The 144179-nt window shown below is 32.2% G+C and overlaps 5 protein-coding genes and 1 pseudogene across 5 annotated transcripts; 5 read left to right on the forward strand and 1 right to left on the reverse strand.

Annotated features, from left to right (window-relative positions):
* Positions 1-6397: 6397 nt before the first annotated feature.
* On the forward strand, positions 6398-7652 carry LOC134269267 (complement C1q tumor necrosis factor-related protein 3-like). Its single transcript, XM_062751468.1, has 2 exons — positions 6398-6657; positions 7246-7652. Exons 1-2 carry the CDS (start codon positions 6486-6488, stop codon positions 7650-7652), a joined length of 579 nt encoding a protein of 192 aa, XP_062607452.1. The 5' UTR covers positions 6398-6485.
* Positions 7653-15479: 7827 nt separating this feature from the next.
* Positions 15480-17032, forward strand: LOC134269272 (uncharacterized). Its single transcript, XM_062751472.1, has 5 exons — positions 15480-15680; positions 16020-16113; positions 16380-16468; positions 16565-16658; positions 16776-17032. The coding sequence occupies exons 1-5, from the start codon at positions 15480-15482 to the stop codon at positions 17015-17017; spliced, it is 720 nt and encodes a 239-aa protein (XP_062607456.1). The 3' UTR covers positions 17018-17032.
* Positions 17033-41021: 23989 nt separating this feature from the next.
* On the forward strand, positions 41022-76662 carry LOC134269273 (uncharacterized). Its single transcript, XM_062751474.1, has 21 exons — positions 41022-41091; positions 46685-47283; positions 47563-47622; positions 48005-48286; positions 48984-49253; positions 49363-49629; positions 50243-50515; positions 50851-51339; positions 52872-53111; positions 53197-53850; positions 54679-54818; positions 56586-57767; positions 64312-64339; positions 66545-66612; positions 69957-70172; positions 73302-73514; positions 74312-74513; positions 74613-74720; positions 75476-75541; positions 75709-75888; positions 76256-76662. The coding sequence occupies exons 2-21, from the start codon at positions 46698-46700 to the stop codon at positions 76441-76443; spliced, it is 5712 nt and encodes a 1903-aa protein (XP_062607458.1). The 5' UTR covers positions 41022-41091; positions 46685-46697; the 3' UTR covers positions 76444-76662.
* Positions 76663-90022: 13360 nt separating this feature from the next.
* LOC134269268 (IgGFc-binding protein-like) lies at positions 90023-94106 on the forward strand. Its single transcript, XM_062751469.1, has 3 exons — positions 90023-90150; positions 90700-90813; positions 92798-94106. Exons 1-3 carry the CDS (start codon positions 90054-90056, stop codon positions 94060-94062), a joined length of 1476 nt encoding a protein of 491 aa, XP_062607453.1. The 5' UTR covers positions 90023-90053; the 3' UTR covers positions 94063-94106.
* Positions 94107-107122: 13016 nt separating this feature from the next.
* On the forward strand, positions 107123-112927 carry LOC134269274 (uncharacterized; the record flags this gene model as incomplete). The annotated part of the gene is made up of 7 exons (XM_062751475.1): positions 107123-107190; positions 107336-107447; positions 108758-108931; positions 111058-111151; positions 111404-111486; positions 111604-111697; positions 112686-112927. Coding segments are annotated over 7 exons (867 nt in total), but the record flags the coding sequence as incomplete, so codon positions are not given.
* A 5143-nt stretch (positions 112928-118070) lies between these two features.
* LOC134269275 (macrophage-expressed gene 1 protein-like) lies at positions 118071-120354 on the reverse strand (annotated as a pseudogene).
* Between the last annotated feature and the right edge of the window lie 23825 nt (positions 120355-144179).

The following is a 144179-nucleotide window of genomic DNA, read 5'->3' on the forward strand; positions in this document are numbered from 1 at the left end:
CGTCATTCGGCGGTCGTAAACATTTGACCATTTTTAGCTTCTTCTCTGGAACCACTGAACCAATTTCAACCAAATTTGAAATAACCCATCTATGGCTAAAAGAGGAGCACAAAATTGTGAATTTCAGGGTCCCTGTGGCCAGAGGGGTGGGACCAAAACCACTAAAATTAATGCAATCTTTAAAAATCTTCTTTACTTCTAGACATCAAGCAGTGAAACTGTTGGAATGATTGTTATAAGCATTGAGTCCTCTACACTGTACCAAGATAGTAAAATTCTTTGTCCCAGGGTTAGGGGTTCTATATGCTAGGGCTGGGCTAAATAGATTATATAGTGAAAATACATTATTTCTATGAAAATCTTCTTCTCTTCTCCTGGGTAAAATTAATTAAGTAAATAGTTAGATGAGAAAATATTCCTGTTCCACAGTAGTGAATTTCATGGCCTTTGGACAGGGGTTCTGGTGTTAGGGCGGGGCTTAAATGATTATATAGTTAACATGCATAAATTCTTTGAAAAATACATAGTTATGACGAGGAAGGGTGCCTCATCTAAAATCGTGATTCATGGCCCCAGGGTCAGGAGTTCTGGTGTTAGAGTGCAGGGCTCTTTTGATTGTATAGTAAACATGCATCTTTAAAATGGAAATTCTTCTCCTCTGTCCCTGGGTATTAAACAACTAACTACATGTGTAGTTACAATAAGGAAGAGCGCCTCTTTGAAAATTGTGAATTTCATGGCCAAAGGATCAGGTTGTGAATTTCATGGAGCAAGGACCAGGATTTCTGATGTTCCTTAGGGTGGGGCTCTAATCATCAAATGGTGAAATTGCAATAAATCTTTCATAATTAATCTTCTTCTTTACTCCTAGGTATTTAACAAACTGACTACAGACATATAGTTATGATATTGCTATGATCGTTCTTCCAGAATTGTGAATTCCAAGCCCCCCGGAACAAGGTTATCATAGAGGGCTGGGGTTGGGGGTGTCTTTGACTATATACTAAAAAAAAATTATTTCTTTGAAATCCACTCCATGATGTTAATCAAACATTTATGATGAGCAAGAATTGTGAAATGTGTGGACCTGAGGGTCAGGGGTTCTTGTGGGGTGGGGACACTACTGAGTAATACTGAATATTACTTAGAGTGGTTGAAATGCATTTTTTTTTATTCCTTTACTCTGTCTATGGTTATAAAGTTACCAAACTACCGGGGGGGGGGGCTTGGGGCTTAGCCTTTTCCTAGTATAGACATTGAACTTTGCTGCGTAGGTTTAGCCCCCCACTTTCCACAGACACGTTGCAGAATAGGTTTAAAATTAGGAATTCAAAGTGGTGCTGTTTGGAAAAAATTTGGTACTGAATATCGAACCTATCCACCCCCCCCCCCCCCATGTCATGGCCTTTGGTTTAAAACATTACCCAAAGTCAATTGCAAAACTCATTATTTTGGATTTCAATGATTTATTCATGATTCATTCTGTAATATTTTTCATGAGTTAGGTCTTAAATCCTAGCTACTTTCATTGCAGAAAAGTATACTGCTTGAAAAATGTCAGAGATGAAAATTCTAAAATATCGGAAATGAAAACAGTTCCGGAAATAAAATGCAGCCATTGAAACCATGCACCGTGAGTGTCTTGAATCTAATCCACAATATCGTACAAGTTACATTAAAACATTATCTATGGAAAACATCCTTAATTTGGTATCATATGATTTTTGCCCGTTCACACATACAAGAAATTTTGCCCCATTTTAAATTCGCCCAGTCACAGTTCTGTTTAAGAATTTATACTGTGTATTTGAACTCGCCCCATTTTAAATTCACTCATATGTAGTTGTTGCGATAACAACAATTGATGGAACATTTCATATATTTTTTCAGCACTCTCCACAAATATAATCACCAACACATTAATTTAATATTCATTTCCATGATGAACACTGATCCAAAAGTCAAATCTCTTTACAGGAGGCATAGGGCACATTGGTCGTCATGCGCTGGGAATCGTTGCCATGTGTTGATTAAAGACGAAAAAAAAATTAAAACTGACCAACAGTTCATTGTCAGTTTTGCTCAATCACATTTTTCTGACTTAATTTGAATAAGCCTTAATAAGATTACACGAATACATGCCAAAATTACCTTTCTTTGCCTTTTTGCTATGGAAAACCTGCCGTTGCTATGGAGATCAATAATTATGCAATATTCAATAATGTGCTAGGGAGATCGAATTTAATTATACTGTTTCAAAATTTGTATCTCGTTTATCATAAATAACCGTTCATTTGATTTTTCCGTAATTTTTTTACATTGTTTCTCATTTAATGCATCAAGGAGCCCATTTTTGTTGCTAGGCAACAGATTCGATTTTCAAAAGAGCCCATGGATTTGACTTCAAATTCAAAAAGAGAAATACCTCTGCTTTTATGTGAGATACATGCAACAACTGTATTAATCTGGCCATTTTTAAAATTTGGCCTTGAATATTGCCAAAATCACGAAAAATGCTGAATCAGCAAAACTTGTAAAACATGTGTACCTTCCAATGTCTACCACAGAACTGACTTCAGACCTAAATATTTTTTATTACATTATTAAAACACAATAAATGTGTATCTTTATTACACCTATAAGTAAGAATAATTCTCATGGCATTTACCTGTTATTTTAAGCCTCAAAGATAGGTGATTTTTTGTCCTTCAACACTGAAAAATCCGCCGGTTGCTAAGGAAATTTCTTTGGCCGGGTTTCCATGGTTACCATGACTCAAAACATTTTTCATTTTACATACATTTTTCATACTTCAAAATAAATCTATGAGTAGAAAATCATCAAATTCTGAAAACCTTCATGTATCACTTTTTTACAGTTTTGTCTGATTTTTATGTGGACTGGTACTTAAATGTTGGTGGGGATATACTTGAAAGTATTTTGGCAAAGTAACAGTTGAAAATTAGTAGAATAGTATATTATTTTAAGCTTCTTTTTAGTCCCTCCTTATAGAAAAATTAAGGTAAGGTATTTTGTTGTTGTTGTTGCTTTTGTTGATAATTGACTTCCTCCTACATAAGTAAGGGGTCGGGATGGGTATAACACCTAAAAATATGCTCTGTAAAGCTATAAGCTAGTGTAAAATACACATTCTAATGCAAACACTATACATGTAGACATAACCTTATGATTTAGCACACAGTATTCATTACATTTCTTAATTCTTGTTTTATTCCACCCTTTTACTCAGTTCTGATAATATTTTTCATAGAATTTAATTTCATTTTTTGTAACGTCTTCTTTATACTGTATCATGATATGAAAAGTTAATTGAAGACAATTTCTTTTTATGTCCCCGTAATCGAAGATTCGGGGTATATAGTTTTGTCGTGTCCGTCTGTATGTCTAGCTGTCTATCTGGCGGTCTGTTTGTCCGCCAAAACTTTAACCTTGACCATAACTTTTCATTTATTGGAGCTATGATTTTCATATTTAATATGTGTATTCCTTGTGACAAGACCTTATTTTGGGTACCACCAAATTTGACATTTTGACGTTGGAGATGTCCGTACTTATGAAAAAAACTTTAACCTTGGCCTTAACTTTTGAACGATAAGGGCTAGGGTTTTATACTTCAAATATGTAATCCTTGTTACATTAAACATTTCTTAAGAAACCATCAACTTTGACCCTTTGACCTTTGTGTTTGACCTACCTTTCAAAAACTTTCCTTTAGCCATTACTTTTGAACAAGTGGTGCTAGGGCTTTCCTATTTTGCAATTGTATTTCTTGTGAGAAGACCCTACTTTGGGTACCAATATATTTAAATTGCATTTAAGAAAAGTTTGATCTTCGTTATGTTGCCATACAGGGGCATAGCTGTTTCACAAACACATCTTTTTTATATATAAGAGGAGTTGAGGATAAGAGGTGGATACCCCAAAGCATAACAGACGGACGGACGGACATCCCGATCACTATATACCCTCCCGTTTTTCAAGCGGAGGATATAATAATAATACTGCTGCCTTTTTCTGGTACGATGATTTCCACCATCGAAAAGCAATGTTTACATAACCCTTTAGGCTCGATAAATCTTTTACTCCTTTCGATTCTGAATCATCGTATTGACCTTAAAATATAGCTATAATTGTATGATGTTATGAGATCAACATATCATCAATTTATTCCCAGTTAGCTCAGGTGAGCATTTTGGCCAATATGCTTCTTTATCTATTTTTTTTTGCCCCCCCCCCCCCCCGAAAATTTTCAGCTTTAATCCACAGGGAGTCATTTTTCTACGGGGGTCATTTTTCTTCACGAAGGTTCTGCAAATTTTTAGGGTGGTGACACTTTTTCTACGGGCAAAAGGGTCATTTTCGACGTAGAATATTGACCAGGGGTCATTTTTCGCTGTCGAAAAATGACCCCCGGTCATTATTCGATGGGGGTCATTATTCGTCTTTACACCGGCGCACCCCGAAATTCTAATTTAAAAGTTATTTATCATTCAATAAATTTTATTTGTATTTTGTTAAATTCCGCAGAAATTTGAATAGCTTTTACATTATGAGGTTGATAAAAGTTATAACATTAAACTTGCAAAATTTGAACGTTCAAAGTTTCGAAATGGCTGAGAAATCGAGGTTAGATTCTATTAAGACAGGATCAGCATTGTTCGAAAATGGGACGTTTTTGGATAAGGTGGAGCAGAGAACAGTGATCCAATTCTGCGTAGGTACCGAAAAACAGCAACAGAGACCTAAAATTCTGTAAAAAGTCGAAAAAACGTAGCAAAGGAAGCCGTTCTTTAGTATTCATATAAGATATAAGCATATAAGATTTTTGTCGGGAGGAAACAGTTTACAGGATGATGTGTGCGAAGGAAGACCATCATTCCGAGAATGCAGTGCTGTATAAAAATGAATTTCGTGTAGTGACTTTGCCTTATTTCCGTAAATAAAATCGTGTTTTACGCAGACAGAGGTTTGATGAATTGCAGAATCTGAGACAGGAAGTGTTAAATGTTATTTTACGAAACCTAAACAGTTCGTGCACAATCATGATCACTGATTAAAGCGACATTGTAAAATGTATTGAAATAAACGGAGACATGTTGAGAAAAGTTACATGTATTAAGCTTTTGACGTCGGGTAACGTCAAGAATATTCGTTTTAGTGCTCTGGGTATGAGTGTGTATCTTTTTTGTATCTGATAAAGATATAACTATTTGTGCTTTGTTTTTGTTGAAAACTTGCATATTGATAAAATGAAATATGAATTTAATGAAAATAATAGTTTCATATATTTTATCAATGCTTGTCAGTAATTATCAATGTTGTCCACGAACTTTACGAACAACCCTCGTATATATAATTCACATATGATCATATTCCGATTTATGATTTGTTGATAACAGAAATAATGTTAAAGAAAATTGACATGGTTCCCCAGATTTTTTCCAACCCTCTGTTTTTGTCGTTTGCGTGGATGAAAGTTCTTCTGAATCTGGTAACGTTTTTCCTTTTATAATTTTTTCAGTTTCTGCAATGTTTCACATTATTTTTTTTTTTTGCCAAACCACTGAATTACACATTTTCCTTTAAGAAATCCTATCATTTATGTGAAGCGACTTTATATCTATGAAGATCTGTACATCATTTTAAAATCGAAGTTTAATATATTATCTTGATACCTTTTAGTAAGCCCTTCTTATACATGTACATAATACCGCATTTATTTTCTGATGAATTTTCATAAATTATAATTTATGTACATTTCTACATTTACATGATTTTTTTTTCTATGATTCTAAAAGAATACAGCCACTGAGTTGAAAGACGATATTAACAAGAGAGCTAACAGTACTTGAAACGTGACTTATTCTTATTTTTAAATAATAGATTAAGTGACATGTTTACAAATATTGCAACTCCAATTTCATTTCGGTCACACATTGATTTTGAGAAAAACAAAACCAGGAAGTCGTCTCATTTTTCATTTTAATAGCATGGAAGACATCATTAGAAACAAGGCCCGTATTTAAATATGGTCACCTTGTTTTCGAAATTAAAACAACACTAATCTGGAATTAAAGGTATATTTCTTCAGTTTAATAAATTTAAGGAATGAAGCTTATTTCAACTTATATTATACGATATAACATAACTTGGGGCAGTTTACGCTTTATAAACATCGAAGCAGAGAATTTCAGTGCAGACAATGAGACAGTTTTTCCCCCAGAATAAGGCTTCACATTGATTAAATTTTAAAAGTAACGTCAAGCGGAGTAATACGTTTTTTGACGTAACTCATTGTGACGTAGGCAAGTTATGTTATACAAAATAGATAAAATCTTTTATCCAATCAAATGACGTGTTACATGTAAAATTAAATTACTCTTACATAAAGCCACGAAGTCTTTGGAGAGAAATTCCATAATTTTTTCTCTTACATATTAGTTTCCAGGACTAACTTTGAAGAAATGAAGTCGAACATGACCCTGTTCCTTGTTTCACTCTACTGTATGATGGTCATTACCAGAGCTGATTCTCCAAAGCCAAAGACCTTCCGCCAGGACTATGTAACCTATAAAAATATATGCCGGGAAATGGACTGGATACCAAAGTGTGATTGTTATAAGGAAACTAATCGAGGTAAGTCGTTCAAAATAAATCTGTATTAATGCAGAATTCATTTTGCCTTCTGTCTGGATAACACTAAACTTTAATTTCAAATTCAAATTATCCATATCATGAATATATTTTTTGTCATATAAAAACGTAGAATGTCGAATTTTCTATTTATTGCTGTCTGTTTTTGATTCCTGTCGTGGGTCATTGAAAACGTTAGAATATCTAAATTAAAATTCTTTTCTGTTTCAACATTTTTTGATATATAGTGACATGGCTAAAGTTTAAAAATTTTAAGGTCCTGCCTCTTTTGGTTTTAGAAATTGGACAAGAAGGATCGAATCTATGAAAATATTTTAGGGCATTTAAATTTATTATTTCCCCCTTCATTTATGTCTTAGGCAAAACGAAAGTTTAATAACCCTTTTGGATACAAATTTCCAACAAAACACTTATGAATAAACCATTCGATAATTCCATAAAAAGTACCACACTTTTGAATTGCCAGTGGAATTAATACAATTAATCTCTATATAGTAATGACAGAAATGGTTTATTATTTTGCATATACTTATCGAGTTCTATATGCTAAATACAATTTAATAATTTCAGGTTGTCGTGGAAAGATTGTGGCATTTCATGCTATTCTATATAAAACACTTAACAACGTTCGAAAAAATACAGTCATAAAGTTCAGAAACGTTTTGACCAACGAAGGCGGAGGTTACGATGCGACAACAGGTAAATTTACCGCACCGGAGGATGGCGTCTACTCGTTTTCCTGGACATACTGCACAGACAAAGGATCCACTACATATATAGCTGGTATTGTAGATGGCACTACTCGTGCATACATATCCAACTCTAATCAGGCAAGTGGATGGCAAAACACGTCAGGACACCTTGTCATAAAAGTGAAAAAAGGAAATCAATTCTGGGTTCAAACCATCAGCAAAATTTCCAAACTCATTCATGAAAGTTACACTTTCCTGTCTGGGTACAAGTTGTCTGGTTGTTAATTTTTAAAAATATAAATTTTCCAACATATTTATTTTAAATGTATTTTGTTGTTGTACATGTGTACAGTGTGATGGAGTTTTCTTTCATGAAATGTGGAGATAAACAGTATTCAAGCTAACAAGTCAATAAAACAATACAAAATAGGAACGGAGCAAACACGGACGTCAAAGACATCAGGGGCGAGATCAGTTGATTGGAGGAATGGACAGCCCCTGCCGACCAGTCACACCCGCTGTATGCTCATTTTCATGAACGTAAAAACCGTCGTTGATTCATTGTCTAATAATGGACTAACACTTATGACTAACAATAAGTATGAAACACGTCCGTCAACATTTGACTCAATGATGAACTGTATTTGTTAACAAGTTCATTGTATCTACCATAGAATTTACGAAATGATAACTTTCTTCTTTTATCAACTTATTTGTAAATAATTTACTTAGTTTTTAAATTGTAGAGCATGCTCTTGTGAAACTGAGGGATACATATCCCGTTTACAGGTGTAAGTAAAATATCCAAATATGAAACGGATGTGTCAGACACTGTGGTATCTTTTATCTCAAGCTCTCCAGGATATACATGTATCGTATCGATATAAAAATGGAAATAAGCAGTGTTAATTGACAATACGTCGGCAAAATTATCTATTTTCGAGTTAAAGGTAACAGCAAGTGTTTTCTCCTTTTAACGTATAAGATTTTGAACAAATTCTTCTCATATGAATACAATAACAGGTCTGCTAATAACGGGGAACAATTGGTACTCAATGAAATTCCAATACATTTTTGTGAGACCTGATCTCCAAAAACCGCATAGATATTTTCAATCAGAAACTTTTTTCGTTCTGATATCAGCTTCAAAATTACTGGACGTATAAAAATGTTGCAATGATTGCCTATCCACGCTAGGATATCTTATAAAACTTTTTTCTTTCTTAAAATTAAAAGGTACTATTCTTTTACTTAAAAGCACATGATCAGGGCATAACGGGAAAATCCTTCATCAATTCAGCGTGTAAATAATGGACTAACAATTAGTACGAGGGGCATTTGGAAATAAATGAATATTGAATAAAAACTATTAAACATTGTTTTTCAGGAAAACTGATTGAAGAAAATTAAAATTTAATCAATTTTCTACAAAATGAGAATAAATTAATTTTTTTCAAATAACGCGAACCCGAAATCTTGACATATGACGTACACAACGTCTGCGACACTATAATTGAGCGAAACAATTGCAAGTGAAGTTCCTAATCATTTAGACGTTCATGGCAAACTAACAACCAAGCTATATGATAAACGTGATGACTTTAACTTTTCTATCGTCAACTTCCCTTACTTATGCAGCAACATACCTTCATCACCTGCATACGGAGTATATATATCTCAGTTGATTCGATACACTAGAGCTCGCTCTACGTATGAACATTTTCTAAAACGAGGTAAATTATTTACAAGCAAATTGATGAAACAAGAAAATCATCAGTCTCGTTTAAAGTCATCATTTTGCAAGTTCTATGGTCGATACAATGACCTTGTCAGGAAATACAATTTATCATTGAGTCAAATGCTGACTGACGCTTTTCATACGTGTACTTATTGTTAGTCCATTATTCATACACTGAATTGACGACGGATTTTTCCGTTATTTCCTGATAATGACAAGCAGCACACGGCGGGTGTGACCGGTCAGCAGGGGATGCTCACTCCTCCATGGCACCTGATCCCACCTCTGAAGTTTCAGAGGTCCGTATTTGCTCAGCCCCTATTTTGTATTGTTTTATGGACTTCGAGATTGACTACTGTTTGTTATCTCCATATTCTTCTTTTAACCACCGAACATGTATCTCTGCTGGTGGACAGTTTTCCGAGGATACTTGTCGTTCAATACCTATTCATTCATAAGTACACAGAATAATGAAATGTTACTGGCAGGTGCGTCGCCCAGTATAAAAAGGCATAACTCTTTAGAGTCTATAAGGGGCACAGACTCAAGTAGTTCATTTGGTGACCCTCGGATAATCCTCAGGGATATTAATCATATATGTCACATATACAGTCTTCAGATTTCCAGTTTTGGTATAAAACCAATACATCATACACAAAATTGAAAGAATGTAAGGTTCGATTCTATTACAGATTTAGATATATTTGATAATTCCTTTTCCGATCCCGTGTCTTCTGTTTCAAAATGTTCTGTGCGAAACTGTAACACCTGTGACATTTTGATAACTAACCCTTCTTTCAACAGTAATCTTACTGGACAGAGCTTCTATACTAAAACTTGGGAAAATCTGAACTGCAAATCTTCTAATGTTGTCTATGGAAAATAATGTAATCTGTGTGGACTTGTTAATGTTGCTGAAACCAAGAGATCGCTTAACAAAACAATATCAAGTCATCAATTTCAGATAAATCAGTCCACAGTGTAATAATGTAAATGTGATGGGACTTTTTAACCATACACAGAGACGTAAGCGTAGTCATGGGCATCGTTCGTACAATAAAGCCTCTTTTGATTCATTACTAACTTATAAAAATCAACAATTAGGTCTACATCATATTTGCACCAAACTTTACTCTGTTCCTTTAAATCTTTTAAGCAATCTTCTTGAAAAGGCAAAGGAAAGTCCAATTTTTCATTCCTCGTCACCAGAATATAGGCTCGGATCTGTGATTATGGATATTGCAAATCATAGGCTTTTAGAACCGGCACGTTTTACGGAAGAAAATGCAGCTAAAACAATCCGCCTTTTCCTTAATTAAACTTCAATATGCCAATAAAGGAATTGACGCGGTTAATACAAGTACATATGTAATATTCTTAATCACGAAAAGGTCCAGTCTTGCGTTCCACCATATTTTACGTTAAAGACTACACCTTGTATTTCCTACAAATATACATCGACCATCGCTTCCAAACTTTTCGATTACAACAAAAAAAAAAAAACTTTACATGGTTTGGATACCGAGTATTTGAAACATAATTCTCCATCGTGTTCATGTTCTTCTTCGCCCTATAACTATAGTCTTGGTGGACACGTTATTACAGGTGACGCAAATATAGTTAATAATGAGGACGTCAGATCACTTATTTTAAAAGGTCCCAAATATAGGGAACCCCGATCCTTCAACTGGCGTCGGCATTTCATAAATACCGATATTATGGATTCTGTTGAAAATTACGCCAGACGATGGGCCAGGTATGAAAAAGAACACGTTGACACCTTGTCAGAATGGATTAAATGTATTAGATCCATGTTAAAGTCGCGTATTAAAAGATTGAGAGGCAGTATGAAAACCATCTAATCCTTCTGTGTTCAAAAATTCAGAATTGAAAAGAGAATTAGATAGATGACATGATCAGCACGTTCTGGTCCCTATCGACAAAGCAGGTAACAACATTGTCTTCATTTGTAAGGTTCATTATATAAATTGTATTTTAGAAGAACTTGGATTTAATTCTACAAGTGGTAATCCTACTTACATCATTTCTACGGAAGAAATTCTTCAAAATCAAATGTCAGTTTTAAATATTTTTAATATTCCACTGAGCCCAAAGGAATTTGAACTACCCAATATATATATTGGATTCCGAAACTTCATAAAAACCCTTACAAAGATACATGGATGGTTCCAGTAAATGTTCAACCAAGCCTTTTTTGTTTCTTTTCACTAAGATATGGACAGTAAAGAAGAAAAACCTTCAGGAGTACTGTGCAACAATATATTCAAGAAGTGGTGTGAATCATGTGGGTACTTAAAAATTCCAAAGAACTTTTGAACAATTTGAAATCACAAGATTTAACCAAAATGAACAGCTTAAAAACTTACGACATTTCAACTTTATATACAACCATTCCCCTCCATAAATTAAGTCAAGGCTTTTTGATATCATCGACACCTGCTTTTTTAATAAAAATGGAACTCATAAAATCAACTTACCTGGTCATTGGTCATTTGCAAAATTATTTTGTTAAACACAATCTGATTGGACACACAAGTATTCTGAAGTTGACATCAGAGATGCTTGAGTTTCTGATTGACAATATTTATGTGGTTTTTGGAGACCAGGTATTCCAGCAATCTCTTGGAATTCCCATGGGTACCAATTGCGCTCCGTTATTAGCGGACCTATTTTTATATTCATATGAAGCAGAATTTGAGCAAAATCTTATGCGTGAAAAGAAGAAAACACTTGCTGTGGCCTTCAACTCGACATCTAGATATATCGACGACGTATTATCAATTAACAATGGTAATTTCCATTCCTCCGTCGATACGATATATCCTGGTGAGCTTGAGATAAAAGATAACACATAGTCTGACACATCTGTTTCATACTTGGATATTTTACTTGAAAAAGACGTTAATGGCAATCTAACAACCAAGCTATATGATAAACGTGATGACTTTAACTTTTATATCGTCAACTTCCCTTACTTATGCAGCAATATATCTTCATCATCTGCATACGGAGTTTATATATCTCAGTTGATTTGATACGCAAGAACATGCTCTCCGTACGAACAATTTCTAAACGAGGTAAATTATTGACAAACAAGTTGATGAAACAAGAATATCAGCAGTCTCGTTCTAAGTCATCATTCGTAAGCTCTATGGTCGATACAATGACATTGTGAGCAAATATGATTTATCACTGAGTCAAATGTTGACTGACGTTTTTCATACTAAAAGTTAGTACATTATCTATACATTGAATTAACGACGGATTTTTCCGTTATTTCCCGATAATGACAAAGAACACAAGTGTGAACGATCGGCAGGGGATGCTCATTCCTCCTCCTCCTGATCCCACCTCTGATGTTTTGGAGTTCTGTATTTGCCATGCTCCTATTATGTATTGATTTATGGACCTTGATATAGAATACTGTTCGTTATCTCCATATCTTTCAACTTAAGTACTACCAGATAAGCACCATTTTAGGTGTATCATATAATATCATTTAATATGTTTCTTTCCTAAATGGCAAGTTAATTCCTAATACACAAAAAGTCACTTTAAATCTCTGGTACGTATAGGTTCAGGTCCCTTTTGTTAATTGCACGTATGTACAATTTGCCTGTCTTGCATTGTCTTCTGTACCATACACCTATCAGAATTGCTTTCTTCTGTTTTAAGAATAGATATATGTAATTTTGAAAGTTTGGGTTATAAAATGAAAACTTCACTTGAAATGTACAAAGTGCATTCCTTGGATATCAATGAATAGTATGGAGATAACGAACAGTATTCAAATTCAAAGCCCATAAAACAATTCAAAATAGGAGCAGATCGAAGTGCACGGACCTCCAAAAAATCAGAGGTTGGATCAGGTGCAATGGAGGAGTGAGCATCCCCTGCCTAAATAAAATAAAATAAAATTATTCAGAAAATGATTCATGATAACAAAGGGCATGCTTACTTACTTTAGGCCTCTGATTTAATTAAATATATATCTCTAAATTGTTATTTTGTTTAATGTTTGGAGTATAGTCAGAGCTAGCATACATGAGCGTGGGACTCTAAACAAGCTAAACATTGTAATATTTAAAGGTTTTTCTTGTGAACAGAAGGTTAATAACTGATAACATGAATAATACTGCATGTTATTCCATATCTTTTAATCGTAACTAGTATGTAGATATACGGTGTATGTAAGAGTTTGCAGTTTAAATTCAAAAGTGATTTGTTCAGTTCACCTATCAGAACTACAAAAAATTACATTTGATAGTCTTACCTTTAATTTAATCATACAATCCAATATAATTTGAGCTCATGGGAACAAGGAAATGTCAACATTTTTAAAAACTTCTAAAATAGTTATGGAAGTTTTAACTTCAATCTGTCGCCGACAAGTAGACATATGTTGCCGACAAGTACAGATTTATAATACTTGGCTTGTTTTGTTTCCTAATAATGTTCTGAACTTAATCTTCATTTTTTTTTTAATCCAGGAAGAAGTGTTATAAAGGGTTATTAATCTTGCAACATAACCATCTAGACATTCTGATTCTTGCTTAGTATAAAAGAAAAAAAATCGTCACATTTTAATGGAATTTTTCTTCCGATATTAGAAGTCTGATATTGTAAGTACACATATATGGTTATTTTTATTTCAATTAAAACAGCACTATTGCAGCAACCTGAATCAGGAATAGGTAACGGATGCAAAAAATGATATTGCTTAGGGAAACAATTAAGCAAACTTTACAGTTCTTAGGCTGGTATCATTTGGACTATATGGTCTCATCAGAAGAAACCATATACTGCGTATAGTGGAAATTTGAACCGACTAGAAACGAGAGAATAATTTATGTCAAAACACTACATGTGATATTTACGTAGAGATATTGACAGATATTAATTATAACCAAATCTGAATCTGTTCAATGAGACATATGAAAAAAAAACCCAACAGTATTCGAGTTCGAGTAACTGATGTTAAAGTCCATTAAACAATTTAAAAAATGGAGCAGAGTAAACATGGACCTCCAGAACATCAGAGGTGAGATCAGGTGCTATGGATGAGTGAGCATCCCCCTGCCGACCCATCACACCACTTCATGCTCCTTGGCACAGACCATAATGACTTTGGCGTTACCATCGGACTTCAGAGTCCCATCGCATTTTGTAGTTATGCATAAATATTTTGATTAGCTTTTTATGAACCGATATTCTAAAGGGCTGTGGCTATGATTGTTACTATACTATTATCATGATTTGCAATTTGACAGTCTATCTTTATTTATTTAAATAAATGGCGTTCTTGAATGAGGGAAAAAGAATTGCTTTCTTGTCAACTGAAAAGAGGAAATGTACGCGGAAAAAGTGTTTAAAGAGTAAATTTAAATCAACAACTTTTACAAGCTGTGAACAAAAGAATGATACTATTTAAAAACTAATTTATACATAAAAAAGAAATAAGAGTATAGCTACATGTATGATACACTTAAAAAGCTAAATATTTTTTATTTACTTTATAGGAACATTATCAAGCTAGCAACAGATACCATTATTGTATTGTCAAGAAAACTACGATGTTTGTGTTGTGTATTTGTATATTCATCATCTCTTCTTCACGAGGTAGACAGGAAATGTCACTTTTTAATAATTTAATTTACAGAATGTATATTCCAAAACAAAATATTCTTGAAGATATATTTTCAATATAACAATATATATTATGAAATCACAATTTTCAAAATGCTGAAAAAGAGAAAGTTATATAAAATTCAGGATAAGGCACATTTTTAAATATATATATATTTTTTCAAATTTATAGCAATAGCCATCAAACGCCAATGGGCCTCAGAAGTTACAGCATTTTCGTCACAGTACGACGCAACTCGGTAAAGTCGTTTAAGGCTACTACATGTATATTAGATACAAAACTATTCTGTAACAACAATAAATATATCTCTAAGTTTTAAAAGTTTTAAATTATACTACTTTTATTTTTTAATGATCTAATATCTTTTTAAATCTTTTAGATACTCAGCGAAACAGATACTGGGTAAACCCAATGTTTATCCTCGCTATGGTGATATTCCGGGCACATGGGCACAGGCAAATGGACAACTGAACGCAGATCAGTTCATACAGGTACAGTAAATGTTATCTAAGACATATTTAAGACATGTAAGATACTATTATAAGGTAAAAGATGTGAAATAAAAATGCTGATGTTATTTCTTTTATTTTTCGGTAGGGGATTATGTCTTGATTAGATTTGGGAGTTCATATAAGATTCTCTCTCGTATAAAGATACCAAAGTTACGTAGTGCATGTACTTCCTTATCATTAATCATTTTGTTTATATGAGTAATATATTTCTACGTTGTCAGGTCAAGTTTGTTGAGAAGGTGTGGATTACTGAGATAAATATCTATGAAACATTAAATGCTGGGGCCGTCAAAAGAATATTGGCAAAGAACAAAGTTGACCAGTGGATTGAGATTTTTAAGGTTTCACAGGCACATTTAGTCAGGAAGTCTAGAATATTTTCACCCGAACTACAAGTGAGATATTTAAAGATGTATTTCCTTCTATACACATGTTCTCATTGGTTCCACGATTCCTATTCTATTTACTGGTTTTAATGTTTACCCCTTCATTCAACTGATTTTTGTTAAAAACACATTTTGTAGATATTATTGAATTTTTAACTCATTTTGTTTAGATAATTTTTCTAAGGAAGTTAATCATGAATATAAAAAAATACATTTTTAAAAGAAACCTTCTCTCCTTCACATTCCAAACACGCATCATTTCAGAAACAAATGATACGTAGATGATGGGATTAAAAATATATTTATATAACTAAACAACACTTTGAAATGAAATTTTATTCTGTTCAGAAAGTAAATTTTCCTGTAAACGAGCTAAGAATCGAAGTTGATTGTTCCGTGTCCCATTCATGGGTTGAGATTGACGCAGTTGAAATTGTTGGAGGTATTGTTTTAATATAAATATCACATGTCTTAAACATGTTAGAGATAAGAAAGCTGAATTAAATTCCAATAATTAAAATGAAATTAAGTTTACTTAATTATATATAAACTGGAACGCAAAAGAGAGTTTGTGGAAATTAATCATACGAAATTATATAAATATTCTTCAATATTAATGGATTTTGGCTGATAAATGGCTGAAATCATCAGTGTTTATTCTATTTGTATTTTTTTCATGACCAAAATGTATTTCCCCCCTTTACAAAGGTGAAGGGGATTGTCCAGAACAGTTTGAGAAGCTCTGGGATTCCTGTTATCTCATCAAAAAAGATAATGTTTCAGCAGACACAGCATTTGTGAGTTATAAAACACCTTTAAAAGTACAGATTATTAATATTACCTACAAAAACTAAGTACGAAATGATTTATCTGCTTCTCTGCATATATTTAAGGCTAAATGTTTAGACATGGGTGGATATCTGGCCAACTTTGAAACACTTGAAGAGGCTTTGCAAATGAAAGAATTTCTAAAGAAAATGATTACAGGTATTACACAGATTTCTCATTGGCATTTGTAATTATTAATGCCTTTGCCATGATTAAGTCTTATAATTAAATTTTTGATCAACTACATATTGATTTATGTCGGATTGTCATGGACAGGAATTCACTTCTACGTTGGGGGAAGAAACATCAACAGAAGAAAGCCCGGTGGGGATTGGAGATGGATCAAGCACGGACAAATGACTGAGATGAAATATCACGCCTTTGGAGCCGGACAGCCCAATGGATCAGACAGTTCTCCCCAAGACTGCATGTTCTTTTATGCAGGAGAACAATACATGTTCCACAGCGTCAATTGTGATGATGGTACACACCTTGGTGGTTATATCTGTGAAGCATGAAAATTGTTCATTTCTTTAAAATGCAATTAATCTTAAGCACGGTGTTAATGTTATTAATTAAACATATGAAAAAGAAAAAAGAGACCTTTACTGCACATAATGCCCTTCATCATTTCATCTTATAACAATCTACAAAATTCTGAAAGTGCAGTGTGTACTGCTCTTAAGGTTTTAGTGTAGAAAATGATGATGAAGACATCAAGAAATTGCATTTATTTTTTAACTATATCATATAAAGTCAGTATGAAGGATATGGAGATAACGAGCAGTATTCAATACCAAAGTCCATTAAACAATACAAATAGGAGCAGAGCAAACACGGACATCTGAAACATCAGAGGTGGGATCAAGAACCATCGAGTATCTACAGTTTTTTCTGTTTATATAGTATAATTGTTTGCAAATGCTACATATAATAGGGTAGAATTTTGACTGAAATATTTCATACTAAATTGTGGACCAATTATTTTATACTTTAAAATACCTAGATTATCTTCAGGTATAAATGGCCCGGTATAAACATGTACATGTATACAAAAATTAAGGCAGAATTATATAGGGTATGACCGTTGTCCAGCCCAATATTGATTAATTGCAGCGTCTCAATTTAAGGTTCGGAATCCACTTAAAGCTCTCTCCTACCCGTAGAGTTTGATCACAAAAAGTGTCGTAATCTTGAATATATACGCCTGTATGCTTTGACGTCATGTTAAGCCTTTCCATCGCAATTGAAATCATTGACAGCATCAATATACAGAATTATTTCGTAAACTGCAATTGGATATTAAATTATTGCATCAAAGTTCAATTTCCGACTCTGCTTTACTCGCATTGGCCATTATTTTAATGAGCTACGAAATAGTCTCTTCCTATTCAACAATGGCCAGAATGGGATAAGATTGTACTTTTTGACCGTGGTTTGCGACAATGGATTAAACAAAATACTATTTTTTGATTAATATGTAGACGATGCTACCGTTATGGCGAGCGCAGATATTTATTTTGAACAATTTAGATCGGGCTTGTCAAACTGCACGTGGCATTTGGAGCTTCTAGACTCTGACGTCACATGACGTCGTATGTAAGAGGACCGTTCAAAAATTACGCGGATTCTGCTATTATTTACTCTTACATTCTCATATAGTTATGAATTTTTTCAAAGAAATATGTATCTTACAAATTGCAACTAATTTTGGGCAAAATTTCTGTATTAAAAACGAAATTCTCCTAAAATTATCGCTGTGTTGATATCAATGATGGAGAGGTACGCAGCACGAAAAAAAAAAAAAAAAAAAAAAAAAAAAAAACATGAAACACAAACATGCGGAATCCAAAATTTATCTCAAATTTTCTACAATACGCGATATTTTTTGGACAATTTTCTCAAATGTATCTTTATATTGTTCTACTACTATGTATTTAAATTTCTGAAGTTTTGATATTTGAAGTACAAACAGAATTATAGTGATTTTTCTCTGATGCGATTCCTGTGAAATGACGTCTCCTGAATGACGGAGCAACAGACTTCTGTTAAATTATGCGTAACGTTCGAGTTATCGCAAACATAGTTCAAAAATATGCATAATAAAACATGAAGTAGGCTAGAGTTTTCGTGGCATTTGTCTACAAAAAGCAAATTGGAGATTTAGACCGTTAGATCTCGGCAAAAAGATGGAAGAACGGGAAGAAGATTATCGACGAAAACTTTATCTGGACTGTCAAGAACGCGATTGAGAGGGACCAATTTCACACTATCATATCTCATGAATACCTGCCGTTTTTGGTTTTAAAACAAAAAAGAATATGCTTTACTTGTTTTATTCATTTTAAGCTTGACAAGAAATGGTGTGCGGATGTTGAGTAGATAAGGTAATTCCAACTGTAAAGGAACTCTTGGGAAAATGTTGAGAAAATGAAAAATATTTTTTAATAATGCCCGTGACGTCGAAGATTTTGCTGCTCCGTGACTTAATGATATGTCCTGATTAATCACCCAAAATTGATACCAATTTACAACAATTCGATATGAAATTTTAAACACCATATAAGTAAAGATTTTTTTATATATATAATTATGTGTTACATTTTGCCCGATTATGTCGTCAAAAATATTTTTTCTGTGCAACAAGCTTTAAGTCCGCATAATTTTTGAACGGCCCTCGTAAGTTACGTTTCCAAAAAGAAGCCTGAACAGTGCTGAAAGTAAATGAAGAACGTTTCGACTACTATTTATCTTAAATATTTATCCATTAAATCAGGGCATGTTTACTTTTAGTTGAATTTTTGCTGCTATTTTCGCGAGAACGTAGCTTTAACAAGTAATGCATTGTGGGTCCAAATAACTGCATCAAAAAATTCTATCGAATGAATGTGGAGTAGTTCGAATTTTCTTTTTGCAAAGGCGTTGCTTTAAGAGTTCGCAGTGTCGAGAGTCTTTTAGCGACGCTCGCTCGCTCGCTATAAGTCCATGTTTCGGTTAAAATATTTCGCATTAGAAATTGAACGCTTTATTTTCCGTCATTGTGAAATAGTAATGATCTGTATTTAAAAAAATAAACAGGCTAAAGGTATTCAATGTTTAATGATGATGTTTTGATCAATTTTGAATAAATATAAACATGTTAAAATTGCATTGCTATTAATCAATAAAGATGAGATAAAGGCAAATTCATACGATTGATTACATGTAAGATGATGATTTTGCACCCTTAATGGTTTTAAGAATTATCTGCCATCTAAAAAATGAGAAAAGTTTTTATTTCTCATTTTTTTGTGGTAAATGATTCATTAAAGGGGGCCGACTTGGGTTTTATTGTGTGAAACCTACAATAGCGAAACTCTTCATTTTTATACCTTATATAACTTCCATTAGCTACAGTGTACATGTAAAGTTAGGGGGAAATCTCCCGCCCAGGCATTTTTGAGGGACCGTCTCAAAATACAAATACATTTATTATAGGATTATATTGAGAAATGCTAATTTTTAGCGTTTTAAAGCAAGTTATTCAAAAACTACAATAAACTTTTTGTACTAACTTAAATAATTGATGAGTAATACTTTATTATACACTACGTGTAAGAAATACAAAATTCTACCGTCTTATTACAAGAGGGGGCATTTCAAAATTCCAAAAATTAACGAATGCTCCTGTTCTGATTCTTTGATCTTATTTTGTTATTAGAACATTAGGTATTTCCTTTGTTTTCTTGGTGTCGTGTAACATTATGAAACTGTTTAAGACAAAGGAGTCACTAATAATTGGGTCAATCTCAGTTTTCTTTAATTACTCTCTTTTTAAATTTTTGTGTTCTGAATTCAGGAAAATCTTTTTCATTAATGCCTTGTCACTTGTATTGCAAACATGTCTTATACATTGCCCTTAATAAAGCCTTTAAAAACTGATTTTGGGTGATGGTTTTATATGTTGAGGTGCAAAGATTGCACATTTTTATATAGAGCTGCGCCGATTCTGTAGAGGCATTAATATTGGATCAAGGAGATTAATAATGGGGTTGAGATAAAAGGGTCCTGCATTTTGCTCAAGAAGAAGATAACTGATGTGTTTGCCACGACCACCAAGAGCTGTGATATACTGTATGCCATGTCAAAAATTGTGAAGAATGTGAGAAATCAAATCACTACAGTTACTGGACAATACAAATTGGCTTATATGATTCGATCGAAAATCATACTAAATTCGTCTACAATTACATTTGATGAGTTGATACGGCTTTCTACTACAGTTCATGAAGTTAGGACGATGCTAAAATCAGTGTATTTTTGATGTGGGTCTTCAAAACAATTATTCACTACAAATCATAAACCGAAAAATCAGATTTCTGATCATATAACTCGTTTAATCTCTTTGGATATTTGGAACTTTTCTGAAGATTATAATCAATACGATCAGATTTTTTTCGTCAGATTTCCAAGGAAAAAAAAATTTGAAGACGTAAAAATGACTAAACTTCAATATTTGACAGTGAAGAGATTTTTTTGCTGAAAATTGGCTTTAGAGAATTACCATAAATAAATGCTTTGTCAGAAAGAGTATTGTATGGCTTATGCATTGTTCATAGGATTTTATCATCTTTGACAAGCCCGTGTATCTGAACCTTTGCAAATATTGAATGATTATTGCAACGAATCCTTTTCAACACAAAATTGTGCACGTGTTTAAAGTTGGTTCATAACATTCGATGACGATATTTTGGAAACGCTTCAACTACTGCAACCAAATAACAATACTAAAAGATGAAGAAGAGAAACGAAAGAAAAAATTCTGATCAAAGTTTTACAATTTCAAAACTATTAAGAACGCATGTACATGCATTGAAATATTACCAATAATTTCCCACTCTATTTCATTTTCCAGTTCTTAGGAGAACAAATTCTTAGAATTATCCACTTTTGTAAAATTGTGACTTGATATTAAGTCTCTTCCCTAGAAAAAAAAAAATTGTTTGTATCATCTGTCCTTAAATAAGAAAAGTAATTTTTCTTATTAAAATATTACGTCATACATGTTATATTATTTACGCTACACTTCAGAAAATCTTGTCCCACGTTATGAAGTTCTTGCCGGGAAAAAGAAACGCCATATTTTGATGATGTGAACATTTAATGTATGTTGCATAACAGTTCAGTAGGTTGTAAAGAATTAATGGACCTTTGGACTATCTTTGGTAATTAGAAATGTAATTGGTTAGATATTTAGTAAGATAGATTTATAAAAAGGCATATCAATCAAAGTAAAATTAATGTTTTATAAGTACAGTGTATCGAATAAAAATGTCTGAGTCAGTTAGAAAAAAAAACACCTTTAGATTTAGTAATGTCTGTAAAAAGCGTAACGTTGGCGTCATTATCATAGTTAACTATTCTTTAAAGTGAGTTTTACCATGGTTATATATTTAAATCAATTTTAAAATGCTTTGTGTATAACATAATTAATCCAAGAAATTAATTGTTTTTTGTTTTATTACATATTGATCTTTTACATTTTGCGTTGTCTTCAACGCAAATATACCGTTCACGGTAGCCTAGTGGTAGAGCGTTCGCTCCGTGATCGGGAGGCCCGGGTTCGATTCTCGTTCCCGGTGCCGCGTCAAACCTAAGACGTAAAACTAGGTAGCGACTGTTCATTCGCCAAGCGCTCGGCATCAGAAGTGAAAGTCACCGGTCTTTCGGATATGACCTTAAAAATGTAGGTCCCGTGTCACGGTAGGCGCTGCCATTGAAAAAGAACCCCCACTGCTCAATGGCCCTGAGTGCCGAGTATAGGTCTAAATTTGAAGCCCTTTACCGGCATACCGTGACGTCTCCATATGAGTGTGAAAAATCTCAAGAGGGACGTTAAACAATATACAATCAATCAACGCAAAAATAATTAACGCAATATATAACAACGAAAAAGTCATTGATTACATTTTGCGTTGATATCGGCGCGAAATGTACAGAAATAATAAAAAATCTTTTTATTGCTGACAACGGCCATTTTACTGTTGCGCTTATATTTTAACTGTGGCTGATCTATGAGGCTGATTTTTTTTTTAAAACTGGTGATTAGGTATTTAATTGTGGCGGGTCACCACGTTATCTATTTTTTTCGCGTCACATATAAACTATCCAAATTTAAAAGAACTTTTTAAACAATATATTCAAATGCTTTTTATTAAAACTTTCTGAATTACCATGAATTATCCAGAATTCAAAACTGCAAATATTGGATCGCGGAGTAGATAATATTTATTTAGGACTGAAAAACAACAAACTGATTAAACATCATGATGTCTTTAGTCATGTTCTGTGTAAAATGAAACGCAAAAAATAGATAGATAAATAAATAAATAAATAATAAAATAAAATCCTAAACTTTTAGATTAAGAACTGTTACATTGATTCATATTCCAAATTTAATTATGGCTTGATATTTTTCTTCGTTGAATAGAAATCATTTTGAGAAGATAGTTAGTCCATTGAAAGCGACAAAAATGATGATGTTGTTTAATGTGACAGAGCAACAATAATGATGCAGTTTTGTGCTATACAATAAAAAAAAACTAAAACTATAAAAATGTTAAAGGAATACAAATACGTCACAAGTAAGTATGTTCTTGTGTTTGTAAATGGTACAGTCGGTATCTGAGTGAAGAGGACAATTTATGAATTTATTTATTTATCGGGAAAAATCCAAGAAAAAAAAACTAAAAAAAAAAAAAACTTTAAACCGTTGGAACCTCATGGAAAGACATAAGCGCTTCAGAGTTGCTTATCCAACAGCAAAAGTGATAAAAGAAATAAAAACATTGACAAAGGAAATTATACAAGGAGAAAAATTATTAATAAAATAAGTAAGTGCTGCTAAAAAGTTTTTAGCAAGTGATTATTGACCCATACTATGTGAAATGTGTTGGGATAGTACTTTTTTTTTATTCTTGACGCTATGTTTTTGACGTAGCATTGTCGTTAGATCTAAGTATGCTCCGTGGTTAAAATGAACTAAATTGATTTCTATAAAATCGAATGGAATGAAATTTCACACATCAATAACACAAATAATTTTACACATGACACTGTGCTTATTTAAAATTCCTTGAAAAAAGTTTGATTTCGTCGACGAATTTTTCGAAAAACCATCGTCATAAAGTTAAGTGTGTTAACAAAATGTAATAAACAAAAACTTCAACATTTGTCTGAATTTGTATGCATTTCTTTATAAACATATGTTACATAGAGTACAAGATATTGAAAATAAAAATTTTGTCTTTAAAGTCTGTTCTCAGATTATCGTCTTGAAGCCTGGTCCTGGCCAGCGCACTATGAATTTGTATCCTATTGAGAAAAGTTAAGACCCTTTGCAATTCACTCTTGAAAATTAATCAATGTAAATAATGTACCAGAATTTGAGAAGTTAATAGAATAAGAGAATTATTCAAGAAATGTATTCATTAATTCAAAAACTACTTTCATATAGTTTTAATGATCAGGAATAGACTTGTGAACAATAAATAAATAAAAATGATACAAAAATAACTGATTACACAATTTTCTACTTCTTCAAAGATCAAAAGGGTCCAATGTAAGAGATTACATGTACATATTGGGTTATAAAGAAGCAGTAATAGATTGTAAATAGATTGCATAGTGAAAATGATAAATGGGGGACAGATTATAACTTAATCTATAAGTTGTTACTAAATATTAGAATAATTATTTCATTGATTCTGACCATCCTATTCTCATGTGACCGTTAAAATTGGGGTAGGCAGCTTAACAATGCTTCTTTTGCATTACTTTAATTAATAAAAGCACGTTAGATTTTTTACCAATAAGGAAATCATAAACATCTGTTCATGTACTGAGTTTTTTAAATTCATTATACACCAGAAATGACTTTTTTTAGAGTCCTGCTTTTAAAAGTACACGGCTGGTGTGATCGGTCAGCAGAGGATGCTCACTCCTCCATGGTACCGGATCCAACCTCTGATGTTTCAGAGGTCCGTGTTTCTTCTGCTTCTATTTTGTATTGTTTTATGGACTTTGATATTGAATGCTGTTCGTTATCTCCACATCCTTCACTAACAAAAACACCAAAGGATGCCAAAATATTGAGTTTCGATTGCTGCTAGTCTTTTTCCACGACGAACTTTATTTGTCTAGAGATTCATATTTGAAAAAAAAAATTCATTCATTACTTTTAAATGCAAAGGAAAAACCAATACACGTCTTTTTGTGTTTCCGGAACCTATTGAGGTGTTGTATTCAGATTTTAGATGAATATGCAGTAGTTATTTACGGAAGTAACAAGATCTTTAATTCAAATGAGGTACGTTTATACATAATTATATGTTTTACATTTTGGCATGTTAATGTTAAAGACATATTGTAATGGAATCAGAAACAGAGTAAGTTAAAAGGTTTTGAAGGAGTGTAAGAAAATTACGTTTTTCTCCAAATTCAAAGGCTACAGACTGTGAAAATGTCTTGATGTAAAATAAAAGATATTGCTTCTTTTTATTCATATTCGATATGTATTATTAAAACTGTGTTAAGTAAAACACTATATGATTTAGTTTTTGCAGACAATCTTAAGAATAAAATTGCTTTTGTATTGAAATGAAATGCAAAAAAAAAAAAAAGATATTTTCATCCTGATTTGACGCCATACATCTTTTACCAATCCGACCCGTAATATAAGAAATGATGTCAAAGTATGTTCCAGATAAGTGATCTGCTTTTGTGTGTTTATTCTTGTAACTCAGGTACCCTTACATAAATTGTACTTAGGAACTCGAATACAAATATCAATGGAAGTCTTCAGTCTTAAGGTTTATCACTCGGTAGCTCTTTTTGAAAAAGTTCACACAAAACCTCTTACTTTAGAACTATTTATTCTAATTTAATTTTTTTTAACATATTTAAATTTAACAGTAGAAAACTGTTCAATTTTCAATGAAAATCTGCTAAAATATCCACAAAGAAGCAAGATTTATGGGGGTGCATGTATGTTAAATTTACAACCAAATATTCTACTTGACTTTATGATATGACGTCATATTAAGCTAATTAACGTGAATTTTAAAGATAACAATTTCTTAAAATCGATATGTAAAACTGATTTGAGGTCGTTAAAATGAATCAAAATATGCAGAGGCATAATATAAATGGAATCTTGTCGTTTCTGGGTTTATGTATTTATCACAGGGGTTACATTCCAAACCCGTGACGTCATAACTGTTGATCAGTATATTAGCAGAGCGAAAGTGAAAAGTAACGAGAATAGGACTCATTCGTCATATTTATGACGTCAGGTGTCGCTGGTGTACTAGAGGTGGTTACGTAAACGCTTTAATCACCGCGGCGCTTGTAACAATGTAAACAAATGGACGTGTTCTCGAACTTGGACCATGCTAAACGGAGGGGCTGAATCGATCTTTAATCGAGCTGTCACAAGCGGGAGAAAGGTTTATCTGAATCTTGGGTAATTTTTTTTTTTTGTAAATAATATACATTTATGGAAACTTTCTAAGAATTATCTAAGAATTATCGAGTGTAACATGCCTATATGTCGAAGATAGTACAACGACAAAGCATTGAGTTTACAGTTTTGTCAGATGTATTATCATCTTTACCACTTACACAAACACTAGATTCAGATGAAATTAGTATATGATATGAATGCTTATGGCTATATTTTGTTATTTATTCCTTTTTACATGACATTCATCGCACAGTTACGTTATGTAGGTCTACACTGGTTACATACTGTTGCATTTCGTTGTTGTTGTTTAAAAGACCAACGTCCCAAATGATCATCAAGGGTAATTAAGGGCAACGTTATATTCATTGCAAGGCAAACACAAACTAAACATTCATTTTATTTGAACAGATTGCAAAAATAAATCATAATAAACAAAAGTGAATAAACACAAACATCATATTTCAACCCTCACCAGAAGACTCTCCAGATCCTACACAGAGATATATTAAGTGGCCATTCACTGATATTGGATAAAGATAACTGATTTCCAATCAGCCTCATATTGTTTGTTTTTTTTTTAATTAAAAAAAAATTGAGACTGGTACTTTTACTTTGATGTAAGTCGCTCACATTTCACAGTGGTTAGAGTGTCTGCCCTGTCTACAGTCGCCAAAGCTAAGAGCTGAACCTAATGTCAAAGGTTCAAATCCACTGTGTTATGAGGAGAGAGGAGACCGTATAAACCGTGGTCCTGTTTTGCAGTAGGTGTTGGCACAAAAAGATCCATCATTGCTCAATGGCCCACAGTGCCGAGAATAGGTATATTTGCAGTCCGCCATCAGCAAATGATGGTATCTCCATATGAGTAAAAATTATTAAAAGGGACATTAGACAATTTTTGTATGTTGCAACAAACAAACATAGATTTAATATGTGCCCCTATACTTTATAGTGCATATGAATAATTTGAAATTTATTTGTTCTGTCCATATTTTTTTCATAGTCAGTAGCTACATGTATACTTAGAGCATAACACCTTTGTTATAATAAAGGTAAAAATAGTACAAATATTTTAAAGTTATAATTTGCTAGGTCCATTTTATACAGTACCGGTATTTGTGTTTCTATTATGTGACCCTCAACAACTCAGTTTACATTTACAATTTCATTAAGTCGGAAAGATATACTCAGTAATTAAATAAAACCTGCTGCATGTAAAAATAGATAAAAGGAATGTGAAAATAAATAAAAGGAATATATATGTGTAGTAGCTGTTATTGTACAACTAAATACAAAAAAAAAAACATATAATTTTACAGTCCTCTGAAAAAAAAAAGAATTTATTATCAGGACTATGGATAGACCTCACTGACAGACTGACTTTATATTTATTTCTAAATAAAAACCTATACTGAGTAAATTGGGTTATTTTTTAATTATTTAAGAATATATATTTTTTCATTTTATCTTATTTAGGAGATCAGCAGGAAAAATAAGATGTCAAAGCTTACAGGGAGCTTTTTTATGGCTGGATGGTACATGTAATATAAAAATTCTATTTTTCCCCATCCAATTTATGAAATGGCATCCATCCTATTGTCAGTGCTGCCAGGGAAAAAAAAGAACATTTGTGTTTTTTTAAATAATAGAAAGTACTCATAATTATACCTAAGCAATACTTCAATGCTTCCAAATTTAATTCTTAAAAAAATGTATTTCCTTTTATTATCACTAGGTGTATTACAACCTAAGACAAAGTGTTGAGATGTTTGGCAGTCCCATACATTCACAGAGATAATGTTCTGCTGGAAATATGGGGCAACATATTTATTTATTTATTCATTTTTTTTAAAGATCTTATAATTCCCCCTAAATAAAACCAGTTACCTAAACAATTTATCCTTTGTGAATTTAAAATCTGTGAATACAGAATTTTAACTGAAGCCACTTTTATCTGTGTGAAAAAAGCAAATCTTTTTGTTTAACAACTTAGAGACACAGCAGAAACCAACACTGACAAAAAAATTAAGCCCCATTTAAAACCTTACACTGGAAGTCTCATTATAACCCTTTTTATTTTATTTATTATTTATTATTATTGCATGACCATTCATACAGCATATGCCATAAGGAAAAAAACCAGCACTGTGAGCCGTATTCAAATGAGCCTGCATTGACTTTAGCACCTGAAGAACTCTGTAACTTGTCCCTCATCCCTTTGCCAAAATGAATAACTTGAGTAAAATTGGTAAAAGTTCAGGGACTTTAAGTTGCATTTCCTATTTTAAGGTTCATTTTCCCTAATGAGAAAGATAACTCAAAGGAATAAATGTTAATTTTTTTTAACAGTGCCCCAATTAGCCTATAAATTATAATTATTTATTTAATTTATTAAATAGTCTTTTATTTGTAGAATTATCTTTAAATACCTAAAATTCTCTTCTTGTATAAATCTTAATGAACAAGTGACTAGACACATATTTTTTAAAACACTGTCAGGAAATAAAAGCCCATGCTGAAATTAATCTCTGTGTGAATAATCGACATTTGTGAAATAATCTAAATAATAAATTTAGTAAAATAAGTTTACCTGATTTTTCATGTTAACTTTAGATGGTACAAAACTTTTCATTTGCTAAACACAACTATATAAAATACAAGGCCTTTATGCAGTTAAGGGCTGAGAAGACATTAAATGTATGTGTCTTTATTGTGTGATCATGATATCATCAAACCTACTCAATTAGAGAAATTCATAATTATGTTCATGTACACTGGAGACGGCTTCCAAATGAACAAACAGCCCGACCTTCATTTATTTCCTTTATGTATAATTTTAACTAAACCAAAATGTCAACACAGAATATATACTCACCGTCAATAGAAACGCAACACCCAAATTTAAGGGGTGAAAATTATATACGGGATATAACTATGTACCAAAAAAGTTAGGAAATCTTTTACTTTGCCGAATCAGTTATTTAACGGTTGAATGATTTTCATTCCATTACCGGAAGTTGATTTTTTAGCTCCCTGAACAGAAATCAAAAATTAGCATTTTTAATAAAATTATTGACAATATTTTGGGTTTTCAAGGTTTTGTACCTGTTAATTATAAATCTTGTACTAAAAGTCCGGAAAAAATATCCTTCTTTCTTTTCCGGATGTGATGCCTGTATTTCCTCAAAGTAACTGAAAGCACGCATTTTCATTGCTAATGTTGGAAATTTTCAAAATAAAGAAAAAGGGAGAGCTGCAGATGCAAATATACACTACATAACGACTTTTCGGGCTCATGTGTTTCAAAAGCATGAATGACAGTTCCTTGACTGGAAGTCCAAGGGTTACTACACTACGCCAAGTTAGAGAAAATTCGACCTCAGCATCTGAAAAACAGGCATTTAAAAAAGGAAAATAATATTTATTTCGCTCAGATTAAGACATTGATAAACTTAATGCATGGTAGAATTTGGGCTGCTTATGTTGTACATAGCGGACTAGCACGTTTTAATTGAATGGTCGGAAGGGGGGATGTTTTAGAGTTATGTGTTACTTTATAAGGTTTAAAGATAAGATTAAGAATGAATACATCAATTTAAAAAGTTAATTTACAAAACAATGATACTTCATTTAAACTTTAAATGTTATCTTTAGACCTTAGAAAGTAACACATAACTTTTAAAACATCCCCCCTTCCGACCATTCAATTAAAACGTGCTAGTCCGCCATGTACAACATACGCAGCCCGAATTCTACCATGGATTAAGTTTATCAATGTCTTAATCTGAGCGAAATAAATATTCTTGTCCTTTTTTAAATGCCTGTTTTTCAGATGCTGAGGTCGAATTTTCTCTAACTTGGCGTAGTGTAGTAACCCTTGGACTTCCGGTCAAGGAACTGTCATTCATGCTTTTGAAACACATGAGCCCGAAAAGTCGTTATGTAGTGTATATTTGCATCTGAAGCTCTCCCTTTTCTTTATTTTGAAAATTTCCAACATTAGCAGTGAAAATGCGTGCTTTCAGTTACTTTGAGGAAATACAGGCATCACATCCGGAAGGATATTTTTTCCGTACTTTTAGTACAAGACTTATGATTAACAGGTACAAAACCTTGAAAACCCATAATATTGACAATAATTTTATTAAAAATGCTAATTTTTGATTTCTGTTCAGGGCCTAAAAATCAACTTCCGGTAATGGAATGAAAATCATTCAACCGTTAAATAACTGATTTGGCAAAGTAAAAGATGTCCTAACTTTTTTGGTACATAGTTATATCCCGTACATAATTTTCACCCCTAAAATTAGGGTGTTGCGTTTCTATTGACGGTGAGTATATATGCAAAACATGCCTTTGACCCCATCTTACTTAATCTGAACCCTTATACATAATGAACCAGCAAAATAGTAGCTAGCCTTGCTATATATATTTTCATGTAGTTAATTAAAATGAAATTCGGGTAATCCCCCAGATTTTACAGCCTGAATTGTTCATTGTAATGCTTCCATCCAACTGAAACTTTAGACTCAAAATCTATTTAGTCATCATTCGTATTTACTTACTTTTGTCATAGCAAATAACATTTTTAAAGACATGACACAATAGATATATCAAACTGTTATTAATTCTCAATCTGTAATTTTTTCTATTTATTCACTGTTTTAAGGAAAAAGGTAGTATTTTAAATGTCACAAAATATTTTGAATAAACTGATAAATACAACAAACCCAAGGTTACAAAACCATACTCATATTGTAAGAATTATAACTATGTATATTCCCATTTCTAAATCCCCTAAAGATAGGCCAAGGGACCTAAGTATCTAAATATAGGCTACCATGTGTACGGATGCTTATTGACTAATGACCTTGAATAACATGGATCGAATAAAGTTGAAGTTCATAGCTATTTTTACATTAGCTCATTTTGTTTAAATAATATTTAACTAATTACGCTTTTCTTCATTCAGAATCTGCTGATGAAGTTGGTTATTATTACCATATTTGTATACATGTACCGTGTGCCATGTGCCATTGTTTAAAGTATGGACGGGTGGCAAATCGATCTGTTTCAATCCAATGAAATATTTGCCATCGAGCAATATCGATGCTAATAAGATAATCTATGTTAATTCTATGACTTAAACATAACTTCAAAAACTGGAAATTATGATAAAATATTTTATAATACAGAAAAATAAATCGAATACTTTCATCACCCACCTTTCACTTTCATTGATGCATAGAAAAGGGGAGATAACCCGTAAACCTACTGACTGAGTACCGACACTGTATGGATGGATAAATAAATTCCGGCTTATCTCATTTATCAGTTTTTTCACAAGAAGGAGGTGAATGATGACAGATAATAAAAGGATAGAGCTTTGATAACGACGCATATTGTGAGATGAACTCAAATATGTGGTAGTAGTCAAAATAGCGGGCTTCATATTTTAGCTGCTTTTGCGCAGAAGAGGATGTGCTCATATTCATGAATACCACTAAGAATTCATTTATAAATAGAATATACGACACAAATATTTGATTATGCCAACAACTCCATATCCATTGATTGCCCTAAATTTTGAAAACGCTAAATTATGTACATATACAGTATCTTTCCATAGCTTGTACGTTTCTCTGTTAAGGATTTTGCTTATTTTATTCATTGCTGTAAATAAATAAAACAATAAAGATTGTATTAAATATTTATACATGTTTATTCCTTTCGTACTTAAATTTGAGCATGCAGGAACAATGTTCTTGGAAGCCAATGTTCGTGGATTTGACGAGTCTCTCTTGCCCATGGATTTTGTTAACATATTGATTGAATCTACATTATCAATGAGGTATAATCAACAAAATTACATACCCATGAACGATTTTTCTTGTCCATGAACATTGAACCCCACAAATTAACATGGTTAAAAAGATTCCACAGAATTCACAATATATGTACAATCATTTTTAATTCTTTTTCAAAGCAAGCAAAAAGAATTTTTTTTTAATTTTTCTAAAAAAATTAAACATTTGTCAAAAATTCCTAAAACTATGTACTTGTGTTCTGAAATTTGAAAAGTAATAGTTGTACATCTTCTGTTTCTAAGCACATCTCACTTAATTTCACTTATTTCTTCAAAAGGACAGTAGGATTCTAGCAGCACTTTTCATGATACAGAGATGTTTTTCATAACTTTTATTACAAATTGATATTAATTTTCCCCGGGGTAGTGTTGAACTTTTCACTTTTTTATTAAGGCATATTTTCTAACTATAGACGTCACGTGGTGACGTCGTGGTGTAATGCTTCCTTCATTGGAGTCTAAAGAATGCATATGATAGCAAAAGTTTTATCCATGACTTTTCAGATTTATTAGTTTTACATATGGCACGCCAAATTCACAAAAATGAGCTAAACATAGTTTTACAGTCGATAAACTAGGTTTATCGGTTGTAAACTATAGTTTACGGACTGTAAACTATAGTTAACAACGTTAATCTATATTTTACATCCGTAAACCATAGTTAACGCGATAATCTATGCTTCACAACCGTGAACTATACTTAACATTGAAAACAATCATTTGCGATTGCAAGACATAGATTATCTGATAAATACAGTTTCAAGATTTGTAAACTATACTTTACAAACCGTTAACTATAGTTCACGATCTGATAAATATAGTTTCACGATTTGTGAAACTATGATTAACAACTCTTAACTATAGTTTACGATTGTAAACTATAATTTACAAACGTGAATCTATGTTAATCAACAAAATCTATTGTTAACGCTTATTACAGACAGATAAACTTAGATTATCATTCGTAAACTATAGTTAACAACCATTAAATATAGTTTTACAGATGAAAACTATACTTAAACGAATCGTTACTATAGTTTACGGTTTGTAAACTATAGTTTACAGTCGATAAACCTAGTTTATCAAATGTGAAACTAGGTTTATATCATTTTTGTGAATTTGGCGTGCCATAGTTACATATTTAAAAAAAAAGTGTTAATTCGCCGAATTTTGATCCGTGTGCAGCCTTCACAAAGCCGCGGGACTATTTCCTGTGGTGGGAGGATATTTAGCAGAAAATTCTGCAATTCTGTACATTTATTTAATTTTATATCTTGGAACTTAAATCTCAAATACTTTTACTTGGAGGATATTTTCCGTTATGATTTGCTAGGAATATTTAATATAGGTCAGATCATATTTTTAGAACAAATTTTCAACTTCCCTCAACAAACTTTGCCGAGAAATGAAGATGTGTTAAAGAAGTCAAGATAATATGTTCACTCTTTTCTGCAAGAAAATAACATATTTTGACCAATATTTCAAAATCAACATCACTGACCCCAACTTTTACTTTCATTATTTTAAACTACTCGATACTTGTAACATCAGCACTTAATTCATCGAAAGTTTTACACAAGAAAATATTTTAATGCATATTTAGACTTTTAATACCACAAATATGTTTTTTTTTCAGTGCAAAAAAGTCACACAATAATTTTCGGGCAATAATTTGTAAGATTTGTTCAAGGATAAGGATTATTCAAACTATTTTACGTAAAACAAGAATATGTTTAATTTATTGCTATGGTTACATCTGATGAAATATGACAACAATTAAATGTAACTAACCACTGAGTTAAAATTTAAGTGCACAAAGGTCAACTTAATTGTACCGTAGCTCAGTTAGATGCACACTGATCCCCTATTTTCTGTGCCATTTTTAGTCACACTATATGAGTACTTATCCAAGTTATACTTCTAAAAAATCCTTGATTTAACCAATTTAACGAGTTTTATACCTTAAGCTTTTTTATTTGACATATAAACGTCAATAAAATTTTTCTACATCCACTAAGAACACTCTGTACATAATAGCACGTGCATACTTACATAAATTGTAAACAGGTTTAAAATTAATAGATAATCAGACAAGGGAAACTCAAAACGGATCACATGTTATATCAATTAAGCTAAATCAAAATTAACAAAGCTCAGAAATATTTTGAAAATGCATATTTTTTTTTACACTTTCAGTGCGGGTGGTTTTAAAATAAATCAATATCTTTGAATATTGTTCGTAATTTCCAAATATTTCATTATACACATACACTATTCACCTCTTTATTTTTCGTATAATAGACAAATTAAAACAGTGAAATTTATCTTGTATGTTTCTTGAACACAATTTTAAAATAATTGTCCCCTTAACAATATTTCTTTGACACCCATGTTCAATGCCAAGGTAATGCAAAGACAATTTATTTTTTTTTAAATTCTTTTTTTATAAAGAGGAGGTATTACAACTTGTAATTGTAACAATATGAGTAATATATCTGGAAATAAAAGAACCTTTTGATGAACGATTTGATATGGATATTCTTTTTGCTTTGTTTGACAATAAGGCAATGCTTTATTATACTCCACAGTTGCAAAGTGGGATGGTATATAAACTATTTATGCTCACGTATTTTCCTTAGGTACTGTTAGAATGTGAAATCAGCATGAAAACACTTCAAAGTTAAAGTATCCAAAATTGTTTCAAGTTCCGCTGAATCTCTGAATCTCTATTTTCCTCATCCAGTCTTTTCAAAAGTCGTGTAACTGCACGGACTGCTCTTAGTTAAGAAATCATATCTCATCTTTCGTCACGACACCAATGTTAGAATGTGAAACCAGTATAAAAACATTTCTGAATCGTACATTGTTTTAATGGAATCTGAACATGCATGTTGTAAACACATCGTCGTAGTAACGTCTATGACGTGGTAGCACGATGACGTCAAAGGTTGGTAAAAGTCGTTTACATTAAATCGAAGTTAATTAGAAAAGTATGATTGTCTATAATTCACAACAGATACTGATCCAGGATTCCGTAACCTGTCGATGACAGCTTTACAAATTTCCTCCTGTTTCTTTCCCTCTCACGAAATAAGGAGAAATTTACCACAATTAGTTTTAAGTGTCTGCATTCACGGTTCAATTGTAACAATATGAGTAATATATAGTAATATATTTTCATAATATATTTTTATAGTAATATAATAATATCCTGTTTCTTTCCCTCTCACGAAATAAGGAGAAATTTACCACAATTAGTTTTAAGTGTCTGCATTCACGGTTCAATCAACCATTCCTATGCATATTTTCCATATCTGATATTCAAGGTTTCGAATTTTTTCCCAAATATTTCGCTTTTAGATGTCTCACAATTCGCCCCTCTGTCTCCCCGTTAACTCAGCTAGGACATCAATTCATATCCCCCACCCTTTAGTATCCTGAATATTTTCCTATGACTTTATCATTAGTCAATAACTTTATTATTTGTTAAAACTCTTTTTTGATCTCTGATGCCTTCTTCTACATTGTCTTTTACAATGTGTTCATATCATACCTTTCACTTTTTTCTACAAATATATCTGCCTGATTCAAACAAATTTGTCTTTTGTGTATTTCAGGAAAGCTTTCCTTACGTATATCATTCACTTTCGTCAGGTTTTTATCGATATAAAATAGCTTGCCAAGCATTTTTCAACTTATTCTGACTTTCCTGAGAGTGTTCGGGGATTTCTTTAGAGAGCAGGTAGCATTTTTAATTCACTTCTATAGGAAAACCTTAAATGATTTCATATTGTATTTCGTGCATGATCTTCTAGGCATGAACAACTAATATTCAATTAACATGCCTCTAAAATGTCAAAAAGACCACAGACTACATATTCACATTCCATAGTATCCATACATAAATGTTATGTATTTTGACAGACACAATGTTACTATTGTATGTCATTACAGTTGCATTAATCCCTTTGTTTGTGTCCCCTTTAATTTGTTTAGAAACATGTAGCCTTCTATAACTTGGGTAAGATACTTTTTTGGACTTAATAGTAAATGGTGTCATTTAAAAAATTGTAACCAAGTGTACTTGATAAGAAATTGCTTCTCTGATATCTCTGATATCAATTAGAATTACGTTTTTTCTAGCCTTGAGCAATTGATCTATTCGCCATACCAATCTGAAGTCATACTGACTGACAATAATATGTAACGCATCAAATACCTCTTTCCAAGGGGGGTGGGAAGTTTAAATACAAGCTCGATTTCCCTGCGGTCACACATGGCTTTAGCTAAATTATAAGCAATTATCCATTTTCCTTACTTTGCTTTGAACCAACGACCTTGTTCTTTTCTTTTTCCAATTATTCTACATGTATCAATTTTTGTGGCCGACATGTAAGACATTTTTATGTGCCCGGATCGACAGATCCGGGGCGAATATTGTTTTGTCCTGCCTGTCTGTTTGTTTGTTTGTTTGTTTGCACACTTCAACCTTCACCATAACTTTTGAACCATGAAAGATAGAGACTTTATATTTTGTATGCATACTCCACTAATTAAGTTCTTTCAAATGACACCATGCAAGGTCAATGACCTTGTTATATGTACCTTGACAGTGGCCTATATGCTAAAAATATCTTTTTTTCTGCAAGCTTTATCCTGAGCCATAACTTTTAAACCATTAAAGATGCAGACTTCATATTTGGTTTGCATACTCCACTAATACAGTTCTTTCAAATGACACCAAGGTCAATAACCTTGTGACCTTTAATGTGACGTTCATGCTAAAACTAGCTTTTTCGAACTTTGTTGCTGCCGGGCGCATAGTGTTTCACAAACACCTTGTTTACAAGGCATTGAAATGATATGCGTGAATATCTATCTTCAGTATAATACTATCTATAATGGGAGAATAACATTAACATAATCCAATATCCCCACCCCCCCACCCCCCCAAAAAAAATGTTCATTTCACTTTTTAAATTCAGCTTGCATGGACCCTTTTCTTTCTAACTGATTTAATATTTTAATCTTTTGCTTTTATATAATTATATTGTATTAAAACAAAATTTTGTTTGAGATGAAAAAATGAATTATAAAAAAACCCATTGACTATGAAACCTTTGTTTCATTTTCTTTATTATCCTATTTCAAAGTGCAATGACTTAGTGTTGGGGTTGGGGCCTTGGGTTTACTTAGGTAATAAGATTTCGGAATTGGTATACAGCTTATCATATGTAACGAAATTTTTTCTTCTTAGTAACACATTCACTCATCATTCACTACATAACATGCATATGTTTATATCAAAAACTAACAAAAGATCATATATGTCAATATTGTCATAATTGAAAAAAAAAACACATCTGAAACTGCAATTCTGTATTGAATAGCATTTGTACAACTTAACTTACATGCGTAATTTTCCTATGAAAATATCAAATTCCATCGTTTTTTGAAAATGTCCATATCTCATTTTCTTTACAGTAGTGAATAATTTCATATAATAACCTTGAGTTTTCAGCAATATATCTACCAGCAAGAAACCCTTTTTGATTTTCATGTATTACCTTTGACAGGGTCTGTTTCATTCGATTGACTACAACATTAGATAGAAGTTTTTATCCCGTCTTTAACCCTTTATCCCGTTGACATATAAGCTCATATGATATCGTTTTCGTATCACACATTTTTGACGTCACAATGGGATTTTCGTTAGAGCGATGAAGTAAAATGAAGTGGAGTACTACATATAAACGTGTAAAAGATTGATTCTGGTGTATAAAACATGGGATAAAAAGGAATCTCACATGATCTGTAGTTAGACTTTGCCAAGGCGTGGGGCATAAACACACATATGGATGGATATAAATCATATCCAACTACAAATCATTTGAGATTCAAAAAAATTTGTAATATTTATTAATGTAACTGGTCTCCAATTTTTAAAGTGTTCCCTTGACTTGTTGCCTTCTGGGAGAATAGAGACTATCCCAAGCTTTTGAGTGTAAGATAGCTGACCTACTGCATAACTGTAATTAATATGAGTTAAGCATATATGAATTAATATCTATCCAAAAAAATTTAAACATTTTGCTGTAAAAGCTTTAGTCCCAGAGGTTTTATCATTTTAAAATTTTAAGAGCTTGAAATTCTTCCTGTATTGTGATTTCAGCATGAAACATATGGAGATAACGAACAGTATTCAAGATCAAATGTCCTTAAAACAATACAAAACAGGAGCAGAGCAAGCACGGAGATCCAAAACATCAGTGGTTCTTTTGGATATAAAAAATATTCAAAACTGACACATATGATTTTGAACAATTTCTTCCTTAGAAAGGAAACTATGAGTATCTAAAAATCTTTTCATATCAGTATTGAATATATCTTCAAGATTTACGATATAAAGCTCTTAATCTATATCTTTATATAGTTTTTTTCCCTAAAAGTTTCCTTCTTTTTTCAAGATCTCTATTGTGTGTTATATTATTGATTAAGTTGTTTATATTCTTGTTGAAGTAACTTCTTTTTTCACGGGCACAAAAATATTTTGTAGGTTTCTCCCCATCTTCTATCTACTTACAATGACTTCCAAACAAATGCCCCTTTAAATCATATTTTCTAATCGCCTCTAAATCTGTCTCAAGGTCATTAATTATATCTTAATAAATTGACAAATCGTTATTGGCATACATACCAAAGTTGATTTCCAATCTTTAATGAATGTTCTCTCCTTTCTCTATATAGCTTTAAATACAGTTGTATTGCCAGATGACTTAATTCCATAAATAAAACATAATTACAACTTTTATGAATATAATTCAAATAATAAAGTATAGATATGCTAATAGTATTCCGTAAAAGAGGATTAATACAATAATTAAGGTCTTCAATCCCTAATAGGAACAAATTCTATGAAATTGAAATCATAACAGATATGTAGGCATTGAATACTCAGTTTATTTAGACATACTTCCCATTTATTACTATAAGTATGTTTAGTGGGATGTGTCCTAATTCATGACCTTGAATTTTGGTAAGAGTTATCTCCCCTTTTTTTAATTAATTAAAAAAATCAATTAAAATATTTTAGCTGGTAAAAAATTTATTTTCAATTATCATTCTATTTTAAATGTTTCAATGCATCTTTCCACCGCAGGATTTATTGATATTCAAATTATTTGAATTTTTATTTTGAAAAAACGCTTTTTCCCAAAGACTTGAATGCAATCTTTGTTAATTAACTACTGCTTAATTAATGAAATTTTTGAAAATTTCTCGTGGGCAATCCTTTTCCACTATAAAATGCTTTAACATAATATCAGAGTATTGTGTACTTGACGGACATTTAAGGGTAGAGAATTTGGTCCCATTAGGGATTGAAATCCCTAAATGAGTATGAATTGCGCGTATCTCATTCGACACAAAGTGTAACTTTTATTCGTTAGAGGAAAACCATGTCTATAAATAAACAAGTAGTTAATAATATCTTGTTACCAAAACGCTTGCGTAATACAGGATTTTTTCTATCTTTAATAATAGGTGACACACATTTAATACGATATGGGTTATCATTGATCTAACTTCAAGTGGATGTTTTGTTAAATATCGGTAGCCATTTTGAACGACGTTAGTATAGAGAAAGAAGGGATTTGGTATGTAAGAAAAAAAATCTATTTTTAGTCAATGAGTTTAGAGGATAATATCATTCTTTCAGTACTGATAAAATAATTGATAACGTAGGATGTAAAAAATTATATTATTATATTTCATGAATCCATGATAATGATTAAAAAATACAATTGCTCTTGAGACTGCACATTTCTTCCCTTGATTATTAAAGTCAGATTAAATGTAATATGCAGACATAGACATAATAAAAAAATATATATGTTAAGAGGTAACCTATGCCATTTCTTACTTTTTCAAATCGGAAAAAGAGGTTACATTTCTAATCTTGTCTTGTATATTGTTTTACAGCAAATTATGAAATACCGGAAATTTTTTCAATAGATAGCTGAATAGCTCAAGGGTATTTAATTAGGTCTATCATTAGATTTTACAGGTAGGTATGTGTTGATTTCAATGTTGTATGAAGCCACATGTAGGTGCAAAAGTGTTACTCTGTAAAAACCTTTTTTCTTTAATTGCAAATATTTTTTTCCGTAAAACTGTACTCTAGCTCTTCAGTAATGCATTAATCTTCTGCATACCATCCTTTCTAATCGCTTCAAACTCTTGTCACTTCCAGCATTAAAAACCCATAAAAACCTATTTCCATGACGTTATTTCATATCAAAGAGTAAAATTTCTCTCCAGGGCAAAATGATAGTAAACAATAGCACTAGTTCCTTTAGATTAAACTGTTTAAAATTGCTCGATCCAGCATTTAAATACATTTGTATTTCCAAAACTTTGAGTACACTATTTGTCGTACATAAAAATCTCATTATCCATGATAATATGGTTGATTTTATTATCCTGCTAGACTTATTAAGATTTAAAAATAAAACCTCTTTACTCTCACGCTGAAAAATTCTCAAAGTGTAAGATTTTGCTTGTATAAAATTTCCATTAGGTTCCATTTCTTTAAAATACGAAATAATTAAATAAGAATTAAATCAATGTAAAGTACCCGGTCTTACTCGTAAGTTCTTTTGTAAAACAAGTTCTTAATCAATTCAAATATAAGATTTTTTAGGGTGTAGAAATATTTATCACAAATAATTCAATACATGTTATATGTGTTATTGATTTTTTTTATCTATAATATTATTCTAATTGTATGGATGTTTATTTATAATCCATAAAGTCAGAAAACTTGGAGTGGGAAGCTAACTTCCTGACTTTGTTAAACAATACCTTTAGAAAGATTGGAAAAGAGGGCTGTCATTCTCTAATTCTGCAAAAAAATCCAAGTATAAAAAGTGTTGCATTTATTAACAGCAGAACACTTTGGCACATACACGTACATGTGGGTTCATACAACATTTAAATCAACTCAAATTTACCTGTAAAATTTAATCATACATAGTTTTGACCTAGATTCAAACCTAATGTGATACTTGTTAGACCAAATTAATACCCCATTGAGCTATCCGACAAGCTATTGAAAACTTTACCGGTATTTCGCAAGTATTCGCTGTATTTATTTTTAGATGGAAAGAGACAGTCGAGCTTCAAAACGCTTTTAGTAGGAACACGGTTTGAAAACAATGGAGAGGGTGAACAAAATTTATTCAAGTAGATATGATTGAATTGGAAGTTGAGCAATAATTAAAAAATATAGATACCGATAGAGTACAATAAAGGAAATCGAATGATTAAATAGGAACGCTTAAATTTAGGATAAATGGGAAGTGGTTAAACTGAGGTCTTGGAAGTAAAATGAGAATGCAAAAAAACACATGAAAGACCCCGTTAAAGCTACAGTATCTGTTATTTTTAGTGAAATGTGTTTTAACACGTTGTTAATTAAGATATGTGATCGTTTTATTTCGCACATAATGGTTTTTGTTTATAACACTTGCAGCATTAACAACACTAACGGAAGCTGAAAAACTGGAAGAATCATGTAGTCCATGAGCCACTGGGGATGGTCGGTACCATTTTGGGTGAATAAACTTTATAGTGATATTTGGTAAGGTATACCCCTAACTAGTGAGAAAATGTATGATAGCATCAAATCTGTTGTGGCTTCAATGCTGGAGACACATTTATTGCCCTTTATTTACTCAAATTAGGTATTTTGAGCTAAATATATTTGCTACCTGCAAAGTATTTGTCACACAGTTGCCAACCGTGATAGAAAGTTCTACCAGAATTACTCAGACATATGATGAACATATTAAAAGAACATTAACTGAGTTACTAGACTTATTCTAACAAAAATTGCATAATTTTACCACTTTTATCCAACAATTACTTGTACTTCATAAATTTGTATAACGAAAAAGATGAGTACCAACACGCATATACTAGTTTAGTTATTCGTCGGTCGATGACGACGATGACCGCTGTCTCATCTTCGTGAAGGAGGGGGTTGACCTGGACAGTGTGCTCAGAGGTGACTGGTCAGGCCAATCATCGCACAGTTGAAGGACCTTTTCGACTAGAGCCATGCCTCCTTCTTTGTAAATCTCAGCTGGGATGGAGTATTTTGGAGTGTTTTGCCAGTTGACAGCAAATTAATTGCTTTTTTGATCTCATCCAGCCTGGGAACGGTGTCTAGTGACTGGTTGATGGGAACCTGGGCAGTCGGTTGATGGCTTCGTCGTTGATTGTAAAAGGGCGGTTCAGAACGCCATTAAATTGTTCCGCCTACCTGTAGAGTATCTTTTCCTTCTCTGCGACGAGTGTTAGTCAGTCATCACTGAGGAGAGGGGATGAGCCTGATGGACTTGGCCCGAAGACTTCCCCCAGTCCATAGTAAAAGTTCTTCTTGTCATGATATTCTGCGTAACGATGGATCTCGTCAACCTTGGCATTCAGCCAGGAGTCTCGAATATCCCGAAGCTATTGCTGTACTGGGTTTCGAACGTTCATCAGAGCGTCTTTTTGCTGTGGAGGTGGGCTCATCTATAAGAGCCTTGTACAAGTAAGCGCGATGTTTGTTCTCTAGAAGGTGCGTGATCTCAGCATGGTTTTCATCAATCCAGTGTTTTTTGTGGAGGGCCCAAGACACTCGAAGGCTGTATTTTCTCTGTATTACGGAGTGTGCTGCTTCCACGTCGTGGTCATCCAGCAGGGTGGATTTCAGGCATTCTTCCACGGCGTCAGCAAAGTACTGAGGTGGAAGGCAACATGAGCTTGCCAACGTTGAGACGATTTGAAGCCTCAATCCCCTGAGGACGTATCCTGTGTTTGATCCAGAAGATGAGAGTTGAAGTTTAAAGACGATGAGACCATGATCTGTCCAGCACTCCGTGCCGTACAAAGCCTTGGTGAACAAACGAACTTTCTGTCTGTCTATCTTCCTGACAATGACGTAGTCAATGAGATGCTAGTGCTTTGAGCGAGGGTGCATCAATGACGTCTTGTTACAGATGGGAAGGCAGAAAACGGTTAGTGATGAGAAGGCCATGTTCAGCGCAGGTCTGAAGAAGCAAAAGACCGTCACTGTTGTACTTGCCCACTCCGTGTTTCCCAATCACGCTTTTCCTCCGTGGTGATGTAACGTCCAAGTCTCGAATTAAAGTTACCAAGAATAACGAGCTTGTCGGCGTTGGGGACGGTGTTGGTGACATTTTTGAGGTTCTCATAGAACTTGTTTAGCCTCCTCTAGGTTAGTGAGGGTAGAAACATATGCGCTGAAAATAGCGGCGAACTATCCTCGAGTGAGAGGGTTTCATTGTCATCAGGCGGTCGTTCACTCCTTTTGGTACGCCGACTAGCTTGCCAGCAAGCGTCGTCTTTATAGCAAATCCTATGCAAGTTTATCGTTTATCCTTGTCACCTCCTTCCTGGTTTCACTGAGAGCCGCGATGTCAATGCCATATCTCGCGAGTTTGCATGCATTCAGTGCTGTGCATCTCTGGGGTCTGAAAAGCGTTCAAACATTCCATTATCCAAGGTTCAGTAGGATGATCGTTGTTTTCTTCCTGCTCTCTTTGTTATTTCGATCGCATTTGTAGAGTCCCCACCAGCCGCGGTAAACTGGCGAGGGAAAGGTGGAGCAGGCAATGTTTGGGATACCTTTTCTAATCGGTTCTTCTTTGCCATAGTTGGTGCAGTGCGTTCCTAAAGAGAGTTGCTCAGTCGCACAGGTGGCTGCCGACCTCCAACGCTGCTCCGGTCGGTGAAGAGCAATCCTATGGCCTGTGCCGCCTGTGTGAAGGTCCGCGACTAGCGAATTCCAGTGAACCAGCACCTGTCATCTTCGTTCCTAACCTGTCGCCACAGGGCTTTGGGGTGGATGATAGAAGGGATGGAAGATGAACAATGACTTGCGTGATAAGTTTGATTAAAGTGAAGAAGGGTTGCGCGTCGCGAACCTCACTTTCTCGCCCGCAACCATCTAGATCTAGTGGCAAGACAAATATCAGGACGTCTGGAAATGAAGACAAATGCAGTGGATTACCTCGACGTGATATATGTTCCTTGTCTTGCTCCAAGCATCCCACGGTGCTTGCTGTGTCTGTCTTCTCCATTGAACCATGACGGTTTCCTCCGCAGAGTCCGCCGGTGCATTCGTAATAGGTAGGCAATCCCTCTATTAACTGGGGTTTGAGACCCTTCAGAGCTTTGTGTAGAGAGTGCTCTCCTAGAAGATTCCCTGAAGAGGGCACGGGTTCCTTCTACCCGGACTAGTGGAGGGAAGGGGCGTCAGGCCATTGCACACTGCCCACAAAGCACATACATATTGAAACAGATAACCGCGTGCACATATGTTGCTTAATTTTGATGTCAAAAATCTGTAACAAATTGCACGTTGAACTTAGAAGAACATACAAGTGTCCATTATCACCATGGTTTAGCTTGAGATTTAATAAATAAAACATTTTACGTAAAGGCTCTACTTGCGACCTGACAAATTCACATTATCTTTTTAAGTAAAGAACATACACACAGGGTAAATCAAGGGAATTTTTCTTCAATTTTCATTTTAGTATAGGGATAAAAACTAACTATGAAATCATTTTATATATATTTGTTACTGAAATGTTATTTTAAAATGCTAATACGTGATAAAAATTCTTTAAGTAAATGACCGTGCAATATGTTTTTGACGTGTGTAATTTCTTTCAGCTGATAAAAATGTCAAAATCGCATATTTCACTTTTATGATCAAGGGTAGAATTATATTCCTATATAATTTAGACGGCTCATTACAGAGCCAATATTGAATGATAATTGAAAAGGGTAAAGGCTTGGTCTGCATTCAAAAAAATTTCAAGAAAACATCATTCAAAATAAGATAGAAATTGCATATTGAAAAACCAACCTTCTCCTTTCAAAGACACGGCTGAGAGAACGAACAAGTTGGGTTGGTGTATATAAACGGTTGATACACCATTAAAGCCACAAGCAATTGAATGCTATCATACATTTTCTGAAGGTAGAGATGTATGTCCTTCAAAAAATAACTATAAAATTATTCACCCGAGATGGTACCGATACCGAAAAATTCATGGCTTGGCTCATGGACTAATGGTATAAATACGTAATGCCACGTAAAAAGAAACGCAGGGTAGCATAATCGAAAAGCAGAATGTGACCGCATGATCGAAATACGAAAATTTGTCAGATGAGAAATTTAGTTGCTATGCAACCTAATCAGTGATTAGAATTACTTAACCGTAAATGTATGACGTCCTGTAGGGGAAACGCTAAAAATCACAAACACGTGCAATTTGATGACGACGTGTTTCTTAACAAATCGTCTTGCACCATTTAATGCACCTGAGGTAACACATCGTTTTTAAATATTTATAAAGACGATATGAATTTCTCGCAATCTTGGTACAGTTTACGGAAGTTTCAAGGGGTCTTGTTTTCGAACTGTCTAATTAATGAAAAGGAAAGCAACGGGTAACTAAGCAGTTTAATGTAAATTTTCCTCCATAAAACTTGTTACCCATTGTTAGAGAGGGCCTGGAATGCTTTTCAATCAACCATGACGGTGACGTTAACGCGAAACAGAGTCATTTACGACCGTGTTATTCGTCCTGTCATCTCTTAAATCGCCACCTTACTACCACAAAAACCGCAATTTACACAGTAGACTTTTTTTAATCATTACATTCACACGAAAAATAAAAGAAAACAATTCCGCAATTTGGTTTTTGAGCCGTTCAACTTACTGTTGTGTACCTCTCACTGGAGCATGCGCGCGTCTTTTGACTATTTTTTTGGCGTGGTTACCCATGCCCAATATAGCCAAGGTTTAAAAGATAAACACTCTGGCGAATTCCAAGCAAAGGAGAAATAATGCTCTGACAGATGCGCGGAAAAAAAAAACATTGAAGATAATGAGAGTTTTCGATTTACACTTTTGGGGATATCGTCATGTGAGCTTCAAAAAACTCATGAATTATTACACAAAATCAAATGGTATTTTAATTATGTTTTTTTGAAAGATGCTTTTAAAAGTAAGATAGGGATACAGCATAAAAAAATTCATTTTTAGTGAACATTGGTATAAAAGCTACATAAAAACTGGTTTAAATGCATAATTCTGATTCTAAAAGTTTTGAAGGAAATTGATACTTCTTAAGATTTTAGAATTGTGAATATCAGGTAAAGAATTTTACATAATATTTACAATAACGAAAATGACTGAATACATAGAGAGTTACAGGTTTTGCCCTTGACAACAGTTTTTAAAGATAGAATAGATTGATAAAACGAGAAAAAATTTTTATAATAATTTTACTTAAAATTATGTTCATTACACCAATTGAAATTCCATTAGTGAAAAGAAAATGGGGATGAATTTAGATTTATAACAATTTATCAAAAGCTGGGACATCACAGGAGGGTTCATATACCTTAATGCATTATAAATCTGTGGCCTTTGGGTCCACCCTCTATGTACTTTCTCAAAACAATCTATCGACTATAAACTTCTTCGAATGCTTTAGAGCTATGGTAGACAAAAAAGTCCCCTATTAAAGTCATTAAAAAGTAAAACAAATGTTTGATTGCAGTTAGAACATCTTGTGAGTAGTAAAAAAAGATTAACTATTAAATTAGCATATACATGTAAATTTTGAGAGCGCTTTGCACAATCTAAACTACTCTTTAATATATCCTCATATATTACAATATTTTCCCTATTCAAATTATTTTTCTGTTGATCTAAAATCTTTTTTTTAGAGAAATAATTAAGATGAGTTTAGTTTCCGAAGATAAAACAAATGCCGCATTAGCATTTAGCCTTCTTTTGGGGCCCTGTACAGACCAACTTCGAGATGTTTTACGCAGAAAGATTCCAACAAAACGTTTTGCAGCAATTTCAAAAGAGAAAAGACACATTATTCAACCACTTCTTAATGTTGATAACTCTAACCTTATTTTTCCAAAAAATTGTGAATATAAGGGCAATTATGTGGATTTTGACATCTCGTTGCTTTACATTCTTTTACGGAACATCTGTGATCTACCCCCGCCAAGGAAAGGATGGAACAAACCTCCCGATGCTGCCGATAATTCTGTCTCTGCTAGTATTGAGAGAATTCACCTAGCACGCAACAATATTTGCCATCATTCAAATTTCTCATTATCCAGCACCGAGTTAGAAGAATGGTGTTCCAATGTCAGAGTAGCAATTAAAGAATTGGACAGTTTTCTTGATAACAACGACATTTATGTAAAGAAAGTTGATGACATGTGCACTAAAGACCCAAATCTGGAAATGGTACCCATTTATGAACAGCAGTATTCAAAACTTTTGAAAGAAAGAGAATCAATACAAGGTGATGATTATTGTTGCGAAGTATAAATAACGCATTCCAAAATCAAAACAGAAAATCTTTTTTTCTGTTTTAAGCATTTTTCCCTAAGGTATTGACAAAATCAAACAAAAAAACCCCAGAATTTTAGATGATATTTATTAGAAAGATAGTGAAAATTAGCATTTAATTAGCAGAAAAAAGATTTTCTGTTTTGATTTTGGAATGTGTTAAATACTGTACAATTAAGTTTTCAGAAAAAAAAAATCATAATACTTAAATAAAAAAAAATGTTTTTTTTAGGTGCAGAAATTGCAGAAAGTCTAAAAGAAATTAAGGATATGCTTTATGGAAAGCAATCAGGTAAGAAAATTTTAGTTGCACTTTAATTGAAAGAACATCATCTTTTCAAAGAATCAGTCTTCATTTGCTTAAAATTTTACTTCGAAGTGATATAACAAGAATAGAGACATAATTTAAAAAATGAATTATCAAACTTGATTCAAACACTCTGATATAATTGAAATGGTCACTTTTTGTTCTGTAGAATAATTTTTTTAATACAGTAGCTTCTTGCTATGATTTTCTGTTGACATTTATACAAGTATATCGACCATCAAAGATGGGTCATTCTGCATGTACATATAACAATTAATCTCAATTTGTAGGTGTAAGGATTAATCAATACCCATCCATTACAATAAATATTGTAAATTAGTTAACGATAAACGTACTTTATTCATAGCTTCGATGGACTCAAATCCATGTGTTCCAAAAATATCTTTCACTGGCTTGGAGATTGAAGGTGAACACTTAAAAATGAAATACAGAATCTGTCCGTCAAACATAACGTCAATTACGTTCAGAAAAGGTGAAAACGAATTACTGATGTCCGAAAGATACACAAAACAAAAGAATGGAGAAGAATTAACATTTATAATTATGAACATTTCCGAAGAGGATCAAGGACACTATCATTGCTTTTTATCAAATACCTTTGGAAATGCTGAACACAAAATGGAACTTCGTAAGTTTTTTTTTTAAATTTTAATCAAAATTAACTTTAAACATATAGTTACGTAATATAGTGAGGATACATCATCCAGAATTTGATTTTCATAGCCCAGGGATCCGTGGTTTCAAATTTAGGGCGGGGCTAAATTGATATTGTAGTATTGTAGTGAAAAATATTATTGTAGTAAAAATGCTTAAATTCTTTGATTTTTTTTCTTCTCTGCTCCTGTGTTTCAAACCAAGAGGCCCATGGGCCACATCGCTTACCTGAGCATTGTGGTTAGGAAAAGTAGAAATTGGTTTATTATTGAAAAGTTTAAATCCAAAAGTGGTCCCATGACCAATCGTGGCTTTGCTATTCTTGAGAAGATGATTCTTTAAGAATTTCCTAATATATGTCTATGTAAAACTTTGATCGGCCATTGAACAAACTTGAATCTACACTACCTGAGGATGTTTTCCTGTAAGTTTCATCTTTCCTGGCACAGTGGTTCTTGAGAAGAAGATTCTTAAAACATGCCAATTATTTCTCCTTAAATAATAATTTGGTTTGGCCCTTCATTTCAGGTGAGCTAAAAACTAATTACATATGACATTTTTTTTCAAATTCTCACTCTTCTAAAATTCAGACAATGCTTCATTTAATTTTTGCTATTTTTAAACGATTTCAACATTTTTAAAAAGAATAACATGTTGTAAATATATTGCAGGGTCTCCTATGATAAGGGGGTTTGGTGTGTCTGTCAAAGAAACTGCTGTACACATTGAATACTCTATTGAGATTCCAGAGCAGTGTAAAAACATAACGTCAGTACGATGGTTAAAGAAAGATATGCAACTAAGTTGTGGTGGCAGATATTTAGGAGGTGGTTTACATGATCCGTCACTTGTCATTCCAAACGCAGACACAAATGACGCGGGAAAATGGACGCTCATCACTAAGAATATATTTGGAAAAGACGAAAAAATATTTTATCTAGGTAAAAAAACCTAGTTAGATTCTAGTGTAAAATCTTTGAAAATAAAAGTCTTCCTTGTCTAAATATAGGATATTTTCTCACTATCTATTCAATCTTATAATCTTTTTAGAGCCTCCAACAATGAGAGTGAAAGCGAAAGAAGAAGCTGAAAATATTATTTTGATAAGTAGCATCCAGCTGGCAGATACACCGATGATGTCTTCTAATTTATCGTGGAAGAAAGATGAATGTGCAATAGGGAATGAAAGCACAATCTTGTTTAATACGTTTGGAAGTCCAAGCTCCACAATACGTCTTCCTACTGCCAATACCCAAGGCACATACGAATGTATACTTAATCATCCCTTAGGGAGAGTAATTTCTAAAATTAGTCTCGGTATGTATATTCTTAATTATTTACATTTCCATTTTATTTCCCTTATGATTCTTTACAAAAAAATGCAGTCCTTTTTCTCATGAACTTCATTAGGTATGTACCACGAATAAGCATGAATATCTCCATTGTTGCATCATAATACCGCTCTTGACGTCAAAAAATATAGTGCATACTGTTTTGTTTTGAAAATGACAGTTGAACGGAGTAAAGTTATGGCAAGTCATCAGAAAAATAATGTAAATATAAGAAAGGAATTTAATTTTTGAAGATTCATGAGGTATATGAACTACAACGCTTCACACCGGCATATTTATCATGAAGCAATAACGTGTTTCATGAAATATGCCGGCGTGAAGCGTTGTAGTTCATAACTTCATGAATCTTCAAAAATTAAATTCATTTCTGAATTAAAAAAGGAAGGTGGTACATGTAAATAACGATTTTACATTGCTTCTAAAACAAGGTAATATTTTTCAAAGTTCTTTTTAACACAATTTCATTCAAAGGATTAAGCTGAAAAATACATTGTTGCCTTAATTTTTTTTATACCAAGGGGTATTTTCTTCATATGTCATCCTCTTAATAAAATTCTACAATAAATCTATTTTGCCAGAGAAACCTCAAGTAGAAATGAATGACTTTCGAAGAATCAACGAAGACCTGCGTATTGAGTTTTTCATAAACGAATGGGAATCTAGTCAAGAACTTCTATCGGTCATGTGGAGAAAGGATGGCGTTTTATTAGATCTAGAGAGTAACAAGTACCAATCAAGTATTGGTTCAAAATCATCCTTTACAATTAAAAAACTTGAGTCACTAGACAAAGGAAAATACGAGCTTACAGTAACGAGTCCTTTTGGAAACACTACAGAATATCGTGAAATAGGTACATTTATTCATCTAATAGATAATTGTGAGGTATAAAGATTAGATATGTCGGACTATTATTCTATGGATACTAAAATTGTTCCCTATCCTTTCATTTTTCGAAAATTGTTCTATTCCATATTTCAAATTAATTGGAAAACAGGGACATTGATAAGTAAATAGTATTTATTCAATAAACTAAATAGATATTTAAATCAATAAATGCTTGATTATAAAAATAATCAATTACACCATCAGTTATTATAGATGGATTAATGAAAGTGATTTATTTTGACAAATATGTGCCAAGCAGAGACATAGATTATACATATATCATATTTTTAATGTGAGCAGATTCAACGTTTTTGATGCCGGCTGAGGAACAATCACTTCTTTGTTACCTTCTTCTACAAAAAACATTTCAAAGTAAGTACCAAAGGACCCTTGTTCGAAAGCAGACGTATAAATTGGCATGGCAATTCTGTGCCTTTGGAAGTCCGACAGATGAATGTCTAGATTCTCTTGGGACCGCAATAGAGCAACATCAAAGCCAATGGAGTGAATTTTTACTTTGGAAAGACGTTATTTCTCCGACATCTGTAGAGAGTGCATTTCAGGCATTCGGAAAAAGAAAACATTTTGTAAACTTTTTCTTACATAATGCAGATGCAGAGAATGCAAATAGATTTTGTAGATCCTCTTCTTATAAAGTGAAAGTGGATGAGATTTGCTGCTTCTTAGATCCAAGTCAATTCGAGACATTGGTAGATCGAGTTAAGTTTAGCATTCTTGGGAATCCTTCAGTAACCGATACTACAGTGCATGGAATTCTTGAAAGAAAGCGTAAGTCGTATTTGAATGATTTTATGAGAAACAAAGGATCATATGAATTTTAATGCATTTAATTGTCCAAAGTAAATACCAGTGCTCACCAACTTTATATCTCTTATGAAGCTTCTGATTCAAGGATGTGTTTCAATAATCGCCATCAGAAACTGCTTATTGTTCACCCTCTTTTGAAAAGTAGGGTGATTTTTAAACCTCTTCCTTTTCTTTGTCTTTTTTGTTCATTATCAGCTAGCTCCTCTTGTTCTTATTGCCCATTTGAACTGACCTCATGTGAAATCAACATTATAAGATGACAAAATATGATCTAGTATTCCTGTCCCCATCTTTTATGGAAAATGTTCAAAAGTATTATCGACGGAAAAATTCTGAAATTTAAACCCTGGTTCAAAACCGCGATTTTTACAAAAATATTTGAAAACAAATTTTAAATTGTCCAAAAACTCTTTCTACCTTGGAATTTAATGGCATTTTTTGTTTTACAATACCGTTAATCTGGATTTTTTTTTAACTGTAGATATTTTTTTTTAGCAAATTTGCACGTTCATTGATCTAAATATAGAACGGGAAATTCCAATTTGAAACACATATATGCTTTGGAAATACATTCAACCTGCTACCCACTTTTACATGTACTCATTCTCAAAAATATTTTTTATTGAAAATAAATGAACAAATAAAAAAAAATGTTAACAAAAATTTTGCTCACAACTGGTGTCTATTTTTAACCCGGTGAACTTGAACTGGGGTCAAAAGAACTTGTTTCATATGTTGACCTGATATATTTCCTTCACAGATATCATGCAGTCTGACCGATCAATTTCTTTTAAAAATCTACTATAGAAGACCTTAATGGTAAATTATTTACCAAAAAAGACCTTAAAGATAACTTAACTACACATTCTTATGATCAACCTTATGACTTTAATCTCTCTATCCTCAGATGCAAAAATCATACTTGCTTCTACAACTGTAAGCTATTGTCAAACTATTTGATGAAAAAAGGGTATCAAGAGTATCTTTTTATGTCAACATTTTGCACGGTCTATGCGTGTTACAATGACTTTGTCAGGAAGTACAATCTATCATTATGTTAAATGCTAGTGTGTTTATACTTTTCGTTTTTATAAAGTAAGACAAAAAACTTCAATGTTGCATTTTGAAGTAATTTAAATCTTTATTAATTCAACATATCTCTTTTTTGAGGGGGTGGATGGGTCTTTGAGAACACTAAACAGACATTCGGTTAAATGCAACTACATTTATTTTTCAATTCTATCTTGAATCATACGTGACTACATGTTTTACCTTTCAAAAACTAATGAAAGTGACAATTGAGAGGTAGATAGATTGTTTCAAATAACTGAAATAATCATGACTTCTTTCTGAACTAATTTACTCTAGAATACTTTTAAAAATATCCTTTTTTCATATCTTTTTGATTAAATATATTTCAAATGTATGTATTTTGATTTTCTTTTTAGGGGCAAAGTTTTTAAAGTGTCTTTTTATTATTTTATCGTTTTAAGTTGATCTGCCAAGGGGAGTACTTCAGTTAGGATTTGGAGGAGTGCAGCAGTATCTTCGTGATCTTGAACAAAGGGAACATACAATTTTTCATGCACGATGTATGCTGGTTGGATGCGAAGGAGTTGGAAAGACAACATTATTACATCGATTGATGGGTGAGAAAAAACCAGTGACAGAACCTACAAGAGGAATAGATGTTCGTACAAATCTATTTGCTGTCCAGAACAATGACTTACAAGGTAATTTTTAATATGATAATGTTTACTACATGTTTATGAGAGTATATAATGACACTGCATTATAAAAATGGATTTTCGTTATAAGTTCTTGAAGATAAACAGTATCCAGGCTTAGTATCAAAACTAGGCATACAGGAGAAACTAGGGAATCAACAAATGGGGGACAAAAATATTGATGTAAAACCAAAAGTATTAAACAAAGACCAGAAGGAAGAAAAGAAAAACTTGGATAAAGATCAACACTTCACGAAACACATCAAAAGAGATGTAAAGGAGTCTCCTCAAAACGAAAAAGTCATAGAAGATGTAGAAGAAGATAAAGAAGAAAAAGTAGAAGAAGAAGACAAAATTAAGAAAAAAGGATCAGAAAGAATTGCAAAGAAAATGATTATAAATGAAACAAATGAAAGGTTCCCGAGCTGTGAAAGTGATCATGGTATCAAGATTGAAAATAAAGCAATGGAAGAATGTCCCAACAGTAATGAAAGAAATACAACCGACAACACACTAAAGACACTTTCCAGTTGTTTTAATTTAGATGAAGTTTCTGAAGTGATCAGTTTCTTTGATTTTGCAGGACAATTTTCATATTATGCTTGTCATAGTGTATATTTTGGACCATCAGACATGTATATATATGTGCAAGACATACAGAAATCTTTTAAAGAAGTTGTGGAAAAAGATATAAAGAAAGTTCGGAAAACAGGAACTGCATCATTCTCAAAATGGACTTATGGAGGTAATGTTATAGTATTAATAAGCATGTCTTAAACATTGTCTAGAAAAATAAAAATAAAATGATGTCTTGCTGGCAAAATAAAAGTGAATTTCTCTGCATGCACAAGGTTACAGAGAAATTGATCGACGGGACCATTGTCTAGTTTATGGGGCATCAATGATAGTTAGAAACGTGGGATATAAGTTGGAAACGTTGGATAATTTGCATAGCGGATGAAGCCAATAAATAGTGATTTGAAAATAAAACAAATGACGAAAATGCAAAATACTTAATTGATAAGATTGTGGGCACAAGAGTATAAGTCTGCATATCAATAAATTTTCATAAAAAGAAACATTTACAAAACTTAAGCAAATTTTTTTTTTTGGAAAATGAATGTCAACAAACATAATTAAGACAGATAGACAACGAAAAAATTCGTCCTTGACATTAACGAGTGACAAACACTTCTAATCTAAAGTGGAGTACAGACGGCACACCTGACTTGCTCTACTTTGTAAATTTCGGGAAGCTTTGTCCCTTCCATCGCACATAGAAAAAGCTTTTTAAATCATGAAATGCACAAACTAAATTAACAATAAGTTACTACCACGTAACTTCTTAACCCTACTTACTGCCGTTCAAATTTTGATGTTTAAACCTTATAAATATAAAATGAACTGGGACCATCGCGAGCCGAGTCGGCCAGTCTGGTTTGTTATAGCGATGTCTACAAAAATAATGTGAAGTACTCAATTATGTACGCCTATATCTAGATTAATTTTTTTGTAGATTGTATTTGTTAGTTGTTCAAAACAGCAAGAACATGAATTTAAATACTTGTTTCAGATTTCACAGAATATTGGCTGCGCTCAATTTTTACTCATACGATTGGTGTACCTAAGACTGTAGATCGAGAAAAGCAGACAAAAGGAAAGATTGTGCCTTTGATTATTGTGGCAACACACACAGAAAAGAAAAGCAGAGAAGTATACAAATTACTTGTTAAACTAAAGAATTCAGTTGAATAAATTCTAACCACAACCAAACTCAAAAATGCAAATCTGCAGCCCTTTTCACAAAAATCTTAAGTTTTTGCTTAATGTAAAGTAACGAATCTCTTGCAACAAATCTTAACTGCTTTTGATTTTACTTACGATAGCCTAGAATTCGTCCTTAGCAAAAGTCTAAATGTGCTTTATAATAGTAATCTTTAAATAAGTAGATAATAATTAAATCATAACTAAGTTTCATTATTTATCAGCAAAAACAAATGTTATTGACAACAAATAACAAGGGTAATCGATTTTTTTTAAGCAAGAAATTTGAAATTTGACGTCACGTCACAATCACAAGTCTGACATAAAAGTAGGTCAAACAAAAATCTTAAGTAGAACTTAAAGATTTTGTAGTGTATTTCATTTCATTTTTCCAAAATTAGTGTAAAAAAGATTTAAAATAGTATTGGAAGTTACTTTTAAAAGTTTTATTTAACGAGTATTTTGATGTGGTAGCTACATTTTAACAATTACATCGTTAAGATTTTTTTGTGAAAACGTCTTTTATCGTAGGTTTTTCAATTAAGATAAAAATATGCCGTAAGATTTTTTGTGAAAAGGGCTACTGGTCATTATCTAAGAAACATATTAGACTTTTAATTAAAAAAGAGTTTTACTAATTCTATCATTTCATTGCGGATGGTCAATTAACTTTTTAAGGACCCCGTTTTATTATAATGTAAGAATTTTAAAATTCTCATTGTATATTTTTTTATTGAAATTATTTAAGATAATGGTTAACAATTTTGCAAGTATGTTATTATTTAGTTTCAGTCCATTCTGCATTTAAGACATTTAATATATATTAGTTTTGTGAATAAATATTTTACTCCCTGTCCATTGGATCTATACCATTTAATATACACACATACTGAAACAAAATTCATAATTGCCCGCACGGACCAAAATTTTAGTATTTTTCTTCCAAATGGACCTGGAATCTATTTTAAACTTATTTCACAATTCTACCATATTTTTATATTACGTTCTTTCCACTTTTTTTTTTATATAGAACGTGATATTCTAAAAATGGGAATGTACACATTCATAACACTCTCATTTAGAATTTATTTAGTCAACTATAAAAAAATGTTAACATGAGATAATATTCAAAATAATTTTTAAGGAAAAAATGGCATAGGCCTATAACAGTTTATATCTTGAGAAGTTATCAAACTAAAGTATTATGTGATTTTTTTTCTAAAGGAAGGGGGTAAATTCAACATCAATTTATTTTCCAGACAAAAATTCCAAAAGCAAATAAATACATTTGATATCTTTGAGTTTTGATCTATTTATGATGTGTTTTGGTGCACAGCTAACTGAAATATGGGACCATACTTCTATATGCTAAATTTTGGCGGTTATGTTCTACTTTGATATTTGATATCTGGAACAGGATGTATGACAATAAGCATGCGAATGCATAATATTGCTTGCTTTTTAGTTACTATTTAATTGTTGAATCAAATTATAATTATAGAAATTCTAAATTTGACAGAAATGTTTGTAAGACTAGACATACCTTAATAGTTATGATAATGATAAAAAAAGGTTTAAGAGATTTAAAAAAGATAAACGGAAACATATTTTGATGTGCTTTTTAGAATGAATATCAAAACATTGATTGCCGTAGTACATGTAATGATGATGTTTATTAAAATATTTGTTAGAAAAAAAACTTCATCTGAATTTCAGGAAATTGAAGATTATTTTCGAAATTTCCGGGACAGTGTTCCATCGTTTAGCTACTATATTGATTACAGACGGGCTTTTGGGTCAGGATTTACTGAAACTGTCGATGATCTGAAAAAATGCATACTTGAAGTAGCAGCAACCTTGCCAACTTGGGGAAAGAAAATTCCTTGGTCTTGGTTTTTCCTACAAACTATCATTCAGAAGCATATGTCAGAAAAAATAATCTTGGTTTCGGAAATCTTCAAAGAATGCAAGTCAGTGTTTTTAGATTTGGCAGATCTAAAAGTACCTCTTACCTTTCTGCATAATATTGGTCAAGTACTATATTATGCCGAAGATGAACTACAAAAATACGTAGTTGTAGATGTTCAATGGTTTGTTGATGCTTTCAAAAACATTATAACAGACGAGTCGCACGCACGTCTTGATACTCCACAAGATCTTTATCAAGAGTGGAAAAGGTTCAATGACACAGGAATTCTTTTTCATACCCTTATAATCAATATCTGGGAAAGAAAAGAGAAAGGATCTGAATATATAAAAAATAAGGCTCTGATATTGCTTTTCATGAAAAAGTTGAACTTAATATCCACCATTCAGGACACTGGGTCAAAGAGGGATAAAGAAGAAATGTGGTATGTTCCATGCATGAATAAAATGGAATTTCCAGAAAATGAGTTCGAGCATATTCAAAAGTCGTCCTCTCTATGTTTCAAGTTTGAGTATATTCCACTATATCTCTTCCACCAATTAATTGCTGCATGTAGCAACTCCTTGAAGTGGGAAATATACAGAATGAAATCTCTCTGCATATATGAAAACTCCGCCCTTTTCAAAGTATGTGGAAATAAGGTTTTGGTTGGAATGCACCTAAATGATATAATTGCTGTACAAGTATTGGACTCAAAGAATGTGGATGCATTCTTCTTTGTCGAAATAAGGAAACATTTGACAAATACAATTCAATCGTTGATAAAAAATATCTCTATGGAACCTTTTGAAGTAGGATTTAGCTGCAACAAAGAAGTTTTAGGAAGGCAGCAAGGGGGCACATTCCACTTTGTCGGAGAATCAATGTTTATTGGAGATCGTATTCATTGTTCAGAATGTGGGTTTGGACATGAAGTTGATGTTAACGAAATTTCATGGATTTGGAAAATTCCTGATTCATTTGATTTTCAGGTATAATTTTATATTATTTTTGGATATTTTACTTGAAAACACAGCTCCTGACATTCTTGCTGTATTTGCTTAAGGATGGATTCTTGTCAGCATTTTACGTCGTCAATGGGTCTCCATAAATTATGCAAGTCGTAAAATGCTAATTACACATTTAATGGAACTGAAGGGAAAACTATTGTTTAATCTATCAGTTTAAGTATTGATGAATCTTTTTCTTTTTAAATAAATGAATTGTTCGTAATTTTTTCTTTGATTTGCGACAACTGCCATAAAATGCGCAGTTCCGTAGCGAATGTCAACATGTCCAGGTTGCTTCCCGTGGAATACCCCGAGCGGATTGTTTTGTAAAATCTACAAACTATGAACATTATCGGAGCATTTCAGAGACAATTATGAAAAGTTTTAAAATCATACTTGATTATGCTCGAGGCACCCCCGATCAGCCAAAGGGAACTTGAAGGCCACAAACTTTGCGAGAATACATACCCACGTTGCCTCGTCAGATGCCATGTCGTATGCAGTGAGCATGTAAGTGATAGTTATATATACCTGAACATTTTTATAATTCTAAATTGAATTACATGGTTTTCATTAATTTATATGAATTCGTACGAACAATATAGATCTGTTATTGCAGCCCGGAGTACCGGGCTGCTCTACACATATAAGTTTACGTGTCGGTGTATGGAGATTGAGGTGGGAGAAGTTATTCAGAATTAAAGGTTTTATAAACAATAGAAATATTGTCAATCGGAATGTTCTTTCCCTTTATAAATTACGAGATACATAATATATTTACTTCCATAAAGTGAATTTGTAAAAATATTTATTCGTTTTGATTAAATATATAAAGTTGCTTCTCATTTACTATTGAAAAAACGACAGGTCCCTTTTCTTAGAACATCGAATTTTACCAATCGCATAAAAATGTACTATACACAGTTCGAGTTTTATATTCTTAAAGTGAACTACATTTTTGAAAATAGGTGATGCATGAGTCTAGTTTCAATCTATATTTTTTGCAGCCAACATTTACTTGAGAAATTGATAAAGTTTAAAATGGGTATCGTTTTTGTTCGATTTTCATCCGACTATGAGTTTTCTTAATATTCTCGACTATCGTCTCCATCATTTAGACGCATGCCTTTTTTACACATATCTAAGTCGTTTGCAATTGATGATCAAAACTCATTTCTATTGTTTACTTTATTTATTTCCCGGGCGACAATTGATGGTTACATCAATGTTTTCTTGTCAATGTAGTTAGAATAATCTGACTGTGTCTCGGGACAAGCCCTCACCACAGTTACAATACCTCCCATATACTCGCAATATAGCAAATAATTGCAGAATCGCTCCGAAACGATTTTGAAGAATACAAAAAGATTTGCACACGGAGCAAATTCTATCGTTTAACCGGGTCCGTTGGACATTTATCCTTTTAACGATAGAACATTCTATCTATTATCAATGTACTTCGTATATGTTTGTTCCCGCGACTGTTCGTAAAATTTGATGATATAAAATTTATCATTTCCGTGTGTTTGTCAGTTTTATCAGAGACATAAATAACTCATAAATGTTTCTGGTTTTATGAATAATAATTATTCACAAAAATAGCATTTTTTGTATATGATTACAAGTTTTATTACTTACTATCCTTATTTATTAAAGGCCCTTTAATAAATAAGGATAGTAAGTAATAAATTAGGCACAACAATTATCAAAGTTGTTGAAAAAGTAAGGTGTTCCACTGGGGTACAAATCAAAAGGGAAAAAATAAAGATATTATCAATAATATTGAAACAATTGTCTGATAAGAAAACAAAAAGTGAAACATTATTGTCTAGAAAATATTTATTTTATTGTTTTTTTCTTTTCTGTATTTTAGGGTTAAAAATGTTTATTTATTTACTTTATGTATTACACAAGTTTTATAATATGACATTATACACTGTTATACATGTGGTAGCTGATATCTGTTATTGGAAAAACTTCATTCATTTATTTATATATGTAAGTCAATAATTGAAATACAGATCTATTTTAAAAAATAGTTTAAGGGATGTTCATGTTTAATTCTTAGGAGGAAACAACCCTACTTAACCCAGGAGTAGACTAGAAAAAAGGCTGAAGATCATAATGCAGGATGATTGAGCAAGAGGTGCTGGCAGATTGACTATTGAGGTACATGTATAAGAAATATGGACACGACTCTAACTATAATATAAATAGTTAACAGTTTTTGAGGGTTACAGTTGAAATTGACACCCTGAGGAACACTGCTGACTCAAGGGGTGTCAATTTCAACTGTTACCCTAAAAACGTGCACTGTTTATTTTATCATACTTAGTGTGTTATAGTTGAATTCACACTTTTCAAAAGTTGTGTTCCTTGGCCGCCCTTTTTATATAGAAAAAACCTATTGAATCCTCACAGTAGCCTTTATAGTTTTTTTTGGTTTGTAACTTTGTCATCTGACTGGAAAAATTGTGTGCACCTTATATAATGCTTGCCACAAAATGTGGCTACCCATATATTGAAAGAAAAAATAAACTTATTGGCTTTATTGGAGCACACCTAGATTATTAGTAGTCTAAAGAGGAGATATGTCATTTGTTTCCCTTTAAACCTTTTGGTTGACCCTACAAAGGGACATAACTATTACAAAGTGTGGATTGGAATTTTGTTTTCAGATGTCATAATTAAAATTCAGAGGTCGTCATAAAGTTCACGTTGAGAAAGCTTTCAAACTCCCCGCTTCTATTTTTTTCAATAAGAATTAAAGCTTTGAAAAAGATTTACCGTCCATTTTATGGTTTGTTTTCTACTCTAAAAGTCCTTTATCATCTTAAGTTTGCACTCGCAAGCATGATTGAAATCGTTTATTTGGCTTCTTTCAAACGACAACTGACGTTTTGAGAATTCTATGGTAAAACATACGCGCATTATTTGCGCGCATGTGACTTTTTCCAAATGTGTTTCCATTGTCAAGTGAGTTGCTAACACTGAGGGTAACATTAAAGATGTTGTTAGATGCATCTAACCAATCAAATTTTAGTATTTATAATGAAAGTATAATACACTGTACCATGAAATGCAGCATTTGTAAAATATAAATATTTTCTAAATTGTAGGTAAAAAAAGACTAGCTAGCTCTCAGCAGGTGGAAAAATGTTCAGCAAGAAATTCTTACATCAAAAGAGTGATGGCTGTCGTGGAAAAGAGATTTGCTCACAGTATATCTTGCATGATTACATTCTTGATTTTTTTCAAACTTTCAGTCAAAAGTAGTTTCATTTATAATCTGACATATAATGTTTAATTATCTGACTTTCCTTATTTTGAAATGTTTGCCGGGGAAAAAAATTAGTTTACAAAATTTTTGATTCAAATCTGTAATCTTACTCCTAGAGTGAATTTTGCAAGCATTATCATTCATTAGATTACAAGATTTACATGAACTGACATTACAGCAACCTGTAAATTATATATAGCTAGCTCTATGTATTCAGTTAATTGCTTTTATGAAATTATCAAATATAGTTAAAAACTTTAAATTCAGATTTGAAATGCATAAAAATGTGCCTGAATTTGATCATGTAGATAATCAAGGGTGATTTTAATTAACAAGAACATGCCGAACAAAATTGGTGGTTGTGACGGAGTTAATATTTAGAACTTCACAAATGAACTTGAAACACTTGCAGTAGAAACCCTTGAGAGATAATTTTTAATTCAATTTCAAAAGACGCTATTGTCACTGGTAAATAAACGGTTGTGTTACAAATTCTCAAAAAGAAATTTCATTCTTCAATAAGTATCTAAATGTGAACTCAAGTTTGATAGCTACAATGGATATTATTGTTACAAAGTTCAAAAGTACTAGTATATCATTTTCAGGCAAAGATGGCAGATTGCATCTAATTGATATTGATGATGGTTTCTTTTTTTATTGTATATTAAAATCCAGCAAATTTTATGCATTGTGGGATCACATGGAGGATTTATACTTGTTTGTGCTAGCAAAAAATTAATATGTCTGTACATGTAATCATAAATGTGAGTAGGTATTTATTGGTTTCAAAACTCGACAAATGTGAAACATCAAATAATGTAATACCAGGGGACTATATGTAAATTAAACTATAAATTATATGTAGGCATTTATTAGTCCCTCTGATATTCATAAAGTAAGAATTGACTGTTTAGATTCATATGGCATGTTCACTATACTTTTTAGATTCATATGACATGTTCACTATACATATATATTGATTTAATGTTTATCTCACATATAATATATTATTTTTCTAGTCTAATAAATATTTTATATTTGATTTTCTAATATTTTTTGAAGGTATATTATTTATTCCTGGTTATATTAAGTTGCTTTGAAGTAGTCCTGTGCGTGTGAGAAAAGTATTTGATAATTTTCTATAATTGCAACAGGAAAATTGATGTATTTTATAAAATTGTCAATCATAACTTATTCTTAAAAATAGAATGACAAAGGAAATTCGAAATGAATATTTTAAATATTATTAGCACAAACAATCATAAAATAAAATGTATAACTGGAGGAAATGAATGTAAATATGTGTCACAATTACACCAAATTGCCATATCTTTGAGCTTAAAAATCTTCTTTTTTTATATAGATTTTAAAACCACTCTGTAAAATTTAAGATTTCAGAAATTGCAGAGAAATTCGGGTTAAATTTGTTCTATAATTAGCATGAATACCATATCTTTTTTACCTTGGAAATTATTCTTCAACATTTGAATATTCATCAGACAAAAATCTAAATATTTAACATTATATGATCAATTGTGAAAATTGAGGTATAATTTCATGTGAATTTATGAAAACTGAGAAATTTAAAAGAAATTATCGAGGAAATTCGGATTAAGTGTTTCTTTTATTGAATATTGAGGATTTCATGTTTTTTTCCACCATCTCAATTCATGTTACTTAATGATCAATAATAAGTTACAACTTTAGTTTTATTGATGAAGATATTTTTTCTGTGAGCAAAATTTATTCCAATGCGTAAATTTCAAAACTTCTCTGTGTAAAAGTACTATTTTTTAGGACTGACTTTGAAATGACCTTGACTGAAAATTAAGGCTGATTACACCGGTTTGTTTGGATGTTAAAAACGTGTACACAGTCTGAGAATCGAGATTCTGCAATCATAAGAAATATGAGAAGAATCCATCCTTAAGACTATAGTATGTTTTAAAGAATTCTGAAGGAACAAAAATTAAAAGCTGTATATACATGATTGATATTCATACTTTTGTTGAAATAAAAATTCCTGCTAATTAAGAGAAAAGTAGTTAACCCAACAAGGAAAAATAAATCTAAGCATAAAAATGGGGAAAATTTAATATACTGTAGAAGTACTTTTTCCGCGTGGTATTAATGTACGCTATGTACGCGGTCACAAATTTTCCGCGGAAATTTGTCCAAGCATACTTAATATAAATGTAAGGCATATAGTGACAGTCTGGGAAATTCGCGAAATTTTCTACCGACGGATTGAACAGAAATTGAGATTCCGCGAAATTATGACCCCGTGGAAAAAAGTACGTCTACAGTATTCTCGAGATGGAAACGTTTAAATAGCAGAGTTGATACAACATAAAATGCATACGAGCGCACCCACCTTATGTTCATTCTTTCATCATTAATTGAAAACCATACGTATTTTGATTTAATTATTTCTCCAAAAACTGACACAAACGAAGCACCATAGAAGGTGAAATGTTTTAAACAGCTCTGATTCAGAAAAAAGCAAAATTCACTTTTTCATAATATGTGATTCTAGTAACAATTATAACATTTTAATCCAAGGAAGATTAATGAAAAAAATATCTTGCAGTTTCTGCAGTTTCGTAGCTTTGGAGGGTATAATGCAGTCTAAAGAAAAGTGCTGTTTTTTTAATTCCACTTTAAGAAAAGACTTGTTGAAACTATCAATATATTCATCGAAATAAGTTTAATCCGCTGTGGGAAATTACATTCATTTCGTCTAAAATAAATTTTCCTCTGAAACTTCATATATTGATAGACAAGCTCTCTTTGATAGCCACAGTTGATGAAAATACTCAACAAAGAATAAGAACAAAGAATTTAGGGATTATATTTTCTAAGCACTTTATTATATAATTAAAATTTTGGATCAGAAAAAGGGTCTCTTCAAAATTATAAAACAAATATTTGTCCGTTTTCGTTGCACCAATATTAAAAGATATTAAAGCATCAAGAGTCTAGTCAATTCATTTAATGTTTTTTTTCCCTAAATGGAAAACTTTTGATTTTAAGAAATGATGGGGGAATGGGGAGTCTTGCATGTACTTTGAAGCCTTTTTTCAATACCTTTACCGGTATATGCTGACGTTTTTCTAATGATGTTGTGTAAGTAATTTCAATGAAGTAGATTTAATATGTTTATTAAGTTTTGATGTCGATGACTGAATATTTTTTATGTATTTTGCTACAAACAAGATAAAAAAGAATATTTGTTGATTTTTACAGGGTGAAAGGTCGAGCTCCACAAGGCCAGGTATTGCATGCATATGTTGATTGTATATACTTTAGTTGCAGCTAGGATAAGGCTGCCCGTAAAATATCAAACTGTTTAAACTGTAGTAACATCTTTGAACTACCTAGATATGACGTCATAATAGAATATAATGTCAAGTCACTGCATACTTGAGCGGATATGACAGATAAAGTGTAGATTTATTTTGGGGACTTTTTGTTTAATTCAAGTGTTAAGATTACTATTTAAGCTTGAGTTTGCTGTTATGATGTTGAACATTTGAAATTTAAATATCCCTATTTCTTTCGCTTGTCCGATATGCACATATTCAAACAATAGCGAAAAATTATGTGTGAAACGCTCCCCTTAACACGTCTGTAGACAGAGCTAGAATTAATGAATTGTGTTTATATTGGACTGGCACAAGTGATAAACAAGGACAAATTGAAGATATTCTGTGTGAATCTACAAGAGAAATATGTCCTGTAACTGAATTTTACTGGGAGATTGTGTGTAATTTATCCATTTTAAATATTACGATTTTTTTGTATAAATCGCGATAAAGAGTGGAAAATACCTGATTTAACTATTATCTCACGTTGACTGCAATCTCGCAACAAGGATTACACATTAAAGTTAAAATCTAGCTCAAAATAGAATGTATAGTTTTCAGACATTTTAAGCATTCGGACAGCTGTATCATAACTGCGGAAACTAAAATATCCCTTAACCCTACATCTTAACCCTACCAAGCTTTGAATTTCTTTATGATTTGAACATAATCTGTTTATAGGAATTCTATTAAGTTCGTGTACTTGATCCTATTTGCCTTTTTGAAATAGGCACTTCATTCTCTAGGAGAAAGAATTTCTCAATGATGTCGTAAACTCTGCAACACAGTAAAATTTCAAACGATAGAGAACCCTGTGTTTCTGTCAATCAGCAATACATTAATTCAAAATAGGCACCCTGGGTAGAGTAGATGATGAATTATTGGACCGATTTCCCCCAGCGTGAAGATTGATCCTTGCATGTTGTGGTAATGTAGACCCCCGCCTTAAATCGTAAATACATACTTTTATTGTAATTAAGTAAAGTTGCAGATTAGATGTTGATCATTCCTTCAATTAAAAGAAAAATGTCTGTTTTGAAAGTTAGTTGACGAAAATTTCGCAGATCGTTTAGTGCAGTCATCATTTGTCCTACCGTACCTAACATTACATTTGGTCCAATTTATACAAGCTCTGCAAAGCCTATAAAATCGTCCCTTTTATTTGGAATTACTCGAAAATGTAAGCGTAATATCCTACAAGCAAAAAAAAAAAAAAAAAAAAAATCATAATAAATCCACTGTTTGTCATTGAAGAAGGTCAATGACATCAGTTTGTATTGAATTTTAGAAGAATGATACCCATGTTAAGTTATTTTAACTATTAAAATGTGGTTACCATGTAAATATGAATTTTTGTGTTATTTTCGTATGCACCGCTATTATTGGTGTATACGTTGTACCTATATATACATGGCCATGTTCAAAGCTTTGTATTTTGCTTCTTAATAAACATATGTTCAGGAATTTTGCTAAACAACCAGTGGACTCTAAAAACAGCAGGGATGGCTCATTTAGCATAGCACCCCCTATCGACTGATCATATCCGTTGATTGTAGTCAGTTCAAGGTCATTTTCGTTTTCTTGACATTAAATATAAAAAAACACTTTTGTATCAGACGGTTGTAACTTTTACTGATTAAGGATTTCCATCCCTAATGACACCTTTCCTACCCATATGGCGAACAAGTCATTAGGAGATACAACGTAATACAATTACAGAAAAAAGATCAGGTTTGCTGATTGTTTTGGAGTTAATCCTCAGGTTGGAAGCTTTTAAAGGCTTCAAAATGTATTTTTGTATCGAAATGTCCCTTTTTATGTGGTACCATTTCTACTAAAATATGTTCAACTATGATAAGGGGAAAAATAGGATAATTTTATGTAAGGCATTTCAGGAAATATACTTCAACATATATATATTACAAATATATGGACAAAGGCAAGAAGATAATCAGTTTTTTATAGTACCACGAATTTGATTTTTTGTCTTTGGGATGCTACTTAGCAGGCAACGCGTATGCTTTGTTAACATCTCTAGCTAAAATATTTGAAAACATTGATTTCATATTATCATCTTAACAATTATACACAGCAATTTCATTTTCTTTTTACAGAATACTTTAAAACACCAATCAAAGGAATTTCAGTCACTGTAGCAACAGGAAAATCATTCACGATGAAGGTAATTGATAAAAAGTCCGTCTTATATGTCCTGTAATCTCTGACGATGTTTTTATCAGCTCACCTGAGTCAAGCGAAGGCTCAAGTGAGCTTTTCTTATCAAAATTTGTCCGTTGTCTGTCGTCGGCGGCGGCGTCGTCGTCGTTGTTGTCGTCGTAAACACTTTTCACATTTTCATTTTCTTCTCAAGAACCACTGGGCCAATTTCAACCAAACTTTCCACAAAAGTATCATTCGGGGAAGGGGATTCAAATTTGTTCATATGAAGGGCCACTCCGTCTTCCAATGGGAGATAATTTTGAATTAGTGAAAAACTAATGGCATTTTTAAAAAATCTTCTTCTCAAGAACCACTGGGCCAGGAAAGATGAAACTCATGTGAAATCATCCTCAGGTAGTGTAGATTCAATTTTGTTGAAATCATGCCCCCCTCCCCCCCCCGCCCCCCCCCCCCCCCGGGGTAGGGTGGGGCCAAAATGGCCGATCAAAATTTTACATAGGAATTTATAGGAAAAATCTTTAAAAATCTTCTCAAGAACCACCGGGCCAGGAAAGATGAAACTCATGTGGAAGCATCCTCAGGTAGTGTAGATTCAAGTTTGTTCAAATCTTGACCCCCGGGGGTAGGATGGAGCCACAATGGCCGATCAATGTTTTTACATAGGAATATACAGGAAACATTTTTTAAAATCTTCTTCTCTAGAACCACTGGGCAAGGAAAGATGAAACTCATGTAAAAAATCGTTTTCTTAAGTATTCCAAAGCCATGATTAGTGATATTTATATGGAATCATCCTCAGCTAGTGTAGATTCTAGTTTGTTTAAATCATAAATCATAACCCCCAAGGGATAGGGTGGGACCACAATGGGGGATGCAAGTTTTACATTAAAATACATGTATATTTTAAAAAATCTCCTTCTCAAGAACAGCAAAGCCATGATTAGTGATATATTTATATGAAAGCATTTTCAGGTAGTGTAGAATTAAATTTGTTCAAATCATAACCCCAAGGGTAGAGTGGGGCCATAATGGTGGATCAAAGATTTACACAGAAAAATGTAGGGAAAAATTCCAAGAACAGAAAAGCTGTTTTAATCATATTGACATGTAAACATCTTCATGTATTGAGGATTCAAATTTGTTCCAATCATGGCCCATTGGGGTAGGGAGGGAAACAATGGAGAAGCAAATCTAAATTATTACGAAGTAATATATAGGAAGAAAATGTTTAAAATTTTTTGTATCAAGAACAGCAAAGTCCATATGCTGTATTGATTTGAAGGCATTCTCAAGAAGTATTAAAATTCAAGCCCCTCCCCCCTTCAGTAAAAACTTTTCAGTAATGATCTGATTACAATTTGCTCAGGTGAGCGATGTGGCCCCTGGGCCTCTTGTTAAATTTTAATTACCGACATTTTTATGGTACGATGCTACGTAAATTTGATTCCAGAAATGTTCATGTTATACAACGAAGAACAAAGATCACATAATTTAAAGTAAAGCATGTTTTTAGAATAAACACTATAATTATTATTATTAAGGTCTTCCGTTTCCAACGGAAGACCTTTCTGTTATTCTTAGGTTTCTTTTTCACAGTTTTTTTTCTCCTTTTTTTCTTACCGATTTTGTGCACGCGAGTCCTCGGAAACGGCTCGCTCGATTTTCATGAAACTTTCAGGGCTGATGGAACATAAGAATATCTAGACATAATTTTTTTTTATTCTGATGACTTCACTTCCGGTTCCGAGATTTTTGCATTTTAGTGAATTTTAGAGTGTTAGTTTGTCCGCGAGTTTTCTCGAAAACGGCTTAAGATAGAAACTTTTTCAGTGATAATAGAGCAATAAATGTAGTTGTGCAGAACGTATTTCATATTCACCGAAATTGCTGTGTACGGAAGCTCGTTATGGCCCGAAAATAATTCTATCGCGAATTTCAAAAATTTCAACACCTTTTCAACGATAACCTTTTACCTAGAAATATTTTGGTAAAACATGTATAACAAAAGAAGTGTAGAATTTCAAGATCTTTCAAATGATACCTTCAAAAAAGGGCTGGCCCCTAAAATAAAGGGCCTAGCGGGATCAAAATTTTTTCTTTTATATCTCAAAAAGTATTGAGAATTTGTAATACGTCAAAGAAGCAAAGTTGTTCAAAATGTCAAGCTCCATCTACCGAAGTCGTCAAAAGTACGTCCTGCGACGTCACTTCCGGTCAAACCGGAGGTAGTAAGAAAACGCATATTTTTGCCGTTCTTGACAATATTTTGGGTATCATCTGTCACTGGGAGCCTAAAAATTAAATTTCCATCCGTCATCATCACTTCCGGTTAAACCGAAAGTAACAAAAACTTGCTTATTTTTGCATTAATTAACATAGATTTTGAGGATTTAAACCATTTTCGGCACTATTACTCATTTTTGTATAAATTCAAAGTAACTTCCGGTCAAACAGGACGGAAGACCTACTCGTTGCTTTGCAACGAGCTTTGCTTTTGTTATTATTATTATTATTATTATTATTATTATTATTATTATCATTATTATTATTATACAAAATTTATAGAGCGCCTTATATAATAAAAACAATTACTCTAAAGCGCTGTACAACATAGTTAAAAATACATTTATGAATACAATAAGAATAAAATTTTGTTGAATAGCATAATGAAATGACATTTAGTATTGATACCATTATAGAAATTAAAAATATTTTGAAAAATGATTATTAAACGATATCAAAACACGAAAAGAAAAACTGAATACAATAGAGCATAAGAAATATCAGAAAATCAAAAATAACCAAATAAGTCAGAGATCTTTAAACATAAATAAATAAATAAAAACAGTATATATTTGACACATAATGATAAAAATTTAACTGAATGCTTCCCTAAAAAGATGAGTTTTAAAATGTTATTTAATGATGATGTCGAAAACAATGAGTACTTACATAAAGACCCTTTTCTTCATAAAACAATCCGGTTGAAATCAAGATATAATTTGTAGATACATGTAGAGGATTACGACTCGAAATAAGCATGTATAATACAATAAACATATTGCTACATTATTAAAAATTTGAAGATTTTTCGCGTCAAAGGTGAATATAATGAACTGTGATAGACCTCGTTTAAAGAAATGTTAAAAAGGTACAATGTATAGGTAAAGATCCCCGAAAATTCCTACTTCACCAGTTTTAATCAATTCTGAACAAAGTTTGCTTCCTTAAATACTATGCATAAAAATGTAATAACATTATGTGAACCATTTTAGCAATGAATGTGAATTATTGCATTCGACATCAGATTTATAATGAATTTTAATAATTTGAATTGCTTTTAAGGTTGACGTCATACTTACATTTGCTGGTAGTAATCTACAAGTAAATCATGCAATGTTGGAGAAAGCATTTGGAAAGTACGATGTAGAGGAAATCAATCAGAACATTGTAAAAGACTACCATTTTGGAATTTCTCTTGGTCAGGTGGCTGATATATCAACTGGAACACTTCCTTGCACAAGACTCTTTATAGGTGCAATGCCAATATATTCTGCAAAGGTAATCAATTTAACACTTCTTTAAAGACAGTTTTATTTTCGGGAATAGAACATCGTTCTTAGCAGGTCTGAGCCGAAGTCTGAATAGGGCTTTTCGGATCACCAGGTAACCGGTGTCTGTATGATTGTCTGCTTTTCAATTTCAGACTTTCAATTAACATAATTATGCAATTTAAATTGTGAACTGAATTTAAGTAATGCACTATTCATATGCAAATACACATATATATGCATCGATATTGATCACAAGGGAGTAAATGAAGTAAATAAATACAGTGAGTTGATAACCCCAAAACTAATTAAAATATAGGAAACACAAATCCTTAGATTTTATTCTACAAAACTTAATTTAACCTATACTCATAGTTCCTTTTCAAGGAAAAAGAAAATCATTTGTCAGTTTTGACTGTTTTTAACATCCCAAAGAACCAAAATGAATATGAACAACCGTATATATATTGGATTCCAAAACTTCATAAAAATTCCAGTAAATGCTTAACCAAGCCTCTTTCTTTACTTCTAACTACGTTTTTGACAGTAGTAAAGAGTATTGTGCTACAATATATTCAAGACGTGGTGTGAATAATATGTGGATACTCAAAAATGTAAACGAAATCACATGATTTCACCAAAACCATGAGCTTTAAAAAGTACGAATTTTAAATTAAAGGCCAGGATTGTTTTTGTCATTTAAAGCTGCTTTTCCAATAAAAATGGAGCTCGTAATTTTTTTCCCTTGTCATTAGTCATTTCAAGATTATTTTGTTAAATCACATTCTGATTGCACACACAAGTACTCTGAAGATGACGTAAAAAGATTCTTGAGTTTCTGATTGACAATTTCTATACGGTTTCTTGGAGACCAGGTTTCCTTCAAACAATCTTTTGGAATACCCATCCCATCTGTTATTCGCAGACCTTTTTTTGTATTCATATGAAGCAGAATTCGTGTAAAATGAAAAAAAAATCACTTGCTGTGACCATCAACATGACTGCTAGATATATATCGACGAGGTATTGTCATTTAACAATCAAGGTAATTTCCATTCCTATGTCGATATCATATATCCCGGTGAGCTTGAGATAAGGGGTACAATAGAGTCTAAAATATATGTTTCAAACTTTGATAGTCGTTAAAGGTAATCTAACAACCAAGCCTTATGAAAAACGCGATAACATAAACCTTTCTTTCGTCAACTTTTCACACTTATGCAGCAATATATAACTTTCATCACCTACGGAGTATATATATCTTAGTTGATTCGAAACATAAAATCATGCTCTGCGTGTAAACAATTTCTAAAATTGACAAACGAGTTGATGAAACGTTTAAACGTTTAAAGTCGTCATTTTGTAAGTTCTATGGCCGATACAATTACCTTGTCAGCAAATACAATTTATCATTGAGTCAAATGCTGACTGACTTTCTTCATACTAATTGTTAGTCCATTATTTATTTCCCGATCATGACAAGGAACAGACGGCGGGCGTGACCGGACGGCAGGGGATACTCTCTACTCTATGGCATCTGATCCCACCTCTGATGTTTCGGAAGTCTGTGTTTGTTCTGCTCCTATTTTGTATTGTTTTATAGACTTTGAGATTGAATACTGCTCGTTATCTCCATATCCTTCATAAAATGCAAACTATAGCTAGAAAAACTGTTCTCTAATGTTTTATCGCCATATCTTTATAACTAGTTTAGTATTTCCCTTGTTTTATAGTAATTATTTCATTTGGTCTCTTGCGTTTTCTTTAGAGATATTTTAGCAAATATCATATCGCATGTGTCTTAACGAAGTTTTCATTATCGATGTTTAAGGGCCCATTACTCTGTTATTAATGTAAGTTTCATGCATATTGTATAAAAATATTATTGAACAGAGTTCGTCAATACCAAAGCCGACTTGTTACATGTAGCGTACTTGATCAAGTGAGCTTTTCTGTTCAAAATTTGTCAGTTATATGTTGCCGAGTCTTCTCAAGAACCATTGGGCGAATTCCAACCCAAACTTGCCAGAATGTATTTGGTTAAACGGGTTCAGGTGTAGTCAAATGAATTAAGGACAGCGTCCTCCTCCAAGGGGAGATAATTATGAATTAGTGAAAATTTAATTGTATCATTGCATAGTACAACATTTAATATTTCTTTCAAGAATCCTTGGGCCAGAATAGATGATTTTTATTTGAAATCATCTTCAGTTACTGTAAATTTAAGATTGTTCAAATCATAACCCCAGGGGAAGGTTGGGGTCACAATTCATTATCATTTTTTTTAGATAGGAATATAACGGAAACAACAAATTAAAATCTTTAAAATAATTCCTCTCATAAAGCAGCAAAGCCATGATTGGTGTTAATAATATGAATGCGACCTTAGCTTGTGTGAATTCAATTTTGTTCAGTTTTGGCGTAGATTGGGGGCATTATGGACAATCAAAGTTAAATTACATGGAAATGTACACAATGTAGGAACAACCTTTTGAAAATCTTAATAAGAACAGCGAAGCAATAATTGGTGATATGAATATGGAAGCATCTTAAGGTAGTGACAATTAGTGTTGATTTAACTTCGTTTTAATCATGATCCATGGAGGTAGGATGGGAACGTTGTTGGCAATCAAATTTTTACAAAAAAAAAAATACATAGAAAAAATCATAAGAAAATCTTCATTTCAAGAACAGAAAATCCATGATCGGTGATAATTATGTCAAAACCTATTCATTTACTGTACACTCAATATTGTTCTAATCAGAACCTCCGGAGGAATGATAAGGACACAAAATCTGATTCCACTCAAGAAGTTAATTCTATATTTGATTACAAAAATAATATTGAATAGCCTTTATATACATTCAAAATGTTTGTCATTGCTTTTAGTAATAACAATTTCGGGATAGAAAATTCACTTTATTACATGTCCCACAGTTTAGTACTTATTGTAAGAAAAGAATATTTAGCACAGAATGTCTTATAAGGTAGCTTGATAGCATAAACTCCTTTGGTGAAACACATCTTTCTTTTGAGTTAAGCGTTGCTTCAATAAGCAACCCTTAAAGGTTAGAAATGAGATGTTTATTACATGTATAATGCAATGCACTGGCATTGAAAAGTTATTTCTTTTTGTAGATATTTCAGAAAGTTCTTATAAACTGCTTACATATTGCAACTGGTAAGGGATTGAAATATCTTTGTATATCGTGCCTTGAATTCAAAACTCAGTTTGCCTCTGCTGTTCAGAATGCCCTTCAAGCAATATCACAGTACGACACCATCTTATTAGGAACAACTGTTGAGACAATCTACATTTTTGTTCCAGAAGAAAACGCACAGATCTATAATGTGAGTAGAATTTAGAATTTGGCTTAAATAATAGCTTAAGAACATTTACGAGTATGCATAGTATGAAAGTAGATTTGGTAATGGACTTTTACGAGAAGCACTGACTTTTACAGTTGACTGTTTACTTAGATATTTAAACATTCACATCTACGGAGATACAGAATTGATAATGGAAAAGAAAACCTTTCTAGTGGTCATTGCAATGGTGCTAGGGGCACTTGTATGATAAAGACGGGATTTGAGGGTAGGATGGTAGTCGTTCTCTTCAAGGACAACTTAGCTGTGCTTTGAAATAGCCCGTTATTTTCGTTGAGTTAAATGTTGAGCTAAGTCATTACATCGAAAAAGAGCTTCCATACACTGTCCTAGTGTGGGAGTAATTCGTCAACCGTGAGAGTCAGCGCTTCTCGTAAAAGTCCAATTATTCAAAGTTTTTCTAAACTAAATGATAATGGCAATTTTTTTATGACGATTACTCATTTTAAGATTCATAAACCATTTGTTCACTTATATAAAATGTTGCTTAAACCTATATGATTTTCCAAAGGAAATGTATTTTGTAAGTAAAATACAAACAATTATATCATAGATTGCGGGACAGATTGGACAAAAAAAGACACTTCAACTTGGCAAATCTATATAGGAATAATAGGCATTTATGTCATTAAGAGTTATCTTTCTTATCAGAGTATCAATGACCCTGAAGGAGTTTGAAATTCAATCAAGATCATACAATTATACATTGATTTACATTTGGGTGATTGGATATTTAAAATATGGTTTCTTTTATGTTATAGGATATCCAGAAAATTATAAAAGATTTCACTGTTTCTGCAGCTGAGTTTTCAATGAGTTCTGAAACATCAAAAAATAGATCATCAAGTTTTTTTACTTCAATGAAAAAGATTATATCTAATCTTCGCAATAAGGATGAAGAAGATGAAGGAGAAGTAGCTATCTGGACTCTACCACAAGTAAAGACTGGAAGACAAGAGTATGGTATGAAGCCCATATTTAAATTCAAAGTCTAGCAGTTATGTATGTATAAAATTTTGAATACATTTTGCATCTATAATTTGTTTTACATTTTTTTTTTAGAGTTTTCAATTGATGGAATTTGCGTTTGCCTTCATAAAGGTGACATAACACACATTAAAACTGATGCGATTGTGAATAGCACAAACAGCGAGTTTAATCTCAGATTAGGTAAAAATTTTAAACTAATTAGATGTATTTGTATATTTATATGTACATGTGAGCAATATATAGTCATCATACATGGTTCATATTACTCTTCGTGTACACAATTTGGCGTATTCAAAATTTAGCGTTATAACTGGGTATGGAGTTGTTGGCGAAATCATCATGTCCGTTCAGTGTATTTATATGTAACTGATTCCTGAATTCATAAATAGGCGCATTGTTGTCCGCGCCAAAGCCATAATACGAAGCCCGCTTTTTAAAGTACATACACAGTATATTGCTGGTAAAAAAAAATCTGCATGACCTTTCTATACGGAATGTTACATGTAAATAGGAATAGAATGTATGAAGACACAACCTCTTGCCTAGAAAGGGCTGCAAATTTTATCTGTGTTAGGTTCTCAGGACCATTGAACAGTGAGGGGTCTTTTTTGGGACCTCCTTATATACGGTACAGTTTTATCCGATTGACGGGTCTCCACGCCCATCAATAGGATCGAACCCGCGACGATAGGATCAGGTACATACTCTGCAAATCTAGATCACTGTTTTGCGCAGGAGACTTGACATTTTTTTGAAATATTGAAATGATGAATGTACCATGCCTTATTTCTTTTTTTGAAAAAATAAATTAAGCATTAATTTAAAGTGAAAACATAAAAGCTTAAACACTGTGACAATTTACTCGTTTTTCATTTTCTCCTTCAATTCTAGTTTTCTTAAATATATAGTGATTTTTACATGACTAAATTATTCAGGACAAGTGTCGAAAAAAATTCTAGAGAAATGTGGAAAGACATTAGAGAAGGAATGTTCCAAAAAAGGTAAAAATAAGCATTATAACTCAAATATTTCCTCTTCTTTTGAAGATTAGTTATGAAAACAAGAATATTTCTAATTATTTATAATAATACTGATTTGTCAAGATTACTTTCTTTAAATATAAAAATAATTTATAATAGACAAATCTTGTTTAAATTACACATTGTAGAATCCGAAATAAGAAATAAAAAGGTCGTGGAAACTTTGGGATATGGGTTGGATGTTAAATATATCATACACGTCGCATGTCCCCTCACGGTATCCGAATGGAAAAAAAGATTACAGGCAGTCTTCCAGAAAGCAAATGATCTGAAATGCTCCTCCATTGCACTACCTGTCGTCGGCACGGGTTCGTTTATTTCAAGATTTTCCTTTCATTCACATTTGATATAGCTTAACCAACATTATAAACATGATATGGCGTTATCATGAAATGCCTTTCTGTCTCTTAAAAATTAACACAGCTTTGAATGATACGACAGAAACATTTTTGAGAGGTTGACCTTACATTTAGTTCAGTTTGACAAAAAGGTAGTTGGATTATTGCACTACAATGAATACCAGAAAATTTCACTTCAATAAATACAAAATCCAGCTTGTGTCTATAAAATCTAAGAATTTAAATATCAGAATGATGATTGCAATAATATAACATGCATACATACGAGTATATTTGATAAAATATATTTATTCTAACTAATGTTATTTTTTTTCAGGTAATGCTTTGATCACCTATAGTGTAGAGACGATGTGTGAAGCAATTATGGTCAGTTTGTCTTACTTTAGAAATAGTAATGACAATCCGACACTTCAAGATGTTAAAATAGTAATTTTTGAGACAGAAAAATTCGAGAAAGTTCACAAATTGCTATTACAAGTCGTCAAACGTACACAATCTAATTAATACAAAAGGGCGTCTTTACATGATATTGGTCTCTTTATTTTTTTTAATAAAGAGATGTGTTAACGATATAACTTTATTGTATCACAAATGTGTATGCACACAGTATGTGTTTCATGGCAAAGAGATGTGCAAAGAAATTTTATTTTGTGGATATGCATTTTTCTCCTCATATTTTAAAATGCTGATTGTCAGTTTTTTTTCACTTTGTTTTCACCATAAATTCAAGTGATAAAAAAAATTAAAGACTTCTGTAAGTATATGCAAATGATAGGACTATTGTAGAATGAATGTATTTGTATATTTATTCATTAATATACATTATGGACCCTATCTACACTATAACATTTTTTGGACAATGAACAAATATATTGTATAAAGGAGTTAATATAAATTGTGCTTTTTTATTTTATTATCACTAATTTACCCCCGGGAAAAAAGTTTAAAGACAACACAGTATCAGTGATTAGAAATCACAGTAGAGAAAATACATGTAAGTAACACGTTCAAATAATTTATCTTGGCTTTTTAAAATGTTAAGAATACTTGAATTAATTACACACTGAGTAATATATTGTAAAAATTTCTATTTTTCAGAATTTAGATCTAAGGGCAGATCACTCTGAGTGGAGAAAAATACCTTAGAATCAGAACTCTTTGGTGTGCAGTGTAGAGAGGGTTCTTAAGGTCACACATATTACACGCTACGATTATTGTATATACGATTGAATAATGATATACCCTGTGTTCCCAATTGCGATCATTTTATTGTTCACATTTGTTTCTGCGTTACGTATATCACATCGTGTAAGACTCAATATTTTTATGTTTCCCAAAGTGTGTTCAATTTTTCCGATTTTCTTATCTATGTTTTAATACCCTTTTAATTAACATAAGTATAAGACAGTTAAATTTACAAGTGAACATGTACAGTAAAACACAGCAGACAAAAACATAGATGTTAAACGTGGGGGGACAGAGAATTTATTTCATTTTTTTTTCAATTCCATTTTCTTTTAATATCAATTTTTCTGCATACAATACTACATATTCTTCATATTACTTTACTTTAGTAAACGGTGGGCGGATACCACCTTTCAACGAACATTTTCAATAGTAAAAGTAGTGTTGGGAAAAAAAGATGGGGGACAGCCCCCACCCCCCCACCCCCCCCACCCATCCCCATTGCTACGTGCTTGCAATGACGTTTTCAAATGACAACAACACCATGATTTGTCATAATAGTTAGAAAGCATGTTCGGCAAGGTCGTACTGCAATGCACAATGTGGTCTTCCTGACGCTAACATGTATACACAAAACACTACTTTGATTTTTAAATTTTCAAATTCTATTTTTAAAGTTTTCATTCCAAGGCAATATAATAAGACAATGTCTTGAGATCTAGGCATATGAACAAACTTTATTTAACAAACAGACATTCACTTTAACAAGAAAAGTTGTTTTTGTTAAGGTAAATTTGTGAGCTTTTCTAGAGTGACACATTTTGCTATAAACCTAATGCACACATTTCATTTCACGAACATTACTATTTATTTTTGCACATACATGTATATGCCATAGCATGCACATTGATATCCCTGCCAAAAACATGTGCTACTGACGAGGTTTCATAAAAATTTTACTTCATATTTTTCATAATTATTTTTATGAGTACATATGGTTTATGCTAGCTGGGCGTTTTTAGAATTCTATTCTAATATTTGAGACACCTGTACAACACTACATATCTTTTTCTTTTTTAACTGGAAGTCTTTGAAGTATTTCACTACAATGCAATATTTACTATAACTTAAGGCTGTGCCCGGGCACCTTAGGTGGAATAAGAACACAAATGTTAACAATTCTTCAAAGGACTATAGTTCACTATAATTTGATTAAATTTCAAATTTTTAGATAAAGATACAATAAACATGTTTCTGCAGAACCGAGCAGCCAAATTAGTGTTGAAATTAAGATCAACACAGTCTCTCAGCGGCCCTGAAAACTCGACATTGGCTACCCGTTTTTTATAGAATTAAATTCAAAATAGCATGTCTCGTCTTTCAGTGTCTTATAATAGTGACAGTCCCAGTGAAATGCTCAGTATTAGATCCTCACCGTTTTACATCCGCTCCATCGACGAACTAGCAAAAACGCACACCGTCCCAGCTAAACGCAAGACATTCGCGTCCAGGTCTTTTGTCATATCAGGGCCTACCGTATGGAACGAAGTGCCTTCCAACATAAGGACAATAATAGATTTTAATGTTTTAATAAACATTTAAAGCATATTATTTTAAAAGTGCATTCAAGCAACTTTTTAATTATAGTTTGACGATCGCTATTTTATATTGTTTTATCTACAATGGAATTTCGTATATACTCTCCTATTAGTCGGTATTTTGGGAGTTAAACTTTAGTCCAAAAGTATATGTCCGACTTATGAGCGAGTCATAAAAGGACTGGCGTTCTTACTGACGGTGAAACGTCAATTCAACGTCAAGTGAAATTTTCTATCCGCATTTCCAACTGTTTTCATTGAACAAAATCTGTATATATGATATCATTTATGTATTCTAAGATTATACATAAAGTACAAGTATTTGTATACATTTATTTAGTAATTTTATATTTTTTATCTTAAGAGGGTATTTTTTTAATTTTGTAATGATTTAAAGTTAAATATTGACTTCATTGCTAAAAATATCAATTGAAATAAGACTAAAACTTCAAACCATTTATAAGAAATTGTCATCTGATTCTGAATTAAAGCTGAAACGACTTATAAGCAGGTCAATGGCAAATCCCTGCGAAATAACCCCCAAAATTGCAACCGACTCATAGGCGAGAATATATGGTAATTTTATAACATTTTATTTTGTAGATTAACTTTTTTTAAAAGCATTAAAATTGTTTATGCATGTACATCACCTTTGATTGCATTTTACTCGTAAAATTTACGCTTTATAGATGTTAATATTAGATAAAAAATAAATAAATACGCATAACTGCATGCATGTTTTGTGTAAATAATTTATACTTTTGCAGAAAAGTGCTTTTGATATGCTTTTTAGAACTGCGCAGCTACACAATTCAGCAGAGCCTTAAACAATCCAAAGAAATATGCACAATGGGCATTAATGTTTTCACTACAATCATTTGTTCAGAAAATGATCAAATTTTGCACTGTTAAATTCTAATTTTAAGTTCAAAACGAGGCACGCTTGTCTTCAAAATGAGTTTAAAGAACCAAGAAAGTAGTTTGTGATTAACAGCACGTGATCTATTTTAACACAACTTTTTCCTAGACCACTTCTTATTATGGAGGCACATAATTATAATGGTCTAAAATGAGGAAACGAAAAACCAAAGGAAAAATAAAAATACACCTGTATTTCAAAAAGTAAAAAAGAATAAGATAGAAAAATATTTTAAAATAAACATTAACACTAGGGGGGGGGGGTATGTGTAATATACTATTTAAAGTAAATAATAATAAGTTTTGAACAATTGCTTTACAGCGTAGCGTGTTATAACAAATTCTTCAATTCTTTCAATCAATTCAAAATGTGCAACATCAAAATCAAATCTTTTGAATGTAAGAATGTATTGGTTTCTAGCTTTATTTAAACAAATCTGGTATTTCAAGAATCCGTTAAGTTCGTCAACTTAATTGTTTTAACTTTCAGATCTGTATTATCAAAAATGAATCACAAAGAGAATAGACATCGTAAAATCATTGTGAATGATCTTTTTTTAGTATATATCAATGTCACATAGAACACATTTTCAAATTTCTTAGACAGATGCAAAAGGAAAAAAATCCAAGAAAATGTAAAATAAAAGATGATTTTTTGGTATTTCGTCCTATGCTTCGCATTCGTGAAAAATAAGAATACTGTACATTGTACGATTCGTGAATTAAATTCAATTCAAATTTCCAACCACATAAAATTGAATATTCTTTTAAAATAATTCTAATGCTCAATAGTTTTTCGTCCAAGGCATAATTACCTCCCCTCATTATGGCGTCTCGAAAATAGATAAAGTATTTGTTTAAGACATTTAGATTATATTGATCATTGAGACGTCATTATGTTTGGTGTGTTTGTGTCCGAGTCTTAACCATTTTTTTTCGGCGCTGCATTCTTTACAAATCTTATTCAGCACTTATATCGTAAACAGATTCGTGTCCACTTCTTTGTTGTATCTAATTTCAAATAGCATTGTAGTTAGTCAGTTTAGATTGAAGGCTTGGCATAAAACGTTTACATTATTAATGAGAAATAAACTGCTAGTAATTATATTCAGCAGATGGCACTTTGGTTAAACTTTGATAGAAGGAATTCATAAATAAAAGCTGGCATTGATATTGTCGAAATTGATTATATACTACACATTTTCAGTTGTGTGAACAACCAAATTGAATTCGAATTATTATATCTATATTCAGAAAATTCATAAATCCTTACAATGATTCATAGCAAGTTCCAGTAAATGTTCTACAAAGCATCTTTTTAAACAATCACTATAATTTTAACAGTAAAGAAGGAAATCTTCCAGAGAAGCGTCCAACAATGTTTCAGAAGTGGTGTAAATCCGATATTGATAGTAAAAATTCCAAGGACCCTTTGGAATATTTGAAATCACAATATTTACCATGATAAAGACCAATTTCTATATACAACTATTCCCCAATATTAATTGAAATCTAAACTTATAGATACACAGCTGCTTTTTCAATAAAAATTGAACTCGCAAATTTACTTACCTTGACATTGTTCATTTCCAAACTTACATTGTTAAAACACATTCTGATGGAACAGACAAGTACTCTTAAGATGACATTATAAAGAAGCTGAAGTTTGGGATCGACAACATCTAAGTAGTTTCTAAAGACCAGGTCGTTTAATAATCAATTTAATTTTCCATTGGTACTAATAGCATATATACCCGTTATTAGCAAACCTCTTTTTGTATTGATATTTTTATGGTGACACTATATATTCTTGTAAGCTTGCGATTAAAGATACCACAGAGTCTGACACGTCTATTTCATATCTTGATATTTTATTTTGAAAGACATTAATACTTATGGTAATTTAACAGCACAGCTTTGTGAAAATTGTGATGGCGTAAACTTTTTTTTGTCAAAGTCTCTTACTTATGCAGCAATATAACATCCTTAGCATACGGGTTTTACATCTCTTAGTTGATCCAATACATCAGGGAATGTTCTACGTAGAAATATTTTCTAAAATGAGGTAAGTTATTGACAGACAAGTTGATGAAACCAATATCAACAGTCTTTGTTACATTCATCATTTTGTACATACTATATCCGATACAATGACATAATCAGCAAACACGGTCAATCATGAAGTCAAATGCTGACTGGTGTTTTTAATACTGATTACACATGTATTAGTCCATTGTTTCTACAATGAATTGTCGACGGATTTTCCCGTTATATCCCAATCATGACAAGGAGCACAGGGCAGCAGAGGATGCTCACTGCATCATGGCACCTGATCCCACCTCTGATGTCTTACACATTCATGCTGCTCTGCTCCTAATTTGTAATGTCGTTTTAACTTTTGAGCTCGAATACTTTCGAACATTTCATTTACAAAAAATCGGCTACGATCTTCAGTATAGAGTGCATCAAAAAGTGTTGTCAACGAGGACCCGTTTACAAGTTTACGGACGAACGATGCAAATATCGACTAGATAAACCACTACCCGGTTATAGATATTATTTACTAATTAAATCAGGTAGAAGGAAAATGTGTTGGTTTTAAAAGTATAGTTACATGAAATCAGTTTTATTTACCGTTAGTCCCGATCTAAAGTTACGCAAATATGATCAATTAGTTATAGTTGTTTTTCTGATCGAATGTTTACAAGATTGGGAGATTTTGATAAATTATTACTTTATTCATACATGTAACAAGATGGGTAATCAGGATGCTGTCCCAGAAAAGCTTTGAAATATTCTAAAAGAATTCTCTGTTTCAATTCAGCAAAGTGATTTGATTTTTGAGTATTTATCGCTAGCAAGGTCGTTAGAGGTGTAATAAAAAAACCCATCCGATTAATCGGGTACTCAATGAGTAAACTCGTAACTGCTTGCTAAATCACTGTCCTGTTTGTCAACATTAGTAAAATCATTACATCGTTTTATTCACCTTGTTTAACACCACCATTCTAAAGATGTGCGAGGGGTTACCAAAAAGTTCGTGGACTATAAAATTAGTACTTTGTTGTCTGAGCTTACAAAATTTTCATGGAATATAAAACAACAACAACAACAACCACAAAAAATGTTCAAAATTTTAGCTTGATAGGTTCATTATTTGCCAAATTATTTCAAAATAAGAACGATATTATATCATCACCCGGCGCCGTCGCCGTTTAGTTTTATGACGTCCGACAACGTCATTGTTTTTAAATATCTTCTTCCTCTACCTCATACACTTATTTTGATGAAATTCCCTTAAGCTGAATTAGGATTCAATCCGTCTTGTTTATATGATTTTACAATACCATGAAGAGCGGCTTTTAATGCACATAATATTGCAAATGGATTTAAACAATGCGAAAGATCCTCGCTTGATGGTGCCAGCATTTTTTCATATTTCGCTTTTTGGAGTTCAATATCTACAACGCATGATCAACGTCATTTTTTTTTTGACGTGATAAATTTTTCACACCTTGACTACAAATCGACATTAACTGAGCATTCCTTTTCTCTCTGGATCTATTTGGCATTAAGGAAAAAAACAAGTAATCTGGATGCATATTATTTCTCCGTAGCCAGTTTAAACATTTCCTAGGTCTATACCATTTTTTCAGGGACATAACTTTATAGAATGTTATAAAAGGATACCCCTCCCCGTTTTTGACGTTATTTTCAAGCAATATTTGTTTGGATACTCTATGTAAAATTTACGATAAAATTTCATGGAACTTCCAGGATTAGATAAAAATTCCATATTTTATTGAACAATAGCGTCCCAACACACACCTGAATTAACAGAATTTTCGGATGTCAAAAATTCATATCAAAACAGTTTTTTCTTAGTTACACTTAGGTCAAAAAACGTTGTTTTCGAGGTTACGCCGCCTGGACATATCATTGCTTTCAAAAACATTACTAATTTATTAAAAAATAAAATTGATGATTTGTGGTTTATTCTATAATTGATATGGAGAAAACGAACGGTATTCAGTATCAAAGTCCTTAAAACAATACAAAATAAAGCAATGCAAACACGGACCCAGGAAACATCAGAGGTGGGATCAGGTGCCATGGAGAAGTGAGCATCCCCTGCCGACCGGTCACACCCGCCGTGTGCTCCTTGTAATGATCAGGAAATAACGGACCAAAATCTGTTGTCAATTCAGTGTATAAATAATGGACTAACAATTGGTATGAAAAACCTCAATGACCCAATGATAAATTGTATTTGCTGACAAGGTCATTCTATAGAACTTAGGAAATGATAACTTTAAACGAGACTGCTGATATTTTTGTTTCATCAACTTGCTTGTCAATAATTTACCTCGTTTTAGAAATTGTTCATACGTAGAGCATGCTCTTGCGTATCGAATCAACTGAGATAAACTAGACTGTTGATATTCTTGTTTCATCAACTTGCTTGGCAATAATTTATCTCGTTTAAGAAATTGTTCATACGTAGAGCATGCTCTTGTGTATCGAATCAACTGAGATATATATACTCCGTATGCAGATGATGAAGGTTTATTGCTGCATAAGTAAGGGAAGTCGACGATAGAAAAGTTAAAGTCATCACGTTTATCATATAGCTTGGTTATTAGATTACCATTAGTGTCTTTTTCAAGTAAAATATCCAAGTATGAAACAGAAGTGTCAGAATCTGTAGTATTTTTTTATCTCAAGCTCGTCGGGATATATCGTATCGACGTAGGAATGGAAATTACCATTATTAATTGACAATATTAGATATATCTAAATGTCGAGTTGAAGGCCACAGCGAGTGTTTTCTTCTTTTCACGCATTAGATTTTGCATACATTCTGCTTCATATGAATATAAAAATAAGTCTGCTAATAACAGAGCGCAATTTGTACATATGAGAATTCCAATAGATTGTTGGAATACCTGGTCTCCAAAAACCACATAGATATTGACAATCAGAAATTCAAGCATCTTCTTGATGTCAACTTATGAGTATTTATGTGTGCAACCAGAATCTGTTTTAACAAAATAATTTTGGAAATGACTAATGACGAGGTAAGTAAATTTACGAGTTCCATTTTTATTGAAGAAGCAGCTGTTAATGATATCAAAAAGCCTGGATTTTAATTTGTCGTGGGGAATTGTTGTGTATAAAGTTGAAAAGTCGTAAGTTTTTAAGCTGTTGATTTTTGTAAAGTCTTGTGATTTTAAATTGTACAAAGGTTCTTTAAAAATTTTTTAGTATCCACATCTGATTCACGCCACTTCTTGAATATATAGTTGCACAGTATTCTTGAAGTTTCTCCTTCACTTCTGTCAATATCTTAGTGAGGAGTAACGAAAGAGGCTTGGTTGAACATTTACTGGAACCTGCAATGTATCTTTGTTTGTAAGGATTCTTATGAAGTTTCGGAATCCAATATTTACAAGGTAATTCAAATTCATTTTGGCTCTGTGGAATATTAAAAGTATTCAAAACTGACAGGTGATTTTGAAGAATTTCTTCCTTAGAAAGGGAAGTATGAGTGTAAGTGGGATTGCCACTTGTACAATTAAATCCAAGTTCTTCTAGAATGCAATTTATATAATGAGCCTTACAAACGAAGACAATGTTGTTACATGTACCTGTTTTGTCGGCAGGAACCAGTACGTACTGAACGTGTAATCTATCTAATTCTTTTTTCACTTCTGGTTTATCGAACACAGAAGCATTGATGGTTTTCATATTGCCCCTCAATCTTTTAATACGTGACTTTAACATGGATCTGATGCATTTAAGCCATTCTGACAAGGTGTCAACGTCTTCTTTTTTATATCTGGCCCATCGTGTGGCGTAATTTTCAATAGAATCCATAATATTTATGAAATTCCAACGCCAGTTGAAAGATCGGGGTTCCCTATATTTAGGACCTTCTAAAATAAGTGATCTAAGGTCCTCATCATCAACTATATTTACGTCACCTGTAATAACGTGTCCAGGAGGACTATAGTTATAGGGCGAAGAAGAACATGAACACAAAGGAGGATTATGTTTCAGATAGTCGGTATCCAGGCCATGTAATGTTTTTGTAATTGAAAAGTTTGGAAGCAGTGGTCGATGTGCATTTGTAGGAAATACAAGGTGTAGTCTTTAAATTGAAATAGGGTGGAATGCAAGACTGGACCCTTTTTTGATTAGTAATATTACTTATATTAACCGCGTCAATTCCTTTATTGGCATATTGAAGTTTAAGGAAAAGACGGATTGTTTTAGCTGCATTTTCTTCCGTGAAACGTGCGGGTTTAAAAAGCCTATGATATGCAATATCCATAATCAAAGATCCGAGCCTATATTCAGGTGACGAGGAATCTAAAATTGGATGTTCCTTGGCCTTTTCAAGAAGACTATTTAAAAGTTTCAAAGGGACAGAGTAAAGTTTTGTTCGAATATGATGTAGACCTAACTGTTGATTTACATAAAGTAGTAATGAATCAAAAGAGACGTCGTGTATTGCAGATAGATAGAAAGATGATGCTAATTAGATATTTCAAAACTCATTCATGTACCTAAAGCGGTTTAAATTTAATAACGCTAGTCCACGAAGATTTGATACTCCCTCGTAGTAGAACGAACCTGACGTCTTCTACAAATGTCTTTATTAATAATGCAATCTTTAAAACAACTAATCATTATTTTTAAGGTCCGTGGGAAATATATGACAAACAAAGCTCTTGCTTGGAAGAATACAAAAATAAATCTTCTATTTATATCCCTTTTGAATATCTTACATGATTTAGATGAAATAAGAATAATTTACCTTAAAGTTTTGACAAATTTGGGGAGGGGTGGTGGTCCCTCGTAAACCCTCCTTCACCACAATTATTTATTTATGTTAACATGCAATCTATCATCAAGAGAAATGATGACTGGCGTTTTCATACTAATTGTAAAATCATTATTTTAAAACTGAATTGTCTATAGACAATTTCGCAGGTTTTTTGACACGGTGGGTGTGACAGATCGGCAGGCGATGCTCACTCCTCCATGGTGTCTGATCCAACTTCTGATATTTTAAGAGGTCCCTGTTTTTCCTGCTCCTATTTGTTTCACTGGATGTTTGTTATTGATGAATATTCGTTATCTTCATTTTTTTTTTCGAATAAAAAACAAGAAAAATTAAATATTGAACTTTGTTTAAATCTTTTTCAAATAAATAGCATAACATTTCTGTTGTTTTCCTTATCTGTACAAAATTATATTTAAATCAAGATAAGTCCACGGTAGGTGATTTTTTTAATTTCATTTTTATTTTCGATTTGAAAATAAAAGCAAAAAATAAAATAAATTTATTAACATTATTCATTTTTTGTCTTTCTCTATTCATTATTAAAATTTTGTAATTTATATTCAGCAAAATAATAAATATTATAATGAAAGGATTTGTGGCTGATTTTGGTTAAATGCAGCTGTGCAACATATTTACCTATCATTATTTTGCTGGAGATTAAAAAATAATACATGAACGCGTTTTTGAGAAACACACACATCTAATAAGATGTTTATGCGCCTTTTTGTAGTGAGTTGTTTTATTTCATTTATTTCTTTTTAAATTTGTTACTATTTATGGAATCTATAAGAAACAATATTCCTTATTGGTAATTTATATCAAGTTTTAGAGAGATGGTTTTTAAAATAAATCATATTTCTAGGTATTACTTAGCTTTTTTTATTATTCAAGCTTCCGTTGGTCATTTGAGCTTAATTATGAAAAAAAATACTTTTCTTTTATTATTGAATATCTGAGAAAACATTGCCTTAACTATGGTTTTAAGTAAGCAGCTTCACTGTTCATTCTTTTTCCAGGTTCTGTTGGTGATATCTATCATATTAGCGAAGAATCCATGGAGAAAGAAGGGTAACACTAGAAATGGAATGCGAAAAAATATCGCTCACTAAAGGCCCCTTTTAATACAACGAACAATTTCTTCTTAGACTTAGAAAAATACTATTGCAAAAAAAAAAAAAAAAAAAAAAAAAAAATGAAGTTGATAACTGAACCGGTCAACAAGGGGCGCCTGCCATACTGTTTTAAGGCAACATATAGTGTCGAATGAAATTATTGTTCTTTTTAAAGTATGGAAATATGTGAATGATGAATAACTGAACATATGTAATATTATACAATTATTGCTGTTTTTTGAGGTCTATACAATGATTTAGCCATCTGAGGAGTACAATATTGTACTTCGAAGATGACTAAATAATTTTATGGACCGAAAAAACAGCAATAATTGTTTTATTATATGATTCACTGATAAAATGATACAGCTCATTACTTGTTTGCATTTAATTATGCCCTAGTCAAATACAAGAGAGAAGCAGAATTAAAATGTAGATAATCCTTACCAGTCTTATCAATATGAAATGTTTTTTTTAATCAATTTTAGTTGCCTTTAAAAAAAATATATGTAATGTCAGTCTTTTTTATAGAATAGATTTTGAAAGGAATGAGTATTATCAGGGAAAACTGACTGCCAAAAGCCAAAAATTGTTGTTCAATAAGAGTTGGAGGGGGTCCCTGCATCCCCTCTTACCACCCTCACCCAAAATTATGTACTCGCATATGTTTTGTTCACATAAAAAAAGGCATAGTCGTTTAAATAGCTTTCCAAAACAATTTGTATAAATTTGGTATTTCCCGATCTATTTTTAGATCAATGTAGAGGAAATAAATCCTTGTATTCACCTGGAACGTCACGTGCAGGTCAATACAACGTAGTATTTTTCTAACATAGTTAGATCTCAGCCAATCAGAGAGATGGAAATTATTCAATCATATAATAAAAATATGATATACGTATCATGTAATTTTTGTGATATTTATCCCCAATCCAGCATAGGTTTAAACTCTTTCAAACTAAGCGTCGCAGTATAAATTAGGAATGACCCGGGATGGCAGATATTTACCGAAAATACATGGAGTATATCGATCGAGGACACTAGCCAGAGGTCGATATAATTCATGTATATGAGATCAATATCCGTCATTCTGGGACATTATAAATGCATATTGACCTACATTGAGTCAATATTTATTGTATTATATAAATGAATATCTTGCTAATGTTTACAGAGATAGTGTTAACATACATAAGTTGAATCTAAATGTTTCAGAATTTCTTGAATGTTACTCACAGGAACTTGTTTCGGTTATAATTTTAACCCATAACATGATAATAACGCAAGGTATCTATCTCCGAATAACACAGAGTACACCCCCCCCCCCCCCCACCCGATTGAGAATTGCACTCATTTACACTTGCAGAGGAAATGCACTGACAAAATATTAATACCTATCTCTTCTACGATAATTTATCTGTACAATTATACATGGCATGCTTGTCTTTATTTTCTTTGATCTCCTTAATCGCGTAAACAGCGTCTGAACTCTGCTCGCCGATTGGAAAAGTTGAATTCAACCATGAAATAGTATGTGCTACACATGTACTCATTCCCCCCAAAAATGTTATCAGATATCCTTGTTATGCTCTAATTGTTTCGTATTCTCAGCCTTCTTCAGATTTCTTCACTATATCTTTTAAATTTTCCTCATCTTCAACTTGCAAACTGTTTGACTAAAGCGAAAGTGAAAACGTGGCAGCTGGTGCGAGTCATTATCCGCTTTCAGTGGTCGTTATTAAAAAATAATTACTTCGTATTGACCAATCAGATTACCGAATTTCACAAAGTTATATAATATAACGTTTTAACGCAAGACATATAACGTAGCAATACATTTCAAATACTAGAGCAATACTTATACTTTCATTTAAAAACATTAATTAGGATTTAAATAAGGTTTTGTTTAAAACGCAATTAATCCCGTAAGCAATTATGGTATATTTGATCACATACCAACCTATGTTTATATTCAAATAGCTTACCTAAAAATGAGACCCTTTTTCAAACTTAATTTTTTGACTTATTTATTTCAAAAATTACTGTTACAGTACTATAATTTTAAATTATGCATGCAATGCTTTATTTTTCAAACCTCTACGATATAAACTGACTACTAAGTAACTCATATTGAAATTAAGCTGATCGTGTATTTGTGGTCATGTGACAAACTTGTCTATATATACAGGGTTAAATACACATTGGACATTTCAAAATGATGTTATTTGAGGGAAACATTTGCAAGTGTAAATATTCAGATTTAATCTATTAAGAAAATAATAAGTCAGTTTTCATGCAAGAGATTGTATATGTAATGATTAAACCTACTGGTATTATTTATCCACCATTTTGTGATCTGGCCGATATCTTTAAGCATTGCGACGTCATAATTAACATTATTGTTGTATACAAGAGGTAAAAGAGGTGAAGTTTGCTTTTCGGGGTGGAAATATGTGTTACATAGGAAAGCTGTGTATCAGACCAGATTCTTCCCGCTGCTGTAAATGTCCACCGAGCTGGACAGGACCGAAGTGTCGCCAAAAGCTAGGTAAGGGTCGTTCATTTTACATCTTTTATCATCATTCAAGATCAAAGAATCTGCTTCAAAGATTTGTACTATTGTACAAAATGAGGCGGATTAAATAATTTTTGTAGCAAGTCATTGTGGCCTATCAAAACATTTTATGCGCTCGATCCAGACGTGTTATATATAAATTTAGAGCAAATATAGAGATAAATTACGGGTTGGATAAGTAATGTAAATGTTTGATCGGTATTTTTTCTTCAATATATTATCTTTAGAAGGATTCTGCGAAAAGCTACACACATTCAAATTGTTTTACTTGTAATTACTTGTAATTGAGCTTAGCAAGTGAACCGTCCCTGGTAGCTACCAGCTTATTAGTTCATTTGATATTTGATAATGAGTAGGATCTGTTAAATAAAGTTTGAAAAAAAAAAAGAATTGAGCTTTTTTTAAAAAAAGAGGAAATAGGTTGAAGACGGACATATATTAAAACAAACATAAAATTTCAAGTTGCAAACTTCAATTATAGAACAATCACAATATTTATGTATTTTTTCATTCCTTTTACAGACAAGGAATCTGCATGTCGGTCTATGCCATGTAAGAACGGTGGAACGTGTACCGATACAGACACTTCTCATGTGTGCGCGTGTAGCAAAGGATGGACAGGACAGAACTGTGCAGGTAGTTATCATTGGCACGAGACTTTATCGAGACCCAGTCCTGTTTGATTATTGAAGTTTGAGAAAAAGATACCACTATTATGCTTAAAGAGGAATGCATATCGATCTATTTACATCTCTTTCCGCAAGTAATGACGTTTTTGTAAGATTAGATAAGTATCTATCATGTTCCTCTGTAAAATGAAATGAGGTTAGATATTTGTTTGAACCCCCCCCCCCCCACACACACAAAATATATCTTTTGTTAAACAAAAAAGACAAAAAATACAGGTAAATATCAGTATCTCGAACATGGGATATCTCGAATACCCCGCTAATGTCGAAGTCAATCGCCAGTCACGGCCGTTTTCTCTCTATATACGATTTTAAAAACACCTGATATCTCGAACACGGTAATCTCGAATACCCCGCCTATGTCGAAGTATATTCCCAAGCTCGTTTTTACCCGGCTTATCTCGAAGTGCAGTGAATTTTTCGGTCTACTGAACACACCAGGCGTCGTGACTTCACACACTTTCGCCAGTGGCTATTAATTAACACCTTCAAACATGGGGAATCTTAATTAGTCCCAAGCTCATGTTTATGTCGGGTATCAGTGACAGGTTAATTGGTTTGACAGCTCGGGTGTTTAATGTAGTCTATGACCGATAAAACAAACCACTACGCAGCAACTCAGAAATTAAATTACCGATATTGCATTAAATAATATGCTCTGTATAATTAAAATCCTAAATTCATAAAACACAAATATATTTCACAATAAACTTAAACAGTTAAGTTGCAGTGCGTAATGCACAGTGATTGATTACATTCATGTTTATCTGTGTATAAATAGATAACCTTGACCGCATTTGCATTGTTAGTTTCGTAAACTATATGTTCCTTAGTAGTACATGTACTTCGTAATGTTATACATGTAAGCTATTTATATTAAGTACACAGTTTGAATACTGATTATTTTTTAAATACATTTTGCACTAAATTTCATCAAATTATGTTTTTTTAAAAATCGTCTTTTTCTTTTCCTACTGAGAAGGTTTTTCAACTATAACGCTAATGATACATCCCGTTTGACCACGTAAGCATGGCCTGGAAAATGTAAATTCGCTGAATATGCAATAAGGCTTGTTTATTAAATTGTTTTACAATTATACACGATAAAGAAAACAACAATATTTTTTTTTCTTAATATTTATTGCGAATATGCTTGAGACTTTACCATAAAGACTGCATGTATTGTAATACAGAATGGTGTTACGCATGAAGATATATACGAAAAAACGGGACATCGTTGATTCGACTTTGCAAGATAACTTCGGATATCTCGAACCCCAGGATATCTCGCAGACGTGTCCAAGTCCCCTCAACTTCGAGATACTGGTATTTCACCGTACTTCTTATGTATGATTATATCATTCATGTATTATCTTGTTTATATAATATTATAATACTATAAAGATTCAGTGAGTCCTGTCTAGAACTCCTTATATCAAATACACAAATACTCATCTACTAGATAATTCTATGTAAACCTTATCAAATACTAGTGTCTTAAAAATTAATTTAGCATATTAATAATTTTTTTGTTATTTGAGGCACATGTTTGAGTTTAATCTACCCGTACTTTAAGATTAAAAAAAAAAACAACAGTTCCAGCTGAAAAAAATTTAAGTTCAAATATCTATATTTGAAGGACATATTTCATGCACCATTACAAGTCAGAGTAACGAAGTATTTCACCTGAAATATTGTCTTCGTGCCTGATTATACACAAAGTCCCTAAAAACATGCTGCAATGATAGACTTTAGAGGTGCATTTTTATTCTGTATACTAAAGATTCATAATGTTACAAATACATTTATTATTTATAAAGTGCCTTTTGTTTTCCATTTTCTCTTTGTCTTCGTTTTTAAAAATAATGTTTTATATTCAAATAATTCCTCAATTCAGAGATTATTTTGTAAGAGGAAAATTACTTTTGTAGATTTTAAGGGTGCCTTCAAACACGAATACGTATTTATGATTATGAGGAACCACTACTATGCATCCAGTCAATCGTCACTGATTTACATGACAACAAATACTCCAGCAATTGTAGAAATCACCACATCAAACAATCTGAATCCCTCCCTAAAATCCGCCATTGACCAAACCATCTTTTTTACCTCCCAACTTAAAATTCCACTACCTCCTGAAATGCAAAGCATGTCTTTCAAGACAGAACCAAAAGCCGTTAAAATTCGCTCAACAGAGGCTATAACCCTTGTTCTATTCGACAACAACTATTCGCAATCCAACGACGGTTCTCTGATATCCCCAGTAGAAAAACTCGGCACTCTGTATGTGGAAGTATCTTCTGATCCTTATGATGAAAAGCATCCAATTTACAATAGTGTATTTGGTATTGCTGCTTTGGAGGACGACACATTGGTTAAGATAGACGTGTTGTATTATGATGCAGAGATAAATCAAAGCTTTACAGACCCCAGAGTAGTCACCTTGAATAATTTGGAGACCATACAACTGGAGTACGAGGTAGATTTATCAGGAAGTTTAGTCGAGTCTTCTAAACCCGTGGCTGTGTTTTCTGGAAATAGATGCAACATGTTTCCAGAATCGATAAGATGTAGTCATTTGATGGAACAAATGTCCCCAACTAGAGAATGGGGCAGTATGTACATTGTACCAGCTGATTTCAACAGCTGGGGTTCACGTTTGATCATAATGACTGACGAGTCCTCAAGCACGACAGGCAAAATAATAGTAGGTAAATCCCAGCATGATATTACTCTTTTTCCGAGAACACCTTTTGATTTTACTTTGAAGGCAAAGGAAACAGCAGTCATCTACATCCCTCAAGTCCGTGCCTCAGTAACCAGCTTTGTAAAAGGAAATAAGAATAATGGTAACTCTGGTTCTCCATACATGGTTAAGATTCCGAAAGTTCCTCAGACCAAAAGTCAATACACCATCCCTATTCCTGAAGGCTACCTTACTAATTACGTAACAATTATGATCGACAAAAGTTCCAAATCTGATCTTCGACTTAATGGACAAGCTATAAAACAAACAAAGATTCTTTTTGAAGACGAAAATATTCTGAATGATGGGCGGATAGGATCGATTCTAACCGTGGAAGTTTCGCCTGGTGTTTTGAATCTAGCTACAACATCAGGTTCTCCGTTTGGTTTGCTTGTCTTTGGTTACCGGTATCTAGATTCCTATGGATTTGCAGGAAATTTTGTTTAAGAATAAATAAGTTCAAACGACTGAAAATACATTGTGATGTTTTCAAATTTACATTTATATGTAAAAATGTTATTTTGGATAGAAAGAGCATCAACCGAATCCTGTCTAGATAATTGTTGGGCATCTTACGACTTCCAATAATAACTATTTTATTAATGAAATTACATGTATAGAATGTGTGTCCATACTATATCCATACTATATCATGGTTTCTTAATAAATGTGTGTCAGTAATTATAACTTTCAAGTAATAATCTAAATTATTTCAAGGAAAAACTATATGTGAGCTAAAACATCATTCATAAAAATTGAAAGTATGCTCAGGTAGAGAGAATAAATTTGCAAATTTTCCTATCAGTTCAAATGTATCATTTTCCCAATCTGGCATGCAAAAATCTGTGATAACTTTTTGTGTCATTTACTAACGCTTAAAGGAATCAATTATGCAATGAACCCCATTAAATTCCCTGGTACGTACAAAATAAATATTTTTAAGCCTACAAGCGAACTTTTCTGTTCTAGTCCTATGCCATTAAAAATTAACAACTAAAGGTGTTTTCGAGATTGTGACATATCCAAGTACATTCATCTAAGGTTTCATTGTTAAAGTTTCCTAAATGTAAAATGTTAATTCACTTATTTAAGAAATATTGAGTGGAATCTTACTCAAAAGATATCCTCTACCGGCGAGAATTTAATTCGGTTGGAAAAATAAGTAAAACAATTCACAGATTTTGATAACAAAAAAAAAAAAAAAATAAAAAAAAAATGTGTTTGCAAAACAATGATGCCCTCGTATGGCAACATAACGAGGATTAAACTTTTCTTAGATTGCAAATAAAAAATAATAGTACCATAAGTTTGGTTCTCTCACAAGAATACTATTGTGAAAAATAAAAGCCTTAGCACCACTTGTTTAAAAGTTATTGCTAAGGATAAGCTTTTGAAAGCTAGATCTGACCCCAGTGGGCCAAAGTTATTAGAATCAATTTAATGTCTCGTCATTAGGATAATTTTTTTTGGAGTATGAAAGCATTATCTCTAACACTTCAAAAGTTCTGGTCATATTTTGCTTTTAAACGCAGCTCAAACTACAAAGTCTAGGTCAAAATGTCTTGATATCCAGTGAAAGGTTACATATATATGTGAAGCCCAAGCTTTTTCCGTTTAAAAGTAATGACCAAGGATAAAGGTTTCTGAAGAACGTAAATCTCCAAGGTCGAGGTCCAAAGGTCGAGTTGGTATCAAATAAAAGGTCTTGTCACATTAAAGTATTAAGTTCTAGTGTCTACCGTTCAAGTTATGAACAAGCTATGAAAACAATGCAATTGTAAATATGACATTGACACATCTGACGCATTTAATTAAGAAATAAGGTACCATTTTTTGGGGGTATGAAAGGCTTTATAGTAGATTTGATCACGTACCGACTTCATGGAGAAGGATATCGAAATAACGAACAGTATTCAATCTCAACGTCCATTAAACAATATATAAAATAAGAGCAGAGCAAACACGGACCTCCGAATCATCAGAGGTGGGAACAGGTGCCATTGAGGAGTGAACCTCCCTTGCCGACCGGTCACACCCGCTCTGTGCTCCTTGTCATGATCAGGAAATAACAGAAAAAATCCGTCATTAATACAGTGTATAAATAATGGACTAACAATTGGTATGAAAAACGCCAGTCAGCATTTGACTCAATGATAAATTGCATTTGCTGACAAGGTCATTGTATCGACCATAGAATTTACGAAATGATGATTTTAAACGAGACTGTTGATATTCTTGTTTCATCAACTTGCTTGTCAATAATTAACCTCGTTTAAGAAATTGCTCATATGTAGAAAATGCTCTTGAGTATCGAATCAACTGAGATATATATACTCCGTATGTAGGTGATGAAGGTATATTGGTGCAAAAGTAAGGGAAGTTGACGATAGAAAAGTTAAAGTCATCACGTATATCATATAGCTTGGTTGTTAGATTATCATTAGTGTCTTTTTCAAGTAAAATATCCAAGTATGAAGCACAAGTGTCGGACTCTGTGGTATCCTTTATCTCAAGCTCACCAGGATATATTGTGTTGACGTAGGAATGGAAATTATCATTATTAATTGACAATACGTCGTCGATATATCTAAATGTCGAGTTAAAGGCCACAGCAAGTGTTTTCTTCTTTTCAGGCATAAGATTTTGCATAAATTCTGCTTCATATGAAATAAAAATAAGTCTGCTAATAACGGAGCGCAATCTGTACCCATGGGAATTCCAATAGATTGTTGGAATACCTGGTCTCCAAAAACCACATAGATATTTTCAATCAGAAACTCAAGCACCTTCTTGATGTAAACTTCAGAGAACTTATGTGTGCAATCAGAATCTGTTTTAACAAAATAATTTTTCAAATGACCAATGACGAGGTAAGTAAATTTACGAGTTCCATTTTTGTTGAAGAAGCAGTTGTCATACCCCAATGTCATACCTCAATGAAGCCAAATATGATGTTTTATTTCTTACATTTATATTTTACGTTTTTATTCAAAATAATAAAATCAGTATTTAGACTTTGATTTTGAGTGGCAAAGTAACATATCCATGAGGTCATGTGACGTCACAGTCGGATCTTTCCAAATTGATCGTCCAGTTTGCTTTCCATACGTAAGAAAGTCTGATCATTTGACCAACTGCATGTCATTGAAAATTGAATTTCCATTGTAAAAGCATTGTTATATAAGGAAAGACATCAGCAAATGTAAATATTGTTCAATGAAGTACAGATCATTTTTTGTTCATTGACTATGAATTTTATAAAGCAAATTATATAAACATGTTGCGTAGAGTCATCAGCGTGAAACTTTTGTTCCGTGCCATACTTCAAAAATATATTATATGAAGGTCATTGACAAGGCAGGGTCTCCGGAGAAAAAAAGGTTTAATAAATAATTTTTTTCACTTAAAAACAGTCATTTCGAGTGATCTCCCATTTAAAATTCTTTTATCGGTGAAAATAAATAAATCGTATGATACAGAGGTGAGCTATTGAGTTTTTATCGGATAGAATCGACTTACAGAAAGAAAGAAAAGCATTTGGCTTTGTTGTATATTGTGTTAACAGGTCAACAGGTAGTTATAATCCATAGCTATGTTAGGAAGGGCAAATATGTGACTTATGCTGAAAGTGATGAAAGCTAGGTAACCGGATGGGAACTTGTTTCCAATAACGCTAATCACGTGACAGAAACTGTTGATCATTATGAATGATAATCAAATATTAAGGAAAGTAACTAAAAGTAAAACAAACACTAATGGAATTCCTGTGTTTTGTTTATATATTTTCATTTTCACCAAAGATATATAGTGTGAATTCACCATGCATCGGACACCCTTGTACTTCAACAAGTTCTAGCGATATCCCTTTATTGAGAAAATATCCCCAAAAATCGATTTATAGGAATAATTGAGAATTCATCATGGATCGGACATTGTTCACCATGCATCGGACAGACGGCATCATGACCGGAAAAATATCATTGATACCTTTATCACAGTGCTTTAAAATCCTTGATATGGATGTATTTTCATCTTTTACATAAGAAATAACCCTAAACTTAAATTTAATTGACTATATCGTTGCACAAATGTAGAACGATTCAAGAGACCTCACTCTGCTTTAGAAATGCTTTAAATTGCTTATAATGCGGTACTTCGCGCCTTCTTCTCGAGGTTTATCATACTCTGGTTTTTAGAAATAAATTCCAGACGTCATATATCGATAACTTGTATTTTAACTTAAAATATATAGTTTTTATTTTCTTTTTCCGCAAAATTGCTTACCTTTGCATCGAAAAGTGTCCGATGCATGGTTATTTGTGTCCGATGTACGGACCAGCTCTAATAAGAATTAAACAAACATTCAAGTGAAATTTCATCATAATTTATGTAAAATTACTAATCCCTGACAAAATTCACCAAAGACCGACTCGTTCCGTGGAAGTCGAATTTAAAAGAACGATAACTCTAAAACTTGCAAAATCATAAATTTCGGGTAATTCCCCTTTGATGGTGTAAAGTATGACGTAAATTCAAGGCCATTATCGGTGTATTTTTATCACAACATGATAAACACAATCGGTATCATTAAAAAAATTAAATCTTCATCTTTAAGACAGAAATAGAACTCATAAGTTGAAAGAGACTTTATTGCCTAAAGTTGTCCGAAGCAAGGTATGTGTTCGATTCATAGTGAACTCACCCTACATGTCATCAGAAATAAGGATACAACAATGTATTTATTCAAAGCGTCTATGAAATAAATGAATTTTGGAGAAATCGTATGGTTTAAAATAATGCATTGAAAAATTTAAAACATTTATTCGACGAAATCTTAAAAAAGGGCTGGCTTTGTGGATTAAACAAACCAGAACTAGGCATGTTTGGTACCATTAAACATGTTCAAGAGTTCTTAAAATTTTCTTTACTTAAGCCAGGAACCTTGCCCATGTGTTTTTATGTTCAGGTTGACGTGTCTTACATCGAGGAGCCTCATTCTATCGTTTTATAGCACGTGCTTGCGTGTATAGCATTTTTTGAGTATGCTTAAAGGAAATATGCAATAGCTTGCTACTGCTTTCCGGAAATTGAGAGTGTTTATTTATTATTATTTTAACTCATATTTATACTAGGTGAAGTCACATAGATTTGATTTTGAATGCAAATAATTGCATTTTACACAAATAAACTGCAATTTCTATTTGAGGCAAAGCATGTAACAGTATCAAGAAACAACAACATACACAATCAATTAACCATTACATTTTAATCCGAAAAAAGGCAATTTCTTTTAACATTAAAATTTTATAAATTACCTCCATGTAAAACATGTGAATGTCAAAAATTAATACCAAGTGAGGTATACTACATTATTACAATTATTATAATATAGCAAATAAATAGTCAATAAAAAATAGCTGATAAATAGTGTATAAAAATACTCACATGTATATTCTAGAGAATAATTAAATTCCATACCATGGAGTTTTATTGAATGTTTAGCCTTTATTTCGCATATGAGTTTTTCCTAAAAAAAAGACCAAAATATAAATGAAAATCAAAAAAGTCATTTATAATAAGTAGTGGTAGCTACGTATAAGATATGTTTATTTTCACACCAGATTGAAATTATAATTTACTATGTACATGTATTAGCCTAAAACATCAATATGCAGCTCATAACGAATGGGTCATTGGAATAATGCCATATTGAAGGGTTATAAGACATAGGTTGATTTAAACAACGAAGTTCAAAAGTCCTTTTCATTTGACTTATTCAATTTTTGTCTTTAATTATGTCAACTGATGCTTGAAGTATCTATCAGGAATGATAAATCTTTTGGTCATCTGTCTTGTCACCGAGATATGGGGTAAAACATACAGGTACCCCCATCGCCGTTTAATAACTATAGCCTCTTATGTCAACAAAAATATTTATAAATCAGCTAAAAAGTAAAATATTCCTTTTAAGAACAATTTTATCAAAATTTGTACATCCGTTCCTAATCATAAACATAAATTTTATTCTCACATTTAATTCTGAATATTTTTTTTACAGAAGGGGGATGTTCACTACTAATGATACGACTTTCCTGGCTGCCTATTTCTACTTAGAAAAGATTATAAGCAAGATATACAAAGTCTTGCAAGCAAAACTATGTTTATAATTTCATATACAAATCAGTAGCCTGTGTTGATTTTTTATTTTAACTGCATACCTTTATTCGTACATGTATGTAAAAAATTTGCTGTCAAAACGAATGTAGGAAATTCCCATCTGCATATCACACAAATTGTGCACAAATAAAAACAATGAACGAAAAGTATCATTTAATGACATGAGAGCAAATTATTTGCTACGTTTTCTGTAAATAGGTAACAAAAAAATTGGAGTTGTACCAATGCAATCATAAACGTATAGTATCAATATAACATCCTAGGTAAAATATAATTATCTGAAATGACTGGCATTCGACCTCGAGCTTGTTTTTATACTGTATAAATCTCAATTATACGGAAGCCCATTAGTGCAAACCAAAAATATATAAAGAAAAAGCGGAATTAATATATAAAGGAAAACCAAAAATATATAAAGGAAAACCAAAAATATTTGAAGGAAAACCAAAAATATATAAAGAAAAACCAAAAATATATAAAGAAAGACCAAAAATATATAAAGAAAAACCAAAAATATCTGAAGAAAAACGGAATAAATATATAAAGAAAAACGAAATTAATATAAAGAAAACAGAATTAATATATAAAGAAAACAGAATTAATATATAAAGAAAAACGAAATTATTACATAAAGAAAAACGAAATTGTTAAAAGTAGAAAAACTAAAATACGGAATTTATTGAGGTGCACTGTAAGGGTCTGAACCCATAAATCGTTAGTGCACCGCGTCTGATAGACCTGATTTTGTTTCAACAATTAACAAGCGTGGTGTTTGCCTTTACATTCACCTTTTCCTATATCGAAAACACATCCATTACAATACATGAATGGGGAGAATTTAATCTATGATATCTAATTGCACAACTATTTAAGAAAACATGAACTTTAAGATTCTGTTGTTGACAACATTTAACATTCAGGAATCCCTTATCCATTATTCAACTATCGCACAATATATTCATTAAAAATGTTGTAAAATAATACGTTATCGATCGGACTTGGGTTTGTTTGACATTTTTAAAAAAATTGTTTAAAGAGAACAGGTGCAAAAAGTAAAACAAGTCAAAGTGGTTACAAGTAGATTTTTATGATTGTTAACTATATTAGAAATAAAGCAAATCACCTTCAGTTGATTCTTTGATCTTATCAACGCATAATTAGAGGTGATATACTGGCTACTAAGTACTTGCTCTCACATATTATAAGTGTCCAATTCTGAATATGTACTATTTATGAGTCAGTGGTACTATAGTTCTTGCTCTCATATATTTTAAATGACAAACTCTCAATTTGTGTATTTATAAGTCGGTGACAATGCACACACTTGTAAATAACAAATCCCACAAAGTAATGAAATCATATTTCTTATAGTTTCAACAATCTAAGATTAATGGGTACACAGATTTGGACGCTAGGTTTAGTTCGTGGGAATCCAATAATACGATACGCAAGGTCGTGACCTTCTAGCTGAGCTCAAATGGGCTACTACAAAGCCCAGTAGTGCAAACCAGAAATAAATAAAGAAAAAACGAAATTATTAAATAAAGAAAAAACGAAATTATTAAATAAAGGAAAAACAAAATTATTAAATAAAAAAAAACGAAATTATTAAATAAAGGAAAAACGAAATTATTAAATGAAGAAAAACGAAATTATTAAATAAGGAAAAACAAAATCATTAAATAAAGAACAAAAGGCCCATGGGCCCAATCGCTCACCTGAGCACTGTGGCTAGGAAAAAGTAGAAAAAGTATAGAAATTGGTTTATTATTAAAAAGTTTAAATCCAAAAGCAATCCAATGACCAATCATGGCTTTGGTATTATTTAGAACATAAATTTTAAAAGAATGTTCCTATATATGTCTATGTAAAACTTTATTAGTCATTGTGGCTCCCCCCCCCCCATCCCAGGGTCATGATTTGTACAAACCTGAGACTACACAAGCTGAGGATGCTTTCATAGAAATATGACCAATTATGGCTTTGCAATTCATAAGAAAAAGTTTTTTTTTTGTAATTCCTATATATTTTTATGTAAAACTTTGGTTGGCCATTGTGGTCCCGCCCTACCCCCAGGGGTCATAATTTTAATAAACTTGAATCTCCACTACCTGAGGATGCTTCCATATAAATATGAACATTTATGTCTTTGCAATTCTTGAGAAGAAGATTTTTAAAGAATTTTCCCATATATTTCTATGTAAAACTTTGGTCGGCCATTTTGGCCCCGCCCTATCCCGGAGGTCATGATTTGAACAAACTTAAATCTACACTACCTGAGGATGTTTCCACATAAGTTTCATCTTTCCTGACACAGTGGTTCTTGAGAAGATTTTTAAAACATACCATCAAATTTTCATTAATTCCCAATTATCTCCCCTTGGATGAGGGCGTGGCCCTTCATTTGAAGAAACTTGAATCCCCTTTATCCAAGGATGCTTTGTGGCAAGTTTGGTTGAAATTGGTTCATGAGAAGAAGTCGAAAATGTGTAAAGTTTACAGACGGACAGACAGACGACGGACAAAATGTGATCAGAAAAGCTCACTTAAGCTTTCAGCTCAGGTGAGCTAAAAACGAAATTATTAAGTTAAGATAGCATCGTTGATAAGTTTAACAAAACAAAACGCGAGGATAAGGGTTCCAATCACGCGTGGTTCATTCCACAATGAGTGTGTCTTCAGCGCCAGACAGGGACATGCTGGACGAAGAATTTTAGAAATGTCCACAAAAGAACAAAATGCCATTTTAGAAATGTGTTCTTGTTTTGCGACGTCCTTATGAAATGAGGGGAATGTAGAAGTAAAAATAGTCACGAAGTAATCAAATCATCCTTGTTTTTGTTTCAACAACCCGTGATTTATGAATAAACAGATGGGGCGCTAGGATTATTCCGGAGGAAATTTTTTAATACGATAAGCAAGGTCTTGACCTTTCAGCGATTCAAGCGATTTGAATTGGATGTCATTGACTTCAATCAAGCAGAAATATCCACCCTCATGATCCTCTTTGCACAATGCTACACATCAACAAATTACGTATACCGCTGAACAATTATTGACAATTTACTTCTAACATTACATTGAAGTATTTGCTTCAGTTGATGTTTTCTCTTTCTACCTCACTCTTCTTTTTATTTAATAATTTCGTTTATCTTTATTAAATAATTTCGTTTTTCTTTATATATCAATTCTGTTTTTCTTTATATATCAATTCTGTTTTTCTTTATATATCAATTCTGTTTTTCTTTATATATTAATTCCGTTTTCTTTATATATTAATTTCGTTTTTCTTTATTTATTAATTTCGTTTTTCTTTATATATTAATTTCGTTTTTCTTTATATATTAATTTCGTTTTTCTTTTTATCTCAGATAAGTGCATATAAAAACATCAAGTATGTATTTAATAAATTTTATTGTGGCGAAAATTGGGCACGGCTGTTTATCCAGAGACACAAATTATGAAAAGCTATTGGTGTCTCTGGCAACACAACAAAGCAAATATTACATATTAAATATTCAAACTCAGGTTCAAAGTTCAAAGGTCAAAGTTCACAAACACCATATCAGAAAGTGGTAAAAGCCTTGACCCTGGGAGGTGCAGAGGTCAAGCACTTATTTATGTATATCTAAATCCAAAGTTTACTTTTCAACTTTCATGAGTTACATGACTGCATATAAGGATATTTACTTAGTGCCGCTCGTTTACGCACATCTCAGCTGGAAAGAAACGGACAGCCGTACCGGATACTATAAATTCACATTATTGTTTAATGTTTGCGGTTAGAGGAAAATTATTGGCTCCTGGAAATGATGCATGACTTGCTCTTGGGATGAATCACTTCCATATAAATGGCTGTTCCTCACATCACTTTCGCATTAAATATCTTGAAAGTCCAGAATGCTGTGAGTCCATCGAGATACTTGTGGTTCAATCCCCTTGGTAATGGCTATTCCCTAAGGTCCTAGTTTCATCCCGTAAGTCCTGTCATGTTGAGCTTGATAATCACTGTAAGTCTTCGTCTGAAAGCATTAAAAAACCAGAAAAGCAATATCTATTCTAAATGGGTGAGGTGGGTGGGTGCTTCAAATTAATAATACACAATAACAAGCTGGAAAATTTTTACCGACCCAAGATGATGCTGGAATATTGAAAAAGGAAGTTGCAACCAAAGCGCCCTCAGGTGTTTTTATTAAAAGGGGGAATGATCAACCAAAATATTTTACAAGAACGATAATCACTAGGAATAAGTACTGAGATTTAGGTAAAGCATTTAAATATGCACTTCCTTCGATAAAAGCAGCTAATTCAGAGTGAATTAGCTTTGAATAATATATTAATTCCGTTTTTCTTTATATATTAATTCCGTTTTTCTTTATATATTTTTGGTTTTTCTTTATATATTTTTGGTTTCCCTTTATATATTTTAGGTTTTCCTTTATATATTTTTGGTTTTCCTTTATATATTAATTTCGTTTTTCTTTATATATTTTTGGTTTGCACTATTGGGCTTCCGTACAATCATCTTTACACACCCCTTCAACACTTTTTTAGACATTGTTTACGTTCTTGATGTTATATGAACCATTATATTAAAACTGAAAACGGCTAATTCCGGCTTCCGGTTTACCACGAGTAGGCCCCTACTTTAAGAGTTCTTCTGTACAGTAGAGTAGGGAAATTTAAGCAATGTTATTTTGTTGATGTCTAATTACAAGATATTAAAACTTTTTTTCCTTTTTTTTAGTTTTTACTTTATCGTAAAGAATGCAACTTGTATGAAATGCAGAAAAATCGTAAAATGTAATGTTACTGACTTAAAAAGAAATCCGGAAATTTAAACGTCTAAAAGTGAGTTAGAAAGACAGTTTAAGGACAGATGATACAAACAAAAAATGGATGCCAGGATTGGTTTATATTTTATAAATGATACAAATAATAAATTTCTATAATATTAAGAAAGTATAAACCTTCTGTGATGTTCAAAAGTCTGCCCTTCTGAAACCATCCTTATGAATCTATACCAATATTTTTCAGTTTCTTTGACAAAAATTTGTTTGTATCATCTGTCCTTAAACCTAACATTTTAATTTAGGGCTTTTAGTACAGTAAATGTATTTTAACGAAAAATCAATTTTCCCCACAAAAGATTTAAACATTTACGAAGGGTTGAACGTTCATCTGTCGCTGACAAGTACAACAATGGTCAATACTTAGCTTATTTGGTTTTCGACATATGTTATGATTTTACTCTTCCTATCCTTAAAATCCATGAAAAGAAGGGTCATAGAAGATTATAAATCTTGTAATATAACAATTTAATGTTCTGCTTCTAACTAAAAAAGTTTTTATGCTACTTTTATGTACATTTTAGGTCTGGAATAAGAAGTCTTACATTGTAAGTACGCATATCGTTAGTTTATTTTTTTTAAATGCAGCTAACGTAAAAATTCTTGAGCAATTTGAATAAATGATAGTTAAGTGGGAATAAATGAAAGAATAAGGGAAACAAGCAAACTATACAGGTCTTAATTTCAAATTACCTGAATATGGTCTTATCTGAAGAAACTTCTATACTACTTAATATAAGGAAAGGTCAAAGCATCACGTTATGACATAGATATTTATTTTAAAAAAAAACTAACAAGAATGGAATCTGTGCAATATATTAAATACCAGGTAAATTCTGGCATATATTAGTTTTATGCTGTCCATCAGTAAGACAAAGCATCGCTGAAATGTTGAAAAAAGAAATATTACTATTATTCATTACATACCCCCTTATAACTAGCTAAATGAAGGATATGGAAATAACGAACAGTATTCAATCTCAACGTCCATTAAACAAATATACAAAATAAGAGCAGAGCAAACACAGACCTCCGAAACATCAGAGGTGGGATAAAACTTTACAGATCAATTGTATAATATTTATTCATAAAACAAAGCATAATAACAAGGGACATTTAACACGCAAGAAAAATAACGTCATGTCTTTTGCGTACTACGTCATCAGTTTCAGAGAGTGGTGATATGGATTCAGAAAACCACAGTGTGGTGATCCGGAAAAATCTGATCAAACTCTGAAAAATTATCAGTAACAAAAACAAGGAAATTGATGGGTATAGAATAAAGTATGTTAGTGTATGCCAGCTCAATATATATAGTAAATGTAGTATATAGTATATTTAGTATCTGTATGTCACTGTATGTTTCCCCAGCATGCCACAGTTTCATACAGTGGGCCCCTGTATGGCAATGTTCTACAGACCTCTACGGTAGACATGTACCCCTGTATATGCCCCAATGCACCCCTGTATATGTTCGTCAAAGCAAAAAAAAAAAAGAAGAAGAAGTATACACACTCCAAGAGCACGGTACGGTTTCCAAAGATGTGGGATTATCAATTTAGTTCACAGAGTTATTTACATGAGAAATGTTTTAACAATTTCAAACACGTATAACTTTTATTTGTTTAGAGACTTACTGAGTTCTATATACTATTATCATGATTTGGTAATATTACATGTATTTGCTTTATTTGTTTAATTAAAAACATATTTTGGATCACGCGCTTGAAAAGACAAAGTGTTTAAATAGTAGAACTAAAAATCATTTGAGGAATCTTCGTACAAATCAGATGTTGACATCATGACAAGGATCGCACGGTGGGTGCGGTCGGTCAGGAGGGTACCGTACTCCTTCTTGGCACCTGATCCCACCTTTGATGTTTTCGAAATCTGTGTTTGCTCTACTCCTATTTTGTTTTGTATTGTTTTAGGGGCTTTTGATCTCGAATACTGTTTGTTATCTCTATACGTTATATGTTATAACAATATGATACAGACATTAAAAAGAAAGTCGAGTAGGGCTATAGGACACGATAACAGTTTTTATTTTATTTACTTTCCAGCCACATTGTTGAACTTACAAAACAGACCATTATTGTTTGGGCAAAAAAAAAATCTACGATGTTTGTGTTGTGCGTTTTTATATTAACTGTTTCTTTATCACAAGGTAGGTTGGAAAATTATTTTTTAAAAAAATGTTTATGAAATATATTTTCAGAAATAAATCTAAATAATATTTTCAGTAAAGACGTGCATGAAAAAATTAAAAATATAATATTGAACGATTAAATATCAATATTGAAATATATAGCAAGACTTTTCGAATCCAAAAACCATTAAAATATTATAAATTAATTAATACGGATTTATGTTTAGGTCTTATGAGGCAAGATTTTGAAATATTCATCACCAGGATTATTAGTGACTTCTAAAGATTTTTCTTATATACATATACGCATTATATATACATATAATGCATTTTAACAGCTATCAAACGCCAATGGGCCTCAGAAGTTACAGCATTTTCTTCACAGTATGAAGCAACTCGGTAAAGTCCCTTTTAAAAAGGCTTTCAAACTAACCCCCAATTATAAGAATAATGAATAATAATGATTTAAAATTTCATGAATTATTCTTATCAATTTCAATGATTTTAGATTTAAACAAATTCAAATATATTTTAAATCCTTTAGATACTCAGCTAAACAGACTTTGGGAAAACCTAATGTTTATCCTCGCTATGGTAGTAATCCGAACTCATGGACACGGGCAAGTGGACAACAGAATGCTCATCAGTTTATACAGGTAAGTTTAAACAGGTAAGATTAATAAGTAAAGTTTATGAGGGTTAGTTCATACAGGACTTTTACGAGAAGCACTGACTTCTACAGTTGACGTTTACTTGGACATTTAAACTTGTTTCATGTACGGAGGTACATAATTGATAATACGTAAGAAAACTTATTCTAATGGTCATAAAAATGTTTTGGGGGCATTTGCATGTAAATGTCGAGAGTTAGAGGTAGGTTGGTTGTCGTTTTCTTCAAGGACAACTTGTATAAGCATTGAAATTACCAGTTATTTTCGTTTAATTAAATGTTGAGCTAAATATTCATATCGTAAAAGAGCTTCCGTACATTTTCCTAGTGTAAAAGTAAGCCGTAAACTGTAAAAGTCAGCGCTCCTCGTAAAAGTCCATTGGTAGGTTTTACAAATCAATTCAAACAGGTACGTTTATACAGGTAAATACACACAGGTACGTTTATACAGGCAAGTCCACACTAGTAAGTTTATACAGGTACGTTCACACAGGTAAGTTTATACAAGAAAGTTTATACAGGGAAGTTCACACAGGTAAGTTCATTCAGGAAAGTTCACACAGGTTAGTTGATACAGGTAAGTTCACACAGGTACATGTAAGTTTTTACATATTAGTTTATACAGCTTAGTTTATACTCGTACATATAAATTTATACATGAAAGATTATTCAAACAAGTTAATACATGTTAATTTATACTTTTAAGTTTAAAGAGGTAAGTCTATACTGCTAAGTTTATAAGGTAAAAATATTCAAATAAATTTACACAGGAAATTTTTTACTGGAAAGATTTTACAGATAAGTTTTTACAGGTTAATTTATACTTTTATACTGGTAAGTTTATACAGGTAAGTTTATACATATTAGTTTATATTGGTTAGTTTATATTGGTAAGTTTATGAAGGTAAGATTATACAGATAAGTTTATACACGTATGTTTATACAGGTATATTATACAGGTAAGTTCATAATGGTTATACAGATAAGTTTATACAGGTATTTTTATACAGGTAAGTTTATACAGTAATGTTATATATAGGTAAGTTTATACAGGTAGGACAATAGGTAAAAGATATGTCAAATAGATTTGCAGATTTAGTTGATTTCAATTTTTCGAATTAGAAGAAACAGAGATAACCATACATATAGTATTAACAGGATGTATTCTGTGTGAAACACTTATGTTTAGAAGTGCTTTTGTAGCTCATTATTACTCTAAATAAGTTAATGTAAACATATCAATGTAACAAAGTATTTTCTCTGATATTTTTAAAAATATTTTTTGTACGTTGTCAGGTCAAATTTGTAGAAAAGGTGTGGATCACTGAAGTTAATATATATGAAACATTTCATGCTGGAGCTGTCACGAGAATATTGGCGAAGAACAAAGAAAACCAATGGGTTGAAATTTATAAGGTTTTGCATGCAAATTTAATCAGGAAGTCTAGGATATTTTCACCAAAACTACAAGTGAGCTTTTTATTAAACAAATATCTTTTCATTTATATTAACAAGTGCTATTCATCATTGGTTCTAGGATTTCATTGATGTACCGTGTTTTAAATTTACTCTTTTATAAATCTGATCGCTGTTATCAAAGAAACTTTCAAAATATCATTTTCTCAATTTTTGAACTCATTTTGTTGAGATTAACTTTTAAATAAACTTAATCCTATATTCATATCAAAAATACCAATGTCATATAATAGGGATAACGAAGTTTATTCAAGTTCGAATTCCATGAAACATATTAAAAGAGGAGCAGAGTAAACATGGACTTCTTAAACATTAGTGGTGGTATCAGGTGCCATGGAGGAGTGGACATTAGGCCACGTCCGCCGTGTAATCCTTGTCATAATCGAGAAATAATAGAATATCCGTCTACAATTCAGTTAGTTTAAAAATAGCCTAATAATTAGTTTGATTACCCTCAGCCAGTATTTGACGTAATGATAGATTGTATATTATGACAGGTTAATGTATCGACCAGACCATAGAACTGATGAACGAAATGATAACTTTCAGACTGCTGATATTCGCTTCAACAACTTGTCAATAACTTATCTCGTTTTAGAAATTTTCATACGTATGGCATTCCTTGTGTATCGAATCATATGAGAGATATAAAAACATATACAGATGATAAGAGTAAAACACTGCATACGTATGGTAAGTTTTCTAATTCTTTTCACGTGAGATTGAATAAATTCTGCATCATATGGATGCAAAAATATGTCTCTTGATAACGTAGCGCAATTTGAATCCATGGAAATCCCAATAGATTGTCGGAAAACCTGGTCTCTAAAAACCACATAAATATTGCCAATCAGAAATTCAAGCATCACTTTAGTATCAACTTTAGAGTGATTATGCAAACAATCAAGGTCTTTCTTTAGCCTAAATGAATTTGAACTATCCTATATGTATGCATGTATATTGGATTCTGAAACTTCATAAAAATCCCTACAAACAAAGATACACTGCGGGTTCCAGTAAATAATCAACCAAGTCTCTTTTGTTACCGATTTTTACATTTATACGAAGCAGAATTTGTGCAAAATTTTATGCGTGAAAAGAAGAAAACACTTTCTGTGGCCTTCAACTCGACATTTAGATATATCGAGGACGTATTGTCAATTACCAATAATAATTTCCATTCTTTCGTCGATACGATATATCCTGATGAGCTTGAGATAAAAGATACCACAGAGTCTAACACATCTGTTTCGTGCTTAAATATTTTACCTGAAAAAGACGTTCATGGTAGTCTAACAACCTTCAATATGATAAACGTGATGACTTCAACTTTTCTATCGTCAATTTCCATTACTTATGCAGCAATATTCCTTCATCACCTGCATACGGAGTGTATATATCTTAGTTGAGTCGATACGCAAGAGCATGTTTTACGTATGAACAATTTCTAAAACGATGTAAATTATTGACAAACAAGTTGATGAAACAAGAATATCAGCAGTCTCATTAAAATTATCATTTCGTTAGTTCTATTGTCGATACAATGACCTTGTCAGCAGATACAATTTATCATGAAGTCAAATGCTGACTGACGTTTTCATACTAATTGTTAGTCCACTATTTATACAGTGAAATGACGACAGATTTTTTCTGTTTTCCAGACCATGACAAGGAGCACGCTGCGGTTGTGACCGGTCAGCAGGGAAAGTTCACTCCTCCATGGCACCTGATGCAACCTCCGATGTTTTAGAGGTCATTTTTGCTCTGCTCCTATTTTGTATAGCTTTGATATTGAATACTATTCGTTATATCCATATGCTTCTTTAACAATGTATAACATCTTAACTTTAGAACAAGATAACAGTAATACTTGGTTATAACGAAGTCACAGGGACCTAAAAATTTACTTCACTATATCTGTAATTCGTTATATTCGTTTAAGGAATCAATTTAATTTTCCATGCTATGGATCTAAGAAAACTTCGCGATATCCGTGATTTCGCTATATAGGTGAATTCGCTATATCCGTGTTCCCACTGAGCGAGTTTTGCTGTATTTCTTTTCTAAACATTTTAAACTCATGGAATTGAACACTTTTAATGAATTATTATTCTGTTCAGAAAATTAATTTTCCTGTGAACGAGCTCAGGATCGAAGTTGATTGTTCCGTGTCCCGTTCATGGGTTGAGATCGACGCAGTTGAACTCGTCGGGGGTATTGTTTTAATCTAAATATCATGTTTTAAAGTAAAGCCGCTGAATTCCATTCTGATATTTAATATAATACAAAGTTAATTATATACATAATGGAACGTAAAGACAATTTGCATTGATCATATAAGTCATATATTTTTTTTTAAATGAAATGTATTTTTACAGGTAATTTGTTTTATTCATCAGAGTTAAATCACATGTATATTTTATGTTCTTAACCAATCTCTTCTTTTTTTGCACGAACAAATTAAAGGTGATTGTCCAAAACAGTTTCAAAAACTCTGGGATGCTTGTTATCTGATTCAAAAAGATAAAGTATCAGCTGACACAGCATTTGTAAGTAGTATAAGTATAGCAATTATTATAGTGAAAGGTGGAGGTTAAATGGCATAAACCACAATAACTATTGTAAAGAATACACTGTAATTAATATGCTTTTTGAATCTCTTTAAGGCTAGATGTTTAGACACAGGTGGATATCTGGCAAACTTCGAAACTCTTGAAGAGGCTTTGCAAATGAAAGAGATTCTAAAGAAAATGAATACAGGTATGACTGATTATACCCTCTTAGTACCATTTGAAATTATTAGGGATGTCAAAGAGTACCCGTTTAACTGGGAACTCAATCGAAATTCCGAGTATCGAAAACTAAAAATATGGTACTCACTCGGATGTACATTATTTTCTTATATTTAAATTCTTATTTTATTAAAAACCTGTCAAAAACAAAACTCAAAATGTGCATACGGTAGTTGATCTATCGTCATCTACGCCTACAAAACTCCCGTTATCGACTGTGGTTGTGTTTTCTTGGTAATCGGATGTTCTGACCTGTCGTGGTCCTTAATTTTGGAAGACTTCAATGATTTTTTTCAGTGAACATTGTTTAAGTTTACTACATAAACTTAAACACTGTTTGCGTTCAATTATAAGTTTAACGTATACGGGTCCGGAGTAACAATCAGCATATGAAATAAAATCAGACTAGCGATCCCAACAACGCCCGTCCTTTCTTTGCTTAGCTCTTATTTTGTATTTTGTTTTATGGACATTTGATAATGAATACTGTTCGTTATCTCGATGTATTTCATTTCTTTCGTCTAATACTCAAATTTACACAACAGATTGTCCTCCGTTTGCGTTGATATAAACTATTATTCATTTGTAAGACAAGGTGTTTAAATTGTGTCTATTGTCTTAATTTGATAAAAAAAATTATACCAAAAAATGTAATTTCTGTTGGATTCGATATTTATTTAAACCAATAAACGTGACAAAATAAATAGCTTTTGGGTGTAACATAGCTGAATGTTGCTCAAGAACATACTTTAATTTGCATTTTTATCGAGTTTCTTGATACCCGATTGGAAAATACGTCCGTGTAACCGATTATCAAATATATACCGATTTGACATCTTAGAAATTATGTATGCATTTGCTTTAACATATAATGATTAAGTATAATAATAACTTTTTATGATCAATTTTAAAGACTACTTTGAAAATATTGCTTTATATCGGATTCTAATGGACAGGGATTAATTTCTACGTTGGTGGAAGAAACATCAACAGACGAAAACCCGGTGGGGATTGGAGATGGATCAAGCACGGACAAATGACTGAGATGAAATATCATGCCTTTGGCGCCGGACAACCTAACGGATCAGACCGTGCTCCCCAGGATTGTATGTTCTTTTTTGCAAGAGAACGGTACACGTTCCACGATGTCTTTTGTGATAATGGTACATATCTTGGTGGCTATATCTGCGAAGCTTGACAATTCTTCGATTCTTTAAACTAAAATTCATCTAGATATTGTGTTAGCGTTTTGTATTTTTATGTTTAAAGAAAGAAAAGGATAAGAGATGCAAAGTGGTGCATCTTACCGTCCTAGCCTGAGCATGGTGTCGCTGGCGACCCTTACTGCACGTAATGTCGATCTTCATTTCACATTTATCATAAGTGCAGTATGAACCTACAAAATTAACATATTGTTGTCGTATTCTTATGGTTATAGTGGCGATGCTGTTGATGATAATGGACATCAAAATTATTCAATCATTTCTTCAACTATAGATTATTCATGAAAAAGAAAATAAGATTAATTATTATTCAAATAAAAAAAAAGAGATCAGAAAAAAATACCCCTTGTGCGGCTTTTAAGAAAGAAAATTGAGAGTAAACATACCTACCCCGAAATACACGTGGGTTTCAGATGTTGACAAACAGCCTTCACACCATCACGCGCACCTAAAATGAGTTCCCCTTAATTCAGTGGCACAATTCTGCTAAAGATATGATATTCCTAGTACATGAGTCCAAAATTAAAACTGTAGACCTTAAAAAAAGTTGCCGAAAATGAAAAAAAGAAAAAGAAATTGTCTCAATGTATATGGAACTTCATTTGACTAAGTTCATTTTGATTGGCTATTTCCTTGCGTAAGGCCTTTAGACAGTGTGTTTACAAACAATGGTAGCTGTATCCAAATGTATCGAGAAGCAAGACATACAATTAATATCTAGATGTTATCAATCCTGACACGAGACCTCTTTTTTAGTATTTCAACTGAAGTGACACCGTTCACCTCTGCTTGCTGATAGTGTTCGAGGCAAATTGCTGCATTCTTTATGTTGTGATCGTTTGAAGATTTAATATTACATGTGCAGATCTAAGTAAATTATTGTAAAGACAAATTATCATTTAGGGGACTTAATTTTTTATGATTTTAAAAAGAAAATTACACAGTAGCTGCAACATTATTTTTTGACAAACCAATCGTGAAAAATTGTTCGTGCAACGTGCATGATTTGTTGTGTAACGTGAGTAATCGTGAGTATATCAGGCTCAATTGTTTGTGCTTTTAATCATGCGTGATTGTGCGGTATTGCTTTCATAGAGTACTTCAAAATATGATGCATACAAAGAAATGATACAATATATAATAAATACATGTAGGATGAAAAAATTATCAAATATCAATGTTTAAAATTTCATAAGAACACATATTACCTTTTCTTTTATACAATTTTTATAACTCCTTCTTTAAAAAAAAAAGAAAACACTTACGACGTTAATCTAATCATCAGTTTTTAAATGATTTAAAAATAGGCTTTTTAAAATTGTAATACTTTTTTTCAACCTGTAATTTCTTCACTATGATTAGTTGTATAGATCAAATGAACTTTTCCCCCTATAAAACAGTAAATCGCTTCATTTTACTACGATGCGCTAAATATTGCGAAGTGAAACCCCAGCAGCCCATCTCAAATATATAAATAAACAATAAACCTAGCGCTTATATCAATATTAATTCAGCAAATGTACACTGCATGATTGTAGGGGTTTTTCCAGTGTTCATAAAAGTATCTCAAAATTACTTTATTTTTATAATTTCTTATAATAAATGTTTTGTAAATAATAGTTTCTGATTTAAAATATTTACAGATGTAAAGATGAACATTATAATTCTAATCCATTTTTAACGAATTGTTGTCAATCGTCCCCTTACGCATGTACTGTATATTCTGAAATCGAATAATATAAAAAGTCAGGGCCAATCCACACGCAAAGCATCGATCTGATACACGTAGAACGAAACAAATAAATTTTCTTCAATCAGAAAATCACTTAAATCATTATTTGTTATCTAAAATAATTAAAAGGTCTTAATGTATTAAGTGAAAAAAAATCCCTATTCCTTTTCCTATTTTTCAAAGTCGATGAAATAATCAATCTAAGTTATGGTCAAGGTTAAAGTTTTTTCATAAGTACGGAAATCTCCAAGGTCAAGGTCAAAAGGTCAAAATTATTGGTACCTTATAAAAGGTCTTGCTACAAAGAATACATATAATTATTGATATTATTTCATCAATCTAATTAAAATCAGACTTCTTAGATCCGCGACGTATACGCTCTTAAGCAGAGTGTATTCGGCGCGGATCTGAGAAATCTGATTTTAATTAGATTGATGAAATAATATCAATAATTATTTAAAATCTAAAAAACTATAAAGTCCTTATTTCTTTTTGAAAATATTCAATCATACATAATTTGAACTATTTTGAGTGACGAATCGTGCATTTGTGTTACTGGCTAGCAATCGTGAAAAATCGTGTAACGTGTAGAATCCTGTGTGAAAAGGATCCTTCGTATAATAATTGTCGGAATTGTCCGTTTAACATGATCATTCGTATAAGTTGTCAACAGTGACACTGCAGCCTCTGTACCGGCTTTTAGATCCGCTCCCAAGAATCATGTAATTTTACAAACGATATATATGTTTCTACACAGCTGTCGTAAGGTAAATTTTTCGAGTTTACATTTGAATAATGAGTTTGTACATGCACGTACATTAAAAAGGAATATTTCAAGGCCGGGATCGAAGGATCAAAAGTGTATATTTCTTTTCCTGTCTGTTCGTATTTTTTTTTGGCTGTCGTCAACTCTATCTTTGCCAATTATCATTGAGTGTATAGGACTATGGCTTTCATATTTCAGATGTGTTTTTCTTGAGACAAGACCTTTCTGGGTACCAAAATATTTGACCTTTTGGCCTTCACCTTGGAGTTCAACCCACTTAAACAAAAAAGATACCACAAGTTAACCTTGGCCACAACTTTTAAACTTTATACTTCACATGTGTATCATTGTACGAGTACTTGATTTAAAAAAAAAACAAAAAAAACATGACGTCGAAGGACAACACGGAGCAGCGAGTAGCAATAAAACTCTTGTTTTGCATTCGGGAAAACTCTAAAACATACTCTGAAAATATTGTAGGAATCAGGAAATATATGAAAATGGGCTATGTACTTGTATATAATTGAAAAGACAATTTTTGAGTGGTAGAGACTTTGAATCAGACGAAGGATGGTCTGCAAAGAAACAGACAAATATAGTAAATAATTTCGTCAAAAGAGTAAGTAATGTCATGAAACATGATATGTGTAACTTATGAAAGCATAGTTACTCGGTAAAGAATTTGAAAACAACAACAATCTGACTTGAGGTACTCGAATAATTGTACCTAGTCAAGTGCTATGAATACGTTTTAATGAATGGGGAAGTTGCTAAAAAGCTGCCACAAAGACGCTATCAAAAGAAAAGGCTGAAAGTAAGTTTGTGAAGCTTTCCCGATGTTGTTTTTGACGTTATGATGTTTTAACAGTGCTCCATGGCGATAAAACATGTAGTTTTCAAAACTGGCTTACATGAATTCCATTTAATCAAATGGAATGAAACTTCACATATCGATAAAATAAATGTTTTTATATTTGAAAATGTGTCGAACTTTAATCTTGTGAAAATAATATGATGACGGGGAACATTATCTACGTATTTTTTGAATGACACTCGTAAAAATACATAAAAAAGAACATTTTTATTCTCAGGATCGAAGGATCCCAGGTGTATATTTTTTGTCCTGTTTATTTGTCTTTTTGTCTTTTTTTTTATCTGTTGTCAACGTTATCTTAGCCTATTATTATTGAGAGGATGGGGTTATGGCTTTCATATTGCAAATGTGTTTTTCTTGACATTTTTGGGGTATGAAAAATTTGACCCTTTGGCCTTGACCTTGGAGTTTGACTCACTTTTACAAAAATAAAATACCACACGTTAACCTTCGCTACAACTTTTGAACAGGTAAAGCTATAGGGATTTCATACTTTAGATTTGTATCTATTTAACAAGACCTTTGAACTGATTTTATATATTTTGGACCTTTTGACCTTGACCTTAGAGTTTAACACAATTTTCAAATTCTTTAACCTTGATCGAAACTTCAGAACGATAAGAACTAAGGCTTTTATCTTTCACAGGTTACTCCATTTAACAAGACTTCCTTTTGGTATCAATACTTTTACCTCAACCTTTTGAGTTTGATGTGCTTTTTTCCACTGAAATTGAATTATAAGCATTTACAATATAAATTATTTTATTTATCGAGAAATGGATCTATTTAAACAAATCGCACACTTTTTAAAAATAATGTATGGGGTTGGGTTTTTTTCTTTTTTATTTAGATTTTTTTTCGATGAATCAAATGATTTTTTAAAAAATATGGGATATAGAATTTTCTATATAAATTTTATTTAGTAAATTCTATATCCCATATTTTTTTTTCAGGAAAATTTTATATGTTAAATACAGCTGTCAAAACTAACAGTTAGAGAAAAATCATCTTCCAATTGATTTGTAACTGTCTTTGAATATGCAAGGCTTAACAATCAAGGCTTAATGTAGATTTCTCGTACAAGGTTGCTTTGTGATTAAAAATTTAGCTTCCAAACATTTACGTCTTGAAATTCTTGAAATACCATTGATATGAGATTGAATTTATGTAATCCTGAATTTTTATAGAAAGTCTGAGCAAATGGATAGAATAAATAAAAAATTAATCACCTATAGTCCATTTAATAAAAAAATGTTTTACGTCACTGTAGATCACTAGATTTTTGCAACACCTTATTTTCGCGAGATTGTCATTGACGCTTGATTAGCGAAACAAAATTTTCACGAATTCTGGTTGTTGCTCTATATAATCTTAAGGAACACTATTATACGCGAGAATTTTATTTTCGCGAGGACACTGTCTCGCGTTATTACACGAAAATAAAGTTCTCGCGAATAAAAAGTGATTTACAGTATTCTATAATTTAACAATGAGCACATTTTCAAAGTCCACATTGTGTAGACTACAAGAACTAAAAATTAAGTGTTTTACAATTCTCTTCCAATTTGTCGGACTTGTTTTTGCGTTTTATAGTTACTTGTATATAAAAGTACCCCAAAACTTAAATACATTTTATAAAAGATGTACTTGTAACACAGGTAATATTTATAAATATTTATTTCAAATAACATCTACATAATACAAAAACTTGATAAGATAAGAACTTTCTAATAAATCTTGATTAATAATTAGAGATTTGAGATTATATGTTTCTTGTCTTGATATAATGGATTCCTCACAGTCCGCAAACTTCAAACTTTCTGTCTTTTTGATTTACAAAGATATGTCAATAAGCAGCATACATATTTCTAGATATATAACTACATTGGCAGGTAATTTAATAAGTGGTACTTTTAGCATAAAATATCCAAATACAATGGATACGAAAAAGGTCCATTTTTCTTTGGAGTTCTACACTGTTATACTTGTAAAAGCAACAACGATCAACAACATCTGATTCAACGCCATCATAGAAATCATGGCCCTCGCACTCTTGTTCTTAGTGGATGAAACTTCTGGCGCTTGTGGAGTAACAAGTATCCATGTTTTTCTATTGTCGCTTATTTGATAAGTTTCCTTCGATCCATCGCCATCAGTATATGCATCAGTTGGTAACTCGATAAATGGGGGTTTACGGATTGGTGGAAAACCCTTAAAAGAATAGGCGTGGGCTTGAACGCAGTAATTGATCCCACAGGTATTTATTTCGACGACCGCCAAATGCATACTATACCCTGGTGGACAACTTCGTGGCCAGTGGTAAGAATCATCTGATCTAATAAATGAACGCAAATTGTTAAACTTTGGTGACGACGTTTCAACATCAACAGCATAGGGATTACCAGCTTTGCAGCTAAAAAACCCAGCAAAGGGAACAGAATATCTGAACCCTAACTCGTAATCATCACTCACACAAACCTTCATATTAGTTCCAAACCTTAAGGGATAAAAGTAAAGTGGGCAACCATAAGTCTGTGTTAACGGATTGTTTATTGCGCCTGAATATATCCCCCCAAAAAGAAATCCTTGGTGATTTACGGCTTTGTCTTCTCGCATGCACCAATGCGCTTCTAAATAGGCAGTCCCATATACGTCATAATTTTCACAGCATGTAAATAACCAGAGGAATCCGCAAGAAGTACATCGTGTCCGTGGTTCAGATGAACTTAATTGACTATCCGACAAGAAAACAGAAATATATCCGAAGGGGCATGAAAAATCTGCTGTCAATGGATTTTTCTGTAAATGGTTAATGCAAAGGTTTTCATGCAATTGCCCAGTTTGTTTGCAGGTTTGATAAAACCCTCCAAATGAAAAATTGCTTGCTTTGTACGAGCATGTCCCATCATCAACATTTGCTAGGTATGAAAAATCAGGCGAATTGATATCCATGCAACCGCGATAAGTGTTGAATTGATAGTATTCCTCTACTGCTTCTTGTACATGCTCCACAATGGAATACAAAAGAAATGGAGGCAGCTCCGGTAAAGTTTGAAGTGATATAAGTTCGTATATAGGAAACCCAACGCGATCTACAGCAACCAGATTAGTCTTGATTTTTTCTGTCCAGTCGTTTAACGTATAGTTATGTGGTTTGAATATTGGTCCGCCAAAAGTATCGATAACAGATTGTGTCCTATTACTTTCATATTGCTTTATAAGTTCAGAGGAAGCGGTTGTTTTGTATTCACTTTTAATGTTAAATTTGTCTAAAAATGAGGCACTTGCCGCAGCTACAACTTGACTACTATCTGCATCAAATTTTTTCGTAAATGCTGTTTTCACTTCATCAATCTGAGTTACTATTGCTCCAGCATCAACACTGGATACAACATGAGTTCCGAAGTCTCGAACTAATAACTGACTCTCGTAAGTTGCTTCTCTTGACATATTTTTCTGGATATAGAAGGCAATATTCTTCAGTCGCTGACGGAACGCAGGGTTGAGTTTTGAATCGGGCTGCATTTTCACTGAATAACGCACATATTTAGCCTGAACACGTGTGGTGACCGATTTATCGGCTATTTGACTTTTTTTTAATATTTTGGAACTCAGCAGAAAAGGATCCACTTATGCTAAATTTATGATGATGTAATCCTGTTTCTATATTTATAGAAGTTGCAGTAGTAGACGTGAAATCTGACCAGTGTCGGAACATTTCTCCAAATATTTCTAGATGACTTGTCTTAATTGGAATCGAAAACACATTGTCCGGAATTATGAACTGTCCATCATCTGTCGTGTGACAATTGCTGAAATTGAAGGAGACAAGTAAACCCCTGTCTTTATTCTCTAGATTGTCCCAGCCAATGCCCGGAAGAACTCCAAACCTTTCGATGTTGTCCCCCAAAATGGCAAGACATCGCTTTATGTCTCCAGGAGGGAAAGAACTTGTTGCTGACAAATTAGCAGCGTTGGTAAAATAGATAATCAAAAGCGTGAAAGCTAATTGACTCAGTAGACGCAGCATATTGCAACTCTAAAGATCTCCATAATATTTTTGAAAGACTGTTTTCCTTTTATATGGTACGTAATAATTTGAATAACAATAGTTTCATAGGTCAGAGAATTCTTGCATTGTCAGTTTTAAAGCTACCCTTTGTCGCACACTATTTGGTCCGTCCCTTTTTTCAATTCTTTTTTATCTATATAAATATCATAGAATACATAACTGACAAGGAGTTTTTACAGCATACACATGTATATAGTTTTAAATATAGAAAACTCCAAATTGTAAAACTCTTATACATAATATGCAGAGACGCAAACATCTGGTCCGCCTCCTTAAGGCTCCAGGAGACATACGATGTTTGACCTGCCCCTATAAAAAAGTCCTTCTAGAGCTAATTTTTCATATTACGTTTTTTTTTTAAAAAATTTTGTTGAAAGTTGTATAATCAGTTTAATTAAAAAAGAGATAAAGTATAGTCTTATGATAGTGTTAAGGTAATTTGTTAAATGAAATATAAGCGAATATTACCGTTATCAACTGTTGTAAATAAAATAAGTTCTGGCTGTATAGTGGATCGAATCAAAATATGTTGAATACAATTATAAGATCAGACCAGACATGTTAAGCACCCGGAAGATACATAAGTGAAAATACCCGGTTCATCTAAGGTAAAATGCATGCAGTATTAAGGAATGCAGTAAACAAATCAAAGTAATATCTCTGGATATTAGTGTTGGCAACGAGTACCCGGTTAACCGGTTAACCGTCGAACGATGCGAGTATCGGTTAATAAAATTGCTATTCGGTTACTCGGATAAAATCAATCTTATATGGTGAATTACTAAAAAATAAAATGTTATTTTGTTTATAAGCGTACAAATAAACATTTCTCTAATTTTCTTTACCGTTAGACTTGATGATCTATCGTTTCACTAATACGATTGATTGGTTTTCACACTTAATTGATAGCTTTGATTGCCAGCAGGTTATACAAGTTTTGAAGACCCAAGCTATAATTACCCCATTAAATAATTTAACAAGATGCCGCACATGTATAGCTTGGAAGTATTTTAAAAGAACAGCTGATTCCATACCTGTAAAATATAATTAATGTGAATTGGAGTCATCGTGACTTCAAATTTCTAAATAATTATTCTCATTGATTGTGTCATATATCGGGGGTTGAAAAGGAAAATTGATGAACGCCATTGTAAAATAGCGTTAAACATTGAATATTTATTTTTCTTTAATTAATTTTTTAATTATAATTATATTTAAAATTCAAAATATTGCGAGCGTGTTCTTTTTAAGTTTATAAATAAAGTTAATTCACAATACCTTTGTGTTTTATTAGAACCGATGAGTAAAAGATGAGATAGATGATACATATGAAAAAATCACTCGATCGGAAGATTGAGCGAGTAACCGGTTACTAAAAATCGTCCGATTTGGCAACACTACTGGATATACATTTTATACACCTAGAAATCCTTCGAATTGTAATATAATACCCATGTGACCGTTATGATGGTCTCTAGGCTCCTTGGTCTTCTTTGTTTTCTCTTGTAAATGACAGAAACCATGTTATTAAAAGTGCAAGTTTTACATTTAAGTATATTTTTAAAGTTTGAAGTTCCAAAAGTGTTATTTATTTTTTTCTTTTAGGAATTTTAGATTTCAATTTGAATATTTTTTAAAAGGACAACCTTATAAGGTTGCTGAGGTTTTGTAGGTCCGAGTTTGTTCTGTTCCTAGTTTTGTATTGGTTTACTGACTTCTGAGCTGAAAGACTGTTCCCTTTCTCCTTATGTATCAACAAGATTTTTACAAATATTTTATGTGATACATAGAATAATTTAACGAGACTTATTTTTTTAAAGATTGTAAAGAAACTTGATTCATATTAAGATACATAAAATTAATGTAAATTGTGTAAAAAATATAAAAAGAATAGGCTTCATTTTGTGACTTTTTGAATAAATAATCATTAAGAGTAATCATTTCTGGCCGGGGTGTCCCCGATATTTTCTTTAAAATCTAGATGAATGCAAAATCCGGAATCAATTTAATTGAAAGAGGGGGGAGGTGATATTTACCTACCCCTTCCTTTTCTTACAATTAAATATAAAACCTTATAAACACGATCTGCAATTTTATTTCATTAATGTGTCTATTTTTGAGAATATTGCTGATTCAATTCGTATAAAATGGTATAACGGTGTACATGTAATGTTCTACATTTATATACAGACGTACAGGATTTTTTAAAAATGTTTTTTTAAGTTAAAAAATACACATGTAAACGTGACGTTTAGTTGTGATGCGGCGACACCCCCTGTTTTAAACATCTATAAAATGAAGTCAATTGAACACTATTAACTGAAAATTGCATTGTTAATTAAACTAAAATATGTACATTTTTTTCAATATTATATTTGCAAATATGAACGAAATGGACACTGTTGTGACATAACTTTTGAATCAACCCTCGTACAATCATTCCGTACTTGTTAAAAAACTTTAACTGTTGCAAAATTTTTTTAACAATAAGGGATAGGGCTTTTGTACTTCACATATGTAATCCTTGAGAAAAAATCCTGCATTGGACACCAAGAGTTTTGATCCTTTGACCTAGACCTTGGCGTTTGACCTTCTTTTAAAAATCAAGACCTTGACTATAGCTTTAAAGGGTTAGGGCTAGTGCTTTTATTCTTTACATATTCAATCCTTGTGACAAGACCTATCATTTTATAGCTAGACCTTTTACCCTTTCATCTTGACCTTGGAGTTTGAACTATTTTATTTTTTATTTTTTGCCTTGGCCATAACTTTTGAATGGAAAGGGCTAGGACTTCCATACTTTACATATGTATTTTATGTGGCAAGACCTTTCATTGGATACCAATTGACGTTTTGACCTTGGAAGTTTTTATACTTATGAAATAAAGTATCCTGGACCTACTTTCAAATTACACAATTGTTTTTCAAGTGAAAATACCCTACTTTTGGCCTACTTTTAAAAAGCAAATCTTGACTATTACTTTTAAAGGGTTAGGGATAGTGTTTTTATACTTTACACAATAATTTAATCCTAGTGACAAGACCTTTCATTTTTAAAAAAGACCTTTGACCTTGAACTGGGAAATTGTTATACTTTTAACATTTTTAACCTTGGCCATAACTTCTGAACTTTGAGGGCTGGGGCTTCCATACTTTACATAAATTATGTATTATTTGTGGCAAGACCTTTCATTGGATACCAATATCTTGACCTTTTGACCTTAAGGATTTCCGTACATATGAAAAAAATATGACCTAATTTCATATTTTACAATTGTATTTCTAGTGAGAATACCCTACCTTTGGTACCAATATATTAAGTTTGTATTAAAAAAAAATTATCTTTGCTATGTTGTCATACGGATGCATGAGGTTTTCACAAATACATCTTGTTCAGGTCTGATTTGAAATAAATATACCTTCCCTCATTTATAATTTTGTTGTTTTACGTCGACTTTTATCAATTTTATCAAAAATGTGTTATTGCTTTTGGATCAGTCCTCGTAATACATATTACATTAATATACAGAATGTTTCGTTTGTAATCAGGGTCAGCATAAAAAAACTTAAACCGTCCTGTTTTGAGTGTAACGACTTCTTGATATAAAAGTGAACCGAAAAAAGGAACAGGAATTACATGTTTAATTTGTACGGGGGTTGTTGAACATACTCAGTAACATATTTCAGACAAAAAAGGTATTGCCTTACGTTAAGTACAACGAAAAATGAAAAAAAGGTTATATAAAAGCATGATATGAATAAGCATAATATAACCATTCTGAGCATACAACGAGCAATATTGACAACATAGTTAAAAAATTAAAGCCGACAAATTCATAATCGGATGCTACGACAAAGATTTGTATCGCAGTCATTACGAGGGTTGTCCCGTAAAATCGTGGACAAAGCGTTGTTCTCAAAAAGTAATGGGCGCACTAAGCTGAAAATTTCAGTAAATGTTTATTTATCATATTTAAGTGCATGCTATTTTTTTGATAAAATATAAGCAAAAATAAAGATTTAATTATGCTTGAATGAGCACAGGGTATTGTCCTACTGCGCACGGACAAAAAACCAAGGTTTTATTAAAGAATACACAAGTTTGAATTCAAAATAAAAGTTTTAAATACTTAAGATTTGGATTAAAATTATACTTATTCAATTCCACAATCAAGTTTGTAGTCTTTGTAAAAATTCTAAGGCATTTGGTTAATTTTTGGCAGTTTCTCGAGCATTCGAAATGGGAAAGTGGTAAACACAACACACGAAAAATGGCGACGTTTTATGACGTTACGTCGCACCGGAGAGCAGTTCCGTTTTAATTCGATGTTGTAATGACACATTTAGAAACTTGAAATGACCATAGAAGAAAAAGGATTATAAAAATATCACCATATCTTAACTATAGAAATGAAATAGGAGTTTTCTTAACGAAGTCTTTTTGATCGAGTCCCTGGGGAGTACAAAACATGCGGACAAACTCCTAATGTAATAGCAAAAGACGCTGTCTTAACTTACTGACAAATCTTCAGAAGATTGCATGAGGTTGCCAATTGGTTTTTCGACTGTTTATGGAGACTAAAGAATGTGTGTCAATGAAATTCCTAAATTTAAGTCGGACTCATCCAATTTCATTTTTAGCAAAGATAAAACGTGACGCTGTTTTAGACATTTTTGACGTTATAATCCATGCGCCGTAAGGTGATACAATACATGGCATAAAATCTCATAATTTGTTTATTTATGCATATATTTATGTATAATTTGCTATGTATATTACTAAAATATGTACAAAATAATAGTGAAAATTTCAGAACGCTGTGATGTTTATTTTTTACACTAGACAACTTGTCCACAATTTTACGGGACAACCCTCGTAATAATTGCTGTCGATAAAACTCTGCAAGTTTTTTTTTTTAAATAAATGAAATTAAAACCCACTGACTTTATTTTATAAATGCGCTATATCGATACAGGTCATGTAATAGACATACTTTCGGCTATTTTAAACATCCAATTTCAACCAAAGTCAGTAAATTAAAAAAAAAAGAAATCTTCTAAAATGTCTTATATTTTTAATCAGTATTTGTGTTAATTTTATTATTTAATTTATATGATTAACATACCAATGTAAAAAAAAAATCAATAATAAATCAAAATAAGTAAAACACTCATCTCAAACGGATAGCAACAGGTTACATGAGTTTACCCAGGTGACCTTATCATCAGAGTTTACTCAGGTGACCTAATAAAACGAACCAGGAAGATATTTTTTTTCTCAACACTTACATATTATATAATGCGGTCTATTAATTTGATGGTTATATTTTTCATGAGAGTGAAACGCCTGGAGAAATTATTATCTAATTTAAAATCGTTTCAAGTGAAAAAAATATGTCAAAGTCGTTCAGCGACAAAAGAAGGAATTTTAGAAATGGTGTCAGGAGTAATAATAATACGATATCAGAGTCATTATTATTCGTGAATTTGAATGAAATTATAGCCTTTTTCCTTTTTATCAACATAAAATCTGACAATTTATGACCTCTTTACCGTATCTTACATGTGTGACCTAATGGAAGAAAGTAATACTATATTTATGTTTTACCTGGAGGGCCAAAACTCAAAATACTTGTAGGATGCTAAGGTTGATCCAAAAGTAATGTCATAGTGTCCATATCGTTCATATTATCAAATGTAATATTTTTTAAAAATGTACACATTTTAGTCTAATTAACAATAACATCAGATAAAATTTCACCAGGCATTTCACTCTCATGTAAAATATGATCATCAAAATAATAGACCGCATTTTATAATATTCAAGTGTTGAGGAATAAAAAAATCTTCCTGGTTCGTTTTATTATGTGCAATCATACTTTTAATAATTTTATTAACACAAATACGATTAAAGCAATTGACAAAGGCCTAGGCTAAGAAAGCCTTACATAAAGGTGAAAATAACGACGAAACATCGATCTAAAAAATTGAAAACAAATATGTAAAGAAGATATAAAACACAAGATCTAGAAATTAAAGAGGTATGAGGAATAAGCATCCCACCGTGTGGCCTATTTATAGATAGAAAAAAAATGTTTCGTAATTACATGTAAATTCATTATAAAAACAATTGACATGCAACACGTCAACCAAAATACAACCCAGTGAAAAATAATATTTGTCCTTGTCATTAAAACGATTATGGAAATAACGAAATATGCCAATTATAAACGATATTGTTGGGATCATTGTAACATCAACCTAATATACATTAGAGACGTCGTCCGATATTTGACTTGTACCGGAGTGGTTTAATCATACGGCTGTCAAATTGCAAGGCTACCGCTAGGGAAATCTATTTTTTAGAGCGACTCAGAAGATTCGATTTTTTTTTACTGAAAACGCAACAATTTGATGTAAATCACTGTAGGAAAGCCGATGACCGTAATATAGTAATATAGTTTCCGGTCATCAAAACGTGTCGGCCGAGCCAAAAGTTTGAGATATTTCATTCAGGATTTCAAATATTTATTAGCATATATGTGTAAATTCCACAGGCACTTGGGGTATGATTCTCCCTTTCCATTTCTTTCCTTTTTAAATCTGGGGTCGAGTCATCTTTTTCCTATTTTTCTATTCTAATATGCACGATGTGTAATTATGTAACTCTTCTGTCTCTATAAGCTGTTTTTAAAAATATCGTTTTCGACTGAGACATAATTACAAAACAGTTCGATAATAATTCTGATATTTTAAGTTTATCTTTAATCCCCATTTTAAAATTTCTTAGATTTTGAGGCTAATGCTTCAATATCAACGAGGAGTATTTACATAACTGATTTCATGTACTATGTAGTCTTGTACATTTCATCATTTTTCACATATCAAATTATTCTATGGAAATAATTAGAGGTTAAGATTTGTTTGCAAATTAAATAAACAGAAAAAAAACATTTGATTTTACTTGAATTACGGGATATACAGCGCTGTATTTTAACAACTTCATAAAAATGTAAACAACTTCCAGTCAGTTTTGTCTAATGATTCTTTTTATCTCTCACACTAAAGTACAATTACTCTAAATTATCAAAAGGAGGTTATCTTTATTTTAAATTGAAAGTCTGATATTTTAATAAAAGTTTTCTCATATTTATAAACTGAATTCTAACAAGGTTATCAATTGACTTTTAAAATAAGATGTCACATTTTTTTTTTTATTTTTGTGAGGAACATGAATTGAAGTGGCCGCATTTCATTAAAAACATTCCAAAATATATATTGCATTTTTTCCGGAAAAAATCAACTTTAGACACCGTTTCCATGAAAACTATTCAACATTCATATGATCTAACAATAATTTTTGAAGCAGTTTATGAGGTGGTACTTCCCAGCCAAATTTGAAAAAAAATCTGTGCCTATGCGTACCCCGATAATCTAGATAAGCTTTATTAGGTCAATGGATAGTTGCAGGATAAATTAGATTTAGGTTGTTCTAGATTATAGGGAAAATCACCATTCCTACATAATAAAATTTGATCGGCCTAAACCAAAAATTGCGCTATGTTCACGTGATCTTCAGTATGCAAAAACTACATTTTTTTCTTTTGAAATGTAATCTGCCTATTTTTTTTTAAAGCAGCAAATATTGTCAAGTTCCTTTGTTTATCTTAACAGCTCAATTATACATGTACCATTTAACGATTATTGAATAGTATTGATTGATTGATTGATTGTATACTGTTTAACGTCCCTCTCCAGAATATTTCACTGACATGGAGACGTCACCATTGCCGGCGAAGGGCTGCAAATTTGGGCCTATGCTCGGCACTCAGGGCCATTGAGCAGGGAGGGATCCTTATCGTGCCACACCTGCTGTGACACGGGGCCTCGGTTTATACGGTCTCATCCGAAGGACCGCCCCATTTAGTCGCCTTTTACGACAAGCAAGGGGGTACTGAGGACCTATTCTAACCCGGATCCTCACGGGATTATTGAATAGTACGACGCAAACATAAACGTGGGGTGATCCAGCGAAAACATTCTATGTCAATTAACTTGCTCTGCTTTGCCAAGCAATTAAACAATAACAAGAGACCGAGTGGTCATATCGCTCATCTGAGCACTTAAGTAAGGAAAAAAGCAGATGTGTGTATCAGTTCAATATTGAAATGTTTAAATATGAATTTGGTTGCGATAAGTAACTTGATTTGTACTCAAATGAAACAACATAAGTTATGGATGGTTCTTAATAATTGTTTTAACTTTTCTAGATCAAAGATTTCCAATTATGACCCAACCAACCCACGGGGAAGGGGTTGGGGTTGGGGGTAGGGGTCATCCTTATTTGAATAGACTTGAATCTACAATACCTGAGATAACCTCAATATTGAATCTTGTATTTGTTGTCCTTGGAATTGAAACATATGGAGATAACGAACAGTATTCAAGATCAAAAGTCCGTGAAACAATATAGAATAGGAGCAGAGCAAACATGGAAACCAAAACATCGGATTGGGTTCAGGTGCCATGGAGGAGTGAACATCCCATGCCGACCGGTCAGACCCGCCGTGTGCACCATGAAGAATTTTTTTTTTAAAGATTTTTTTTAATTGATTGATTGATTGTATACTGTTTAACGTCCCTCTCCAGAATATTTCACTGATGTGGAGACGTCACCATTGCCGGTGAAGGGCTGCAAATTTAGGCCTATGCTCGGCACTTACAGCCTTTAAGCAGGGAGGGATCTTTATTGTGCCACACCTGCTGTGACACTGGGCCTCGGTTTATACGGTCTCATCCGAAGGACCGCCCCATTTATTCGCCTTTTACGACAAGCAAGGGGGTACTGAGGACCTATTCTAACCCGGATCTCCACGGGCCGTATATTTACGAAGATAGTTCGGAATGTTCATGAACTAGTGTCGTTAAATTTTAAACCGCTTTAGAAAAAGCAATGAATTCTTCAAAGTTTAAATAGCATTATCCTTTTAATTTGATTGATAAAGTTAGCATTAAGTTAGACTTAAATCTTAGATTTATTTTTTTTTTTTTTACAAATATTTGATATTTTTGAAAGCAATGGTATGTTCGGGCGGCCCAACCTCGAACGAAAAAAAACTTTTATATAAGCATTCGTCATCCAAAACTCTCGTTAATTCACTCTAGTGGTATGACAAGTTTGCAATATTTACCCCATCTTAAAGTTCTTTTAAATTTGATCGTAAATGTTATATGAAAGTTCTAAACAATTAAGGGGTTGTAATGACGTCAGAAAGGGATGGGTTTCTTTTTCCAATATTGGAATAAAATTTAACCCTCTTTGTAAAAATGGCATTGATCTAGGAAATATCTAAATGGGCTACTAAAATTAAATGAATTCAGCGTACTTACATTTTAAATGCCAAAAATAAAGATAGTAAAAGAGAGATGTAAAAGTTTATTACGATTTATAGCAAGAGTATTCAAAGTTTGTCACGTAGAAAAGTGACGTTGATCATGTTTAATAGATGTTGAAGTAAGACAAGCAAATAGGCTGTTAAAATCAAGTCTTTCACTATGTAAAAATCTACATGAACGTTTTCAACATGTAACTTTTGTTGTATGATTTTCCTTTTTCAATTTTTTAAGCATAGATTACAGAGTAATAATTTTATCGCATCAGTTGCGAAAATAATCTTCTTATATAATATTATACAATTAAGGAGTTCGCATTAGTCCACGACCTTTTCGAACAACCATCTTATTTAATTTTGTGTAAAACATTAATCCCCTATTGTTTCCCCACCCAATCCCTGTGGATCAGACTTAGAACAAACCTGAATAATTACGTCCTTAGGATGCATCCATAATAATAAGATTAATTATAGCTTTGCTTTTCTAGATAAGAAAGTTTGCAAGATTTTTTCCTTCTTTCCTATTCATTGATATGTTAAACATTTATCCCATATTGTTGTCCAACTCTATTCCTTAAGGACACGATTGAAACGCCTAAATAAAAAAAATTAATGTGGATGCTATCATAATAGTATGCATATTACACAAGTAGACTATAATGAAGGATATGGAGAAGCATTCAATATCAAAGTCAATAAAACAATACAAAATTGGAACATAGTAATAAGGGACCTCCAAAGCATCAGAGGTGGAATCAGTAATAATTTTCAATATATTTTCAAGTATATATCCAATTTAAAACAATAATCCCCCATGCCCCCCCCCCCTACGTCGAAGGTCATGATTTAATCAAACTAGAATCGTTTCTTCCAGAGGAATTTTCCAAATAAAAAATAAAAATAGCTATAAACATTACTTTGTTATTCTTTGGGATATTTTGAAAGATTTTCCCCAGTATTCCTATGTAGAACTTTTCACCAAAAGCCCCGACCCCCTATTCCGAGTTATTATTTTAACATACTTGAATCTACTCTAACTTTGGATGATGCTTAATAAAGAAGCTTGGACATGACTTTCCTATTCTTGAGAAGAGGAATTAACAGATTCTCTTGATATAAATATTTAATCTCCGATTGAGGTCCCATCTTACCCCGGGGAACATGATGTAAATCTATACTACGCAAAGAAGGTTTTTAATAAGTTTATTTTGTTTTCGTCCAATGGTTCTTAAGATGACGATTTTTAAAAGAAAAGGAAGTGGCTCTTCAATTAGATAAACTTAATAAAAATAACATTTTATTTAATAACTATCGGTCGCTTTGTTTTTTTTAAAGGTGTTCATGTGAAAAGTAGCTTGCTACTCTGAGATTTGTTGACTTTAAATCTAAATCTTTATAATTTCCAGAATTATTATCAAGTACTTCTTTTATTGATGAAATGAGATAGAAATTCAAATTTAGTTTAATTTGTCAAATTGTTTTTAATTAGGTATATTTGCGAATTATACGGGAAGTCAATTCTTCATTATACTTCGTCGTGCAGCGTAGCATCAGAAATGCTCGATCGGCATCACCACTTCACAAGGATTCAAGATACCAAAAGTGTATCATCTTGATAACATCTTGATACTTAAATATACCTACATATTGGCCTATATCTCCATATTTATGACAAAATTGTCTCATTATTTATCACTGAATTTACACAGTTCATAATTTTCTACACAAAACAAAGCTTGTTTACAGTTTCTAGCAAAGAGCTCTAGATTAAAGGGAAAATCCCATTTCTACGGAGAAAAAAATTGATTGGTCAAAACTAAAATTTACGGAATGTTCACGTGATCTTCAGTATGCAAGAACCACATTTTTTTCTTTTGAAATGTAATCTGCAAATTCTGTAAATATTTGATAATGATCTGTTTGTTATTAAAAAAAAATGATAATATGCTTGCATTATGATACTCAATATTTTGTTACACGGCATTGTCGTACGTGCTTTTCTAATTTCAGTTCTGAAATTAAATATTTGTCCCTGAACAACTTTGACATGTTTTTTTTTCGCTTTAGATTTCTTAAATTCAGTAAAATGTTCTCTGTGCCTTGCATCTTCATGCGAAAATATAATATATTTTTATTGAGTTATATAATTTTTATTTAATAAATTTCAAATGATACTGATTTTCTTTATGAGTACGCGTATTTTGTGCTAAAGTGTTACAGGATTATTAAATTTCAAAACCTCATGACGGTGTGTTTCTGATGTTTTAATGTTACTGAGATTGTTTCGTGGTCATAGAACGTGGTGATTTTAAAATTACATAGGGTTTTTCTTAAAGTAAATAAAATGAAACTTTACACTTCAACAGGATGAATATTTTTTTTTCGCTTAAAATGCTCATTTTAAGTAAAACGAATATTGACATATATTGTCCGAACAATCCTCGTATTTTAAATGGCGATTGTTCCCTGTTACAATATAATTAATATACAAAAATAACAAACTTATATGAGATTTTGTACAATTACCCTGAGTAAAGATATTTCAAACAATTATTGACAAATCACACATCCTTCTTTACTCCTTTTACAAAATCTAATGATTATGAAAACTAAGATTTACTTAACAAGAAGAGCATATTTAAGCAAAATTACTGGCTAAGAGAAATGTTAGCGGACGCAACAAGGAAGGAATTTGGTCAGGTATCATCAGGGAGTTATCGGGGGCTTCAAAGAATTTAATGCAAGGGACGTAAAGAGTATAGGCGGTAATAGGAGGGGACGTCAGGGATTGGAAAGGCTGATCAGGAATAACTTCAGGGGTTCACGGTAGAAGGTCAAAATAGTGACAAAAAAGTCGGAGCTGACAGGAAAACGTTGCTTTTTTTCTAAAGTAATAAAATAGCGCTTTTTGGTACATATGAAACGGAAATGGGTGTAGTTTAGTTTCGTATAAACGTTAGACCTTCGTTTTCACTTAATTCTTAAACACTAAAAAGTATTAATTTTACGATCATACAAGTAGTATGAATCTGTCAATGTACAAAGACTGCTCAGAAGTAACACACGCTGTATTACAGTGTTTTGATACCTCTCTGGAGACGGTGTTTGCTACAGATTTCAGCTGTGTGTCGTCTTATACGTTGTAGTAAGACCTGAATAAGGCATGCAGTTGCGGAGGGCACATAGCTGAGACTTTACAATAACCTTGTCATAAGACCTGAATAAGGCAGTTGGTTGGTTATAGAGAGAGGTGGCATACCACGGATAGAGGTGGGGAAGTGCCAAGAGGCTGTACTATTGTGGAGTGGCAGAATACGAAGACATTTACTTGCGGGAGACACCCGTTGGCCACAGTTAGTGGCTGTCCAATCAAGAAGAGAAACCCATTGTACTATTTGTATATATTTGTGTTAATATTTTATTTGGTCAACAAAAACCTGAGTTAACAGGTTAACGAACCTGAGTGTGACGCCGGGTGATACAAGACATATCACCAAACACCCAAGCTCGGCCGCGTTGCACGTTACACATATAACAGAATATGGCTGTTAGGTTAAACACCAGAGTTTATGTTAACGCCCCCAAAATCTACCTGATTCAAGGTCAATAATTTACCGCCTCTGAATCATTAAAAAACAATAGCTCCTGATTTGCGATTGACAGATCAGCTACCAGGATTACCTGATAATCTGAGTTTACATATTTTTAAGACAATTGCCTTGTCGCACGCCAAACTCTTTCATGTACCCGCCTTTTAAATACGCAGGTTAGAAAACTCCAATGTTTGAATTTTTTTTCAAAAAAATTAATTGAAAGTAGATTATTAAAACATTGACATCATAAAATATTTCTTTTCAATATTTACTGCTGTTTTATGTCACTTTTACGCGATATACTAGTATCGTCCAAGATACATGTAGAAAAAAGACCGTCCACAGAAAACGACACTGTAATTGGTAGTCCAACGGTTTAAAATTATTTTTTTAAGAAATGAGAAATAAGAAAACATATTCAGAAATTTATTATCGGCATAGTTTACAAAAGTAATTTTATTTTGTAAAATTTCTGCACGATGTAGAAGTCAACAGAAATTTATGTCAGAATTAATGCTCGAATTTCCTCTAGTGTCTGTCTATTTGTTATGAAAAGGTGAAAATTATTATTTTACATAATAAAGATCGATTCTGAAAAGAAATCTTTCGAACAATAAAACTGTTGTTAACACACAAATAATCGAAAATATTGAATATTTTGGAAAACATTATTGGCCAGAAAGTTAATGTACGACAAATAAATGGATTAATTATTATTTTTATTTTTTAATTTCAATATTCAGACTTATTTAATCATGGTGATTCTTTCATTTTTTTTAAGATAAAAAAATACTTAAATGTTATTGCTTTGTAGTTTTTACTCCTGATTTTTTTTCTTTCATTTTACTAAATCATTTTATAAAACGATATATCTTAATATTTCCTCCCTCAAAACATAACGATAAAATGCGTTTTGTTTACAAATAAATTTCATATTAAAATAATTATTTCACGTAGTTTCACTCATAACTAGACACAAAACACCTAATGTTGACCCTGATTACCAAACCCAGACTTCCTGTGTACTGCTAGGTGTACAGAGAATTTTGAAATCTAGGGTATTGGGAGTCTCAAGGTAAATTACACCACTGTTATTTCGACCACTCCCCCTCCTCAGTTAACCGTACAGTAAAAAAAAATTGGGTCTTTAATTTTTGGTAATTCAATACTCTGTTTATTTTTAAAATCGATAAAATAAAAATATAGTGTTATCTTTTTTGATTTTTTCTTTGTGTTATCAAGATTTATACTTTTGTCGCTAAATGACTTGTGGATTATTTTTTTTTTTGCTACACACATTCTTAAGTGTTTTTGTATTATTCTATGAAAAAGAAAGATAATTATGTGGCCTAATAAAAACAAATTTCGAATTTGTAATATTTAGTCCATCAAATGAATAATATAATATAACTACTGATAGGTTTACATTTGCTAAAGATTTACTGATACTTGTACTACATTACCATCTCTAGTGCGAGTGAATTTTTGATTTATCCCAAAAATGCATTTTATTTTTATTGCTGAATGACCCATATATAGATTTTGAAACATTGTTCTAGGTATTCTTATGTAAAACTTTTTGCCCATTGGCCCTGGCTCTATCCCCCCCCCCCCCCCCCGGGGGGGGGGGGGGGGGGGTTATGGTTTGAACAAGCTTGAATTAACTCTTCTAGTGGATGATTCCAAATAAATAAGATTTAACATGGCTTTGCTGTTCTTATGTTCATGAGAAGAGGATTTTAACAGATTCTCTCTATGTATTCCTACATGTTTGTAAATCTTTGATCTTCGATTGTGACCCCATCTTACCCCCTGGGATCAAGATGTAAATCTATACAATGTAAAGAAGGTTTTATATGTTACGGTTTCTTTTTGGTCCAATGGTTCTTAAGAAGATGATATTTAAAAGAAAAGGAAGTGGCTTTTCAATTAAACAAACTTGAATTCAAATAATTATACTTTGTTTAATAATTGTCGGCCGCTGAGGTTTTGTTATAAAGTGTTCATGTAAAATGTCGCTATATACTATGAGATTTGTTAAATTTGAATCCTAATCCTTATAATTTTCAGGAATATAATTTATTACTAATGTGCATGAGGAATAAAGATGGAAATCTAGTTCAACTTGTTAAATTGTTTTTAACTAGGCACAGCTGCGAATCACAGAGGAATGACTTTTCTACATCATAATTCGCCGTGAAGCATAACATCAGAAATGATCGACATCAACACTTAAGGAATCAAGGTATCAGAAGTGTAACATCTTGATATTTGAGAAAAAAAAAAACTATATGTGGGCCTAGGTATTCATATTTATAACAAAAAATTCACGTTATTTATTACTGAACTTACACAGTTCATAATTTTCTACTCAAAACAAAAGTTTCTGTTTTCAGTTTCTAGCGAAGAGCTCTAGATTAAACATGTTGAAGGAAAATCCCCCATTTCTACGGAATAAAACCTGATTAGCCAAAATCAAAAATTACGGGTTGTTCACGTGATCTTCACTGTGCAAGAACCACACATTCTTTTCTTTATGATGCAATACGCCAGTTTAGTACATATATGTTAATGACCTGTTTGTTATCAATAAAATGTTTATTCCTGCATAATGATACCCAATATCTTGTAGCATTGCATACTTTATGTAATTTTCTTATTTTTTCTATAAAATTCAATTTTCTGTACCTGGACAATTTTGACATATATTTTTTTTGCTTTAGACCATCTTAAATTCAGTATAATGTCCCCTGTGCCTTGCACTCTCATACGGAAATATGATATATTTTTCATTTTATAAATTTCAAATGATCAGAATTTTTTTTTATGAGTACGCGTATATTGTGAATAATTGTGAAAATGACATGATGATCATATGTTATTCGAATAAACAGGATCCGTGTGTTTCTGAAGTTTTAATGTTACTGAGATTGCTCCTTGGTCATAGAACGTAGTGATTTTAAAATTACATAGGACTTTTTTAAAGCAAATAAAATAAAAACTTCAAAATTATATAGTACTTTTTTTAAAGCAAATAAAAAAAATTACACTTAAACATAAAATTAATTAAATTGTATTATAATATGCCCATTTTAGATATCTTGAAGAAAGTATTACGAATACTGACATAGTTTACGAACTTTCAGAACAATCCTCGAAAGTTTTATTTTTAATGGCAATTGTTCCCTGTTACAGAATATATTATATATAAAAAAATTACAAACTTATATGAAATCTTGCATAATTATCCTGAGTATATTAATTACTAAAGATATTTCAAACAACAATTATTTACAGTAAAACTCGTTTATTTCGAAGTCACTGAGACCTGTGAAATTATTTTGCTATATTCGTAATTCGTTATATCCGTATAAGGAAATCGTTAAATTTATTCAACTTGGGATCTAAGCAATCTTCGTTATATCCGTGATTTTGCAATATCCGTGTTCCTACTAAACGATTTTTTACTGTACATATAAAAAAAAAATAACAAACTTATATGAAATTTTTCACAACTAACCTGAGTAAATTAATTACTTAAAGATATTACAATATTAAATTATTGACACATCACGCATTATTTTTAACTCCTTTTAAAAAATTTGATAATTGTGATAACGAAGATTTCCTTAACAAGAAGAGAATTTTTAAATAGTTTTTTGGGCTGAGAGAAATGTTAGAGGACGCTACTGGGAGGGAATTTGGTGACGTATCATCATGGAGTTATCAGAGGCTTCATAAAAATTATTCCTGGGAACGTTAAATAGTATAAGGATTACATGTAATTGGAAGTTAGACCAGGGGACGTCAGGGGGTGGACAAGTTGATCATTTTTCACAACTTCAGGGGTTAACGGAAGAAAGTCACATAGAAACAGAAAATGTCGGAGACTGACAGAGTAACGTTGGTTTTCTTTTATAAAGTATAACAAAGTGCTTTTTGGTACATATTCGAAAATATGGCTGTTCGTTTTATCTTGAGTAATTCAATGCTTTGTTTACTTTCTAAAACGATAAAATTATAACACTGTGTTATCTTTATGATTTTATTTTGTTATCAAGATTTATACTTTTGTCCCCTATGAAAAAAAATAATGTTGCCTGAATAATTACAAAATAATTTAAAATTTGCTTGTTATATTTTTAGTTCATTTAATGAATAATAACTACGGATAGGTTTACATTTCCTAAGGATTTACTGATACTTGTACTACATCGCCTTCGCTATGGCGAGGGAATTTTTGATTTATCCCAAAAATGGGTTCGTTTTTATTGCTGACTGACCAATATATAGATTTTGAAAGATTTTTTGCATGTACTCCTTAGTAAAAGATTTCCCCCATTGTGCCCCCCCCCCCATTCCAGTGAGAGGGGGGATATGGTTTAAAAAAAACTTGAATCTACTCATCCTGCGGGTGATTCTATTTGATAAGATTAAACATGGCTTTGCTGTTCTTCTGTTCTTGAGGAGAGGATTTTAACAGATTAACCCTATATATACCTAAGTTAATCTTTGATCTTCGATTATGACCCTATCTTACCCCCCGGGATCATGATGTAAATCTATGCTATGCAAAGAGAGTTTGGAATATGTATTTTTTTTTCTGAAATGGTTTTTAAGAAGACAGAAATTTTAAAAGGAAAAGAAATTGGCTATTCATTAATGTGTAGATGTACTTTTTTCCGCGTGGTTTTAATTTATGCTATGTGCACAGTCACAGATAATCCCTTGAATGTGTCCAAGCGTATTAAATATGAATGTAAGGCATATAATCACAGTCAAAAAAAATCTGCGTAACTTTCTTCCTGCAAATTAAACAGAAATTGAGATTCCACGGAATTTTGACCCCGTGGAAAAAAGTGCGTGTGCAATAAACAAACGTGAATTCCAAATAATATCATTTTGTTTAATAATTGTCGTCTGAGGTTTTGTTAGAAAGTGTACATGTGAGATTCATTATATTTAAATGCAATTGCAAATTTTTATAATTTTCAGAATAATAATTAAGTACATATGTGATTGATGAAAAAAAGATGGAAATGTTCAACTTGTTCAGTTGTTTTTAACAAGGTACAAGATATAAGATACAAGATACAAAAATGTCAATTCTTCCTTATAATCCGTCGTGCAGCGTAGCATTAGAAATGATCGGCATTACAATTTAAAAAAGATTCAAGGTGTCAGAAATGTAACATCTCCATAACATCCTGATATTTGAATATAACTACATATTGGCCTACATCTTCATATTTATGACAAAAAAATTAAAATTTATTTATCACTGAATTTAGACAGTCACATATCAAAGTTCTGTTTTCATTCTCTAGAAAAGAGCTCTAGATTAGAGGGAAAATACCCATTTCTACGGAATAAATTTTGATTGGTCGAAACTAAAATTTATGGCATGATCACGTGATCTTCAGTATGCAAGAACCACTTTTTTTTTCTTTTGAAATATAGTATGCCAGTTCTGTAAATATCTGTTACCGATTAGTTTGTTATTAAAAAATGGTAATTTGCTTGCAAAATGATACCCAATATTTTGTAGCACGGTATTTGCAAACGTGTTATTCTAATTTCATTTCTAAAATTAATTTTTTGTCCCTGAACAATTTTTTTTTGCCTTCAACGATCTTAAATTCAGTAAAAACGTTCCCTGCGACTTGCACTTTCATTTGAAAATATTATACTTTTAAACTATATATTTAATAAATTAAAAATGATACAGATTTTCTTTTAATGAGTACATGTATATTTTACCTAAGTGTGAAAATTACAGAGAGATTAACTTTCAGAACCTCATGACAGTATGTTTCTGACGTTACAATGTTGTTGAGATTGTTCCGTGGTCATAAAACGTGGTGATATTAAAAGGAAATAATGTGCCTTTTTTTTTAAGTTACAAACCATAAATCTGGAATTTTTTTTCTGTGGACGATTTTTTAAAGCAAATTTAATTAGAGCATTCCACTCGAAAAATAATCTGTCTTAAAAATAAAACAAGACAATAAACAAAATTTTGCTGAAAGTTGGTGTTTATTATCAAATCAGTGAATAGATGTTCGTAAGCACTGATCATTTTAAGAAACATATTTTTAAAACAAGTTAATTACCCGTGCATTTAAATTGTCCTCACTATCTTCAATATCGCTCAGGTAGTGTAGATTGTACATTGTTCAAATCATGACACCCAGGAGGGTTAAAATTCAAGCCCCCCCCCCCAGTAAACTTTCAGTTTTTATCTGATATGTGCTTTTTCCTAGTAGATGTGCTCAGGTGAGCGATGTGGCCCTTGGGCCTCTTGTTTGTTTTTTGTTTTTTTTATATTACAGTCGTGCATTTAGGTTCATATACAAGAATATGGCTGCTCGGTTAATTTTTCGTAATTCAATGCTCTGTTTACTTTCTAAAACGGTAAAATAATAACAAAGTGTTATTTTTATGACAATTTATTATTTTTTATCAAGATTTATATTTTTGTCGCTAAATGACTTTTATAATTTTTTTTGCTATAGGCATTCTTAAAGTGTTTTCTTTTTATTAGATGATAGAGAAATATAATATGACGCCTTTATAATTAAAGATTAAAATTTGTTTGTAATATTTTAAGTTCATTTTATGAACAATTACTGAAGATAAGCTCATATTTCCAAAAGATTTACTGATACCTGTACTACATTACCTTCTTTATGGTGGGTGATTTTTAATTTATCCCCAAAATACATTCTTTTTTATAGTTGAATGACCCAGATATTTTCCTCCCTTTATTCTGATGAAATTAAAATCCAATTTCAAACAGAAGCACTACGATATTTGTTTTCAAAGGGATGATAAAAATTTTTATATTACCATTTGTATAAACCCCAGGCATTAGAAAACATAATAGTGCATAACAAAAGTAAGTCCTATCCATAGTAGAAGTTTGAATTCTGAATCTTGATGATGCAAGTGTTAGTGCTTTCAATGGATTTTATTATTATTATTTTTACTGCACATCAAATTATTTAACAATGCACGATGACTTCTTTGCAGGGTTCCATATGACTGATATTAAGTTATTAATACATAAAAAAGAACAGGTTTATAAATCTTTTTTTGTTAAAAACGAGTTGATGCAATGGAAATGATAGAGTACTATTAACATTTGCATCATATAGCATTTAAACAACAAAATAATACATTTTATGAGAGAGAGAGAGAGAGAGAGAGAGAGAGAGATGCACAATGGCTTTATCTTATAACTGTTCATACGTTTCAATTGCCGGTGTAAAGACGAAAGTTACCCCCGTAAAATATTGACCCGGATTCATCTTTCTACGTAGAAAAATTACCCCCTGGTCAATATTCTACCGGGTCACTTTCCTCGTTACAGAGGGGTATGCAGAACAGGTTAATTTAAGGTAAAGGGGAATATGAAAAATGGTGAAGGATGATGAAAAAAGGAAGAGCGTGTCCTTTCTGGAGCTTTAGAAAATAAAAGAATAAACATTATACGAGGGGTTATCAAAAAGTTCGTGGACTGGCGCCATAAAATTAAAACCGCTTTAGGTACATCAATTAGTAATATGTTTGTAAGCTTTGGTATGTCCAGGCGGCGCAACCTCGAATACGGCATTTTTTTCGACCGAAGCATAACTTAGAAAAACTCTTTTGATATGAACATTTGACATCCAAAAATCTGATTAATTCAGGTATATGTTGGGACTCTATTGCTTCATAAATAAAAAGTTTTCAATTCACTCTGAAAGTTCTATGAAAATTTATCGTAAATTTGACATGCAGTTTCTAAATAAATAAGTTCTTGAGAATGACCTCAAAAGGAGGGAGGGGTTTTATTTTCCAACATTCTATAATGTTATGGAACTGAAAAAAGTGGTATAGACCTACGAAATGTTTAAACTGGCTGTGGAGAAATTAAATGCATCCAGAGTACTGGGTTTTTAATGCAAAAGAGGTTAAGAGAGAAAAGGGGTGCACAGTTAATGTCGATTCTTAGTCAAGGTGTGAAAAATCATTCACGTCAAAAATGACGTTGATCATACGTTGTCGATATACTCCCAAAAGCAAAATATGCTGGCACAATCGAGCAAGGATCTCTCCCTAACGTATCAATTCATTTGCAATATTATATGCATTTAAAACCGCTCTTCCTGACATTGTAAAGTCATTTAAACAAGACGGGTTTAAGTCCTTACTCAACTCCAGGGAAGGAATCTCGCATTGAATTAAGTGTATGAAGTAGAAAAAGCGGACATTGAAAAACAATGACGTTGTGGGACGTCATTAAACTAAACGGCGACGGCGCCGGGTAACCATATACAGTGGACCCTCATTTATCCGGACGCTTTGGTTCCCAGTCAATTTGTCTGCATATGTGAAGCATCCGGATATCTGAATCACCATTTAAACAAGACAGAATAACATTTTAAAATTTCGTTCCGATAAAAAATTGTCCGGATACTGAAGCATCCGGATATCTGGCGTCCGGATATCTGAAGGTCCACTGTAATGTTTTTTTAGCTCACCTGAGCCGAAGGCTCAAGTGAGCTTTTCTGATCAAAATTTGTCCGTCGTCTGTCGTTGTCGTCGTTGGCGTTGTCGTTGTCGTAAACTTTTCACATTTTCATCTTCTTCTCAAGAACAACTGGGCCAATTTCAACCAAACTTGGCACAAAGTATCCCTAGGTGAAGGGGATTCAAGATTGTTCAAATAAAGGGCCACTCCCTCTTCCAAGGGGAGATAATTATGAATTAGTGAAAAATTAAAAGCATTTTCAAAAAATCTTCTTCTCAAGAACCACTGGGCCAGGAAAATTGAAACTCATGTGGAATCATCCTCAGGTAGTGTAGATTCAAGTTTGTTCAAATCATGACCCCCGGGGCTAGGGTAGGGCCAAAATGGCCGACCAAAGTTTTACATAGGAATATATAGGAAAATTCTTTAAAAATCTTCTTCTTAAGAACCACTGGGCCAGGAAAAATGAAACTCATGTGGAATCATCCTCAGATAGTGTAGATTCAAGTTTGTTCAAATCATGACCCCCGGGGCTAGGGTGGGGCCAAAATGACCAACCAAAATTTTACATAGGAATATATAAGAAAAATCTTTTAAAAATCTTCTTCTTAAGAATCATTGAGAAAGGAAATATGAAACTTAAATGAAATTATCCTCAGGTAGTGTAGATTCAAGTTTGTTCAAATCATGACCCCTGGGGTAGGGTGGGGCCAGAATGGCCGACCAAAGTTTTACATTGGAATATATAAAAAAATCTTTAAAAATCTTCTTCTCAAGAACCACTATGCCAGGAAAGACGAAACTTATGTGGAATCATCCTCAGTTAGTGAAGATTCAAGCTTGTTCAAATCATGACCTCTGGGGCTACTTTTGGGCCCAAAATGGCTGACCAAATTTGTACATAAGGATAATTAGGGAACCTTTTAAAATCTTCTTTTCAAGTACTTCAAAGCCATGATTAGTGATATTTTTCTATTTATATGGAATCATCCTCAGGTAGTGTAGATTGTACATTGTTCAAATCATAACACCCAGGAGGGTTAAAATTCAAGCCCCCCCCCCCCCCCCTCCCCCAGTAAACTTTCAGTTTTGATCTGATCTGTGCTTTTTCCTAATAGATGTGCTCAGGTGAGCGATGTGGCCCTTGGGCCTCTTGTTTATTTTTTCATATTTTAGCAAAAAATGAACGAATCAAGCTAAAATTTTCAACATTTCTTTATTATTTGTTGCTTTATGTCCCTTTTAAATTTTTAAAGCATAGACTACATAGTACTTAATTTATAGCCTCAGTCCACGAACTTTTTGATAACCCCTCGTACATGTATCAATCAAAGTTTCTACTGCAAACTTTTCGAATTAACTTTTTGACTGTTCTCTTTAAATATTAGACAGTGTGCTGAACCTACTTTATACAGAGATGTGTATAGTGAGCGTCAAATTTATTTGGAGAGGCATATTGATAAACTTTCAAAATATTTCTTATATTTTTATTATTCAATGAAAATACATTAATGAATCTTTTGATGTAAATATCCAATAGGTCTAAATAAATGAAAATTTCATTTTCTCAAGAATTTTAGGATATGAAATTTATTCAAAACTTTAATTCACTTTAAGAAAGTGAACGTATTTGATTTTTCTAAAATTCTTTTACAAGGACACTAATTTTTTTTTTTGAGTGCAACATTTGAAGAGGACTTAAATCATACACGTAGCTGCAATATTACCAGAAATAGATAATAAATTTACAAGAGAACCATATATGCAGAAATTTTCAAATAGCTGAATTCCTAATAGTTTTATGTTTTCAGGCTTCTCATAATTATTAAGATTTTGCCCTCTTTGTGTGATTTGTATTTTCAAACAAATTAACGAGGGTATCAGTCTACCATCTGCTTGCTCAAATTCAGTTTCACTACACTTTAAATGTGTCAGAGTTTACAGAACAAGCATAAAAGTCATGTGAGAGGAATGATGAGTGAAAGTCCTATAGTCTGATTTTCTATTGTTACATTTGGCCTCTTTTACAAAATATCTTACGACTAAGATAAAAAAAAATGACTACTTCGTAATTCTTTGTATAATTAAGATATATTATCTTTATAATTTTCATAATGTAGTCCTCTGCAATACAAAAAAAAAATTACAAAATCTTATGAAATACGTTTGCATATATATCTGTTAGAAAATTTGAAAATTTTTGTCTAAGTCGTTAGAACCGGTCACCGTAGCCTACATGTTGTGGTAGAACGTTCGCTTCGTGATCTTGAGACCCGGATTCGA

This window comes from Saccostrea cucullata, unplaced genomic scaffold (assembly GCF_032062105.1).
Source record: "Saccostrea cucullata isolate Sc308-1 unplaced genomic scaffold, CSIRO_AGI_Scuc_v1 ctg1018, whole genome shotgun sequence".
Classification (NCBI taxonomy): domain Eukaryota; kingdom Metazoa; phylum Mollusca; class Bivalvia; order Ostreida; family Ostreidae; genus Saccostrea; species Saccostrea cuccullata.

Coding starts and splice junctions, on each gene's coding strand:
- LOC134269267 (XM_062751468.1), top strand. CDS start 6,486: ATGAAGTCGAACATGACCCTGTTCCTTGTTTCACTCTACTGTATGATG. Junction 6,658..7,245: donor TTATAAGGAAACTAATCGAG/GTAAGTCGTTCA, acceptor TAATAATTTCAG/GTTGTCGTGGAAAGATTGTG.
- LOC134269272 (XM_062751472.1), top strand. CDS start 15,480: ATGAGTAATATATTTCTACGTTGTCAGGTCAAGTTTGTTGAGAAGGTG. Junction 16,114..16,379: donor CGCAGTTGAAATTGTTGGAG/GTATTGTTTTAA, acceptor CCCTTTACAAAG/GTGAAGGGGATTGTCCAGAA. Junction 16,659..16,775: donor TCTAAAGAAAATGATTACAG/GTATTACACAGA, acceptor TGTCATGGACAG/GAATTCACTTCTACGTTGGG.
- LOC134269273 (XM_062751474.1), top strand. CDS start 46,698: ATGAGTTTAGTTTCCGAAGATAAAACAAATGCCGCATTAGCATTTAGC. Junction 74,721..75,475: donor CGAGTTTAATCTCAGATTAG/GTAAAAATTTTA, acceptor TAAATTATTCAG/GACAAGTGTCGAAAAAAATT. Junction 75,889..76,255: donor ACTACCTGTCGTCGGCACGG/GTTCGTTTATTT, acceptor ATTTTTTTTCAG/GTAATGCTTTGATCACCTAT.
- LOC134269268 (XM_062751469.1), top strand. CDS start 90,054: ATGTGTTACATAGGAAAGCTGTGTATCAGACCAGATTCTTCCCGCTGC. Junction 90,151..90,699: donor GAAGTGTCGCCAAAAGCTAG/GTAAGGGTCGTT, acceptor TTCCTTTTACAG/ACAAGGAATCTGCATGTCGG. Junction 90,814..92,797: donor GACAGGACAGAACTGTGCAG/GTAGTTATCATT, acceptor TTACTTTTGTAG/ATTTTAAGGGTGCCTTCAAA.